This window comes from Orbicella franksi, chromosome 9, assembly GCF_964199315.1.
Source record: "Orbicella franksi chromosome 9, jaOrbFran1.1, whole genome shotgun sequence".
Classification (NCBI taxonomy): Eukaryota; Metazoa; Cnidaria; class Anthozoa; order Scleractinia; family Merulinidae; genus Orbicella; species Orbicella franksi.
Window position 1 is genome coordinate 14447685 of NC_138153.1, and position 135380 is coordinate 14583064.

The following is a 135380-nucleotide window of genomic DNA, read 5'->3' on the forward strand; positions in this document are numbered from 1 at the left end:
TAAATTAGTATAGAGTACTGCCTGCCCAAAATAACCATAAGGGCTGAAAAGAATGGGCACAAATTAAGTTACATAAATTATTTATCTGTCTACGACAGATTGTGCAACTAACAGTCATTGACTGTAAAATATGCTGCGACTTTAAAGCAAGCTTCAGCAATTGGGCGAATTCCCGGGGACGAAATGTATCCTCCTCTAAAAGAATTTGGAAAAAGAGAGAAAACTCTGCGAGCTTCGCGCTTGCTACTTACTTGTGTAACGCGAGTTAACAGAAACAAAGGAAGAGAAGAGAAAAGGCACTATATTAATTTTATACAGACAAATAGGTCAATGTAAAATGAACGGCTCAGTTCAGACCAGAGTAACAGTGAGAAGAATTGAAAGTGTGTTACGCTTAGCTTAACTTATTTCCGGCAGGTAACAGCCTACTAACGCATGAAATGAAATGGTCCCCAATAGAGCTTAAATTTATTTTTAATTCAAGTGAAAACAGTAACTACGGGGCGATTTTTCAACAACGCATGATATATTTTTTAAAGTCTCTGTTTTATTTAACTGAGCTACATCTGAAGACCTACAACCAGCACTTCCTTCAGCAATCACAGCCGGTTGTAAATATGCAGCGTACCAAGCTTTCTGGGAAATTTTGTAAAAAATCAACGAGGAAGCGAAATAGACATAGATAGAGCTGTCCAGGATCTCAATCAGTTGTTTATGAAGGTAAAATTTGGCGGAGGCTTAACACCAAATAACGTGCACAGAACGTGGCCAAACTATAAAAGCACTCCTTCGGATACGTCTATCTACGTGGCTCAATTTTTTTGTTAGCAGCGCGCGACATTTTGATTTTAATTATTTTTTACAAACTGACCAAACATGACCGCAAGAATTATGTACAGCACTTCCTTAAGCAATCACAACATTGCGCACATACTGAAACTACTTACAACAAATCAGATGGGGGGAGCTATCACGGTCATTTTAGGCCCCGTCCACACTACCCCGGGGGCCGAATTTGAAACGGAGGTTTCACTCTGAAAGTGCGTCAAACGTTTTCCATCCACACTATGCTGGAGGAATTTAAAAATGCAACAATCACCGGTCATTTTGCATTTGTATTTGTGTAAAACTTGGGCAGGAAACATCATGACTATCGTATATAATTTCATTGTTTTCGAAAGCAGTTCGTTTTCAAAATGTTTTCCGTCCTCACTAGAACGCAAAGCTAGCGTTTTCAAATTCCTCCGGTTCGAAGAACGTTTTCGAAAGTCTTTTTCGTGACGGATAAGTGTGGAACTCAGGAAGGCCTAACCGGAGAAATAAGACTGCGTTTAATTTTCATATTTCTTCGGCGTAGTGTGGAGGGGGCCTCAGGCATAAATTAAACAAGCTCGTTGAGAGAAACGTGATTATCCCCAAAACGATCTACCGAGGGTCAAAAAAACCGCCGACGTCGATCGTACACGTCTTCCTAATTTTGTGCAGCATTCCATCTCAGGCCACAAAGATTCGTTTTACGTAGATATTTTATTGCGGATAAATATATTCCGCGACATTTTCGGAAGACTAAACCTCGTTAAAGTGCACGTAAACTATAAACACAATTTAAAAATTTGTTGTTGCGTAAACACTGAAAGGGGTACAAAAGAGTTACGTACTTTTTTTAAAACGGTCAAACATTTTTCACATTTGCGTATTAAATGAGTCATGAACTTGATGTTTCATCATGAACTTCGGGGAGTTAAAACAAAATAGAGTTTTTTTTTTATCGGAACCAAAGGTGGAAGAAAATAGGATTTAATTAATTTAACCGTAATGTTTATCTCTGAGACTGCAAAGAGAAGATAAATAGAAAGTGAAGTCCGGTATTTATTGAAAAACTCTAAAGTTTTCTCATGAATTAAGAGATATCTATCGTTTAAAACAATCTTCCGACACCGCATAAGAGAATTTCATGCGATTTCTCAGGATGACGACTTCATTTATTTATTTTTTTTAAATCTGGACAGATTCTTTACGTTTCAACTCTAACATGTTATGAAATTAAGGTGATGTCGACAACGCTTCGAAACTTGACCCTCTTCCTTCAGCGATAGCATGACTGCGCATTTGTAACGACAGGTTTTTCAAGTCATCTTAAATACCGGGTTCCGTTAGGATTGGCCAATAGCGTCGCGCACAGTTTCTAAAAATAGATTACATCCCCGGAGACCCCTACATGACTCAGACAAGAATTACAGGGGAATTACATTTTCGTGACGTCATAAGTGCGCGACGCTATTACGTCCCTGTTCTCTCCCATAGCAACGCCATAAGTGTCGTCTGTTTTGTCGTTAATCTAGCTTTAAAAACATCAGGCATCAACCATCTACCGTTTAAAACAGTCTGCCGACACAACATAAGAGAATTTCATGCGATTTCTCAGGATGGCTTATTTATTTATTTTTCTTTTAAAAATTTGGACAGGTTCTTTACTTTCAGCTCTAACATGTTATGAAACTACTGTGATGTTAACAGCGCTTCGAAACTTGACCCTCTTCTTTCAGCGATGGCATAACTGCGCATTTGCAACGGCAGCTAGGTTATTTCAGGTCATCTTTCATACAAGGAAGAAAGATTGAAAGACTCTTGTTCTCTGCCATGAGCGTTATCTGTTTATATGACATTAATCTAGCTTAAAAAAGATCAGGTATCAAACAGGCATTACTCCCAAAATCGTGTCTTTCGTCATGCCGTTGAAAAAATTCTGAGAAATGGAACCTTTTTTACTGTGGTGCTTGTTGTTATTCGTGTGATATTTTTAGCGCCTGTCATTTTTCCAGGAAACGTCTGAAGCTTTGACCAGAATTCCCAGAAAATGGCCACGCAATATGGAATGAGGCATGGATGTCAAATATGTCTGACATGAAAAGTTCTAGCCGGGTCATGCGCAATACTTTGGTTGCTGAAGCATGAACTGGCGATATGTTCTCTGAGAATCTCAGCTCAAAATCTGTTGTAAGCGAGTGAACCGACACACCGGAAAGTCTTAGCAAAAACAGTGTGTGTTAATTTCATGTAAAACTTCATGTTATCGCCAAAATTTGTCATTATTTTAACATCTGGACAAATCGTCAATTCTCCAGGCTGTTTGAGTGTCGATTGGGATAGGGTAATTCCAAGAGCTGGACTGATTTTTGATATGCGCACTAGCAACATAGCTGAAGGAAGTGCTGATCGGCGAGGTTGAACTCGTTACAGCAGAAGAGCTGACGCACGGGAAAAAATCAGTCCAAATTCAGTTGTCAAACTGATAGATATCCGTGATATCAAATTAAGAATGAGGAGACATTTGACAGAGGTTAGATAGTATAAAATGTTCGTCCGTTGGTTCTATCAGTCCATTCTCGACAAAGAAAGGATAAGTCCTTTGTTGCGAGAAGAACGAAGCAGTGCTACTTTTATTTTACCGAGGAAAAAAGATGGTAAGTTTAATTTGACGATAATTTTGTTTGATTTGATGCCGCAGTCACCAGTAATCAAAAGAGTGCAGTTTGTTTAATTTTTCAGCCAAAAAGAAATTTCTAATACATTTTTGTTTTACTTTCACCAGGAGTTCAAGGTGTTCCTTCTGTGCTCAGCCGTCCTTGTTGCTACCACATATGCAGCGACTGTCTGTAAATGTGAAGAGAAAAAGGTACAAATTAAAAATTAATTGCAAATTAATTGCAAATTTATAACTAATTGCTTTGATTTAGTGTTAACAGTTGCACTTTAACCATCATTTCATGAGTTCCATAGTCCAAATGTTGTAAAACAATTCATTAAACTGCGAAGACTTCGTTGCGTTGATCAGTCGAGTTTAAAAGATCTAGAAAGAGTGGAAATGTAGAGGTCAATGTGATTTGGAAAGATTTCAATAACTCAATAACCTCTTTCTTGCGCAATGATTATTTTACAAATTGATGTTTTCTTGACTTAACAGGATACCGAGTCAAAGTACAATGTGAAAGTTAAAGATGGGGATAAAGAGATTGATGAAGAGATCAAAGTCGACACTGGGAAAAAAACAGAGACCGTGAGTGTCTCAAAGACGGATATCGGGAACGCGGGAGAAGTCAAAGTAGTTTATGACTTTGAAAAGGTAAAATACAATGTGTAGAGATTGCATGATTCACTGGCTTTAAATTTTTCAGAAGGATAGATCCCGATCGGCATTTCTCAGTAAATATTGAACTAGAAAGGAAATTACTGCAGCCATTTTTTTCCACTCATTTAATAATTAATTCGGCAGTCCCTCATGATCAATCGCTTAGTTCACTCGCCAGTTTTTATCAGTATACTGTTGTAATTCTTCGCTTAGAGTCACGCCAATTCGTTTTATTTACTGTTTTCCCTAAGTCATGATATCATGACCTTAAGTCATGATATCGTTGCATGATTGCCTATCTTTCTTGCAGAACTTAACCATGCATCGACTTTCTGCTGCAAAAGCTTGTTTCCTGAGTGAATCTACTGGGGATGTGCCAGAGCCAGAGGTGCTCATCAAGTTACTCGACCAGGTAATTGAATTTAGTGAGATCTCTTTTTATTTCATCATGTACTACGCTTCACCTGGATGCACGTGCGATGAAATGGGATTTGATACTGTATTTTAATTGGTAGCTTTCACAAGGTCAAACTTTTTAACTGAAGCCATTTTAAAATCGTTGGATAAGCATTTGTTAACCCCAACTAAACGAGCCCAGTATTAGTTTACACCTCCTCATTTTTCTTTGCTTTTTAATAGTTGTTTTTAGTAATACTCGGAAAAGGAAATCCTAGGAATCCTTTTATTTATCACTCAGGCCTTCAATCCCAACTTCAGACGTTTGGCAGGGTGTTGATCGATTTTGAGCTGAATGTGCTTAATTTGTCTAAAATATAAGCATTTCTTGTTCATTCAAGCTGCTCTTGTTATACTTTACAGCAAAGCGGCACTTTAACGGCAAGGAATGGGACAGACGAGGAGTACGATGTTGTTTCGACCGTCAGTGATCGCTCGTTCCTGGGTGATGAAATGGCCTCTATGTGTGCAAAGCTGCCCATTTATCGCGTCAAGAAGAGTACAACTCGACGTTAGTGTTATACCTCATACTGTTATTGTAATCAAAAGTGTGCCGCGCATATAGGATACTTAAAAAAAAAAAAAACTAGTGCTATTCAGTTAGTATTATTCCAAAACTTATTCACCCAAAAGTTTGGGAAATCTTAATGCTAAAATCGTGAAGAAGAAATGGTCGAAAAAGTAAAACACTAGCGTAGCGTTTTCGGCAAATTTAAACTCCTTGATATCTAGGTAATGTTGTTGGGCGGTCCTAACTCAGTCATCAAAAGTTCCTGAAAAGTCTTAACATGGAATTGTTAATTACCAACCAAAAGAAACACTGCAATACGGGGTAAGACTTGGAAATTGAGAATATCATAATTTCACTTTTCGTCTACCGAAGGAACGCTCGATCGGCCGTTTCTTGCCGAGAGAAGATCTGACTCTTTCTCATCTATCTAGACACTAAGTGCTCAGTGGCTTGTTTTATGTCATGCCGTTCCATTTGTAAATTAATTATGTTGGAATTACGTTTAACTGTCAATAGCCTATTTTTGAGTAGATATGTGAACCATATATCATAAATTTACCTAATTTTTAATATTTTTACTTTCGTTTCTCTAGCTGGCTGACTGACCGGACTGAAAGACAGACAGAGAGACAGACAGAGAGACAGAGAGAAGGACTGACTGACTGACTGACTAACTATATGACTGACTGACTGAATCACTCACTCACTGACTCAATGACTATCTGACTGATTGTCTGACTGTCTATCTGACTGACTGACTGACTGACTGTCTCTAAATAACTTGCTGGCTGACGGACCGATTGGCTTACTGAGTGACTTATTTACTTACTTTGTAGGTGTAAAGCGTTGGCCTTGCCATTATTATTGCTACCGCGATTGTCATTATCACCACTGGTACCACTGGGGGTGGACACATGGTTGCCACTGGAGATGTGTGTGGCATAGCTGCGGCTATTGAAAACAGCAAGGAGATGTTTCAAGGCTCGTCGTGTGATAGAGATAAACAAAAATATCCAGATGCTAGTGACTATCATATTTTGCTGCTTTGATTAAAAACTTTTGATTTGGAAGAGCTGATTTAAAAGTGAATGAACTTCTAAAAGTACAGTGCGGCATTGAGACCTGTAGACTATATAGTTTATACCATGAAACAGCGGAAGAAAGTCTGCTTTTTTAGACTGGCAAATCTTTGCAGCAATTTCAGACGAGATCAATTGGCTAAGATGCTATTGATTTGTAGAAACAGGGCTCCTGGTAGAAAAAAAATGATTTCAAGGTGAAAAAGCTCGGTTAAATTTCGCAGAAAAGTGTGATACTGTGTAGGAAAGTAGTTCAATAATGCTATTGCAAAATGTATAAGTGCGAATTAAACAACAATTAATTCAAGAAATGAAACAAATAAAAGTCACTTGTGCTTTTAACTGGGAAACGTGTACTTTCTGACTAAAAATATATTTCTGTGTATTTGAGCATTTATATCTATCAAGGCTATAAGTTTTGTTCTTCGGTGCAATCCGAAAAATTCCCGCGCTTTTGAGAGTTATTGACTTTAATTTCAGGCAATTTCGGGCAATTTACGTCTCGTATATTTACTGCCAATATCCGCGAATAATTTCTGTTGAAGCTTCGGTGTTAAACATTCTTTTTTGGTTAGTCTAAATGACGTAACTCTGAAACGGTGAAGAACTTCTCCGAATTAAACGTGAAACGATAATCATGATAAATATCCGTACTGAGAGAAGTAGTGCGCTCGTGTCCGGATCGAGCGGTCCGTCTTCGAGTCCTGGCTGGGGACATTGTGCTGTGCACTTTCTTGGGCAAGACACTTCGCTCTCACATTGCCTCTCTCCACCCAGGTGTATGAATGGGTACCGGCGAATTTAATGCTGGGAGTAACTCTGCAATGGACTAGCATCCCACCCAAGGGGGACTAGAAATACTCCTGGTCGCTTTATGCTACAGAAACCGGAATAAGCTCCGGCCTAATGGGCTCGTCTTCAGACTTGAACTTTACCTTATTGAGAAAAGAAGAAACACTGATGCCAAACCTCTCGTGGTCTGTTTACAAATTAACAGTCCAGAAGCCGTTTCCGGAAAATAACACCGAATTCCAATTCTTGCGCGCCGCGGCTTTTCCCCTGTCACTAACGTTAGGTTTTAGCGATCTACTGCATAACTCAACGGCCGGTATAAGCAATAGAGACGGCGGAGTAACACATGAACATTTTCTTTGCAATTAGGGATAAAATGCCACAGAATTATGATCACTGACTATTTCGTGACTCAAGAAAAAACTATTAAATGGTCTGAAATGAATGTCAAAGACACATCCGCTTTAGAAAACTGCGACAACTTATTTCAAAAAACATAAAATTTAAGCTAACGTCGCTGAAAGGGAAAGTTTCTGTAATGAATTTACCTTTTTTTAATCAAAAAATATGTTGCTCTCTCTCTTGAGTCTGTAGTTTGAGAGGAAGATTTTTTAAAAGTTCACAGCGAAAAAAAAATGTATATACCCTTCCACGGTTTTTAGTATTTTTAATTTTGAATATCATGATGGGCCAAAAACGCGTAACGAACGCAATCTATTGACACGGCTTGAAAGAACGTCTGAGAGTGGTGCATTGAAAAATCGCAAATTAACTATAAAGCCTCGCAAAGTCGAGTTCTGCGGTTTTTATGCGTAAAAGGGTTTGGTGTAATTTCAGTCTACTCGTCTTTATTAGCTTCCGTAGCCCTAAACATATCTCTGTCAGCCTTTATTCCGTTAAAAAAAACGTGCGGTGTATGTATTTTTTCTAGCCTGTCATTTCTCAGAAATGCCGACTGAATAAGCCCGGAAAAACACTTCTCCTGAAGATCTTTGCCATTCAACAGGGGAATCCCCGATGGTTGCGTTACTAAGGGACCGTTCATTTTTTATAAGGTAGGGGGGGCTGGTGGGATTTGGGGGGGGGGGGGCCATGTGAAAAAAATGGCTTTCGAGGGGGGGCCATCCCAAAAAAATAAGGGAAAAAGGGGGGGTCATGTGAAATATTTTAGTAAAACTTTAAAATGGCATAATGTTTGAATATCAAAAAAATTGCTATAGAATAAACGTAGAAGGCAGGATACAAATTTATTACAAACTCTCCTTCTGCTTTAAAAAAACGTTTGGCGACAAAAAAGCATTTGTAGCTACTGAAAAGAAGTATTTAACACTTATTTTCGAATGCAACTTTCACTGGCACTCATCTTCATCTTCGCTGTCGTCGAGTTCTTCGTTACCTCTTGTGCTGCTATGGGAGTCTCTTTCACCAATGCTGCAAGAAGCAGCAATGCTTTCCGTCAGAGTGTACTCTTCAGGGTACATGAAGGTGTAAACATAATCTCTGACTTCCTGCTCAAGGTTGGTGGTGATTCTGCTTCTTGCAGCATTGGTGAAATAATTCCCTTCCAAGAGCTGTGCGATGTATGGCCCATCTCTTCTAAATAACGACGTGGCAACATCCACAACTTTAATACACTCTTCCGGGACGGCCGTTCTAGGAGGGTACACAAGGCATTTTGGAAAATCATTTCCTAGCAGGTTTCCAACACAGATTCCATAAACTCGTTGGACGTTGTTTTCAGTCCGCTTCCTCTTTCTTTCATTTGACTTTCTGCAGTTTTCTTTTTTCCGTCTCCTTTTGTTGATGTGCTGTTTGAGTATGCCCTTGAATATGCTGTTATAATGGCTCTTCTTATTTTCTAGTGCTTCCATGTCCTGCGTGACCTTCGTCAACTTAGCTTCTATACATTTGATCTGTTTTACATTAAAACTGTGGGCAAATTCTTCGCCCTGCTTCAAAGCAAGCCAATTGGACTGAAAGAGTGTGGAATCGTGTTCCTTTACATCTTTCAATATGACATTCAACTTTTCCACCATTGCTCTGTGCTCTTTGATGGAGAAGTTCAGTTTTCGTCCATCACTGGGCTTCAACTGGTACCCTGGCATGGAAAACTCACTCGCCCTTTCTGAACAGCCATCCGCACTTAGAAAGATTGCTTCTTTTGCTTGTAAGATGTCAAACTGCCTGGATCGTTCAGCTGTAAACCTTTTCTTAAACGACTCGTCGCTTTCGCCATTATTGCGCATTTTGGAATGAGCCTCTTTCATGATGCTCATGTAGTAATGCACTATTTTCCCGATTGGAAAAGCCCTTCATGGGTATGTTATGGTTTAAATTTAGTTTTGGCTAAAATTTTCAAACCAATTGGATTTTCATTTCTCTTTGTTCTGAATTATGACAATGAACTTGAGACATTGAAAATTAAGAATTTTAAACCATAGATAAATTTAAACCATAACAAGTATGCTAAAATTTATAAAAAGTAATCTACTATTTGCAAGATTTGAGAACACTCATAGCTTTTTGTTCTACCTGCACAGGACAACATTTATACATGCCTGTCACTAGAGTAGAGGGAAAAACCTTCCAAATAAAGACATCTGTAAATTAAATGTAACAATGTGTTTCACACAACACATCAACAGATTTCCAGTTTTCTCACAACACTTTGTACTTGGTTCAGTATCATAATGCAGGAGCAAGGAAAGACTCTGTTCCAGGCCACTGTTACTTCCGTAAGATTGAGAAGTTTATGAATGAGCACTATGAGGAGGGGGAGAACTACAGGGAGTTTCTAAAGTTGTCCTGTCAAGAAAAGGAAGGAGAAATTTGTTCTCTTTGTTGTGAATGGACTGGACCACCCATAGAAAGATACCCTAAACCAGTTCCTGACCATTCCTGCCTATCGGAATACCACTACCTCTCCTACCAGAAGACCCAAAAGAAGGGCGTGATCCAGATGACTGGCAGCTAAGGGTCCAAGCGAAGAAAGGGCATGGAAGTGGCAGGCTGGTTTTATCTGACCCAGAGAGCGTTGCTCTGTTTGCAGATAAGTTTATTGTCAAATCAAAGTTTGTGGTGGATTATCTTCAGCGTCTTGAAGTGCTGGAATTAAAAAGGAAAAAGAGAGCAGGAGAAAAGGCAAAGTTAAGTAGGGACGCAAAAGATAAATCACAGGAGGATTATCCTTGGACTGAGTTTTGCGAAGATCTAACCAAGCTTAAAAAGCTCCGTGTTCCAGAACTAAACAAGTACTTGAACCACCACGGGCTGAAGCAGCATTTGAAACGCAGCAAGAGTGAGAAAGTAAAGGCAATTGTAAGACATTCATGCTTGCAGCAGAAGAGTCCTCTCAGAGCTGGCCAACCAACACTGAGAAATGCCAGGACATTGACACAAAATGACAACAAGGCAAGTGCTGACAGCAGTGAAACGGATGGAAGTGACAATGATGAGTATGACAGTGATGCCATTGACTCTGGGGGAGAAGATGACTCAAGTGACGTCATTCTTGCATTCATCAATTCAGATGAGGAAGATGCCAATGAGAGGCCAAATGCCACACGCTCAGGGCGAGCCATAACTAGGAGATCCGAAATTGACTTCTCTTTCTTTTGATTTGTTTTTTAAACAACAGCTCTCTGTAGTATAGGGATTCTAATTTTGTCTTCATAGTGAGCACAATAACGTGAAGTAGGGGGATAATAGAGAAATATTAAAAAAGTTGAAATCTAAATATTGTTTGTTCAATTTTTTTTTTGGGGGGGGGTCATCCCAAAAAATTACCACTGTAAGGGGGGGCCATATGAAAAAATTGGTAAGCTGAGGGGGGGGTCATGCGATTTTTAAATGGTGCTTCCCAAATCCCACCAGCCCCCCCTCCCTCATAAAAAATGAACGGTCCCTGAGTTACAACATGATGCAAATTATCATAATGTACCAAAATAAGAAAATAGAAGAGGAAACTACACTGCTAATGAAGGAAAAAAAGATTCGATTTATTCCCCGTCAGGTTCACGTGCTGTGGGACAGCTTACACACTAAGTGATGTCAATCGATGATTATTTAACCAATTTTTATATAATTAATTAATTAAATTAATTAATACCCTGTGACAGATAATGACTCCCACCGCGGTTTCTCGATTGTGTTCACTTACGTTTCGCGAGCTCTGTTTTCCGGGGTTGTACAGCGGTAGTTGAATCCACCTCCCCCTCGACAACAACGTAAATGGGAAGTTTCTCGCACATAACCGTCATTTCATCACTCAGTTCAGAACGGTCTTCTAGAGTTCCGACAACTTTGAGCTTCACTTCAGTTTGTTGTATTGGTATCGTAACCCATCCACTTTTATCTCCCTAGTAAGAAAGTAATATATGAAAAGGGGAAATTCTCCATTCTATGAAAGTGATCTATAAAATGCTAGCTAGCTTGGAGCCAGACTTTCGTTTGGCTTGAGAAGCCCAAAGACTTTTTTTTCACCTATTCATAAACAATGTTCAAGACGGAAATTAAAGCCCAGTTTTGTCAGTTTTAGCTAATAGATTCCATATAGTTTATTTCCTTACTTGACATTAGCTATAAAGGAATGGGTTGAAATTAGTAAATGTACAAATTAGGGAGGTTGAGTTTGGGAGATGTATATTTGTTTCATTTCCAATGCTGCCATGGTTCAAACTAACGAAAAGAAACGTTAAGTTACCAGCAGTTTCTTTAAGCTGCCTGGCTCAGGAACATCATCGATTGAATCTCTCAAAAAGCAGGAATTGGTCGCTGGCAGATGGATCATCGTCAAATTCTGCAAAACAAGGTTGCACGTGATTTGCTTAGCAGTTCCACAACAGCTCTTGAATTAATTATAAAGCTAAGTGACTAATAAGCCGAAAGAGGACTTAGGGTTTAAGTTGACACAAGGAAACCAGTTTCCCGACATTACGAACTTGGCTCTATATATTTTCATATCGGTGGTTTCAAGACAGATCGTATAATTTACACATACAGAGACACCAAGAGAAATGAGACTGACTTGTAGCACAAGAAAGTCCGCGGTCGACCGACATGTAAACTAGAATAACCTGTAGTATAAGTAGTATAGTACATGAACAGTTTTATCTGAAGAATAAAAACGTATCAGGGTAATTCTCTACTCTCTTAGTATATTACAGCCGGCATACAGTCCCATTTTTCACTGAGCGATAAGTCTCCAAGAAGAATTCCATACCAAAGAAGCTCAGTCCCGATATTTTGAGTTATTTTGGCCACGTACAAAATTAGCCCTGAAAATAACAGCTTACTAAGGTAGAAAAACACTAAAGAGATAATAGTAAATAAACTTGAATTAACTTGTTAATTTTAAAATTAAACGAGACTTACCTGTAAGGTGAAGTTTGATTGGAATTCTATGAGTCATTGGTCAGGAGCTAGGGAGTCACGTGAGATAGAGCGTGGGAACCTGAGCATTCAGTCTTTAAATCCTGTGAGTGGACACATAATTTCTCACTAGTTTAGGGTGGACTGAAAAAACATATGCCCAATGTTGTGTAAGAATAGGGTGGGCACGTGACTCCCTAGCTCCTGACCAATGACTCATAGAATTCCAATCAAACTTCACCTTACAGGTAAGTCTCGTTTAATTTTAAAATTCTATTTCGTCATTGGTCTAAGTCACTAGTGAGTCACGTGAGACTTTAAAGCAATGGGGCCATGAACAGGTAAACAGAAGACCATTTTATTGCTTACTGGAACAGTCATGCGTGGAGACAAGTTCATCCCCAAAATTGACAACTGCTTGAACTGGCTTGTCATAGAACTTTCTAAAAGTGCTTTCTCTGGACCATCCAGCTGCATTCATGATAGTATTAATAGAAACATTATTTGAGCATGCAGCTGAAGTGGCAGCAGCCCGGGTACTATGAGCAGAAAAAACCTTTGTGTTTACTCCAGCCTTTTCTAAAACATTCTTAATCCAGCGACTAACAGTGTCACGACTTACTGGTTTAAAGGGTTTAGTATAACTTAACCACAGAAGGTCATGACCAGTTCTGATTGGTTCTGTAAGTTTTACATACTGCCTAAGGCAAGTCACAACACATAGACGTTCGTCTACTGGGTACGATTTAAACTCCAAGTGTCCTTGCTGCCTGCCAGGTTTGGATGTCTTCAAAAGTTTAGCAATCTCAAAGTGAACAGTATCATTTGTAATCCTCATGCCACTAACTGTAAGTGCATGAACAGTTTGGCATCGCTGGCCAAATAACAATGCAACTAACAAAACACTTTTATGTGTGCTGTCTTTAAGGCTTAATTCCTCAAGTGGAGGCAGTGTCTTTAAATAGTCTAAAACAACAGAAACATCCCATATGTCCTTGTAACGTGGAAGGGAAGGTCTTGACTCAAAAACACCTTTAAGGAACCATGAAACCAAAGGGTGATTTCCAAAGGAGCCACCATCTGGAAGGAAGATAACTGTGGATAAAGCACTTCTGGCTGTGTTAATACCACTATACGATAGGCCATTTTCATACTGCTGATAAAGAAATTCCAGACCATTCTCTATAGAAGCTGAAAGGGGATTAATACCCCTTGAACGACAGAACTCTTGCCATCGCTGGTGGTAAGTCTGCTACTGCTTTTGTGTACCCGTTCGCCAGGATTGCATGATGATCTTTGCAGCCCCAGCCGAAATTCCTCTGCTTGTAAGGAGATCCCTGACAAGTGGCAGACCAGTAGTTGAAGTTTCTTGTGTAGTGGGTGCAGCAGGTGGGGATGTGCTGGTGGGTACAGTGTGTCTTCCTTCCTAAGTAGCATGAGAGGAAAAATCAATGAGCATATTCATTAAATATGGCCACCAAGTCTGAGTTGGCCAGTGTGGAACTACTAGTAAGCCTGTGGCTTCCTCGTCAGAAATCTTTTGTAATACCCGCTGTGTGACACTAAATGGGGGGAATGCATTAAAGGTATACCCCTTCCAGGAGATGTGAAAGGCATTGATGGCATGGGCCTCTGGGTCAGGCTGGTATGCAACATAGGGCTTTAACTGGAAATTCAATCTAGAGGCAAACAAATCCACATTAGGAGTCACGCCTAATTTTTTAGTAGCAGCATCAAAAATTGGCTTCTGTAAAGTCCATTCTGTTTCTTTCCGGGGCAGCCATGACTCTCTATCTGCCTCAGTATTTTGTTTTCCAGGAATATGTGCAACTGATAGCCAAACACTATGGTCTATGCACCACAACCAGATTTGGTGTGAAAGTTGATTGTTTACTCGAGAATGGCATGTGCCCATTTGGTTAATGGTAGTAACTGCAGTAGTGTTATCAACCAGGAGTTTCACATGTTTACCCTGGACTACACTTGAGAAAGATTTCAAGGCAAGGGAAACAGCAAGCATTTCCTAATAATTAATGTCATGCTGTGCTTCTTCTGGAGACCAATTCCCTCCAGAGGTGACTGTATCAATACAGCACCCCCATCCCATCAGAGAAGCATCTGTTGTCATAGTAACCTGGGGGTCTCCATGGTTGATAAGGTTATAGGCTGTGGGCAGTGCAGTGACCCACCATTTTAGGTCAATTATGGCTTCCTGGGATAAGTTCATGTTCTTATCAAAATTCCCTCTGTGTAGTTTTAGAGCTCGCGTTTTGTCCATTTCAAGGAACCTATGGTGTAATGGGCCATACATCACCCCTGGAAAACTAGAGGTCATAAGCCCAAGTACTTGAGCCACATCCCTTATAGAAGGGGAGACAGTAGCGAGCTGATTTTCACATGCATTTTTTAATTTTAGAGCTCTGTCTGGAGTCAGTGAAACCTGCATCAAAATAGAGTTGAGAACAAAACCAAGGAAAGTTATAATTTGTGTCGGAAGTAGGACAGACTTTTCAGGGTGAATTACAAACCCTACTTTGTCAAGCAAACTGGTTGTATCAATGACATTTTTGGTACATTGGCAGAGATTATCTGCTGTCAACCAGGAGTCGTCTATATATGCAACTGAAATGTGCCCCTGTTGTCTCAAAAGTGAAAAAACCGGCTTTAGCAGCTTTGTGAACTTCCTAGGGCAAAGTGCTAATCCATTCGGAAAACACACAAATTGGTACAAGGCTCCTTTCCATTCAAACTTAAGAAATTTTTGATGGTCCTTACATATTGGCACTGAGTAATAGGCGCCTTTCAGGTCTATGGATGCCATGTAGCACCTCGGCTTCATTAGCCTGATGGCAGACCAGATGTTGTCCATTTTAAAATGATAGTGAGTTACATTTGCATTAAAACATTTCAAGTTTAAAATCATTCGAAAAGAGCCATCCTTTTTGGGTCTGGTAAAGATAGGTGATATAAATTCCCCTGTCTCGTGTTGGCAAGGTTGAATAACTCCCTTCTTGAGGAGCTGGGTTATTTCCAAATCAACCGATTCTGTTTGTATTTCTGATAACTTAGGTTGCATAAAGGGTTTGACCTGCATTGGCAGAGAATCAAATTCAATATATTGACCAGTAACAGACTCTAAAACTTCAGGATCAGAAGTCAGCTCTTGCCATATGTGGGAATAAGCGGCTAAACTGCCTGCTTTGAATGTTTGTATTCTCCCCTGAAAATACTTTAAAAGTGATGGTAAAATAGCTTTAAATTCGCTTACCGGGGTGGTGCTAAGAGTCGCAATAATGTTACTGGTTACTTCCCGGCCGTTTGGCCGGTCTGTTTCTTCCAGTGGTGTTGATATGGAGTCGACTTCTTGTACGACTGGTTGCCCGGAGGCGTTTTGCCTAAAAAAGGCTTCTACTGCTGGTTATTACCTGGGGCGTGCGATTTGCCATAGGATCGCCTATTGGCGGAGTTAGAGGGGCTTGCCGTGCTACTGATCTTGTTTGAAGCACGGATGTGATTAAGTTGCGTTTGCAGTTCATCGCCAAACAAAAAATTTGTAATAGGCACGTGTGAAGCACACAGCGTGGCATAATCTTTGTGCAGTGTTGGGCGAATGGCTTCACGCCTCCTTTGGGATATTTCGAAGCTGATATGCCCAAGAAGTGCTAATGCATCGGCATTCATTCGGACCATATCGTCAACATCAACTTTACCGTCCTCGGCACGAGCCTTCAACAACATATCGGTGGTTTGTGCGGTTATATTACCGACCTTCGTAAGTGTGGTTTGCAAGTTTGACAACTTCAGGTCCTTGCCCCTCGTGTGCCGATCGAGGCGCCTCCAGATTTCAGGGTTTACCTTCGGAATGATTAGCCGATCACAGTTTATCGGTCGAAGGTATTTATCCGATTTTTCCTTGAGGTTTGTCTCGTCAAGCTTAGTAAGCCACCTCAAGTTTACGATCTTGGCAAGTTTCTCAGACACTTTCGGGGCAGTTTTCTCCGTGTCGGTGAGAGACTGCGTGATGTCATCGAGTAAAGAATCGCTTTCATCATCTGCACTGGTTTCGCACGTGGAGCCGTTGCTCTTGTCGGCGACAACTTTAGGTCGTTTGTTTGCAGCCAAAAGTGCGTCTGCATCTGATTCCTCTGTGTCAGAGTTATCCCCTGTTGACGGGGATTTTCGTTTTGTGGCAGGTTCTGCCGTTATGGGGGTCTAAGTTTCCCCTTTCTCTTTCAATGATCTGAGCGATGCGCCCATTTCGGTCATGTTCTTATTCAACGACTGGAGGGCCGCAAGTATAGCGTCGTTGGCACTAAAAGACCCTCCAGAAAAGCCGTCAGGTTCCTCACTCAGCAATGTTTCCTCATGCATCGAAGAAGGATCGTTTTTATCCATTTTCTGATGAATTTTCGAAGGATAATTCAATCATACGACTGACTGCTCAAAGGTCAACGCTCGAACTGAATGCTCAGGTTCCCGCGCTCTATCTCACGTGACTCACTAGTGACTTAGACCAATGACGAAATAGAATTATGCATTATACTTTGGTCCATGTAAGCTGATTAGTTGGCATTTTATTGCTTATGACCACGATTAATTGTCCATAGTACTTCGCGGCAAGAGATGTTGGAATGCAGCCTCGAAATCCTTTCCCCTTTGGAAGCTAAGTTACTCTTGGGCGTAAGAAGATAAATTAAACTTTAAATCAGGTCTACTACACATAACGAAACGTATCGCAATTACAATGGAGTACTCAAGTTTAAAGGCGCGCGTTACTCTTATTTGTCTCTTTGTCTTCACATTTACAGGCAGTCGCTGCAGCTGTGGCAGCAACAAGGACGGAAAAACACAGAAGGAACATTTTAAACTCCTGGTGAAGGAAAAAAAAAACAAAATATGTAAGAGATTTATCCGGCTTCTGAGCAGAAGCAAACTCTCTAGATTTTTGGTGTTTTTATGACTGAAACATAAGTTAAATTTCCTTAGTAGCGAATACTTAGGAAAATTGTTAAATCAAAAGCTAAACTCGCCATTTTTCTCTGGTAGCAGGAAATCGACAGTTCTTCGTTCTTGTTGTGGCAGAGGACTTGAACCTTTCTCCACTGAGAATGGGTGCAAATTCACAAGTGGACCTTTTTTATACCATCAACCTTTAAACTGATATTACCAATGACATGAAATTTTACACCTATTGGGCGGATTGATTTTCCCAATGTTTCAGCTGCAATTTTACAACCTTTATGACCTCGTACTAGTACGTCCTTCAGCTATAGTGCTACAACGCGTGTTCAATATCTCTATGTGCAGTTTCGATTGCAGTTCCAGAATCCACCCTACACGTCTCTAAATAAGTACTTTGAAAAATCTGGGATAACTGAAACTTATTATATTGGACCTGAAATTGGCAATGGTAATACACTTTGGTGCAAATATCATGACAGAATGCATGGTAAAAAATTCACCTTGTAATGCGTGTAATTAACAAACATGGCCTCACAGTGTCCTAGAATAAGCTTTGCAACCCGCTTCAGCAATCATATTATTGCGCATGTGTGCAAATGTATCTACCTGATTATCCAGATTGTATGATCACTCGACCTAAGCAAACTCAAAAGGGGTTTATTACGGATTATATGATATTTTAAACCTGCAACCAAGAGATTATCTCTTGCTGCAACTGAACTGATTATCTCATCCTGTTATATTGTCTCAGCTCTACCCAACCTGCGTAGCAGGCGTATAAAGGGGAGTGGGTGGGGGAAGAAGAGAATCCGGGGAAGGGAGCGCCTGCTACAAAAGCCGCTTCTTTTGTATCTCCGCCTACTGTTTTACGGTAATCGGATTAACAGAGCTGTCAGTTCAATGACCAATCAGAATAAGACGCGCGTTTTTCTGCATGACTGCCTTTACGCGGGAAGGCGTGAAAAAATGTTCATAGCAGCGAGCATTGTGAGAAAATCTTCAAGCCTTGTAATGTCAGCAACTCCAACAAAGGTTTGTAAAATAGAAAGAAAACCAAAGATAGACATTCAAAAAAACAGCAGCTGCACATTTTGTGGAGTAAACTTTACTTCTTTACTTCAAACTTTCATTTGAAAATCTATTTTCCTTTGGTTGTTCTGGCACCACATGATTCAAATGAAGCTGTTTACGCGCAAGTCCTGTTGACTGTTTTGCGTATTGTATATGCCATTGCTCGACTTAGTTCAGGCAAGACCATGGTTTCGATCCTCCATGTGGATCTATCTCATCAGTTGCCGGTATTTCTAGAATGCTCTGTACGTCTGTAGTTGCCAAAAGCGCAACTCGACGGATAGATTTCTCGAAGTAAAGCTACGGCGTCTCCAAAGAAAATAGTACGAGAACAAATATGATATCCGTGATAAGGATCTACCTGGGCCCGGCGTCTCAATATGGAATGCAAGTAAGCAACATGTTCACGGTAAATTTCATATTTTGTCCCTCAAAGGCAAATTCGTGGAGACTTAAAAAGCATATCTTGCAATAAAAATGAGCCTAAATAATGCATAAACACATGGCAAATTACAGAGGTGTCAAACTCTACGAAGCGACACGCAGACAACAGCGGAGACCATGCAGACCTATGACCTATAAAAATTTGCCATAGCACGATCTAACGGTTCAACTCTACTCAAAATTCCTCCTTATTACACGACATGAACTGCCCTTCATAAACACGAGTGAAGCTACAAAAAAAAAGGGTCGAGTGACCGAACAGAGAACGGCAAATGTACAAATGCCACGAACCGCAGAAGTCGTGTAGGCTAGTCAACCCCATTTTACACAGTCCTTGGTGCGAAAAAAACATTTGAAATATGAGGCTTTTGCTGTATCCTGTTGGCAACACCGCTAATACATCTTTTCCATCTAGAAGAGATTTTACTGCAACTTCTTGCTCCGGTTTTAACTTGAATTCACTACGAGCGACGACGTTCAAATCAGCCAAAGCTCTCGCTAGCACATCCACTTCGGCCGCCATTTTGGTTGTTTTCGCATTACTTCACAAACCCGTCCTATTGTCCGATTAACCAATCAGAATTTTGCGGCCCCCAACGACCGCAGAATTGAACCAACAGGGGTCTTTATAGCAGGCGTCCCTCCCCCCTCCCACTCCTCCGTTTTATTCCCCCGAATTCTCTTCCTTCTCCCCACCCCCTCCTCTTTATACGCCTGCTACGCAGGCTAAGCTCTAAAACTTGACAGGTCACACTTATGACCTCGCACTAGCACCACGCTATGGCGCTACAGCATTTGCTCAAAACCATAAGTGCAGTTACCCAACCCCGCTGTTAATAAGTAATCGAAAACATCTGGAGAGCCGAAAGTTATTATAAGACCTTTTTGCCGTGTCCATGATGGCAAAAAATTATATCCATCCGCACTGCTTGCAATAGATTTTTCAACAACGTGCAACATTTTAATTTGATGCATTTGGTCTAATTCTCCAAAAGTGACTTCAAAGTCACCTAAAATCAACTCTTCGACTCCCTTCAGCAATCGTAGTCTTGCGCATGTGCTGCAGAAATGGCTGCCAGATTATGTAACTAAGCTCAAATGGGGTTATTAAGGATTACATGATTGACGGCTAAAACTAGACTGACTTTCCCATTGTTTGGACACAATATTCTAGTAACCGGAGTTCATGTCCCTCCTTCAGCTATGGCGGCACTGTGCATGCCCAATAACTCCAAATTGCGTTCCTGGGAAAGTTCCTGGAAACAAGCAAAAGAGCAAAAAACATATCTGGCCGTGGTTATAAATTGAAAAGCGCGGACAGGTCGCGTAACTTTTGATGTGCCCTTAAATTTTTCTAGGCCGGTTACTTTTTTTGCAACATGTGAAAGCTGGCGGTTTTAAAAGTTTATTGGGGAATACCACCTGGATATTCCTCAATTTTAGCTGGGGAATATTCAGTCGCGTGAAGCGTTTAAATTACCAATTAGTCGCACGCGAGGGAAAATATTTGGCGGACTATAATTGCGGATAAATATCTATACCGGCGACCTTTTCGGAAAACCAAAACTCTTTGAAGTGCACGTAAAACATGTAAATATAATTTAAAAAATTATTGTTGCGTAAACACTGAAAGGGGTATAAAAGAGTTATGTACCTTTTTTAAAACGTTTAAACACTTTTCCCATTTGCGTATTAAATGAGTTATGAACTTGATGTTTGTGAACTTCGGGAGAGTTAAAACAAAATAGAGAATTTTTTTTTTATCGGAGTCAAAGGTGGGAGAAAATAGGATTAATTAATTTAACCGTAATGTTTATCTCTGAGACTACAAAGAAAGATAAATAGAGAGTGAAGTTCTGTATTTATTGACAAACTGTATAGTGTTCTCTCGAATTAAGAGATATCTATCGTTTAAAACTTCCGACACCTCATAAGAGAATTTCATGCGATTTCTCAGGATGACGGCATTATTCATTTTTCTTTTAAAAATCTGGACAGTTTCTTTACGTTTCAACTCTAAAATGTTATGAAGCTACTGTGATGTTGACAGCGCGCGCTTCGAAACTTGACCCTCTTCCTTCAGCGATGGCATAACTGCGCATTTGCAACGACAGGTTTTTCATGTCATCTTTTATCCGGGCTTTTATACAAGAAAGAAATATACCAAATTAATGTGGGTTCCGTTAGGGTTAACAAATTCCGCCCTTGTTCGCTCCCATAGTAACGCCATAAGTGTTATCTGTTTACATGTCGTTAATCTAGCTTTAAAAAAGCAATAGACCACAAGTTTTTATGGTTTATAGGCTAATAAACCACGCGGTATGTTGGCAGAACACGGGAAGAATTCGTAAATCACGAGCCGCAGGCGAGTGATTTACGAATTCTTAGAGTGTTCTTCCAACATCCCAAGTGGTTTATCATGCCACTAAACTATAGAAACTTGAGGTCTACTGCTTTTATATAATAATTCAGACGACACGCGAAATTTCCATGAGTTTACTGGCACAAGAAACCATAGTTGATTAACCAAACAGAGCGCACGCTTTCATTTGATTATTACATAAAAACATCTATCGTTTAAAACAGTCTTCCAACACCGCATAAGAGAATTTCATGCGATTTCTCAGGATGGCGGCTTTATTTATTTTTCTTTTAAAAATCTGGACAGGTTCTTTACGTTTCAACTTTAACATGTTATGAAACTACTGTGATGTCGACAGCGCGCGCTTCGAAACTTGACCCTCTTGCTTCAGCGATGGCATGACTACGCATTTGCAACGACAGGTTTTTCATGTCATCTTTTTACACAAGGAAGAAAAATACCAAATTAATGTGGGTTCCGTTAGGGTTGGCCAATTGCGCCCTTGTTCTCTCCCTTAGTAACGCCATAAGCGTTGTCTGCTTACATGTCGTTAATCTAGCTTGAAAAACAGCGGGCATTAAACATCTATCGTTTAAAACAGTCTTCCGACACTGCATAAGAGACTGATTTCATGCGATTTCTCAGGATGGCAACTTTATTTATTTTTCTTTTAAAAATCTGGACAGATTCTTTACGTTTCAACTCTAACATGTTATGAAACTACGATGATGTCGACAGCGCTTCGAAATTTGACCCTCTTCCTTCAGCGATGGCATGATTGCGCACTTGCAACGACAGGCTTTCCATGTCATCTTTTATACAAGGAAGAAAAATACCAAATTTAGGATTGGCCAATTGCGCCTTGTTCTTTCCCTTAGTAACGCCATAAGTGTTATCTGTTTATATGTCGTTAATCTAGTTTTAAAAACATCGGGTATCAAACAGGCATTTACTCCCCAAATCGTGTCTTTCGTCAAGCCTTTGAAAAAATTCAGTATGGAACCTTTTTGCTGTACTATGGTGGTAGTTGTTATTCGTATCATATTTGTAAAGCCGTCTTTAAGATTTGAGCAGGATCCTCAGAAAACTGGCGACCCAATATTGGGAATGAGACATGGATATCAAATCTAGCGACATAAATAGTCCAGCATATGCGCAATACTCTGGTTGCTGACGGAAGTATACTGGCACTATCAGTGTTTTCTGAAGATATCAGCTCAGAATCTGTTGTAAGCGAAGTGGACCGACACTTCGAAAAGTCTTTTCAAAAGCAGTGTGCGTTAATTTCATTTAAACTTCAGCAAAACGTTACTGCCAAAATTTGTTTATTTTTTTAAAGTCAAACACGACTTTGAATTCTCCCGGGCTCCCAGAATCCGTCTCTGGGATACTGACAGTCTCTGTTTCTCGGTGTCGATTTAAACTTCCTCATCGACCTTTTAATTTTGTTTCCACACTTAGTACTTGCTTTACTGCGCTTGCCAGTGTTAGCACTTGCTTTACTACGCATGCCCGACAACTATTCAATATCAGTTTCCCGGTCTTATCCTATCCTGTACCTCAAACAGTTGTTTATGACAGCGAAATTTGATATCAGTTGTTAATAAAGGAGGTGCAGAGATCCTGGCAAAGGTTTTACGTTATATTATTTTCATCAGCAAGGCTCGCACTTGGTCAGTATTTCTTGCAGCGAGCGCCAGTCCAAATGATAATGTTTTCACACACCAAACGTGACCTCAAGACCTCTAATGAGCACTTCCTTTAGCGTAAGAGTATTACGCATGTGCCTCAATTATTTGTGATGGATTACATCACTAACCTTTCCGAAATCAGATTTGAAGCAAAGCGAGAAAATCTCGCAAGCATCACGCCTACCACTAATTCATGTAACGCGCGATAATACAAAGCCAAGCGAAATAAAAGAGGTTATATTTTTCTGAAGAATCTCAGTGGTCAGGAATCCTGAATCCTATAATTTGATTGTTAATATGCCACGGGCAGTTTTTCAAGATAGACACCACGAGATATGGACCGCTCGCATCCCCTCGCTAGAAATTTGAGGTTTTGGTTTACTTTAAACTATGTATGCTATGTAAACGTCAAAAAAAAAAAAAAGAAAACAAAATGGCCTCGGGCTGCATTCAAGAACCCGGCAAAGTTTTTATCGATACGGACCTCTCGCTGGCAAATAACATATATGTATATGTACAAGTTTTCAAATTTAATGCTGTTACAGAATAAACGGAATGTTTCTGTGTTGGCGTGCTAAATTAAATCACAAGCCTGATGTCGTTGGAGATCTTGAGAGTAGGTAAGGGTCATTTTGGAAAATCACCGACATTGAGCAATAATTTAATGCTTTTGAGACGACAAAGAGGAAATAAATAGGCCGCATCGAATGGGGAACATTTTGCATTTGTCCCTGAATTTTTCAAAAAAGGGAACTCTGTCACTGTAAGGCAAATTTATAGACTTCCGTGCGATGAAGGCTCAATTGTTGATACAGGCTCTGTGATATTTAACCAGATTCTTAGTTCGTTTAAACCGTAAGTTTTAAAATCTAAAAGCCTTTGAGACGTTTATGAGGTTAAACTCATTTAGAGCGTGCCTTTGCAATCAATTATATAAGCTGTTATCGCGCTCAGCTCTTGCTCTTATCGTTTTCTTCTTTAAAAAATTAATCAGCAGATGAAAAATGTATGCCTAGTGGCCTTCTTTTTGTAGCCTTAGAAACGTAAAAGCTAAATAAGGGCCATTTAAATTTCTTCCTTCTTTTCCCTTATTAAGTGTCCCAATAAAGATTAACCTTCTCTCAAGAGGTTCAAAAACATCAAGCTCGTGATTTAATTTGTCACGCCAACGGGAAAAAATTATTTCAAGGTCAAGTCACAGAAACATAGAGTTTTATTGATTCTGTACGCAGGGCTTAATTTTTAAACTTATTCTTCATACTAATTTAGTACTTTAACTAGTTCCAGCCATCCCCAAAACGTCAAGCTAGATGTTGAAGCTCTTCAAGCTCGGTCCATTTCATTTTATGCGTTCGTAAGTACGTACGTGTGTCAGTACCGTATCTTGAGCTGTATACACGCCCAATTATATTATTAACCTTCGTGCCACACAGACTCAGTCTGAATGCGTAAAATGGATTGAAAAGCGAAAAGCGTTTACTTTCTTTACTTTATCCCTTGAAGTATCAACGCGCATTACACGGACAGGAAGGTGCAAAGCTCGTGGGTTTTTCTGGCTCCTTTCAGATTCGTTTTGGGTTGAAATCATTATAACACTATAAAGTTCCCGCCGACATTAACAGCCCCTTGAAGTTAGCGACCCTATGAAATTCTTATATATAACGATAAAATGGCATGTTTGCCAGCAAATCCCGAAAGTAGCGGCCGTCCAAAAGTAGCCACACCAAACGTAAGAGGACTTCTTTAAAACAGAGACAAGGTAAATAAAAGACATAACAAGGTGATCCAAATGGACATGATTTTGTTAGATGATCATTATTACAGAGACATTATCATGTACTTCCGTATCGTCATGACATAAGTTCCTTTCAACAAGATTTATCGGTTTCTTCTCCATATTTATTGTGAATAATGTACTTTATTGAAATGTGAAATTGAAAAGATTTAGCGAGCCCGGCCCCCTCCCACCCTTCCCACCGAAAGTTGCGCCTCTGAACCTAGCAATTACTGACGCTAGAGGGACTATCTATGTTCGTTACTATGGGAACTTTTCGGATCTGTCATAAATAGTTTCAGCATATGCGCAATACTGTGATGGCTGAAGGAAGTGCTGGATATAGATCTACAAATCACGCTGGGTGTATTTAGACAAACTGAATTCTCACGCGCTGCAAGATATTTCTAATAAATAGAAACACCAAAAGTTACAGCCTTTAACAGAGTTTCCGGACGTTTTATTTTTAAATTTAAAATCTAAACCAGTTTTGCTGTCAAGAGAAAATATGTCAATCTCTTGTGCTGTTAAAAACAACCTTTTGGGGGGGGGGGAGGGGGTCAGGATAGGATAGGTTTGTAAAATAGTTGTCGGACATGCGCATTAAAAGAATTGCTAATACTATTACGAGGTCAATGTTACAATAGAAGCTGAAAAAATCAAATCAAATTCTAGGATGCAGGATTCCGATTTCGCTCATCTTTGTATTTTCGCACGTTGCATGAAATAGTGGTAGGCATGAAGCTTGCGAGTTTTTTCTCTCTTTTTCCAAATCCATTTAGGGAAGGCTAAATTTTGCCCAACGAGCTTGCTTTAAAATCCCAACGTATATTTTACAACCAATATGCCAAAAATGGCATTAATCATCATCTGATTTTGGGACGGTTAGTGATGTAATCTGTTCTAAATAATTGAAACACATGCGCAATACTATTACGGCTAAAGGAAGTCCTGATTATAGGTCTTGGGGCCACGTATGATGTATTTTAAAATTTAAACATTCTAATTTTCTATAATTTGAACTGGCCCGCGCTGCAAGAAATCTGACTGGCTTAGTGTGAGTCTTTGAAAAGAATAAAACGTATAGCCTTTGCCAGGATCTGTGCAGTCCTTTAAAACTGATGTCAAATTTTAATGTCATAAGAATCCTTTTGAGGGAGAGGGTGGTATGAGGCTGGGAAACTGCAATCGAATAATGGTTGTTGGTCATGCGCAGTAGAGCAAGTGTTAATACTGGCATGCGCAGTTGAGCTAGTGCTAATACGAATACGAATTCAGTCAGGTGTATAATACCCTAAACATCTTTGATATCAAGTTAACTATGAGGAAATATTCGACAGCCGTCAAATAGTATAAAAAAGGTTCACTTATGAATTTGCATCCATTCTCATTGGAGAAAGGTTCAAGTCCTCTACCACAAGAAGAACGAAGAACTGTCGCTTTTCTGTTACAAGAGAAAAATGGTAAGTTTTATTTGACAAAATGTTAAATCATTTTCACTCACGCCTCTAGCGTGGACAATAACTCATGAGCAGTCAATACGTGATATACAGTACATACATAGAACATTTTCTTTAACCAACCAAGAGAGATCCGGAATAGAAACTATCCGTTGGTTAGTTTTTGGTGAGTCACAGATCCCTGCAGTCGAAGCCTTACTATGTCCATCATAAAGCTCCCTACGCAGTCTCTGAGGCCACGGAGGTCGCCGTTGGCTTTTTAAGAAAAGCAAAAATATCTAATACATATTATGTTTCCTTTAATTTCACCAGGAGTTCAAAGTGTTCCTTCTGTATTTTGCCGTCCTTGTTGCTGCCACATCTGCAGCCACTGTCTGTAAATGTGAAGAGAAAAAGGTACAAATTAAATTGCTTTGATTTAGTGTTAACAGTTGCACGTTAACCATCATTTCATGAGTTCCATATTCCAAATGTTGTAAAGCAATTCATTAAACTGCGAAGATTTCGTTGCGTTGATCAGTCTAGTTTACAAGAAAGAGTGGAAATGTAGAGGTCAATGTGATTTGGAAAGATGTCAATAACTCAATAAACCCCTTTACTGCGCAATAATTATTTATAAATCGATGTTTTCTTGACTTAACAGGATACCGAGTCAAAGTACAATGTGAAAATTAAAGATGGGGATAAAGAGATTGATGAAGAGATTAAAGTTGACACTGAGAAACAAACAGAGACCGTGAGTGTCTCAAAGACGAACTCGGGAAACGCAGGAGAAGTCAAAGTAGTTTACGACTTTGAAAAGGTAAAATACAATGTGTAGCGATTGCATGATTCACGGGCTTTAAATTTTTTAACAGGATAGATCCTGATCGGCATTCCTAAATATTGAACTAGAAAGGTATTACTGCACCCCTTTTAGTGTCAGAAGTCTTTTCCACTCATTTAATTATTAATTTCGGGAATCCCTCATGATCAATCGTTTAGCTCATCCGCCAGTTTTTATCAGTATACTGTTGTAATTCTTCGGTTAGAGTCACGCCAATTCGTTTTATTTACTGTTTTCTCTCTGACTCTAAATATGTCATGATATCGTAACGTGATTGCCTATCTTTCTTTAAGAACTTAACCATGCAGCGACTTTCCGCTGCAAAAGCCTGTTTCCTGATTGAGTCCACTGGGGACGTGCCAGAACCTGAGGTGCTCATCAAGTTACTCGACCAGGTAATTCAATTCAATGAGATTTGCTTTTATTTTATTGTGTACATAATTCTGCAATAGGCTTCACCTGGATGCACGTGCGATGAAATGGAATTTGATACTGTATTTTAATTGGTAGCTTTCATAAGGTCAAACTTTTTAACGAAGGGATTTTAAAATCGTTGGATAAGCTTTTGTTTACCCCAACTAAAGGAGCCCAGTATTAGTTTGAACCTCCTCATTTTCTTATTTTATTTTTTTTAAATAATACTTGGGAAAGGAAATCCAAGGAGACCTCTCCTTTATCAATCAGACCTTCTTCCAACTTCAGACGTTTGGCGGGGTGTTGGTCGATTTTGAGCTGAATGTGCTTTATTTGTCTAAAATATAAGCACATCTTGTTCACTCAAGCTGCTCTTGTCATACTTTACAGCAAAGCGGCACTTTAACGGCAAGGAATGGGACAGACGAGGAGTACGATGTTGCTTCGACCGTCAGTGATCGCTCGTTCCTGGGTGATGAAATGGCTTCTATGTGTGCAAAGCTGCCCATTTATCGCATCAAGAAGAGCACAACTCGACGTTAGTGTTATACCTCATACTGTTATCATAATCAAAAGTGCGCCGCTTATGTAGGATACTTAAAAAAGAAAATTCTTACTGCCGTTCAGTTAGTATTATTCCTAGTCTTATTCACCCAAAGGGAGGCGCGGTGGCTTCATGGTTAGTGCGCTCGTCTCCGGATCGAGCGGTCCGGGTTCGAGCCCTGGCCGAGGACATTGTGTTGTGTTCTTGGGCAAGACACTTTACTCTCACAGTGCCTCTCTCCACCCAGGTGTATAAATGGGTACCGGCGAACTTAATGCTGGGGGTAACCCTGCGATGGACTAGCATCCCATCCAGGGGGGAGTAGAAATACTCCTAGTCGCTTCATGCTACAGAAACCGGGATAACCTCCGGCCTGATGGGCCACTTGGCTCGTACGCAGACTTTAGCTATTCACCCAAAAGTTTGGGAAATCTTGATGCTAAAATCGTGAAGAAGAAATGGTCGAAAAAGTAAGACACTACGTTTTCGACAAATTTAAACTCCTTGATATCTAGGTCATTCAAGTTCACTCAGTTTTTGTGCTCCAGAAGGCATTATGACTTTAATATGAGTAGCATTACGAATTGACTCCTAACCTGGTCATTAATGTTGTTGGACAGTCCTAACTCGGTCATCAAAATTTCCTGAAAAGTCTTAACATGGAATTGTTAATTACCAACCAAGAGAAACACTCCAATAGGGTAGGACTTGGAAATTGAGAATATCATAATTTCACTTTTCGTCAACCGAAGGAACGCTCGACTGGCCGTTTCTTGCCGAGAGAAGATCTGACTCTTTCTCATCTATCTAGACACTAAGTGCTCAGTGGCTTGTTTTATGTCATGCTGTTCCATTTGCAAATTAATTATGTTGGAATTACGCATAACTGTCAATAGTCTAGTTTTGAGTACATATGTGAACCATATATCATAAATTTACCTAATTTTTAATATCTTTACTTTCTTTTCTCTAGCTGGCTGTGTGACCGGACTGACAGACAGACAGATAGACAGACAGACAGATAGACAGACTGACTAACTATATGACTGACTTACTGAATCACTTCCTCACTTCCTCACTCACTCCCTCCCTGCCTCCCTCCCTCCTTCCCTCACTCACTCACTCGCGCACTCACTCACTCACTCACTCACTCACTCGAGATTCTCAATTCACAAAAGCAATTAGCACTATGGGTTTCCCAATTAAAAGTATACCGATATGGTAAATATTATCTTTTGCTATTAGTTAACGTTGAAACCTTTATTGTAACTAGACCAATGCCTCCTTTTGGAGAGTAAGCTGGGCGCAAAAAAGATATACTATTTTTATTACTCACTCACTCACTCACTCACTCACTCACTCACTCACTCAATCACCCACTCAATGACTCTGACTGATTGTCTGACTGTCTATCTGACTGACTGACTGACTGACTGACTGACTGACTGACTGACTGACTCTGAATAACTGGCTGGCTGACGGACCGATTGGCTTACTGAGTGGCTTATTTACTTTGCAGGTGTAAAACGTTGGCCTTGCCATTATTATTGCTACCGCTATTGTCATTGTCACTACCGGATCTTCTGGGGGTGCAGGTATACATGCCACTGGAGATGTGTGTGGCATTCCTGCTACTGAAAACAGCAAGATGCTGCAAGACCCGTCGTGTGATAGAGATAAATAAAAATATCCAGATGCTAGTGACTATCATACTTTGCTGCTTTGATTAAAAATTTTTGATTTGGAAGAGCTGATTTAAAAGTGAAAGAACTTCTAAAAGTACATTGCGGCATTGAGACCTGTAGACTATATAGTTTATACCATGAAACAGCGAAAGAAAGTCTGTTTTTTTAGCCTGCCAAATCTTTGCAACAATTTCAGAAGAGATCGATTGGCTAAGATGTTATTGATTTGTAGAAACAGGGCTCCTGGTAGAAAAAAATGATTTCAAGATAAAAAAGCTTGGTTAAATTTTGCAGAAAAGTGTGAGACTGTGTAGGAAAGTAGTTCAATAATGCCATTGCAAAATGTATAAGTGCGAATTAAACAACAATTAATTCAAAAAATGAAACAAATAAAAATCACTTGTGCTCTTAACTGAGAAATGTGTGCTTTCTGACTAAAAATATATTTCTGTCTGATTTGAGCATTTGTATCTATCAAGGGTATAAGTTTTGTTCTTCGGTGCAATCCGAAGAATTCCCGCGCTTTTGAGAGTTATAGACTTTAATTTCCGCGTATTTTTCAGTAAGCTCTAACCTGAGAGTTTTAGAATAGAAGGCAATTTTGCGTCTAGTATATTTACTGCTAAAATCTGCAAATAATTTCTGTTGAAGTTTCCGTGTTAAACAATCTTTTTTGGTTAGTCTAAGTGACGTAACTCTGAAACGGTGAAGAACTTCGCCGAATTAAACGTGAGACGAAAATCATGATAAATATCCGTACTGAGAGAAGTAGTGCACTCGTCTCCGGATCGAACCCTGGCCGGGAACATTGTGTTGTGTACGTTCTTGGGCAAGACACTTTACTCTCACATTGCCTCTCCAGACCCAGGTGTATAAATGGGTACCGGCGAATTTAATGCTGGGGGTAACCCTGCAATGGATTTGCATCCCATCCAGGGGGAGGGGGGGGGGGCAGTAGAAATACTCATGCTATTCATGGTAGAGAAACCGGGATAAGATGCGGCCTGATGGGCCACTTTTCACGTCTGCAGACTTTACCTTTGTCTAACTGAGAAAAGAGGAAACACTGATGACAAACCTCTCGCGGTCTGTTTACAACTTAACAGTTGAGAAGCCGTTTCAGGAAAATAACACCGAATTCTTGCGCACCGCGACTTTTCTCCTGTCACTAAGGTCAGGTTTTAGTCTTCTCCTTAAGATCCTTACCGTGCAACAGGGGAATCCCCGATGGTTGCGTTACTACATATCGCCCTAAGCAAGAACTATGAACGAGCTTTACCCAAAATAACGTGCGAGCAGTCTCTCGTTTCCTCGAAGATCGGCGAGGGAAGAAACCCTGACGGACGAGAAGAGGCGAGCGGCGAAGCCGCAAGGGGCGCCGTCTAAGCGTGATGCAGCAGTACAGATCAGAAGTTCAAGTCAGCTCTGGAGCGCCTAGACGCGTTTGTGGGGTTACGAAATACACTAGCTGTGACATAGAAGTTACAATTGGCGTCGCCTAGAGGAGGTCACAAACTCAAAAATTCGAGTTTAAATAAAGTTTATGGACGGAATGTATTTTAATAAATGAAAGTGATCAATTGTCCTTAGTCACGATTCCATGGCCATAAGGTTCATGCTCCGGAATGGATAAAAGAAGTTGTCACACTCAAGGACCCTTGGCCCTTCACGCAGGATTAAATTTTAGAACAAGTGTATTTCCTTCATGCGCCAAAGAAATGTTTTCACTTATACATGTTTTTCAGTGTATCCCAGACTCACTGAATTTGCTAGAGATATAATCAAGGACCAATCAAGACAAAGTGACTCAGAAGCAGTTGAATGACTGAAAAGGTTAGTGTCGGCCTTTTTATTGTGTGATCGCTTTAAAATAATTTTCGCGTGTAGCTAAATTTATTTGGCACCTTCCTTTCGGCAAAAGCAAGGTTTCTTCTAAAGGCTTCGCACCTATGGATGGCAGTCTCGTCAGGTTGCAAAAAACAAAATTGGCAACTAAGAACATTTTTCTTCAGTGGCTAGAGGTCGTCATGGCCTTTTTCCCTTGCATCCCGAGGCCATTCTTGTACAAGTTTAGGACGTTTTTGACTTAATTAAAGCAGCTCTAAAAGGTGTATGAATGAATTGTTAGTATGAATGAACGTCCTCTTAGAATTTAGTCTTTAACCGTCGCGGGTTTTTATTTGCAGCACTTCAAAAGGCGCTGACCTTTCTTTTGGGTTACAGTATTTCTTTTACAGTACAGTGTAACGCACGTTTAAAACTCCTTTCATAAAGACCTCAAACTCTAGTCCTAGCGCGAGTTGCTTTTCTTGCCGTAAACCAGTGTTGACTGAATACAAATCTGTAAACGTCAGGAAGAAAAATAATGGCCGGTCGATCAATCATTAGGCGGAATCGGTTTGGGCCTTCAGACTTACATGTATAGTGGGTCAGTGGGCTATGCCCAAGTAATAACAGAGAGACAAGTCAAGACTGTGGTAAACTAAATGGCTTTATTTGCTTGGCTTAGTTAAATCTCTTACAGTGTTAATCGGTGATTTTAACTGTGAAACTTGCTCTAGCTTTTTTGTCGTTCTATGACAACAGACAAATTTGAAAAAAAAGCTAATTGTATTCTCTACGAAGCAAAGAATAATATATCAGTATTAGCGAAAACTTAACATAAATTTTTCGGTAAAGGCAGGCAAAGGAAGCTTTATCCACGCGGGACCCACTGACAGACAGTACTGCAGACGTCATCGCACACTTTATGGCAGCCAAATAGATCACAGATCTTTCTGCACACTAAGCGACACACCAGTTGACATATCCATTTCCCCAAAAAACGTTTGGAACCTAAACAGACAAGAAACAAGAGGTGATTTTTTTAGAGTGGGAATTTCAGGCGCTTGTAGAACTCTACTGTACTTTGCGTCGTCCCTAAACTTCGCTGATCACAAAGGGACTATATACTTATCTGAGTTGCAACATGATGCAAATTATCATAATGTACCAAAATAAGAAAATAGAAGAGGAAATTACACTCCTAATGAAGGAGAAAAAAGATTCGATTTACACCCCGTCAGGTTCACGTGCTGTGGGACAAATCACACACTGAGTGATGTAAATCAATGGTTATTTAACCAATTTTTTAAATAATTGGTTAATTAATTAATTAATTAATTAATTAATACACTGTGACAGATAATGACTCCAACCACGGTTTCTCGATTGTGTTCACTTACGTTTTGCGAGCTCTGTTTTCCAGGGTTGTACAGCCGTAGTTGAATCCACCTCCCCCTCGACAACGACGTTAATGGGAAGTTTCTCACACAGATCGGCCATTTCATCACTCAGTTCAGAACGGTCTTCTAGAGTTCCGACAACTTTGAGCTTCACTTCAGTTTGTTGTCTTGGTATCGCAACCCGTCCACCTTTATCTCCCTAGTAAGAAAGTAATATATGAAAAGGGAAAATTCTTCATTCTATGAAAGTGATCTATAAAATGCTAGCTAGCTTGGAGCCAGATTTTCGTATGGCTTGAGAAGCCCAAAGACTTTTTTTTTCTCCTATTCATAAACAATGTTCAAGAAATTAACGCCCAGTTTTGTCAGTTTTAGCTAATAGATTCCATATAGTTTATTTCCTTACTTGACATTAGCTATAAAGGAACGGATTGAAATCAGTAAATTTACAAATTAGGGAGATTGAGTTTGGGAAAGTGTATATTTGTTTCATTTCCAAAGCTGCCATGGTTCAAACTAACGAAAAGAAAAGTTACCAGCAGTTTCTTTAAGTTGCCTGGCTTAGGAATATCATCGATTGAATCTCTCAAAAAGCAGGAATTGGTCGCTGGCAGATGGATCATCGTCAAATTCTGCAAAACAAGGTCACACGTGATTTGCTTAGCAGTTCTACAACAGTTCTTGAATTAAAGCTAAGTGACTAATAAGCCGGAAGAGGGCTTACGGTTTAAGTTGACATAAGGAAACCAGTTTCCCGAAGTGCGTATAGGCTGTTCATTACGAACTTGGCTCTATATATTTTCATATCCGCAGTTTCAAGACAGATCATATCATTTACACACTCAGAGACACAAGAGAGATGACACTGTCTTGTAGCACAAGAAAGTCCGCGGTCGACCGACATGTACACTGGAATAACCTGTAGTATACGTATTATAGTGGCTGAACAGTGTAATCATGTTATAACCTTCTTAAAGTCGTAGACGATATCTCCTGCTTCATCATCGGGTGAAGTCTTTGGTACGTGGAAAGTCTCTGTTTCTTTCTCAGTGTCAACTTCAACCTGTTCGTCATAATCCTTGCCGTCTTTGTTCATCTTTAATGTGTATTTGGACACTGGATTACGTCCGGGATCCTGCATAATCTGAAGAATAAAAACGTATCAGGGTAACTATCCGATCTTTTAATTTAATGTAGCCGGCGTTTAGTCCCACTTTTCAACGATAAGCCTCCGAGGGGAATTTCACACCAGAGGAGCTCAGTCACGATATATTTTAAGTTATTATGGCCACGTACAAAATTAGTTTGCAATTGAAGGAAACCTGAAAATAATAGCTTACTAAGGTAGAAAAACATCAAAGAGATAATAATAAACCATAAAGAAACAAGGATGGTTTAGGTTGAAAACGATTGACACGAATTACAAACGACGAACATGATACTTACTGTTAGGATAAACTTTTCAAGATGCGCAAAACGTGAATAAACTTGTTAATTATGCATTACTTTGGTCCATGTAAGCTGATCATTTGGCATTTTATTGATCATGGCCAAGATTAATTGTCCACTGATTTAATCGTCCCCTTTTCTACATCGCGAGTTTCGCGGCAAGAGGTGTTGGAATGCAGCCTCGAAATCCTTTCCCTTTTGGAAGCTAAGTTTCTCTTGAGCGTAAGACGATAAATTAAACTTTAAATCAGTTTTACTACACATAACGAAACGCATAGCAATTACAATGGAGTACTCAATTTTAAAGGCGTTACTTTTATTTACCTCTTTGTCTCCACATTTACAGACAGTCGCTGCAGATGTAGCAGCAACAAGGACGGAAAAACACAGAAGGAACACTTTAAACTCCTGGTGAAGGAAAAAAACAAAATATGTAAGAGATTTATCCGGCTTATGAGGAAAAGCAAGTTCTCTAGATTTCTGGTATTTTTCTGACTAGAACACGTGTTAAATTTCCTTAGTAGCGAATAGGAAAATTGTCAAATTAAAAGCTAAACTCACCATTTTTCTCTTGTAACAGAATAGCGACAGTGCTTCGTTTTTCTTGTGGCAGAGGACTTGAACCTTTCTCCAATGAGAATGGATGCAAATTCATAAACGAACCTTTTTTATACCATCAACCTTTCACTTGATATTACCAATTACATGAAATTTTACACCTGTTGTGTGGATTGACTTCTAAATGTTTCAGCTGCAATATTACAATTTTTATGACCTCGTACTAGCACTTCCTTCAGCTATGGTGCTACTACGCGTGTTCAATATCTATAAGTGCAGTTCCGATTGCAGTTCCGGGATCCACCCTACCCGTCTCTAAATAAGTACTTTGAAAAATTTGGGGTAACTGAAACTTATTATTGCACCTGAAATTGGCAATGGTAATACACCTTGGTGCAAAGATCATGACAGAATGCATGGTAACTGAAAAGTTCACCTTGTAATGCGTGTAATCAACAAACATGGCCTCGCAGTGTCCTAGAATAAGCTGTTCAACCCGCTTCAGCAATCATATTATTGCGCATGTGTGCAAATATATCTCCCTGACTATCCAGATTGTATGATCACTCGACCGAACCAGACTCAAAAGGGGGATGTTACGGATTATACGATATTTTACACCTGCAACCAAGAGATTATCTCTTGCTGCAACTGAAGTGATTATCTCATTATATTGTTTCAGCTCTACAACACAGGTCACATTTATGACCTCGCACTAGCACTTCCTTCAGCTACGGCGCTACAGAACATGCTCATAACCATACGTGCTGTTACCCTACCCCTCTCTTAAGAAGTACGAAAAAACATCCGGAAATCCGAAAGTTATTACAGGGCCTATATGTCATGTTTATGATGGCATTACAACTTGGTGCAAAGATCACAACAGACTGGTAAAAATCATATCCATCCGCACTGCTCGCAACAGATTTTCAACAAAGTGCAAGATTTTGATTTGATGCATTTGGTCTAATTCTCCAAACGTGACTTCAAAGTCACCTAAAATCAACTCGTCAACTCTGTTCAGCAATCGTAGTCTTGCGCATGTGCTGCGGAAATTGCTGCCAGATTCTGTAACTAAACTCAATTAGGGTTATTAAAGATTACATGGTTGACGGCTAAAATTAGACTGACTTTCCCATTGTTTGGACACATTATTCTGTTAACCGGAGTTCGTGACCCTCCTTCAGCTATGGTGGCAGTGAGCATGCCCAATAACTCTAAATTGCGTTCCTGGGAGAATTCCTGGAAACAAGCAAAAGAGCAAAAAACATATCTGAGCCAGAAATGAGAGAATGTGGTTATAAATTGAAAAGCGCGCACAGGTCGCGTAACTTTTGATGTGCCCTTAAGTTTTTCTAGGTTACTTTTGTTGCAACATGTGATACGTTCACCAAAGGTGATCTTGTGACCCGGCATAAGCACTTCCTTTAGCAATGATCATATTGCTACAACCCTTTGATCGTATAAATAAGCGGCTTAATATTACACTGTAAATACCAAACAACGTCATTTGGGGGTTACACCTAAACTGCAAAAATATGTCGTCGCTCAAAGGGTATCTCATGGACGTGAAAAATCCGCTAACTTACCGAGAACTGTCGATAAAGGGAGATTTAAAACACTGCTCATTTTGCAGTTTGTTTTGGGCACACAAAAGCATAGATGGCCTTACGAACTTTCTAATGGTGTAAAGCCGAGTTGGTGAACGCTATTCGTTCCCTGCTTACGACTGTCTATCAAATCCGACAGAAAGGCTACCGTGACAAGGTCTCATAAAGTCAAAATTGGTGGATCATTTTACTTTCGCATGGTTAAAAATGTCGTACGAACGTCCTTAAATAAACTTGCGCTTCCCGCTCTTGATCTCTTCTCCCCCCACGGCCCCCTAGTTGATGTTAAGCGGGAAGCAAGGCTACGGTCGACGGCCGCTGAGTGTGTTAACAATTTTAGCTAGGTTAGGGTTAGCCTGCGAACACAGCCATCCTTTTTCGCTTCCCGCTCCGAGTGGCGTTTCCCTTCGAGCGAGGAGCAAAGAAGGAGGGCTGTTTTTTCAGTCTAGGTTAGCGTATTTTTCCCGTGCTCTTTATGCTCCTTTATGTAGTGACCATGATACTATCCGGAAGCCAACCGGATAGTAACCGGAAATATGTTGTGACACTGTTTTGCTTACTTGAGACAACAAAAACAGGAAGTTATCACTCGCAAGTGCGTTCGTCGACACACACAAAAAAGCATCGGACTGCCTTTGAGCTACGATTCTCTCGGCTCTTCTGGATACCTGAATGCTGTAGTCGGAAATAATTAACGTAAATACTAGAACAAGTAACTGGGTTGATGTCGTGTATCAACAGTAGTCCGAAATGTCAGACTTCTTGTCGCCCTTATCTCTCCCCATGCGCCTCTCCACAGTCCTCTTCTCACTGATCATCCCCGTTACTTTGCTGAGTACCCTTCCTTTTACCCCCACCCCACTCCTGGCTTATAGCTGGAAGGAATGTAGATACAAAGAAATGACTAGTTCGTTACTGCTGTGAAAAGAAATACCTTCCGATTTAGGAATTAAATCAGTCAGTTTGTTGCGTTCTGTCTATATTTCAGCTTCCTCGCATGATACACTAAATATTTTACATTAAGTTGCAACATTTTAATTAACATTTAAAACTTTGTTCGCGCAGCATGACTGTGGAGATCCAGATGATTATTATGGGGCCTATTTATCATATCCATGATGGCATTACAATTTGGTGCAACATTTTGATTTGGTGTATTTGGTCTAATTTTCAAACGTGGCCTCCAAGTCAGCTAAAATCAGCTCTTCAACTCTCCTCAACAATCATAGTACTGTGCATGTGCCGGGAAAATTGCTGCCAGATTACGTAACTAAACTCAAACAAGGGTATTACGGATTAGATAATTGACGGCTAAAATTAGACTGATTTTCCCATTGTTTGGGCTTTACTATTCTGGTAACCGATACGTATTCATGACCCTTTTTCAGCTATGTTGGCAATGTGCATGCCCAATAACTCTAACTGACGGTCCTGGAAGAGTTCCTAGAAACAAGCAAAAGAGCAAAAAACTTATCTGGGCCAGAAATAAGTGGCTGTGGTTATAAATGAAGGAACGCGCACAGGTCGCGTAACTTCTGATGTGTCCCTAAGTTTTCCTAGATTACTTTTTCTGCAACATGTCATACGTTCACGAAAGGCGACCTTGTACATGTGACCCGGCATAAGCACTTCCTTTAGCAATGATCATATTGCTGCAACCCTTTGATCGTATAAATAAGCGGCTTAATATTACACTGTAAATACCAAACAACGTCATTTAGGGGATAGATCTAAACTGCAAAATATGTCGTCGCTCAAAGGGTATCTCATGGACGTGAAAAATCCGCTAACTTACCGTGAACTGTCCATAACGTGGGAGATATATAACACCGCTTATTTCTGCAGTTTATTTTAGGCGCATGAAAGCATAGATGGTCTTAGGAACTATCTAATGGTGTAAAGCCGAGTTGGAGGTGAACGCTATTCGTTCACTGCTTACGACTGTCTATCAAATACGAAAGAAAGGCCACCGTGACAAGGTCTCTCCTCTCTCTCTCTCCTACCCCACGGCCCCCTTGTTGATGTTAAGCGGGAAGCAAGGCTGCGGTCGACGGCCGCTGAGTGTGTTAGCAATTTTAGCTAGGTTAGGGCTTGCCTGCGAGAACAGCCGTCCTTGTTCTCTTCTTGCTCCGAGTGGCGTGTCACTCCGAGCGAGGAGCAAAGGAGGGCTGTTTTGTCAGGCTAGGTTAGAGTGTTCGCAGTTTTTTCCGCGCTCTTTATGCTCCTTTACGTAGTGGCCATGATACTAACCGGAAACCAACCGGATACTAACCGGAAATATGTTGCGACACTGTTTTGCTTACTTGAGGCAGCAGAAACAGGAACTGAGTTATCACCCGCAAGTGCGGTCGTCGACACAAAAAAGAGCACTGGACAGCCTTTTAATAAGCCACGATTCTGATTCTCTCGGCTCTTCTGGATACCTGAATGCTACAGTCAGAAATAAACGTAAATAGAGCAAGTAATTGGGCGGATGTCGTGTATCAACAGTAGTTCAAAATATCAGACTTCTTCTCGTACTTATCTCTCCCCATGCGCCTCTCCCTCCCTCCCTCCCTCCCTCCCTCCCTCACTTCCTCCCAATCTCCCTCCCTGGCTGGCTAGCTAAGGGACAGATTGGGTAACTGAGTGACTTATTCACTTACGTTGCAGGTGGAAAGCGTTGGTCTTGCCATTATTATTGCTACCGCTATTGTCATTATCGCTACTCGTACCCCTGGGGGTGGAGACATGGTTGCCGCTGGAGATGTGTGTGGCATAGCTGCGGCTACTGAAAACAGCAAGGAGATGCTTCAAGGCCGGCCGTCGTGTGATAAAAATAAATAAAAATATCCAGATGCTAGTGACTATCATATTTTGCTGCTTTGATTAAAAACCTTTGATTTGGAAGAGCTGATTTAAAAGTGAAAGAACTTCTAAAAGTGCATTGCGGCATTGAGACCAGTAGACTATATAGTTTATACCATGAAACAGCGAAAGAAAGTCTGCTTTTTTAGACTGGCAAATCTTTGCAACAATTTCAGACGAGAGCGATTGGCTAAGATTCCAGACTAAAATGTGGTGTTCCAATTTGATAAAATTCAGAGCAAATGCTAAGAATCACCTAAAAAATGGCTGCTTTTTCGGCGTAAAATAGAAACCTTTCTCGGAGAATAGTTATTTTTACGTTGCATTCTTGGAAGTTCCGTTGGAAATGAGTGAAAAATTGGCCTAAAGTGAAACGTAGAGTTTAGACGGAAATCCATGACTGCCACTTAATTCCAAAGACGATTTTTGCAGTATACTCTGAATCTTAAACTGGTGTTAAAAGTCAGACGAAAAGTTTCCCTGTTTGCAAGGAATGAAAAAATTCTTTCAAGCAATTTCCTATTCTTTATTTGAACTGCAGTACACTCTATACACTCTATACACTTAATCATTTTCAAATTAATTTATTTTACAAAAAAGGGCATGTCCGCAACTAGCAAAGGCTAATCTAGGCAGGCCATGCCTTAATAGCTGAATTACGAAACTATACGAAATCAGAAATTAACTAATAAAATAAGAGGGAAAAAATACAGTATTAAATAACAACAAGAAAAACCGTTTCATTGACCTAATTTAAAATATTTAAGGCACAGCTACTGTTTATGCTAGCTAGAAGAGGACAGATCAGGAGATGCAAACTTGATAACAACTTAATGGCTACGCATAAGAAACCAAATGATTTTTTTTTAATTTCTTGCCTCGAGAGGTTCCTCCATAGAAAACGATTCAGAATTTCTGAACCCCCAAAGAACACTACAAAAGGTTCAGAATTTCTGATCCTCTAAAGAACACTAGAAAGGTGTTACTTTCCAAACTCGTTTTCTTTTTTATTTTGTTTAAATAACTATTACTTATTAACGATTATGTACATTTTTTAAGTTTTTGCTATTCATGTTGTGATTGCTGTGATCAATGCAAGTTTCGTAATATAACCTTTGGAACCATGTAATTCTAGCTTTGCCCAACACGTTTTTACATCTTCAATCCAACTTTTTGAGTGGGCTACCAGTTCATTGACACTCCAGTTACACAACCAGTTTAACCATGCTCAAAGGAGAAGAGTGTGGGTAAAATTGTTTTGTAATGTACTGTAGTGTTCTTCTAATATTACAAGCAATTCTATTCTTTCTCTTTTAATTTGGCGTACTCATCTTGGAGATGCTTTCTGGTAGACGGTAACAGTTTGCTGTCCTCAGTTAAGGAAAATGAACATAAGATGATACAAGTTCTGGGGAGCTCATCAACCTATGGAGTCCACCTTCTGGGCACGTCTTGTGGACTCCACTTCCCCTTAAAAGATCCTTTCCAGTACTGGATCTTGACCATATCTTCATTCACTTCAAGAACTTTTCCAATTACCGGCACTTTATCGTAATTGACCAGGTGGACTGCCACAAACTTTCCCACCTCAATGTTCTCCAAGCAGTCATCCACAGCTTCGACTGGGTTTTCCCGCTCTCGTGATGGCCTGTATCGTCCAGTGCAGTGTAGATCTGACAAATCAAAAACCACACTGCTTAGTTAAATGGGTCGCATCAGCATATTTTATGGTTAGGGATTCCATGGATGAAGAAAATTATAATGATCTGGACACTAAATATAAGTTTTAAATGATTTTCATTACTACAAGTACACCTGTGGAGATGTATGTAATGTGGATGTTTTATTGGTTTTTTTTTCGTAACAAATGCTCAGTCCTAGCTTTAAATTTCCATTAATATACTTTACACCTCAAAAATCTGTACGCTGCATGTACACTGTAAGCTGTACCCATCTGCCAATTTAGTGTCTCATACTTATAATACATGTACTAAGCACCACTTGCCATAAACCAAGAAACACACCTGTTGAGTCTCAACTGTTTCTTTGTCACGCATGGCTTGCAAATGATCAGGAATGGTGATTTAAATCTTCTTTATCTGGCCTCTGTACTTTGAGACACCTTTTAAGAATTTCTAAAGGCCACTGCGAGTGATTAGGCAGCTCCAAAAGTTTGTCAATATCCTGGAGCCACTGAGCCCATGCTCTTGAGACTCCCACAGGATAGTGCTCCTCAAATTGTTTAAGATCTCCCTTAATTCAGAGCCTCCACATCAATTTTGTTCAGCGTGGGCTGCACAAGGCTGGGTCTCTCATTTGGTATGGACTTAAAAAGAGCAAAGATAAAAATGTCATAAACTGCACTTTGTAGACATTTTGTTATGGAAATTAAAATTAGAGACCTCACCTTGGATGCCAAACTTTAGTTTCCCCAAGGGCAGTAAAAGGCTGATGTGATGAAATGTTTCCACTGGCTTTGAATTAATTAACTTTTTCTTCATGATCTTAAAAATCAACATTAATTTTATTAAGAAAACAGTGTGGTATGCATCCCCTGCGAAATAAATTCCAGTAGTCTGGGAATTCCTAGGAATTCCTAGGAATTCTTAGGAATTCCAAGTTATTCTAAGACATGCAAATTATGCTTTATCCAAGACCTTGGAATTTCTGGGAATATTTGGGAATAGTGGAAGTATGACTGGGAAATATTGGGAATTCCTAGGATTTCCAAGTTATTCCAAGCCATGCAAATTATGCTTAATCCAAGACCTTGGAATTTCTGGGAATATTTGGGAATAGTGAAAAGTATGACTGGGAATTATTGGGAATTCCTTGGAACTCCTATTATTTCCCAGACTGTTTTAAAAAATGTGTTTGGAATATCTAGGAATTTTTGGGAACAGCTGAAACACATGAAATATTGTTGGAAATTTCTATAAATTTCCCAAAATGTCAAAATTAAAGATGAACTCAGTGCATGAATCAGTTTCTGTGAATTAGTAAAAATCAACAGGATCATTTCTCTGGAGTTCCATACCTTTTTATTGTTGTCAAGCTCCAAGGTAATTATTTCCAAACAAATGTTACTACATTAATTCCAGTTTACGTCTGACAACTCAACATAAAACTATAACACTCATAACATTGGTTTTTAGATCCAACATGATTTGTTAGAGAATATGTGCCCGTATGGACCCTTAAATCAAACACCCAGCTGAGTTTAACTGATAGAAAAATGGATGCTCTTAGATTTGATAACCAAGAAAGAGGACAAGTTGCAGCGAGCATGTAACGAGTGTCTTGTTAGTGGTAAGTGAATCGAAAACTTTGATGACATTCATACAAATTTTCTTTGACGGCTCTATTTCAGACTTTGTGACGAACTTGGTGGTTTTTCACTTAAGTTAAGCTTACTTTTTTTTCTGGAATTCAAAATATAAACTTATCTACGCTTCAATAAAGTCGACTTACTAAAGCTTACTTGCTGTACATTGCTTATTACATAGCCTAGTTTATACGTCGAATTTAATTCAGACGAATTTAAATCCTTTAACTGTGAGATGTCGACATTGGAGCTCCGATTTACATGTAGGGTAACCCGAAAACACTGACCCCCGTGTCCGCAGACCCCCACTGTGGACTGAGTCTGCGGACTACCTATGGACTGGTCCACGGACTCCCCCTAGCTACGGACTACCTCTACGGACCACCCCCCAAAATATAATAAAAATAATAAACCGGGGGTCAGTCTTTTTGGGTTATCCTCCAATTTAGACGACGAATTAAACTCAGACAACTTCAATTCAGCATTCACACGAATTCAAAATTTTAAACAGAGAGCCTGTGTGCTGAGACGGCCATTGAACAGCGGATAAGAAACATGGTGCGCTTCAGGAATGGGATTTTTTTTTTCGTGATTAATATGGAATTCGAAAGGTTAAAAAGGCAACAACTTCTTCATCGAATGATATTGCTAGCTGTGATCAGGAATCAATTATTCCTGCGAGTCTTGATTATTCTCTGTTTCTTGCTGCATTCTTGTAAAGCCATCACTATCTTTGAATGTCACTATACATTGAACAGATATGTCATTTATCTTGTTTGTTTTGCCTTTCATGAAGTCACGGCACACTTCATTCCAATTGGCAACAGGGCTCGACACTAACACTTACCCGTTCACCATTGTTGAGTAAAATAAGTTGAGTGGAAAGTAAAAAAACAAAATCAACCAAAAATACTTGCCCGATAAGGTAAGTGGTTTTCTAAAGTTTGGAAAGTAGTTTTTGGTGTTAAAACAGCCAGGTAAAAAATAAATAGTAATAAATAAATAAATAAATATACAAGAATAACTCCATTTCGGAACGCAAGAATATCGACAAAATCTGCACGCGTACTCCTGGCGTAGGAAGACTGGGTACAAGATGGATGATGCAACAGCAAGTAGGTCTGGGGATGAGAAATGTGTTCAGCCATTTTGAGCTCTCCCTTTCTCTTTTGAGCCCCTCTACTAACTATGTTTTGAGGAGTCTGTCATCGATCAACAGTCATGAGCCTTTTTAGTTTTGGTTTTTCACGCACTCGCGATGAAGTTCAAATTGCTGTTCCTGCAGACAGCCAAGAAGGAACAGAACAGAGAGTCAACATCACGGGAAAAATATGAAGGTCCTCCTGTTACTGACTTTGACCCACTCCCTGCACTGAAAACTTGGTGGAACAGTGGGCCAAGAGCAAGGCGTCCCAATTTTAATGACTAATGAATAATTGAAGTGCTCAAGACAAAACATTTGGTAAATTAAACTTTATTACATTCATTGATTATGGCTAGTAAAAAATACGTCTCCTTGTCTTCTGGAAAGGAAATTTTTACTGTGGAAAGTAAGTTTTCAAGTGTACTTTCCATACTGGCAAGTTGAGGGAAAAGTAAGTGTCAAGCCCTGTGGCAGTATGGAATTACATGTACCAACAAAAGCAAGGCAGTTTAGGAGGGTTAATGAAGAGTTTGTCAGCAGCCTGGAAGCTGAAATGGGAAGAAATCCTGGTGGAAGCTATGGGGCCCTTTTTGTGGTGGCCAAGGAAATAACGAATAAAGATGAGTGGAAATTAAAGGACAAGGACGCCTACACTTATGAAGTTCTTGGAGGAACTCATCTTTCTTTGGCCACAAAACGCATGCATGAAAAGCAGCCCAACAACCCACACTTTGCTGGGAGAATGTGCAGAATTTATGTTGGCCTGAGTGTTGAACAAGCTGTATACTTTGGAGGTATGCATCAACAGTCCTCAATGTTTCAACATGAAATTACATACAGAGAGGAGGCGAGACCAATTTTGATGTCAAAACTCTCTTACTCCAACACACTTTTACAGTTGTGAGTGTATGTACATGTACAATCTGATTGGCTGTATATTGTATGGCATAGTTAACAATTAGACCCGTAGCCCTTTAGGGCTACAGGCCAATAGCCCATGAGGGGAAGCTGAATGGGCTATTGACCCGTGACCCTTGAGGGCGAAGGGTCCAATTGTTTTAGTATCACGCAACTAGTCAGACACAAATGGTAATAATAAAGTTAACAAATGCAAGATGAAGAAGTATTTATTTGGGAATAAAACGAACAAAAGCGTCACGCTCGATTGCGCCAATTTCGTTTCTCGAGCAGTATTACTAATAGTCCTCTAGTAGCGTAGCCAATTAAAATGCAGGATTTGCATTAGTCCACTAGTTGGGTGTTACGAATATAAAATAGTTATGCAACACTTTCTCTTGGTTTACCATGGAATATCCCACTTGTCACTTGTATTTTCTCAGTATACAGGCTTGCCTGAAGGCTCATGTGTGTACCCAAAAAAATACAAGTGGCTCGTGCAGTATCCCATGATGTACCTCTCAAGAGCATTGCATATTTAGTATGTGTCCGTTAAGGTGGTAATTCAATTTTGAAGATGCTGATGACACAAGGAAAGTACATGTAGCCAACCACCTTTTATTATTACCTCCCCTGGCTATTGTCTTGTGGCTATCTTCAAACTGTTGAGTTGGAAAATATTCTCACTGCAGCAGCTGCTGATAGTAGGCATTTAGGGCAATTGACTATGGCAACAACAACAAATATCATTTACAGTTTTGGTTTAATTAATATTTATGTATATGCATATTATATATGTATGGGCACGCACACAGTAAAATTGTTGTAAACTTGAACTTACAGTTGGGTTCACATCAGCTACATGAAGCAAAAGTAACATGGCATGCAGGGTTGCTGTACGTTTTTGCAGCTATACAGATGTAGTGGAAACTTCTACCACATGAGTGAGTAGGTTTTGTGGTAGTTGCTAGTACATTTGGTAAAACCATCAATTGAAATAATGTTTTCATTTTATACAGGTTGAATGATGTCGAGTGCACTTGTTTGGATGTTTACCCCAGACGTTTCTGGTGATCCGCCAGAGCCAAAGGCATCATGGAGGGATGACTGTTCCTGTGAAAAAAAGAGGTATCTTATCATAAAGAGGTGTCTTACGGTCTAAAAACTTGCAGTGCTCCCCTTGTTGTATAGAAATAACTTTGAATTTCATTAATTGCGAGCAGTTGCAATTTAAAATTAGATTCAAACTTATAATTTAAAAGGAATTTAGAGAAAGGTACAATGTCACAGTCCTTTGAAAATTGGTGGTAAGGTGATTACTGCATGATGAAAACTCACTGGACATTGTTTTGTCTTTCTCTACATGCAGCACAGACACAGTGAAATACAACACATGCATACACGAGTGCTCAACACAATAATCATGTAGAATTCAAAATTATTCTAATATTTTCATTAATATATAATTTAGTTCTTTTTACCCATTTTAACACCTTGATTTATTTGTTATTGTTATTGATATTTTCATTACAGAAGAAAGGACTCAGTGAAGTGTTTGCAATGGCAAGGGTAGCAGAGGATGTTTGGGAAGAATTTCAGGAAGTTAATTCTTTGTATGAGAAAGGGAGTGTCAAAGATCAAAAAGTCAGTGCAGGAGAAGTCACGCGGGGATTTGTGAGCCTAAAACAATGACACATGAAGCCGCTCTGTAGCCTAAGTGATGAGCAAAAGCTCTATTTGTTAAGAAAGGTGAAGTAACTAGTTTTATTTAGGTCAGTTTTATATCACCCATAACATTCTTTGAATGCTATAATAAATCATTGACAGTTACACTCAGCAGAAAGGTGACTAAAGTTTAGAGCATAATTATATTATTGTTATGTTGCTGGCGTGACAGTATATAATGCAAGACTTACCTGCCCCCATCTTCTGAAGTTTATGTTCTTCGAATCTGTGACACACAAAGCAAAGTAAACAAAGTTTTGTCAATACAAAACCTCCACTGTTGCTCATCTCTACTTTATATGACACTGTGGGCTGTTAGATCTCTTCAATTAAGCTTCGCTGTCTTGTTTTGTTAAACCAGACTCATTTTAAACCACAAAATACCCTCTATTGGTAGCGGTAGTTTCTGCAAACCAACACTGCAAGCTTTCCTCCCTGTTAACTTGAACCAGGAGTGGCCTTTTTTGTCTGTGGTATATATAATTTAATCACCTGAATAGCAGCAGGTAATACATCTCGTGCTGGAGGTAGCAGCATCCCTTGCTCAGTGTTAAGGCAAATACCACATTCTGTTGTATGTTGATATTTTAAATATAACATTTTAGTCATTTTAGTCATCTAGAATTGAAAGTTTAAGCAACTGAAGTTTCTGTAACTCAATGCCTTATCTTTCAGATAAAAGGGCAGGAAATCAGTCTGAAAGAGCTCAAGCAGGAGGCCAACAAAGTGAGAGCACTTTTGCAAGTGCAGGGGGCAATTGCAAATTTTTTTCAATTGAAGAGCTGGGAAGAGGCCAGAACAAAATTTGGTGACAGTGTTGGTTCACAGAGGCTTCTACAGTTTAGGGTAAAGCTCATGTTGCATCATTTTACATTTAAAACAAAACAATAGTTTTTGTTATTCACCTCAGTGTCTCATGAAGGGGAGGATGGTAACCTCGCTGCTTCTCCACTCAGGAAAATATCCTCTACTATCCACCTTCACTTCAGTGAATAATTATTGTTAATTATTATCCGAAAAAATTACTCTATTCTGATTGGCTGAGACTGGGCAGATTTATTAAATTTTATTTTGCACTCAATTGCAACTTGATGGATGCAGAAGTTCTGAATAAAGCCATCAAAGTACCCTAAAATATCCTTAGTTTTGTCAGTCTAATACTTGTTTGCAGCATACTATCGAAGACTTGAAATTCTATTGTTTTTATAGAGTGACTTTGAAAAGTTACATGACTTCAAGATGTTTCTGAAACACCTTTAAAACAAAACAGAACATACTAGAGAAGGGCAAGTCGATTGCACAGTCATCACTGGATCTGATGGTGTTACCAAAGGCCATGTTGTCTTTTCAAGGTATGCCGATATGGAGGCATCATCTTCCTACCTTGACAATGGAGCATTCTTGTCAATTGGGCATGCTGGATACAATTCAGAGGTCAGCAGATAAAGCATAACTGTTAAAATTCAATAATTATTACTGTTACAGTATCAATACATGTGACTTACCTGTAATAATAGTAATTATTGTAATTATAACAATAATAATCAGCAAGACTTCAGATTTTCTGGCAAGTACATGGCTGTAATGATGATGATCATAATAATAATAATAATGATAATAATAATAATAATAATAATAATAATAATAATAATAATAATAATAATAATAATGCTTGCCAAAAAATCTGAAGTCTTAAAAGTATGATTAGAAGGCAAACCACAATGTAGTCAGTGTACACGTATACTAAACCTTAGTTTTCATTAGATCCTGGTAACCTGCACCTCTGCTGGTTTTTGGAGCTACTGTGGGAACATTGTTTCTTTTAGTGTACTGCTGTATTTGTTCTGTTGTTCTTCCAACCAATGTCAGACATATACCTTTGCCCAATCAAGAGTGTATGTACAGTGTACATGTATCTCTTCTAAGCCTTCACATTCATTGTTCCTTAATGCTTTGTGCCGTCATTAATTATATCTGACTTTCTTTTGGCTAGGATGTAGTTCAAGAAGTTGGGGACATTGTCGACATGGTCAGCAGCATAAATTTTAAGCAGCTGATGACCATATTCAATGTCATCATAATATATCCTGTCAGCGCATCTGACCTTGTAGCAGAAGCTCTGACAACATCTGGAGCTGCCAAGACTCAGCAAGGCTTCATAGTTGATACAAACATGAAAAGAGAGTCAAGAGCAAAAGGTAAGTGAATTATGATGCAATTGTTGAAAAAGATTCATCTTAAACTCACTTTTACTCGTCAAAGGGAGACCCCTTAGGAGTTAAAGGGTTATAAAACTATCTCCCTTCTCCCTTTCCATCCTGAGAGTGACTTAACAGATTTTACTCTGGCTTATGCCAGACGCTTTTACTCATCAAAGGGAGACTCTGTAGGGGTTAAAGGGTTAAAGTTTCCAAGTGCCATACTGTAACTGGTTCACTGAAAGATACTCGCCAGCAACTATTTTTGCTTTTGAGACTGATAGTTGATTTCCAAATGTGACATTTATTGCAGTAACAAAAAAATAGCTTCATTTTCATTGTTGCAAAACAAAATTTCATATTCCATTGTCTGAGTCATTCAGTTTTATATTTGGCTCATTTATTTTCATATTTTCAATTATCTTGATTCTCAGTTTCTGGACTATTCAGCCCAGTCCCCACAAGTCCACATAATCTATGTTCGACTGTATATTTAAAAAATGAGTTTACATTGTATTGATGCATAAATTTGTATTTCAGACCTTGTCATGACTGAGGTTGTCAGCTCATTTGTTGCGTGGCACTGGGCAGTGGCGAGAAAAATGGTGGACAGACATGTGTCCAAGTGCACAACCAACGTGATTTTAGTGCAGAATACAGAAGCCGACAAACAGCCAAAGGAAGTGTACGAGCAACTTCTTGCACCATTTTCTGAGGAAGGGGATCTCATCCTTGATATTGGCAGTGGAAATGGTAAAGAAGGTTTTTGTTTTATTGTGTGGCAACCACTAGGTAAAGGTAAAGTCTGCATATGAGCCAAGTGGCCCATCAGGCCGGAGGTTATCCCGGTTTCTGTAGCATGAAGCGACTAGGAGTATTTCTACTCCCCCCTGGATGGGATGCTAGTCCATCGCAGGGTTACCCCCAGCATTAAGTTCGCCGGTACCCATTTATACACCTGAGTGGAGAGAGGCACTGTGAGAGTAAAGTGTCTTGCCCAAGAACACAACACGATGTCCCCAGCCAGGGCTCGAACCCGGACCGCTCAATGCGGAGACGAGCGCACTAACCATGAGGCCACCACTATGAGGCCACCACTATACACCCCGAAAACTGTGTTGACTGCCAATTCTTTGATTTGGCATTAAGCTAAGCACAGGCAAATTGAGAATCTTGTCTCGCGAGAAGGTGGTAACTTACTTTTGAGCGGTACTGTAGTCACAAGAATGTCCTTGAAATTGTACTATTTTGAAAGGAGGCAAAGTATTGGTCGCAAGCATGCGTTATGGAACCTAACAACAACCATGAATTCTTGCATTACTTGATATTTAACTAAAAGGTAGTAAACTCATTGTTTCTCATTATCTCAATTTCAGGAAATGGATTGCTGGCTGGATTAAGCATGAAAAGGCCATCAGATTACATTGACCAGTGGACAGATGAAAATGCTCAGTGGCATCTCCTAGAGGATATCAAAGAGCAGTTGCAAGTCAGTGATGTTTCCCAGTAACTGTGGCTTTCGCAGTTTGGTTTTATGCTCTGCCCAGTATTCTTTATCTATGAGCAGTTTTCCAAGGGCACCCAAAGAATCATTAATCAGTGAAAAATATGTTCAGACAGCCTTAGCCACTTGAGAATCCGGGTTGACTTCTGTGAAAACAATTAGATTTAAACTTTCTGCTTTCAGAAAGCTTCGTGTAAATAATTATGTTAAGATATGGTGTGAAAAGGAAAGCCAAATCAAATATACTTGAAGGAAAGCTTCAGTCGTGTGATGTGCTATTTTATTTAACTTTTTTGGTGGTCAGATGTATTGATCTTTACAAATAGGATTTATTTTGAAAAATGAGTCATTGAGGCCTCACACTGTAATACTTTTCTTGCTTGAGTTATGGCGAATATACCTTTGTTACACAACGGCCATGTTTAGCCCCAGGAAAATAACAGACTTTGGTTTGAGACGTCTGGCCTCCAATTGACTGTACAGCTGCACTGGAATTATTTGTAACTAGCCACCACTGGTTGAACTGATTATGTTCACTCAAGGGATGGGGAGATCAAGCATTTTTTTCTGCGGGGTGGGGAATTTTGATTTCTTTTAGACATCATAACACATAACTATTTTTGATCTGTTAAGTGATGGATGGAAGAGATTATAAATCGTATTCCAATTATAAGTCATAAGACGTTGACGATCTTTGAAGTTATCTGCTATTTCTGTCCTTTCACCTGATAAGGGGTCGGGGGGTGGGATCAGAAATTCTGAATCCCTTTTAAGAATTATAGGTAGATGACCGTTTTGTTCTGATAAGTTATGCACTGGGGGATCAGAATTTTTGAATCCCTTAAAGTCATGTGGGTTCAGAAATTCTGAATTGTTGTAGAATTGTAAATAGAAAGCTCTTGCTATCATGTTAACAGATTTGGTGGGGGAGGGGGATCAGAAATTCTCAATACTTTTAGAACCATGAACAAATAGCCGTTTTTGTCCTGTGAGGTGATGGGGATCAGAAATTCTGAATGCATTTAGAATTATAAATAGATGACTGTTTTGCTCTGATGGGTTGTGGACTGGGGGGATCAGAATTTTTGAATCTATTAAAGTCTTGGAGGATCAGAAATTCTGCATCCTTTTTGAATTATAGATAGAGGACCGACATGTTCTGATAAGTTGTGGGCCGGGGGATCAGAAAATCTGAATCTCTGAAAGAAGGAAAACCGCGATGGGTGCACGATCGTTTTTACACACACCATTCTTTCCGTTAAATTGTACATTTTGGTAAAATTGGATGTAGTGTCCCTGGCGGACTCAACTGAACACTTCTTTTTCTCCTTCCAATTAGCAAAAACCTTTCGGAAACACAAACTATTTCAGCATCAAATACCAGTACTCTTCGGAATTTTTCCAAATTGGAATACCACATTTTAGTTTGGAAGGCGTTTGCTATTGATTTGTAGAAACAGGGCTCCTGGTAGACAAAAATGATTTCAGGATAAAAAAGCTCGCAGAAAAGTGTCAGACTGTGTAGCAAAGTAGTTCAATAATCCTATTGCAAAATGTCTAAGTGCGAATTAAACAGCAATTAATTCAAGAAATGAAACAAATAAAAGTCACTTGTGTTCTTAACTGAGAAACGTGTACTTTCTGAGTAAAAATATATTTCTGTGTATTTGAACATTTATATCTATCAAGGGTATAAGTTTTGTTCTTCGGTGCAAACCGAGAAATTCCCGCGCTTTTGAGAGTTATTGACTTTAATTTCAGCGTATTTTTCATATAGGTCTAACCTGAGAGGTTGAGAATAGAAGGCAATTTACGTGTAGTATATTTACTGCTAATATCCGCGAATAATTTCTGTTGAAGCTTCCGTGCTAAAGAACCTTTTGTGGTTAATCTAAGTGACGTAACTCTGCAACGGTGAAGAACTTCGCCGTCGAATTAAACGTGAAACGAAAATCATGATAAATATCCGTACTGAGAGAAGTAGTGCGCTCGTCTCCGGATTGAGCGCTCCGTCTTCGAACCCTGGCCAGGGACATTGCGCTGTGTACGTTCTTGGGCAAGACACTTCACTCTCACATTGCCTCTCTCCACCCAGGTGTATAAATGGGTACGGTGAACTTAATGCTGTGGGGTAACCCTGCAATGGACTAGCATCCTATCCAGGGGGGAGTAGAAATACTCCTGGTCGCTTTATGCTACAGAAACCGGGATGGGCTCCGGCCTGATGGGTTCGTCTGCAGACTTAAACTTTAATTTACTGAGGAAAGAGGAAACACTGATGCCAAACCTCTCGCGGTCTGTTTACAAATTAACAGTCGAGAAGCCGTTTCCAGAAAAATAACACCGAATTCCAATTCTTGCGCGCCGCGGCTTTTCCCCTGTCACTAAAGGTCAGGTTTTAGCGATCTACTGCATAACTCAAGGGCCCGTATAAGCAATAAAGACGGCGGAGTGACACAGTTTAAGACATTTATGAAAAATGAACATTTTCTTTGCAATTAGGGATAAGATGCCACAGAATTATGATCACTGACTATTTTGTGACTCAAGAAAAAATTATTAAATGGTCTGAAATGAATGTCAAAGACACATCCGCTTTAGAAAACTGCGACAACTTATTTCAAAAAACATCAAATTAAGCTAACGTCTCTGAAAGGGAAAGTTTCTGTAATGAATTCACCTCTTTTAATCAAAAAATATGTTGCTCTCTCTTGCGTCTGAAGTTTGAGAGGAAGATTTTTTAAACGTTCACAGCAAGAAAAAAAAAAACAGAATATACCCTTGCATGCACGGTTTTTCAACTTTGAATTTGGGCCAAAAACGCGTAACGAACGCAATCTATTGACACGGCTGGAAAGAACGTCTGAGAGTCGTGTATTGAAAAATCGCAAATTAACTATAAAGCCTCGCAAAGTCGAGTTGTGCGGTTTTTATCCGTAAAAGGGTTTGGTTTTTGTTAAGAAACTTTTAGTCTACCCGTTTTTATTAGCTTCCGAAGCCCTAAACATGTCTCTCAGCTTTTAATTCGTTAAAAAATGTACGGCGTACGTATTTTTCTGGCTTGTCATTTCTCAGAAATGCCGACTGAATAGGCCCGGAAAAACACTTCTTCTTGAGATCTTTGCCATGCAACAGGGGAATCCCCGATGGTTGCGTTACTAAATATCGCGCTAAGCAAGAACTATTAACCCCGGGGCGTTACTTAAAACTAAGAGATGTAGATTGCGAGCAGTCTCTCGTTTGCTCGAAGATCGGCGAGGGAAGAAACGCTGACCAACGAGAAGAGGCGAGAGCGGTGAAACTGCGAGGGGCGCCTTCTGAGCGTAATGCAGCAGTACAGATCAGAAGTTTAAAGCACTGGCTAGACGCATTTGTCTACGAAACACACTGCTTTTGATATAAAAGTTACAATTTGGGTCGCCTAGAGGAGGACAGAAACTTAAAAATTCGAGTTTAAATAAAGTTTATGGATGACTGTGTTTTAAGAAATGAAAGTGACCAATTGTCCTAAGTCACCATTTCATAAAGTTCATGCTCCGGAATGGAGAAAAGAAGTTTTTACACTCAAGGCCCCTCGGCCTTTCCCGCAAGATTAAATTTTGAAACAATTATATTTCGTTCACGCGCCAAAGAAATTTCTTTGCTTATACATGTTTTTCACTGTATCCCAAACTCACTGAATTTGTTACAGATATTGCTGGTTTTCAGTGTCACGCAATTCAAAATAGATCAAAATAAAAACCAAAACCGATCAATAGATAAAGTCCAGAATCTGGGAAACGAAAGAAGGTAAATATGCAAAGACTCTCGCCAAAATTCTGGTCACAGCGCGAGATATGCGGAGAGATTTTTTACCCAAATTTATAGAGATTTGTATGGAGACGCCATGCTGGTGCCCATCCGTATGGGCACCAATATGGAGGCCGGAAACCAACATAAACGTGTGTCACTGAGTTTTGCTACAAAAGCGTGAATTTATCCCCCGACGAACTCTAAAACATTAAAATAATACTTTTTCTAAGACATGAACTGTTCAGATAGCCAAGTTCTCCGAAATAAGTCACTTTTTTAACCATCAAGACAGCTCTCTTGGCCGTCATGTAAATGCCGTGTGACGCAAAAGCTTAGAAATTCCAGCGTAGTGTATCACAAAACCAAGAACCCATTCGGAGCGAAAATTTGTATGAATATTAGTTTTCAGCTGCTCTTATACATCATTGAAGTAAAATCTCAGGAAGATCAATAGTTTTGTAGTTCGAATTTTGGTGACGTCGTGTGAAAACCAGCTATAATCAAGACAAAGTAACTCAGAAGCAGTTGAATGACTGAAAAGGTTAGTGTCGCCTGAACGACTCCCTTTTTATTCTGTGATTTCTTTAATATAATTTTTGCGTGTAGCTAAATTTATTTGGCATCTCTCTTTCGGCAAAAGCAAGGTTCTTTCTAAAGGCTTCGCACCTATGGATGGCAGTCTCGTCAGGTGTCAAAAAACAAAATAAGCAACTAAGAAGATTTTTCCCAGGACCGCAAATGATCCCCAAATTGAACCGCAAATGATCCCGGACCGGAAATGATCCCCATATTGGACCGCAAATGATCCCGATCAAAAAATAAGGAATGGCATGGATTTATATCAGAGGAAGGTGAGAACATGTACAAAAATTATGAACTAAAAAAACATGTTTTATCATTTTGCAAAAGAAATATATCACAGTTGCTGTTCTGTTCTTCGAACGGTACAGATCGTTTTCACTGTCACGCAATAAAAAAAATAATAAATCGAAAACCAACCAATGGAAAAAGCTAAGAAATAGTGATGTACGCTACAGAAGATAACTAAATAAGACACTTCTCCAAGTTTTAGGCCTGCGCGTTTCCCCAAACTTCAGAAATTCGTCGTAAATGTTTCCCAGAAATTTACAGAGCCCAGTACGAAAACGCCATGTTGGTATACATCCGTGGTACACCAATAAGGTGACAGCGTCTCCCTTAATAGTTGCTTCATGGTTAGATTTTAGTTTAAAACTTTTGGGCGAGTGGCGTTAATGGCTGATAAAATGTGATTTAACTATAACACCGAAATATCAATGTTTAACAAAGGAGGATATGTAGCGTATGTTACACTGATCATAATTTTACTGGGAATTGCAAAGAAATGCAAGCTAAATCATTCATAACATCGTAGCTAACAACAAAATTTAGTCAAAAGTATGAAAAGCAAGTTGTAAGCCATTATAATTATAAGATGGCTTTAATAAAAACATCGGTATTCACGTACGCCAATTCCCTATCCACACCATCCCACCATCCATGCCATTCGTAATTTTTTAGTCGGGATCATTTGCGGTCCCTTTCGGGGATCATTTCCGGTCCGGGATCATTTGCGGTCCTGGGATCATTTGCGGACCCGTACAGGTCGTCATGGCCTTTTTCCCTTGCATCCCGAGGCCATTCTTATACAAGTTTAGGACGTTTTTGACTTAATTCAGGCAGCTCTAAAAGGTGAATGAATGAATTGTTAGTATGAATGAACGCCTCTTGGAATTTAGTTTTTATCCGTCGCGGGTTTTTATTTGCAGCAATTCAAAAGGCGCTGACCTTTCTTTTGGGTTCCAGTATTTCTTGTACAGTACAGTGTAACGCACGTTCAAAACCTCTTTCATAAAGACTCCACACTCTAGTCCTAGCGCGAGTTGCTTTTCTTGTTGTAAACCAGTGTTGACTGAATACAAATCAGTAAACGACAGGAAGAAAAATAATGGCCGGTCGATCAATCATTAGGCGGAATCGGTTTGGGCCTTCAGACTACTAGTGGGTCAGTAGCTAGGCTATGGCCAAGTAATAATAGAGAGGCAAGTCAAGACTGTGGTAAACTAAATGCCTTTATTTGCTTGACTTAATTAAATCTCTTACAGTGTTAATCAGTGATTTTAACTGTGAAACTTGCTCTAGCTTTTTTGTCCTTCTATGACAAGAGACAAATTTTAAAAAAAAGCTAATTGTATTCTCTACGAAGCAAAGAGTAATATATATTAGCGAAAACTTAACATAAATTGCTCGGTAAAGGCAGCCAAAGGAAGCTTTATCCACTGACCCACTGCCGGACTCTAGAGCAGAGTGTAGTGCACAATTCATAGCAGCAAAAGGACTCGCAAATCTTTCTGCACACATAGCGACACACCAATACCCATATCCAGTACCCCAAGCCCCTACGTTTGGAACCTAAACAGACAAGAAACAAGAGGTAAATTTTTTTTAGAGTGTGAATTTCAGGCGCTTGTAAGACTCGACTGTACTTTGAGTCGTCCCTAAACTTCGCTGATCACAAAGGGACTATATACTTATCTGAGTTGCAACATGAGCAAATTATCATAACATACCAAAATAAGAAAATAGAAGAGGAAATTACACTCCTAATGAAGGAAAAAAGATTCGATTTATCCCCCGTCAGGTTCACGTGCTGTGGGACAGATCACACACTGAGTGATGTAAATCGATGATTATTTATCCAATTTTTAAATTAATTAATTAATTAATTAATTAATTAATTAATTAATTAATACACTGTGACAGATAATGACTCCCACCGCGGTTTCTCGATTGCTTTCACTTACGTTTTGCGAGCTCTGTTTTCCTGGGTTGTACAGCGGTAGTTGAATCCACCTCCCCCTCGACAACGACGTAAATGGGAAGTTTCCCGCACATGTCCGTCATTTCATCACTCAGTTCAGAACGGTCCTCTAGAGTTCCGACAACTTTGAGCTTCACTTCAGTTTGTTGTCTTAGTATCTCAACCCGTCCACCTTTATCTCCCTAGTAAGAAAGTAATACATGAAAAGGGGAAATTCTTCATTCTATGAAAGTGATCTATAAAATGCTAGCTAGCTTAGAGCCAGACTTTCGTTTGGCTTGAGAAGCCCAAAGACTTTTTTTTTTCACCTATTCATAAACAATGTTCAAGAAATTAAAGCCCAGTTTTGTCAGTTTTAGCTAATAGATTCCATATAGTTTATTTCCTTACTTGACATTAGCTATAAAGGAATGGGTTGAAATTAGTAAATGTACAAATTAGGGAGATTGAGTTTGGGAAATGTATATTTGTTTCATTTCCAATGCTGCCATGGTTCAAACTAACGAAAAGAAACGTTAAGTTACCAGCAGTTTCTTTAAGTTGCCTGGCTTAGGAACATCATCGATTAAATCTCTCAAAAAGCAGGAATTGGTCGCTGGCAGATGGATCATCGTCAAATTCTGCAAAACAAGGTCACACGTGGTTTGCTTAGCAGTTCTACAACAGCTCTTGAATCAAAGCTAAGCGACTAATAAGCCGAAAGAGGGCTTAAGGTTTAAGTTGACATAAGGAAACCAGTTTCCCGAAGTGCGTATAGGCTGTTCATTACGAACTTGGCTCTATATATTTTCATATCCGCAGTTTCAAGACAGATCATATCATTGACACACTCAGAGACACAAGAGAAATGACACTGTCTTGTAGCACAAGAAAGTCCGCGGTCGACCGACATGTACACTAGAATAACCTGTAGTATATGTATTATAGTGTATGAACAGTGTAATCATGTTATAACCTTCTTGAAGTCGTAGACGATATCTCCTGCTTCATCATCAGGTGAAGTCTTTGGCACGTGGAAAGTCTCTGTTTCTTTCTCAGTGTCAACTTCAACCTGTTCGTCATAATCCTTGCCGTCTTTGTTCATCTTCAATGTGTATTTGGACACTGGATTACGTGCGGGATCCTGCATAATCTGAAGAATAAAAACGTATCAGGGTAACTATCCGATCTTTTAATATAATGTAGCCGGCGTATAGTCCCACTTTTCAACGATAAGCCTCCGAGGGGAATTTCATACCAAAGGAGCTCAGTCACGGTGTATTTAAGTTATTATGGCCACGTACAAAATTAGCTTGCAATTGAAGGAAACCTGAAAATAATTGCTTACTAAGGTAGAAAAACACCAAAGAGATAATAATAGACCGTAAAGAAACAAGGATGGTCTAGTTTGGAAACGATTGACACGGATTACAAACGACGAACATGATACTTACTGTTAGGATAAACTTTTCAAGATGCGCAAAACGTGAATAAACTTGTTAATTATGCATTACTTTGGTCCATGTAAGCTGATCAGTTGGCATTTTATTGATCATGGCCAAGATTAATTGTCCACTCCTTTAATCGTCCACTTTTCTACATCGTATTTCGCGGCAAGAGCTGTTGGAATGCAGCCTCGAAATTGTTTCCCTTTTGGAAGCTAAGTTTCTCTTGAGCGTAAGACGATAAATTAAACTTTAAATCAGTTCTACTACACATAACGAAACGCATAGCAATTACAATGGAGTACTCAATTTTAAAGGCGTTACTTTTATTTACCTTTTTGTCTCCACATTTACAGACAGTCGCAGCAGATGCAGCAGCAGCAAGGACGGAAAAACACAGAAGGAACACTTTGAACTCCTGGTGAAGGAAAAAAACAAAATATGTAAGAGATTTATCCGGCTTCTGAGGAAAAGCAAGCTCTCTAGATTTCTGGTATTTTTCTGACTAGACTGACATGTGTTAAATTTCCTTAGTAGCGAATAGGAAAATTGTCAAATTAAAAGCTAAACTCACCATTTTTCTCTTGTAACAGAATAGCGACAGTGCTTCTTTTTTCTTGTGGCAGAGGACTTGAACCTTTCTCCGATGAGAATGGATGCAAATTCATAAACGAACCTTTTTTATACTATAAACCTCTCACTTGATATTACCAATTACATGAAATTTTACACCTGTTGTGTGGATTGACTTTGCCAATGTTTCAGCTGCAATATTACAACCTTTATGACCTCGTACTAGCACTTCCTTCAGCTATGGTGCTACTACGCGTGTTCAATATCTATAAGTGCAGTTCCGATTGCAGTTCCGGGATCCACCCTACCCGTCTCTAAATAAGTACTTTGAAAAATCTGGGGTAACTGAAACTTATTATTGGACCTCAAATTGGCAATGGTAATACACTTTGGTGCAAAGATCATGACAGAATGCATGGTAACTGAAAAATTCACCTTGTGATGCGTGTAATCAACAAACATGGCCTCACAGTGTCCTAGAATAAGCTGTTCAACCCGCTTCAGCAATCATATTATTGCGCATGTGTGCAAATATATCTACCTGACTATCCAGATTGTATGATCACTCGACCGAACCAAACTCAAAAGGGGGATGTTACGGATTATATGATATTTTACACCTGCAACCAAGAGATTCTCTCTTGCTGCAACTGAACTGATTATCTCATTACACTGTTTCAGCTCTACAACACAGGTCACATTTATGACCTCGCACTAGCACTTCCTTCAGCTACGGCGCTACAGAACATGCTCATAACCATACGTGCTGTTACCCTACCCCTCTCTTAAGAAGTACGGAAAAACATCCGGAAATCCGAAAGTTATTACAGGGCCTGTATGTCATGTTTATGATGGCATTACAACTTGGTGCAAAGATCACAACAGACTGGTAAAAATTATATCCATCCGCACTGCTCGCAATAGATTTTCAACAACGTGCAACATTTTAATTGGATGCATTTGGTCTAATTCTCCAAAAGTGACTTCAAAGTCACCTAAAATCAACTCTTCAACTCTCTTCAGCAATCGTAGTCTTGCGCATGTGCTGCGGAAATTGCTGCCAGACTATGTAACTAAACTCAATTAGGGTTATTAAAGATTACATGATTGACGGCTAAAACTAGACTGACTTTCCCATTGTTTGGACACATTATTATGTTAACCGGAGTTCATGTCCATCCTTCAGCTATGGTGGCAGTGCGCATGCCCAATAACTCTAAATTGCGTTCCTGAGAGAATTCCTGGAAACAAGCAAAAGAGCAAAAAACATATCTGAGCCAGAAATAAGAGGATGTGGTTATAAATTGAAAAGCGCGCACAGGTCGCGTAACTTTTGATGTGCCCTTAAGTTTTTCTAGGTTACTTTTGTTGCAGCATGTGATACGTTCACCAAAGGTGACCTTGTGACCCGGCATAAGCACTTCCTTTAGCAATGATCATATTGCTGCAACCCTTTGATCGTATAAATAAGCGGCTTAATATTACACTGTAAATACCAAACAACGTCATTTGGGGGATACATCTAAACTGCAAAAATATGTCGTCGCTCAAAGGGTATCTCATGGACGTGAAAAATCCGCTAACTTACCGAGAACTGTCAATAAAGGGAGAGTTAAAACACTGCTCATTTTGCAGTTTGTTTTGGGCACACAAAAGCATAGATGGCCTTACGAACTTTCTAATGGTGTAAAGCCGAGTTGGTAAACGCTATTCGTTTCCTGCTTACAACTGTCTATCAAATCCGAAAGAAAGGCTACCGTGACAAGGTCGCATTAAGTCAACATTAGTGGATCATTTTACTTTCGCATGGTTAAAAATGTCGTACGAATGTCCTAAAATAAACTTGCCCTTCCCGCTCTTGATCTCTTCTTTCCCCACGGCCCCCTAATTGATGTTATGCGGGAAGCAAGGCTATGTCGACGGCCGCTGGGTGTGTTAGCAATTTCAGCTAGGTTAGGGTTAGCCTGCGATCTCAGCCGTCCTTCTTCGTTTCCCGCTCCGAGTGGCGTTTCATTTCGAGCGAGGAGTAAAGAAGGAAGGCTGTTTTTTTCAGTCTAGGTTAGCGTATGTTTCCCGTGCTCTTTATGCTCCTTTATGTAGTGACCATGATACTATCCGGAAGCCAACCAAAAGTTGCAACATTTTAATTAACATTTAAAACTTTGTTCGCGCAGCATGACTGTGGAGATCCAGATGATTATTATGGGGCCTATTTGTCATGTCCATGATGGCATTACAATTTGGTGCAACATTTTAATTTGGTGTATTTGGTCTAATTTTCAAACGTGGCCTCCAAGTCAGCTAAAGTCAGCTCTTCAACTCTCCTCAGCAATCATTGTACTGCGCATGTGCCGGGAAAATTGCTGCCAGATTACGTAACCAAACTCAAACAAGGGTATTACGGATTAGATAATTGACGGCTAAAATTAGACTGATTTTTCCCATTGTTTGGGCTTTACTATTCTGGTAACCGGTATTCATGACCCTCCTTCAGCTATGTTGGCACTGTGCATGCCCAATAACTCTAAATGACGGTCCTGGAAGAGTTCCTAGAAACAAGCAAAAGAGCAAAAAACTTATCTGGGCCAGAAATAAGTGGCTGTGGTTATAAATGAAGGAACGCGCACAGGTCGCGTAACTTTTGATGTGTCCCTAAGTTTTCCTAGATTACTTTTTCTGCAACATGTCATACGTTCACGAAAGGCGACCTTGTACATGTGACCCGGCATAAGCACTTCCTTTAGCAATGATCATATTGCTGCAACTCTTTGATCGTATAAATAAGCGGCTTAATATTACACTGTAAATACCAAACAACGTCATTTAGGGGATAGATCCAAACTGTAAAATATGTCGTCGCTCAAAGGGTATCTCATGGACGTGAAAAATCCGCTAACTTACCGTGAACTGTCCACAACGTGGGAGATATATAACACCGCTTATTTCTGCAGTTTATTTTAGGCGCATGAAAGCATAGATGGTCTTAGGAACTATCTAATGGTGTAAAGCCGAGTTGGAGGTGAACGCTATTCGTTCCCTGCTTACGAGTGTCTATCAAATACGAAAGAAAGGTCACCGTGACAAGGTCACATAAAGTCAACTTTAGTGGATCGTTTTACTTTCGCATGGTCAAAAATGTCGCATGAATGTCCCAACATAAACTTGCCTTTCCCGCTCTTGGTCTCTCCTATCCCACGGCCCCCTTGTTGATGTTAAGCGGGAAGCAAGGCTGCGGTCGGCGGCCGCTGAGTGTGTTAGCAATTTTAGCTAGGTTAGGGTTTGCCTGCGAGAACAGCCGTCTTTCTTCTCTTCTTGCTCCGAGTGGTGTGTCACTCCGAGCGAGGAGCAAAGGAGGGCAGTTTTGTCAGGCTAGGTTAGAGTGTTCGCAGTTTTTTCCGCGCTCTTTATGCTCCTTTACGTAGTGGCCATGATACTAGCCGGAAACCAACCGGATACTAACCGGAAATATGTTGCGACACTGTTTTGCTTACTGGAGACAACAGAAACAGGAACTGAGTTATCACCCGCAAGTGCGGTCGTCGACACAAAAAAAGAGCACTGGACAGCCTTTTAATAAGCCACGATTCTGATTCTCTCGGCTCTTCTGGATACCTGAATGCTGTAGTCGGAAATAAACGTAAATAGAGCAAGTAATTGGGCAGACGTCGTGTATCAACAGTAGTTCAAAATATCAGACTTCTTCTCGTACTTATCTCTCCCCATGCGCCTCTCCCTCCATCCCTCCCCCCCTCCCTCCCTCCCTCCCTCCCTCCCTCCCTCCCCCCCTCCCTCCCTCACTTCCTCCCACCCTCCCTCCCTGGCTGGCTAGCTAAGGGACAGATTGGGTAACTGAGTGACTTATTCACTTACGTTGCAGGTGGAAAGCGTTGGTCTTGCCATTATTATTGCTACCGCTATTGTCATTATCGCTACTAGTACCCCTGGGGGTGGAGACATGGTTGCTGCTGGAGATGTGTGTGGCATAGCTGCGGCTACTGAAAACAGCAAGGAGATGCTTCAAGGCCCGTCGTGTGATAAAAATAAATAAAAATATCCAGATGCTAGTGACTATCATATTTTGCTGCTTTGATTAAAAACCTTTGATTTGGAAGAGCTGATTTAAAAGTGAAAGAACTTCTAAAAGTGCATTGCGGCATTGAGACCAGTAGACTATATAGTTTATACCATGAAACAGCGAAAGAAAGTCTGCTTTTTTAGACTGGCAAATCTTTGCAACAATTTCAGACGAGAGCGATTGGCTAAGATTCCAGACTAAAATGTGGTGTTCCAATTTGATAAAATTCAGAGCAAATGCTAAGAATCACCTAAAAAATGGCTGCTTTTTCGGTGTAAAATAGAAACCTTTCTCGGAGAATAGTTATTTTTACGTTGCATTCTTGGAAGTTCCGTTGGAAATGAGTGCAAAATTGGCCTAAAGTGAAACGTAGAGTTTAGACGGAAATCCATGACTGCCACTTAATTCCAAAGACGATTTTTGCAGTATACTCTGAATCTTAAACTGGTGTTAAAAGTCAGACGAAAAGTTCCCTGTTTGCAAGGAATGAAAAAATTCTTTCAAGTAATTTCCTATTCTTTATTTGAACTGCAGTACACTCTATACACTCTATACACTTAATCATTTTCAAATTAATTTATTTTACAAAAAAGGGCATGTCCGCAACTAGCAAAGGCTAATCTAGGCAGGCCATGCCTTAATAGCTGAATTACGAAACTATACGAAATCAGAAATTAACTAATAAAATAAGAGGGAAAAAATACAGTATTAAATAACAACAAGAAAAACCGTTTCATTGACCTAATTTAAAATATTTAAGGCACAGCTACTGTTTATGCTAGCTAGAAGAGGACAGATCAGGAGATGCAAACTTGATAACAACTTAATGGCTACGCATAAGAAACCAAATGATTTTTTTTTAATTTCTTGCCTCGAGAGGTTCCTCCATAGAAAACGATTCAGAATTTCTGAACCCCCAAAGATCACTACAAAAGGTTCAGAATTTCTGATCCTCTAAAGAACACTAGAAAGGTGTTACTTTCCAAACTCGTTTTCTTTTTTATTTTGTTTAAATAACTATTACTTATTAACGATTATGTACATTTTTTAAGTTTTTGCTATTCATGTTGTGATTGCTGTGATCAATGCAAGTTTCGTAATATAACCTTTGGAACCATGTAATTCTAGCTTTGCCCAACACGTTTTTACATCTTCAATCCAACTTTTTGAGTGGGCTACCAGTTCATTGACACTCCAGTTACACAACCAGTTTAACCATGCTCAAAGGTGAAGAGTGTGGGTAAAATTGTTTTGTAATGTACTGTAGTGTTCTTCTAATATTACAAGCAATTCTATTCTTTCTCTTTTAATTTGGCGTACTCCTCTTGGAGATGCTTTCTGGTAGACGGTAACAGTTTGCTGTCCTCAGTTAAGGAAAATGAACATAAGATGATACAAGTTCTGGGGAGCTCATCAACCTATGGAGTCCACCTTCTGGGCACGTCTTGTGGACTCCACTTCCCCTTAAAAGATCCTTTCCAGTACTGGATCTTGACCACATCTTCATTCACTTCAAGAACTTTTCCAATTACCGGCACTTTATCGTAATTGACCAGGTGGACTGCCACAAACTTTCCCACCTCAATGTTCTCCAAGCAGTCATCCACAGCTTCGACTGGGTTTTCCCGCTCTCGTGATGGCCTGTATCGTCCAGTGCAGTGTAGATCTGACAAATCAAAAACCACACTGCTTAGTTAAATGGGTCGCATCAGCATATTTTATGGTTAGGGATTCCATGGATGAAGAAAATTATAATGATCTGGACACTAAATATAAGTTTTAAATGATTTTCATTACTACAAGTACACCTGTGGAGATGTATGTAATGTGGATGTTTTATTGGTTTTTTTTTCGTAACAAATGCTCAGTCCTAGCTTTAAATTTCCATTAATATACTTTACACCTCAAAAATCTGTACGCTGCATGTACACTGTAAGCTGTACCCATCTGCCAATTTAGTGTCTCATACTTATAATACATGTACTAAGCACCACTTGCCATAAACCAAGAAACACACCTGTTGAGTCTCAACTGTTTCTTTGTCACGCATGGCTTGCAAATGATCAGGAATGGTGATTTAAATCTTCATTTGCTGGCCACTGTACTTTGAGACACCTTTTAAGAATTTCTAAAGGCCACTGCGAGTGATTAGGCAGCTCCAAAAGTTTGTCAATATCCTGGAGCCACTGAGCCCATGCTCTTGAGACTCCCACAGGATAGTGCTCCTCAAATTGTTTAAGATCTCCCTTAATTCAGAGCCTCCACATCAATTTTGTTCAGCGTGGGCTGCACAAGGCTGGGTCTCTCATTTGGTATGGACTTAAAAAGAGCAAAGATAAAAATGTCATAAACTGCACTTTGTAGACATTTTGTTATGGAAATTAAAATTAGAGACCTCACCTTGGATGCCAAACTTTAGTTTCCCCAAGGGCAGTAAAAGGCTGATGTGATGAAATGTTTCCACTGGCTTTGAATTAATTAACTGTTTCTTCATGATCTTAAAAATCAACATTAATTTTATTAAGGAAACAGTGTGGCATGCATTCCCTGCGAAATAAATTCCAGTAGTTTGGGAATTCCTAGGAATTCCTAGGAATTCTTAGGAATTCCAAGTTATTCTAAGACATGCAAATTATGCTTTATCCGAGACCTTGAAATTTCTGGGAATATTTGGGAATAGTGGAAGTATGACTGGGAAATATTGGGAATTCCTAGGATTTCCAAGTTATTCCAAGCCATGCAAATTATGCTTAATCCAAGACCTTGGAATTTCTGGGAATATTTGGGAATAGTGAAAAGTATGACTGGGAATTATTGGAAATTCCTTGGAACTCCTATTATTTCCCAGACTGTTTTTAAAAATGTGTTTGGAATATCTAGGAATCTTTGGGAACAGCTAAAACACATGAAATATTGTTGGAAATTTCTATAAATTTCCCAAAATGTCAAAATTAGAGATGAACTCAGTGCATGAATCAGTTTCTGTGAATTAGTAAAAATCAACAGGATCATTTCTCTGGAGTTCCATACCTTTTTATTGTTGTCAAGCTCCAAGGTAATTATTTCCAAACAAATGTTACTACATTAATTCCAGTTTACGTCTGACAACTCAACATAAAACTATAACACTCATAACATTGGTTTTTAGATCCAACATGATTTGTTAGAGAATAAGTGCCCGTATGGACCCTTAAATCAAACACCCAGCTGAGTTTAACTGATAGAAAAATGGATGCTCTTAGATTTGATAACCAAGAAAGAGGACAAGTTGCAGCGAGCATGTAACGAGTGTCTTGTTAGTGGTAAGTGAATCGAAAACTTTGATGACATTCATACAAATTTTCTTTGAAGGCTGTATTTCAGACTTTGTGACGAACTTGGTGGTTTTTCACTTAAGTTTCTGGAATTCAAAATATAAACTTATCTACGCTTCAATAAAGTCGACTTACTAAAGCTTACTTGCTGTACATTGCTTATTACATAGCCTAGTTTATACGTCGAATTTAATTCAGACGAATTTAAATCCTTTAACTGTGAGATGTCGACATTGGAGCTCCGATTTACATGTAGGGTAACCCGAAAACACTGACCCCCGCAAATTTGATGTCTACAATAGCGCTTGTAATGATTTAGACATCAAATTAGTGTTTTCTTCCTTTAAGATAGGTAACCTTTTTGGTGTGAAAGACCCTATCCCCGGCGGGCTTCGTTCACGTGTGGTTTATAAGTTTACATGTGCGGGCTGTACTGCCTGATATGTCGACGAAACCACCCGACATTTTTCCACACGCGTACGTGAGCACTTAGCCGTTGATAAGGCCTCTCACATTTTCAAACATCTTCAGAATTCTGAACGTTGTCGCTCATTGTGTTCAACAGACTGCTTTCATATTTTAGATCACGCCACTGCCAGCTTTCAACTCAAGATAAAGGAGGCTATCCATATTCAAAAAGAACTACCTTGCCTCAACCAGCAATTACACCATGTAAATCTAAAATTATCCTTTTAATTTACACCTTTTCACGTTCTTTTGTTACTATTTGTCTTAATTAGCATTTTTGTCTACTTATTATTCAACTTGCTTTGTAATCATTCAACTGAAGATGACAGAAGTTCTGTCGAAACATGTCTTGTAAACTTAAAAAATTGGTCGTTTTCCTTAAAATAATAATAATAAGTATACATAATCATACGGTTTCGAGTTCAATTTAGGATTAATTTGCACAAGTGAGGTTTTCAAAAAGCTGAAATTACACGAGCCGCTTTGGCGAGTGCAATTTCAGCTTTTTTAAAAACTCGCAAGTGATAATTAATTCCAAATTGAACGAGAAAAACCATATGATTACTTAATAATAATATAAACATGAAAAAAATTTGCGTTGAGGAAATGCCGGAAGATCTTTCTTGAAGCCATTTTTTCTCATTCGAGAAAACTTTTTTCAAAGTTTCTGCACGAAATTTTCGTCATCATTTTATGTGATATCATTGGCTTAGAATATTTCCTACTTTCTTTAGGCATATCATAATCTAGAATTATGATGTGTCATTTGCACTGATGTTACACTTTTTGCACTGGTGTAACACTTGAACTGCACTGCTCTTAGCCAATCAGAATCAAGTAATTTTTTCATGTATATGATAATAATAATAATAATAATAATATTAATAATAATATTAATAATAATAATAATATTAATAATAATACTCGCCAAAAAATCTAAAGTCTTGCTTATCGTACAGCACTAACATGCCCTATGAATGGTCAGGATGGAAAGATATGTGATACTGGCTCGTGTGATCAAATTGTGTGTAGCAACTTACTGTTGCTAATTTTGTTGTTGTTGTTGTTGTTGTTGTGGTTGTTGTTTTTTCTTTTTTTTTGGAGGGGGGGGGGTATTTATTGCTTAACACAGATAATGCTATAGGCATTAAGGTATGTGGGATGGCAGCAGCCAACTCATCTACCTGTATGAATGTGGTACAATGCTAATAAAAGTATGATTAGAAGGCAAACCACAATATAGTCAGTGTAAACGTATACTAAACCTTAGTTTTCATTAGATCCTGGTAACCTGCACCTCTGCTGGTTTTTGGAGCTACTGTAGGAACATTGTTTCTTTTAGTGTACTGCTGTATTTGTTCTATTGTTCTCCTAACCAATGTCAGACATATACCTTTGCCCAGTCAAGAGTGTATGTACAGTGTACATGTATCTCTTCTAAGCCTTCATATTCATTGTTCCTTAATGCTTTGTGTTGTCATTAATTATGATATTATCTGACTTTCTTTCGGCTAGGATGTAGTTCAAGAAGTTGGAGACATTGTCGACATGGTCAGCAGCATAAATTTTAAGCGGCTGATGACCATATTCAGTGTCGTCATAATATGTCCTGTCAGTGCATCTGACCTTGTAGCAGAAGCTCTGACAACATCTGGAGCTGTCAAGACTCAGTAAGGCTTCATAGTAGATACAAACATGAAAAGAGAGTCAAGAGCAGAAGGTAAGTGAATTATGATGCAATTGTTGAAAAAGACTCATCTTAAACTCACTTTTACTCGTCAAACCTCTTAGGAGTTAAAGGGTTATAAAACTATCTCCCTTCACCCTTTCCCTCCAAACAGTGACTTAACAGATTTTACTCTGGCTTATGCCAGACGCTTTTACTCATCAAAGGGAGACTCCGTAGGGGTTAAAGGGTAAAAGTTGCCAAGTGCCATACTGTAACTGGTTCACTGAAAGATACTCATCAGCAACTATTTTTGCTTTTGAGACTGATAGTTGATTTCCAAATGTGACATTTATTGCAATAACAAAAAAAATAGCTCCATTTTCATTGTTGCTAAACAAAATTTCACATTCCATTGTCTGAGTCATTCAGTTTTATTTTTGGCTCATTTATTTTCATATTTTCAATTATCTGGACTATTCAGCCCAGTCCCCACAAGTCCATATAATCTATGTTCGACTGTATATTAAAAAATGAGTTTACATTGTATTGATGCATAAATTTGTATTTCAGACCTTGTCATGACTGAGGTTGTCAGTTCATTTGTTGAGGGGCACTGGGCAGTGGCGAGAAAAATGGTGGGCAGAGTCGTGTGTCCAAGTGCACAACCAACGTGATTTTAGTGCGGAATAAAGAAGCCGACAAACAGCCAAGCAACTTCTTGCGACATTTTCTGAGGAAGGGGATCTCATCTTTGACATTGGCAGTGGAAATGGTAAAGAAGGTTTTTGTTTTGTGTGGCAACTACTATACACCCCGAAAACTGTGTATTGACTGCCAATTCTTCGATTTGGCATTAAGCACAGGCGATTACAGAATCTTGTCTCGCGAGAAGGTGGTAACTTACTTTTGAACAGTACTGTAGTCACAAGAATGTCCTTGAAATTGTACTGTTTTGAAAGGAGGCAAAGTATTGGTCGCAAGCATGCGTTATGGAACCCAACAACAGCCATGAATTCTTGCATTACTTGATATTTGACTTAAAAGGTAGTAAAATCATTGTTTCTCACTACCGCAATTTCAGGAAATGGATTGCTGGCTGGATTAAGCATGAAAAGGCCATCAGATTACATTGACCAGTGGAAAGATGAAAATGCTCAGTGGCATCTCCTAGAGGATATCAAAGAGCAGTTGCAAGTCAATGATGTTTCCCAGTAACTGTGGCTTTCGCAGTTTGGTTTTATGGTCTGCCCAGTATTCTTTGTCAATGAGCAGTTTTTCAAGGGCACCCAAAGAATCGTTAATCAGTGAAAAATATGTTCACACGGCCCAATTAGCCACTTGAGAATCCGGGATGACTTCTGTGAAAACAATTAGATTTAAACTTTCTGCTTTCAGAAAGCTTCGTGTAAATAATTATGTTAAGATATGGTGTGAAAAGGAAAGCCAAATCAAATATACTTGAAGGAAAGCTTTAGTCGTGTGATGTGCTATTTTATTTAACTTTTTTGGTGGTCAGATGTATTGATCTTTACAAACAGGATTTATTTTGAAAAATGAGTCATCGAGGCCTCACACTGTAATACTTTTCTTGCTTGAGTTATGGCGAATATACCTTTGTTACACAACGGCCATGTTTAGCCCCAGGAGAATAACAGACTTTGGTTTGAGACGTCTGGCCTCCAATTGACTGTACAGCTGCACTGGAATTATTTGTAACTAGCCACCACTGGTTGAACTGATTATGTTCACTCAAGGGATGGGGAGATCAAGCATTTTTTTCTGCGGGGTGGGGAATTTTGATTTCTTTTAGACATCATAACAGATAACTATTTTTTGATCTGTTAAGTGATGGATGGAAGAGATTATAAATCCTATTCCAATTATAAGTCATAAGACGTTGACGATCTTTGAAGTTATCTGCTATTTCTGTCCTTGCACCTGATAAGGGGTTGGGGTGGGGGGATCAGAAATTCTGAATCCCTTTTAAGAATTATAGGTAGATGACCGTTTTGTTCTGATAAGTTATGCACTGAGGGATCAGAATTTTTGAATCCCTTAAAGTCATGTGGGTTCAGAAATTCTGAATTGTTGTAGAATTGTAAATAGAAAGCTCTTGCTATCATGTTAACAGATTTGGTGGGGGAGGGGGATCAGAAATTCTCAATACTTTTAGAACCATGAACAGATACCCGTTTTTGTCCTGTGAGGTGATGGGGATCAGAAATTCTGAATGCATTTAGAATTATAAATAGATGACTGTTTTGCTCTGATGGGTTGTGGACTGGGGAATCAGAATTTTTGAATCTGTTAAGGTCTTCGGGGATCAGAAATTCTGAATCCTTTTTTAATTATAGATAGAGGACCGATATGTTCTGATAAGTTGTGGGCCGGGGGTTAAAAAATCTGAATCTCTCAAAGTAGGAAAGCGCGATGGGTGCACGATCGTTTATACATACACCATCTTTTCCCGTTAAATTGTACATTTTGGTAAAATTGGATGTAGTGTCCCTGGCGGACTCGACTCAGCACTTCTTTTTCACCTTCCAATAAGCCAAAACCTTTCGGAAACACAAACTTTTTCAGCATCAAATACCAGTACTCTTCGGAATTTTTCCAAATTGGAATGCCACATTTTAGTTTGGATGGCGTTATTATTTATTGCTATTGATTTGTGGAAACAGGGCTCCTGGTAGAAAAAAAATGATTTCAGGATAAAAAAGCTTGATTAAATTTCGCAGAAAAGTGTGAGACTGTAGGAAAGTAGTTCAATAATTAATGCTATTGCAAAATGTCTAAGTACGAATTAAACAATTAATTCCAGAAATGAAACAAATAAAAGTCACTTGTGCTCTTAACTGAGAAACGTGTACTCTCTGATTAAAAATATATTTCTGTATTTGAACATTTATATCTATCAAGGGTATAAGTTTTGTTTTTCGGTGCAAACCGAAAAATTCCCGCGCTTTTGAGAGTTATTGACTATAATTTCAGCGTATTTTTCATTTAGGTCTAAGGTGAGAGTTTGAGAATAAAAGGCAATTTACGGCTAGTATATTTACTGCTAATATCCGCGAATAATTTCTGTTGAAGCTTCCGTTGTCGGAAACAGGATAATACCATAGATATCAATTAGTGATTGTGAAATGTTTGTCTGGAAATCTTTGTTGTTCTTATGTCTAGAAGATTCGTATCTAACCAACCAGCGTACTTTAACTAAGGTGTGCCTCGAAGATAAGAAACAATTGTTTGTGATTTAATTAGCTTTTGAGTCGAAGGAATCTGTCAGTCAGTCGAGTCAAAGAGTTGTGAAATCTAGCGAGAATCGAAGAGGAGAAGAATAAAATCTTGTGAAGACGAGACAGTGTGGGCTATCCTTTTCTAATTCTCCACACCGTGTTAAAGAATCTTTTGTGGTTAGTCTAAGTGACGTAACTCTGAAACGGTGAAGAACTTCGCCGCCGAATTAAACGTGAAACGAAAATCATGATAAATATCCGTACTGAGAGAAGTAGTGCGCTCGTCTCCGGATCGAGCGGTCCGTCTTCGAACCATGGCCGGGGACATTGTGCTGTGTACGTTCTTGGGCAAGACACTTCACTCTCACATTGCCTCTCTCCACCCAGGTGTATAAATGGGTACCGGCGAATTTAATGCTGTGGGGTAACCCTGCAATGGACTAGCATCCCATCCAGGGGGCAATAGAAATACGCTCCTGGTCGCTTTCTGCTACAGAAACCGGGATAAGCTCCGGCCTGATGGGCTCGTGTGCAGACTTAAACTTTACCTTACTGAGGAAAGAGGAAACACTGATGCCAAACCTCTCGCGGTCTGTTTACAAATTAACAGTCGAGAAGCCGTTTCCAGAAAAATAACACCGAATTCCAATTCTTGCGCGCCGCGGCTTTTCTCCTGTCACTAAGGTCAGGTTTTAGCAATCTACTGCATAACTCAAGGGCCCGTATAAGCAATAGAGACGGCGGAGTGACACAGTTTAAGACATTCATGAAAAATGAACATTTTCTTTGCAATTAGGGATAAGATGCCACAGAATTAGTAAGTAAGTAAGTAAGTAAGTAAGTAAGTAAGTAAGTAAGTAAGTAAGTAAGTAAGTAAGTAAAGACTTTATTTAAAGAGGTTAGCACTAAAATAGTATAAAAATACTAACAAACCAGTGGCCCTCTAAAAATTATGTTCACTGACTATTTTGTGACTCAAGAAAAAACTATTAAATAGTCTGAAATGAATGTCAAAGACACATCCCCTTTAGAAAACTGCAACAACTTACTTCAAAAAACATAAAATTTAAGTTAACGTCGCTGAAAGGGAAACTTTCTCTAATGAATTTATCCTTTTTTAATCAAAAAATATGTTGCTCTCTCTTGAGTCTGAAGTTTGAGAGGACGATTTTTAAAAGTTCACAGCGAAAAAAAAAAAAAAAACAATATACCCTTCCGTGCACGGTTTTTCCAACTTTGAATATGGGCCAAAAACGCGTAACGAACGCAATCTATTGACACGACTGGAAAGAACGCCTGCGAGTGGTGTATTGAAAAATCGCAAATTAACTATAAAGCCTCGCAAAGTCGAATTCTGCGATTTTTATCCGTAAAAGGGTTTGGCTTTTGTTCAGAAATTTTTAGTCCACCCGTCTTTATTAGCTTCCGAAGCCCTAAACATGTCTCTCAGCTTTTAAGAGTGCCTGCCTGTAAAAATCAGACAAATTCTTAATTTCGCGGCAAGGGTCGAAAATTCGATTTCGCTCATATTTCTATGGTAGATAGGCTAGGGTATGACAAAAACTACTGGATAGTTTCTTTGGCAAAATATCCTTTTATTTCAAAGAAATATGCAAATTACCAAACTCCGTTAAAATCATCATTTGACGCACCATTTTATTAAACAAGTTTGAGAGCTTCGCATGCAAAACCACATCAGTCTTCCGTCTTTAAAACACTGAAATATTTTTGTGCAATGTTTAATTGTGTACTGGGTTGATTTTAGGGAATGTTGCGGTTTTTGTTGGGTTTTTGTTTGTTTTTGAAAAAGGCAAGTGTCCCGCGTGGGGAGCCACATGTGCTAAATGTAAAGGAAGAAATCATTTTGCCTCAAAGTGCAACAGCAAGGTCCACAGTATGAGAGAAGAGTCCGAAGAATCAGAAGAAAGTGACATAGAATACATCACAAGCATTACAGACTAACCGGAAGTGGTACATGCAATGAAGAAAGAAGAATACCCGAAAGAAATCTACACTGAAATGGTTGTTGCAAAGAAACTCGTGAAATTCCCAGTTGACAGTGGTGCTTCAGTTAATATAATTCCCGCTGAGTTTGCTCCAGACGAGTCACTCAAGCGCACGACGAAGACACTGCGAATGTGGAATGATACGACGCTGCAGCCTCTCGGATGCTGTCGCATCATTATTCAAAACCCGAAGAACGGAAAGAAGTTCTCAGTGGAATTCTTAGTTGTTGGGAAACAACTAACACCGATCATAGGAGCGCGGGCAGCTCAGCAAATGGGCCTAATTACCATCAATGAAGAAAATTTCAAGATTGCACAGCCACCTAAACGGATGAGGCCAGCAGTCAAGAGTCTCAGTACAACTGAAGAAATTATCAAGCATCACCCTGCAGTGTTCCAACCGGAATTAGGAACGCTACCCGGAACGGTGCATTTAGAAGTGGATCAAAACGTCACTCCCGTAGTTGCGCCGCCTAGACGTGTACCAGCTTCACTCAAGGGCCAGCTGAAGCAGGAACTGGACCGTCTGCAAGAAATAGGCGTTATTGCTCCAGTAGACGAACCCACCCAATGGGTCAGCGGTTTAGCTGTGGCAGTTAAGAAGACCGGAGCTTTGAGGATCTGCCTAGACACCAGACCGTTAAATACAGCACTTAGAAGAGAGAGATATCAGCTACCTGTGCTAGAGGTCGTACTTCCTGAGCTGTCTGAAGCACGAGTCTTTTCCACAGTCGACCTAAAATCTGGTTACTGGCATTGTATCTTGGCACCAGAATCAAGTGTCCTTACAACATTTGCCACTCCCTATGGCAGGTAGCGTTGGTGTCGTCTACCTTTTGGTTTATCCGCATCGTCAGAGATATTCCAGAAACATCTACATCATGCCCTCGAGAACCTGGAAGGAGTCCTGTGTGTTGCAGACGACATCCTGATCTGTGGAAAGGGGCAAAATGATGACGAAGCTACCTCAAACCATGACGAGAACCTGGAGAAGCTGCTTCAAAGGTGTCTAGATTACGGCATAGTTCTGAATGCAGACAAGATGAAACTGCGCCAAAAAGAGGTTCCTTACATGGGTCACCTGTTATCGAGCGATGGTCTGAAACCTGACCCCGCTAAGGTGGAGGCTGTAACCAAAATGCCTAGACCAGAAGACGTGGAAGGAGTTCAAAGGCTCAATGGCTTCGTAAACTACTTGGCGAAGTTCCTTCCCAAGCTTTCGGAAATCATGGAGCCCATACGTCGCCTGACAAGAAAAGACACACAATGGCAATGGTCCGAGGAGCAGGACAGCGCATTCCAGAAGATACAGGGCTCGAAATTGCGACTCACTGGTCGCCAATGCGACCAAAAATTGAGCACTGGTGACCAAATTTTCAGAACTGGTCGCCAGCTGGCGACTCCCGTTTTGTCCGATAACTAAAGAAAACCACGACACAACACTGTTTTTAAATCTTTATATTAGGAAATCAATCGGATATGGTAGCTAGTATACAACTCACCTTTCCATCCCCAGTAAAATAATGTCCGAATATTACAAGATAATCGAAAAAATGGAATGAATTTCGACACGCCGATACCGCGTTCACGGCGCGCCACATTGTTTCAGCGAACTCGATCCTCTGAAACTGGGATCGCAGGCGCACTTCAACACCATGTGCTTATCACCTGATAACCCAAATGGCCCTAATAAAGATCTGACCAAGTTCAGCCAACAATTCTGTCTAACGAATGTTATTCACGAGGCTACAAGAACAACTAATTATTCAAGAACTCTACTTGACATTGTTTTAACATCACACCCTGAGAGATTGGCGACAAGTGGAATTTTGCAAGTCGGGATTAGCGATCACGACCTGATCTTTGTTGTGAGGAAACAAAAGCTACCGAGACCTAAGGCAAGAACAATAGAATTCAGATCCCTGAAGTATTTGGACTCGAACACATTTCTTTCTGATCTCAGAAACGTCCCCTGGGACAGCGCTTATATTTATGACAACATCGATGATATATGGGCACATTGGTCTGGCCTATATAAACAAGTCCTAGACGAGCACGCACCTGTAAAACGAATACAGCTTCGTAATAACCAATTGCCGTGGATCAGCCCAGACATTCAAAAGCAGATTCGCATACGAAACCGACTCTACAAGAAATTCCGTCGCGCGCCAACAGACTCAAACTGGTGTAAGTACAAAGAACAACGGAACAGAGTTACAGGTCTAAAGAGAAGAGCAGTCAAAAATTTCTGCGCCGATGCAGCCTCAGGAACATCATCTGCTGGTTTATTCTGGAAAAAGATGAAACCTCTTCTTCCGAACAACAAATCTAACACTGATGGCACAGCTAACATCCATCTTCTGGATGATGGGAAACTCGTATCTAATCCCAGCAACGTATTTAACGACTTCTTTGTAAATCCAAGAATACAGGACTCAGCCTTGAGCTTAACGGAAGAGAATTTCGGCGACCATCCTAGCATAGCAGCAATTAAAAGCAAATCATACAACCTTGACTTTGCTTTTAAGGAAATCAACAAGGAAACCGTAACCAACTACGTATTAAAAATGAATGCCAGGAAATCCACTGGCCCCGACGGTTTCTCTCCAAAGATTGTTAAACTTTCCGCTATAGCCGTGCCTACTCCGTTAACGTCTTTGTTTAATTACTGTATTCGCACGAGTACTCTGCCCAAAGAATGGAAAATGAGTAATGTCACCCCCATCCATAAGAAGGGCGATGTGACCGATAAAAACAATTACCGACCAGTCAGCGTTATCTCTGCAATCTCCAAACTATTTGAGAAAGTGCTGTTCGACCAGATGTACGCCTCCTTTGCACCAATTTTCTCGCCCAACATGTTGGGTTTTCTTAAGGGACACTCCTGCGCTACAGCGTTGATCAAATTAACAGATGATTGGAGACGCGCACTTGATGAAAAAAAAGAAGTGGGTGTAGTTGCTATCGATCTCTCCAAGGCCTTCGACTGCATTTGCCACAATCTGCTGCTAGCAAAGTTAAAAGAGTATGGCTTGCAAGAACCAGCCCTACAACTTTTAAGATCATTTTTGCATGACCTTAAACAAAGGGTAATATGCAATAATACGTGCTCTAGCTGGTCACTTTTACAGTGCGGCGTCCCGCAGGGAAGTCTCCTTAGCCCCTTACTGTTTAACATCTTTATGAACGACATGAACGAATCTGTTTCCGTCTCTTCCCTCCGCCTCTACGCGGATGATACAACCGAATATACGGCGGACGAAAGTCCTCTTGTGCTTCAACACGTCTTAAATCAAGACATGGAAAAACTATCTACCTGGCTTAACTACAACTATCTTCAAGCCAACGGGGACAAGACACAAGCAATGATTCTTGGGAATTCAACATACAATTACAATTTGGAGTTTGATGGCACCTTAATCGATATCAAAGAACATTTAAAGATCCTTGGAGTATGTCTGGACAATAAGTTATCTTTCAAAGAACACACAAATGTAATGCTGAAAAGTGTATACGCTAAGATTGCCGCACTTCGTCGCCTCAAGCGCTTAGTACCCATAGATACTTTATTACTTTTATACAGGAGCTTTATAATACCGCATTTTGAGTATTGTAATTCTTTACTGATTGGTATAGGTAAAACGCTCAACAAAAAAGTGGAAGACGCTAACTACTACGGTCTACGAACAGTAATGAACACGGAGAAAACTTCTAATTATGAGTCATTACTCAAACTGCTGGGCATGAGAACGCTAGAACATAGACGTTTTGAACAATCTCTGATAATATTTTTTAAGTGTTTTAAAGAAAATGGCCCACGTTATATCACCAACTTATTCAAGCCCCGGGTCACGCCATACAATCTTAGAAGCAGCGGGCTAAACGTAGAACAACGCCCTTACAATAGTAAATTCTTCCACGGCTCGTATTCTTATATCATCTCTAGAATTTGGAATCAGTTACCGCCGGCAGCAAAAAATGCAGCAAACGTTCCAGCTTTTATCAATCATCTTAATACAACAAACTTTGGTGGCTGCCAATGCAGTTCTTGTCTTAAATGATTCCTTTATAGACATGTTGTATTTTTATCGTTTTTTAATATTGTATTTTTAACGCATATTTTTTAAGATATTAATAGTATGATAATATTGTATTTTTTAATATATAGTTTTTAAATCTTTTTTATTAACATGGTATGTCAAACACTTTTATCATGAGCCCCTGGCTCGGGAGACTTGGGCAACCACTCCCCGTGTTCTTGACGTAAAATAAATTACCTTACCTTACCTTACCTTCATTTGCCGCGAAAATGGCGGCAGATACCAATCAGTTGAAGGATTTACGTGAGCGAAAGGCATCGAGGAAAGCAAGTCGAAAATAAAGAACGGCATTTCGAAGAAGTAGCAAATGGAAAATACGCAAGGACCCGTGTTTGTCTCACAATGAAAACCACGGACTTAAAACGTTTTATGCTTAGCTTCATTTAAAATGACTGTGGAGACAACCATCACCTTTGGACCAGAGACCTATCACCTGAGAACAATGGTAGCTTTATAACTAAGTGTTACTCGTGTTATTTCTAATTGTTTTCGCTCTTCAATTGTGACTTTTCTCGCATGCAAAGTAACGTATAAAATCGAGTTCTTGTGTTATATATAACATAACTTGGCGACCAAAATTTACGATCTGGCGACCAATTTTTTTCCGTTAGTCGCCAGCTGGCTCCAGAACGAAAAAGTTAATTTCGAGCCCTGAGATACAACACATGGTCACACAAGCTCCAGTGCTGAGCTATTATGACCCTTGCAGTGAGCTCACTATCCAATGTGATGCGAGCCAAAGTGGCCTCGGAACAGCTTTACTTCAGAATGGCCGACCCATTGAGTACGCAAGCCGAGCGTTGACAGAGACAGAGAAACGATACGCGCAAATTGAAAAAGAGATGCTAGCTATCGTTTTCTCTCTTGAGCGATTCAACCAGTATACATTTGGTCGACATGTCAATGTGGAAAGTGACCACAAACCACTAGAAGTGATTCTTCAGAAGCCGCCTTCACGTGCACCACGGCGATTACAGTCAATGATGATGAGACTGCAGAAGTATGACTTCACCGTCCACTATGAGCGCGGTAAAAACATGCACCTGGCCGACACGTTGTCGCGAGCTTTCCTCCCGTTTGAAGGTGATAATGAGGACGACCTAGAGTTTGTGAACATGGTCAACTATCTACCCATTTCTGACGAGCGCATCGCTGAAATTAAGGCTAAAACTCGGAAAGATCATTCTTTACAAAGTTTATCTGAAACCATTCTCAAAGGCAGGCCAGAAGAAAAGAAACTTGCCCCTGAACTGACTCACCCATATTTTGATATGCGGGATGAGTTGACTCTTAAAAATGGATTGATTTTCAAAGCAAATGCTGTGGTGATCCCTAAGAATCTTCGTGCAGACATGAAAGCAAGAATTCATGCCTCCCATTTAGGAACAGAGTCATGTCTAAGAAGAGCACGTGAATGTGTCTACTGGCCCGGAATGTCGGCTGAAATCAAGCAGTACATCTCAGGATGCGAGATATGTAGGGAGTTCGATACAACGTCGCAACCCAATGAGTCCTTGATGAGCCACGAGGTCCCCTCTCGGCCCTGGGAGAAGGTAGGCGCTGACATTTTTACACTGGATGGTAAAGACTATTTGGTTACCATCGACTACTACAGCAACTTTTGGGAGGTAGACAGGTTACCAGACACCAAGGCAACCACAGCCATCCTGAAGCTGAAAAGCCACTTCTCCCGCTATGGAATACCTGATCAAGTCGTGAGCGAAAATGGTCCACAATTCACCTCCAAAGAATTTGTGTCATTCGCAAAGACCTGGGACTTTGAGCACCTAACCAGCAGTCCCGGGAACAGTAAGGCTAATGGCAAGGCAGAGTCTGGAGTAAAGACAGCCAAGCGTCTCCTACGGAAGTCTATCAAGGCTGGGACTGATCCGTATTTGGCTTTCCTTGATTATAGGAACACTCCTACCCAAGCGATGACCACAAGCCCTGCGCAGCATCTGATGGGCAGGCGGACCAAAACGCTCGTCCCTACGGCACAAAGCCTCCTTATGCCTAAGACAACCCAGTCTGGAATTGAAAAGAGCCAGTTGAAAGAGCGCCAACGGGCTCAAGCCAAGTATTACGACAGAAACACAAAGGATCTACCAGTACTAAGTGAAGGGGATGTCGTACGAATGAAACCCTTTAAGTTAGGTGCCAAGTCGTGGCCGAAGGCCCAAGTAACTGCAAGATTAGATGAGCGATCTTACACGGTAGAAGCTGAGAATGGAACTGTCTACCGAAGAAACAGGCAGCACCTGAAGAAGACATCAGAATCACCGATTCAGCCCATTCAATCAGATCCAGTGGATGACTCGAGCATTCCCAATCCAGATTCACTCAGCATCCCTACCTTGTCTGCAGAACCAGTTGACAAACCCCCAGGATCGACCTCTTGTGAAAGCAATACCGATCAGCACCAGAGGCCAAGGCGTGACAGGAGACCCCCGGCGTACCTGAAGGACTACGTGTGCTCATGAACAACCATTTCCATTTACTAACTCTTTTGTTACAGTTCAGAGACTGATCACAGATTATTTCATTACAAATGCTTTGTTGAGCTTGGACCCTTGATTTATCTTGATTTCGACTAAGTGAAGAACACTTAAGTTTTTTCTTTATTTTTATGAAAGAGAGGATGTTACAATATGTGCGTGATTGTATAATCATTTACTAGGATTAGGATCAAAGGTCATTTTGAGGTGTAGTGTGCTAGATGAGTGAATAAAATGGAGTTTGAAACGCTACGTGGCTCAATTGTTTTTTTAGCAGCGCGCGGCATTTTGATTTTAATTATTTTTTACTAACTGACCAAACATGACCGCAAGAATTATGTACAGCACTTCCTTAAGCAATCACAACATTGCGCACATACTGAAACTACTTACAACAAATCAAATGGGGGGACCTATCACGGTCATTTTAGGCCCCGTCCACACTACCCTGGGGGCCGAATTTGAAAACGGAGGTTTCGCTTTGAAAGTGCGTCAAACGTTTTCCATCCACACTATACTGGAGGAATTTAAAAATGCAACAATCACCGGTCATTTTGCATTTGTATTTGTGTAAAACTTGGGCAGGAAACATCATGACTATCGTATATAATTTCATTGTTTTCGAAAGCAGTTCGTTTTCAAAATGTTTTCCGTCCTCACTCAGAGAACGCAAAGCCGGCGTTTTCAAATTCCTCCGGTTTGAAGAGCGTTTTCGAAAGTCTTTCTCGTGACGGATAAGTGTGGAAGGAAGGCCTAACCGGAGAAATGAGACTGCGTTTAATTTTCATATTTCTTCGGCGTAGTGTGGAGGGGGCCTCATGCATAAATTGAACAAGCTCCTTGAGAGAAACGTGATTATCCCCAAAAGGATCTACCGAGGGTCAAAAAAACCGCCGACGTCGATCGTACACGTCTTCCTAATTTTGTGCAGCATTCCATCTCAGGCCAAAAAGATTCGTTTTACGTAGCTAGATATTTGCGGATAAATATATTCCGCGACATTTTCGGAAGACCAAAAGTCGTCGAAGTGCACGTAAAAGATATAAATACAATTGAAAAGTTTGTTGTTGCGTAAACACTAAACGGGGTACAAAAGAGTTATGTACCTTTTCTAAAACGTTCAAACATTTTCCACTTTTGCGAATTAAAGGAGTCATGAACTTGATGTTTCATTGTGAACTTCGGGGGAGTTAAAACAAAATAGAGTTTTTTTTTTGTGGGAGCCAAAGGTGGAAGAAAATAGAATTTAATTTATTTAACCGTAATGTTTATCTTTGAGACTACAAAGAGAAGATAAATAGAAAAATAAGTCTTGTATTTATTGACAAACTCTATAGTTTTTTTCTTGAATTAAGAAATATCTATCGTTTAAAACAGTCTTCCGACACCGCATAAGAGAATTTCATGCGATTTCTCAGGATGGCGTCTTTATTTATTTTTCTTTTAAAAATCTGGACAGATTCTTTACGTTTCAACTCTAAAATGTTATGAAACTACCGTGATGTACAGCGCACGCTTCGAAACTTGACCCTCTTCCTTCAGCGATGGCATAACTGCGCATTTGCAACGACAGGTTTTTCATGTCATCTTTTATACAAGAAAGAAAAATACCAAATTAATGTGGGTGCCGTTAGGGTTGGCCAGTTAATTGCGCCCTTGTTCTCTCCCATAGTAACGCCATAAGTGTTATCAGGAGCCATAATCGGGGACGGAGACCGTAAGCCTTGGGATCCGCGCGAACCCATAATATGGGACAATGTTTCTATTTTTAGAACAAATTGCGCCATCATGACGTCATATATCCGCGCGGATCCACGCACATGTCAGGGGCTCTCGCGCGGATGTTGTCATGTTGCCTGATCAAATGGTGAGAGTTGAGAGATTCGTACAGCAATGGCAGGGTTTGACAGCTGTAAATAACTTGAAATGGAAGTCGATAGCTCAGTTAAACGAGTAAATGATTCAAATTTGGAAGAAATCAGCTCAGCCACACAGCAAAAGAGGATGAAAACGATGTTTGAGACACTCTGGAGTGACACGAACAGTGGGAAACCATTTCAGGTGCGCAAGTCGCTTGGTTTTATATTTGTAACTTTTAGTTACACGGCATCGATTTTCACGCTCTTTTCCGAACTTTCGGGACTAAAATAAGTTAATTGACACCGAATATATTTCAATTATGTCCAGGTTGGTAAAATTAACCTTCGTGCACACATTCTTGCTAAGAGCAACGAATTAAGATCTCTTGAAGCCCTCGCAGCAGATCGATATCTCCAGGATCCCAGAGTAGAGGTTCGTGTCGAGGTTGTGGGAAAAAGTGGAAAGCCATCCCTGGTTGTCGTGAAGAAACAGAAAGTTACTCTCTCTGACGACGTGCCTTTTGACGACGTGCGACTCGTTGTTGATGCAAATGGTGAATATCGTTTGTTTGTGTATCACTTTGAGCTCGTAAGAAGGGGCACGATGAATATTAAGCAGTCGGAACAACTGAGAAATGCAATAAACGAAGTCGCCGAGAATTGTCCTTGCCCTGGAGTGGACATTAAGATAACTGGCCAGCAGGATTATCTGTCCTCAGAAGTAGAAGAACAGACCCTTCCTTGGCGCAGAGTTTTGTCAAGAAATTGCGACGATACAGAAAGAAGTTCTCCGTTTTACTGTCCGATACACATAGCTCTGACTCGGACAAATTGATGGAGAGAGTTGAAAGTACACCCATGGGAAGAAAGGAATTTGAAAAATGTGTGGCGGACGCTGATCGTTTCCGATCCGGTGCAGGACATGTCTTGCGTGAGATATGGGATTCGGACAAAGCGAATTTCCGGAAAGATCAGAGGAAAAACGGTAAGGTTTAGTAGGGTATGTAATTCGACCTACATGCGTCAGGCAGCACTCTCAAATGCTAAATTGTAAATTGGTCCGAAGATGATGGGAAATTAAGAGGAATTATCAGTAATTGTGCATGAGAATTAGTAAGCAAATAACTTAAGGGATGCAGTAAGTGACAAGTTCACTCCACAGCACATATATATCTGTCATGAACACCCCTGGTGTGTTTATATTCATCCACTGTTCCAGCTCCCCCCCCCCCTCTCAAACACCCCCCCACAAAGTTAGGGGGCATAGGGCCCGGGGGGGGGGTACTCCCCTATATGGGCTATATAGGTATGTGCCGCGGGATAGGGCATGGTTTTTTGAGGTTCTCGATCCTTAAATAGGGTATCATTTTCACCCATGTTGGCATAGTGTCCCAGTGTGATCCTTAGATAGGGTGCCTAAATTGTATCAGCTAAAATTGACTTGTTCAAGCTATTGTGAGTTTTTGTTCTTCCCTTGCATAGGATGTCATTTAACAGGTTTGGGCCTTAAATAGGGTATCAATTTTCGTTTGATTCATCCTTAAACAGGGTCAGGATTTAAGACCCTTCGCGACACACAACTATCCGAAATTTATGGGAGTACCCATAGGGCTTCATATGCATGTTGTCTTGCTTAAAGGTGTAAATTTCTGCCTACTGGTCTCACTTAGGGTGTTGGGCAAAATGTCAGAGGAATAAAAGTAGAAAATGTAAATTCCGTATTTTTTAATAATTTGGTGTCTTTCAAGAGGGTAAAAATAGCTTGAGCCAGGCCACTGGTCTCCTTCAAGGGTTTAATTCAAAATTTCTGACAAACATCCCTGTCTGTTCTAGAACAGCAGTAAGAAATGCTGTTAATTAATGTGCATGTATGTATGTGGAGGGCTTTTCTTCTGGATCCATCTTATGATCAGAAGGGAGTCTGTTGCAAACTTGTCCAGCATTAAAATTTGAAATCCTGTATTGTCCACATATTTAGATGGGCATGCAAAGAATAACCCAGTAGCTTGGTGGTTCTTTTACATATAGCTCATACCTTTTTCATTAATTTATGCTTCTCCTTATTATACACATTCTATTACAGGATATGGACATCGATTTAATCGTTGGACACAGGCGTCTTGGCGAGTGGCTCTTGCCATTTATGCATGCTGCCCGGCCCTGTTTGATGACCTCAAGAAGCTGGATATTCTCCAGCTACTATGCAGGAGGTCCTTGGAGAGGGTAATGGCAAAGAGAACAGTAGAGGAATTGGTATCCATGAAGAAAGAATCATCGAGCAACTCTCTTTGTTTAATCAATTTAAAACCACTGCAGTCCTCAGTGGAAGACCAGAGCCACTGGGAGTTGGAGAGCTCCTTTTTGATGAGACAAAGGTGAATAGAGGGTATTCCCTTTGTTAACATCATAACAGCCAAATTGGTGTACCTTATTTAAAAAGGAATTTTGACTATCTTCCTTTGCTTGGTACGTCTGCATGGTTGCAATCAATGATGTTATTTGAATCCTACTGCGCTCATTGAGCATGAATTAATGCACCTTATTTAAATTTTTAAGTGTCTTTTTTTTTTGCTGTCTTGTTGGAGCAGTATTAACTGAGTTAAATTTGACAAAATTAATCATAGTTGTTCCAATTTCATATTTTAACAACTAGCTGGCTCAATATACAATTTTGCCAGACCCCTTTTATTATTGCATTTACTCAACTTATGTTGTCGTTAGTTTAAATTAAATTATTACTTTCAGATCCATTCAATGATTCAAAACTGTTGTTGGATTGGTAAAGCCTTTAATCCTGATTTATCACCATAATCCCTAAAATGGAAAGTAAATACCAATCAGTTAACTGGTTATAGTTTGAAATTATTTTTAACTGAAATTTCAGACCATGAAATGCTTTTAAAATTGTAATTAACAGGTGCAGAGTAAGATCCAGATTCGTTGCACAGATGGTGTCGCCATTGGTTATGCAATGAGTGAAAATGACTGGTCATGTCTCCATGATGTTTATGAGTCCCTGTTTGCGTCAGAAAATGGAATTGGTCAAAAGGTAAGTTATGTTCTTCAGACCTACTGGCGGGATTTGACATCTGGGTTTGAGTTTGCTGGGCCTTACTTTCTCTGTGAAGTACCCCTGGATGGAAAGTTCCTACATGACATCATCTTTGAGGTGATCAGTACCCTTGAAAAGTACCGGTTCCATGTCATTCTATTGGTTGGTGATGGAGCTTCCTGTAACTTAGCGCTTTTCAAGAGGCTATGTGGCTATGCAAATGAGCAGCTCCCAGTAGAAGACAGTGGTGATGAGCAATACCAGTTCAACGCCAGTTTCATCAATCCATTCAGGACCAGATCAGACAAAACCTGCTTTGTCATGATATGCCCTGCTCACCAGGTATGGCCCTCTAATTTAATTATTCTCGTAGTGTGTGCAATTTGTGACACCTGGGTGTTATTGTTTCTTATATTTTCCAGTTAAAGAACGTCATTGCAGCTTTGTACAGTTCAAGGAACAAGGGGAAAAAAGCTTTTGAGAAGGGAGGTACTACTTTTGACTGGCAGCCAATAATTGATCAATACCACAGGGATCAAGAGAGATCTGCAAAAGGACTGGGTAAGCGTGTTCCTGGTCTGAGGTATAGCTATGTGCAACGTGACTGCTGGAAAAGACTGAATGTTATGCCTGCAAAAATAATACAGGTGAGAGAGGAAAATTAGTGTAATTTTGTAGAACTTTATAGATCCTTAGCTTGAAAATGATGGAAGAATGATAATTTATGCCACACACGCACATACTGGCAGGAATTAATGTTACAAATATTTGTTTTACAATTTAGACGAAGCCTCCAATTTTATGAACGAAAGAGTGATAAGTGGTAATTTCGTTTACTTTTACATTTTCTACAGCAACGTTATATGATTGCAGCCTTGGAAGAATATGCAAGTTTGAGTAGTGAAGGCCCAGAAAAAAGTGATGTTGTGAAAGAAACTGCAAGGTACCTACAAGCATGCCACCTCATTTTTGAAAAGGGAATCCTTAGCCATGTGTTTATAAGATCCAATGAGTCGGCTGTATTCAAAAACATACAACAGGGATGGAGATATTTTGAAGAATGGGCAGATGAGCACAACAACACAGGTATGTATACATCAAAAACTTTATTCAGTTAACATAAGTTGTTTGCCCAGTAAAGGTACTATTAATACAGGCATCATATAAAGAAACAATAAAAAGATTAAAAGTCAAACAATTGGGTCACTTCACCTGGCTGTCCTTATAGTTAAGAGTCCCTGTCCATAAAAATGGAAAATAACTCGGCAACGGTCGAAAATTCGATTTCGCTCATATTTTCATGGTAGATAGGCTAGGGCATGACAAAAACTACTGGATAGTTTTTTTGGCAAAATATCCTTTTATTTCAAAGAAATATGCAAATTACCAACTTCTGTTAAAATCGCCATTTGACGCACCATTTTATTAAACAAGGTTGAGAGCCTCGCATGCAAAACCACATCATTCTTCCATCTTAAAAACACTCAAATATTTTTGTGCAATGTTTAAATGTGTATTGGGTTGATTTTAGGGAATGTTGCGTTGTCTTTTTGGGTGCAAAATAATTAAATTTCGAAGACATGTATTTCATTCAGTTAAATTAAGTACTTCGTGAATATAATTAATTTTCACTATGTGCGAAACCTTCAAATGTAGTAAGCTTCTGGTGGTTGAATCGCCGAAGGATGGTCTACAGATACCTGTAAAAATTTCTTTGGGCAAATGATTGTGAGCGACGCGAGAGCTTTTCAAAGTACGTTAAAAATGCAAATTATATTTGACCATCCATCGTCAAATTTCAATTTACGAGTTAGACATATATTTTAGCATGCGCCACATGACTTGACCTATGTTAAGTTGAAATAGACACAGAGCTGATAATTTCGAAATGTTCTAACCTCATTTGCTGTAAAAGGCAGGTCCAAAGCCAATTTGACGTGTTTCTCTCGCCATTCGTCGCACGTAAAGCAGAAGTTTGCTTTTGTTTACATAACGTCCGATGTACATCGCCAACTGTCAACTTATTTAATGGTCGAATACCATGAATCTGTGACCCTCTTTCGACACATACGACCATCACTGCATATAAGTCAAAAAGGGCTAAGTCATTTGTAGATAGTTGCTTGCTTTGCACTACACCAAAATATTACGTTTAATCATCATAGTTTGAATCCTCGCTTGCAGCGGTTCCTTGTTCATCACGCAATGCTGTCATCCCATTTTAGGGGGTAGGGGTAGGACAATTTCTATCCTAATACTAATCCTAAGGCTCCGTAAGGCTTGGAGCACACAATCGTGTTGAGTAAGAAGAGATTAAATTAAGAAATGAAAAGAATGAATAGTTTGCCATTGCCCCTGTTGTTATCTTTTACTTGACCACCGCTACCAATATGCCCTGGGAAATACTGTAACGCTAGACTCATACCTAGGTCTTTTCGCGCTGTGCAATTATTTTTGGTTTACATGTAATACAGTGGACTACCCTCGGGGAAATGGGTGGTGAGCTCTTAATGGGGCTAGCCGCTTAAATAGAGGTTGGTGTACCTTAAATATTTAATTTTTCGCTATCGGGTTATAAATTTCTTGGTGAACATGGAGTCAATTCAAGATAATCATGATAGACGTGTGTTTGAATTATCACTCGTCATGCACCTTCAATTTCAGACTCTTATCTGCCATCGCCCTTTCCAAAATAATGTTTTTGAATTTTAGGTGGCCGCTTAATAGGGGTAAAGACAATAATGAAACCCTTATCGGAACGATCAAATGGTGGCCGTGGAGGTAACCGGTCAATAGGTGTTTTATTTACAATATTTTACTGACAATAAGTTTGGACTGTATTGACAACAGTCCTCTATTTTCTGTTACAAACATACCAATGCCTCCACTGAGCAAACAAAATACGGCAAATAAAATAGCATGGCCAGGGCTATTTACTCACGTAATTACTAATTAAATATAGTCTGTTTTTCTCACGAATTAGACTCGTTGTGATTTCCTATTTTTATTTCAGCTAGTTCTTGCTTCACTGATCTATAATTTGTTTATGACGATTTTTTTAAAATTCTAGTGAGTACAGCCACTAGCTTTATCAGCTGTTGTCTGAAACATCAGAACGTACAACAAACGTGATTTGGAGCGAGGCCACGTACACTATAGAATACGATTATTTAAATATACACATATTATTACATATATGAACAAACAGCTGAACAATGACTAAATTGTTTTACTTATCCTGAGAGTGCTCTATACAAAATAGATCAAAATGTGCAGCATATGCTGTGACAGCATTGCGTGACGAACAAATAACGGCTGTAAGATTGTGCTGCGCCGACACGCTTATCAGCAATGGTCAGCGATGCGATCGATCAAACGTAATATTTTGGCGCAGTCAGGAGGGAGAGGTGAACACGTCAGATTTGACTGACCCTATGATCATGGCCATTATGACGTCATGGTGAAGAGGCGCGCAAATGCACAAAGTTTTCGAAAATGTCGTCGTCGCCTCTTGCTGATACAACTGTTTGAGGCGGATTTCTCCAATCATTCCAGCTTCAAATGGTATTGTATTTGGATCTCAAGGAGTCATTATCATTTTTCTTTCTTGAGAGGTAAGCAGATTTTCATTATAACTGACAAATCTTGCTTAAAGTGTATTTCAAGTGTTACTGTCATCGCTCTCCGGTGGAAATATGTGGGGCAAAATTTTGACAATTCGCTCTGTAAAATTGCGTTTTTTACGTGATCGGTAGCTTAAAGAAACGTGTAACTTGGTCACAGAATAGCTTACATGTAGAAGGAAACATTGTAATTGAAGATGATTTTGAAGAATCGGCAGTAAAAATGATCAGTTCATTTGAGTAAGAAATATCTGCGATCTCGTACTCGGCACATATCCAGCAACAGGCCCAACAAACAGAAATACTATCCACAATGATGGAAATGAGAACTTTCACAAACAAGAACATAAGCTCAATTTTTCAAATGAGACTTAAAGCCTGCCTACTGCACAGCGGTGGTTAAAATGCAGACTGCAGACTTTTTAAGAATCGAAATATATTGTATTCCCATTTCCTTTATTTAACAAATAAAGAAGCTTAAGCTGTTTATTACACTGTGATAGAAATGTAGAAAACAGGCGAGTGTTTTCTACATTTCTGGAGTGTTCTCAAATGTCTGGAGTGTTTTATCACAGTGTAATACATGGCTTAGGCTTCTTTATTTGCTTTATGATATAGATTTACTCACCCAAAACAATAAAACACGCCTTTTCTATGTTATATTTAGCTCTTATTAACCGAGCAGGAAGTCTGTATGGGAGAATCTTGACCAAGGTCGTGAGTACAGACCGAATGCAGTGAGGTCTGTACACACAAGAGAGGTCAAGATTCTCCCATACAGACCGACTAAGCTCAGTTAATAAGATGTTCATTATATGGCACAAACAAGAATAATGTAATTCGTTTAATGTAACTGGTTTGTACTAACTATCATTTTTTGCTTGCGAATCGGCGATAAGCTGAATTAATTCTGCTAAAGTTTGCTTGTCCTGTTTATTTTTTTTTCTCATCAGGCTTTATGGCACTTCCATAAATATATATTGTTAGATGAAAACAGTCAATGACTTTGTATTTTAGTTTGCAACTTTCTTACCGCAAAATATTACCTGTCTAGATGGGAAAATCTAGAATGCTTTCAATATCGATTTCAGCCAATCAAACTCGTGAATTCAGTAGTTCCCAGTCCTTGTGAGACAGAGCCGTATAATAAACTCTGATAAAACATGGATTTTTGACCAATCAGAGTGCCCACAGGGTCCTATCTATATTTCAAAGAGATCTAAGTGCTGTTAGCCTGAAATATACGGCTCAGGTTAGCCGGTGTATGGTTAGCTGAATCTCTCTCTCTGGGAATATGATGTTCTTAAAAAGCCTGCAGTCTACATTTTACCCATGGTTTGCAGTCTAGTCTTGTAAGACTTTTCTTTAAACATATTGACATACAAGGTACTCTCTCCTCAGCATAGGCCTCTTTTGTGCTGCTTTGACTGTAGGCTGGTAGTTTGGAGTATGTTCAATTTCCCATAGGGAGCCTCTGTGGAGGAGAGTACAAGATCCCATTTATATGGTCTTGGGTACTGAAGACAACCCTTTCAGACCCTTCTGAGGCAACTTTATCAAGTGTTTATATGAAACGAAGTTGTCCCTCCTCAATTACTTAGTACATGTAAGCCTTTTTTCATGTTCCAGTGCTCAGTTATCCTTCTTCCTTTGGCTTCCTTTCAGTCATTTGATCACTGTGGGGTTTTGTGAGTTAATTGTGATTTCTTCATACCATGAGTTGCCCCAGGTAGGCCAGTCATAGTATTTTGACGAAAAAAGGTTATCAGGCCTACCAGGGTTACCCTGGTTATGTTGCTAAGGGTGACTTGTGTTTCACTTTCTCAACAAAATGGTGAAAGTTAACTTGGCTAGGGTCAATGGGGTAATGGCTTTCTTGGTTACTTGAGACCAAATAAGGGGCCTCACAGTTGGCTGGAATCATGTATGCTTATATAACAAAACTTGAGTTCCAAACTCTGGTCACCTTGAGTTCCTGTTGCTGGATCTTGTTATGTGTACAAAATTGGCACAGTTGATCAACAACTTAGGAATTTGAAGTTTGATTTATTTTAATTCCAAAACAATATTGTAGCTGTTCTTTAAGTAAGGATCCAAAAATGCTTTATGGAGAGTGTTTGATGTAGTTTATATGACACACTTCAGAAATTTTATTTTTTCTTTGTGCAGGTGAGGGTGCTGAAAAAGTTTCTCTATGTGAAAATCTGAAAACCTTAATTCAATACATTGATACTGCAAATGAGCTATTTTATGTTTTATAAATTATGATAAAATATTAGCTCTTGTACATTACCGCATTGTATCTGCTTGGACAGGACTTAAAAGGTGGATGGGGTTGGATTGTTTAATTGTGAGAATTACTTTTTTTAATCGTAAATACATATTGAGTTCCTAGTGCTAGATCTCATTAGGAAATTTATCTTATAGTTTACACTTGCTGTTGAAAAGAGTTGGGGGAGATGTAAAAACCAAAGAGGGAAGGGAGGTCGTATAAACATTTACTCCAGTTTTCAACTGGTGAATATTAAGAGGAGTCTTATTTGATCTTTTTAAACCTTAGGTTACCATCCTCCACTACCTTTGCAAGACCATTCAAGCACTGAGGCCCCATTTCTGAAAATACATTCCACCACCATGGAAAGCTATCTATGTGTTGTCATTGTGCTGTCAATTAAACATTTACATGTAAAACCCAATCTTGTTTGTGTTTTTTGTTATTTGCTGAAAATGTATGCTTATCATTCTCTTGAAGCCAATAATAAACTCATCAATGCAAAAAGCAACAGGGAACCTGGGATGGATGAAGCTGGGGAGAAATCAGGGTTGGGGTTCATGTTTACAAGTACAAGCTCTGACACTCTTCTCTAGAATATTTCTTTGTAAAATAATTGTTAGAGCTATCTTTATTTACATAAGATTTATGATGAAAATTTAAAAGCATCAAGTATAAAGAAAATAACTGATTATCATTTCAAACTTAGTGGTAGTAAAGTTATTACAGTTTCTCAAGACAGATACTGTTCGAAAACAAGGGGTTTGGTTATAATAAGAGATCACCTGATATTGATCTTTCCAGCTTTGTCATAACCTTCCTTACTGAACTCTTTGTTTTGGCAATAAGTCATTTTGGTTTAACAAGTTTCTCCTGGATAAGTTAACCCTTACTGCCAATGGCTTAGCATAGGAAGTGTCCCTGTTCATATTTTCTTTCCTATTTAATTCTCTTGCTGCTTGGAACCAGATTCTGTATTTTTTAGTTCTTTCCATATGACATCCTACACAGTTTTCCTCTACAGTCTATACAAGTTTAAGTGAACTTACTGAGATATATATATAAAAAACTAGAGCCCAAAGCACCAGTTTAGGATACCTTTCTTGTCAGAGGTGCGAGACAAGAAATAGCTCTGCACTGCATGCGGACGCCCGAGGAAACAGATCCTGCTCCGATCTCATATTTCACGAACATTTTTACACGAAATTAAGCACCTTTCTGCTAAGAGGTCTCGTCCATGTTGTTCTGAATATCATCTGTTTCATTTAGGTCTCCCGTACAGTGATTTTATATCTTACCATCTATAAAAATATCCACACGTCTGCTCGGCTTGCGTCAGTTGGTTGGCCTCGCAGAAGAAAATGTTATCGTTGACAGTTTTGCGGATAATTTAGCGCGGAAAAATAATTCTTTGGTGCATTATTTACTTTCTAACCCAGCATATGACTTTATAGTTCAAATGTCTTTGTAAGGGAACATTTTCCATCTAATACTTTCTCATATTTCGAGGGTTTCCAGTATTGATCAGTAGGTCCTCCATGCTATCGTCTACAAAATAATGGGTTTAAACCCACTGATCATTTTTATGCATAAGTTTAATGATTCGTTTTCATCACCATTCAAACGTTTTAAACCATATCAAGATCATATTTTTGTGTTCGTGTTGTTCATCGTTGGGTTCTCCAGATATCGCCCAAGAAACAGGCGCAAAGCTTCATTTTTCAATCGCGTTTTCAATTGAGCGATCTCGAAATGTTGCGTGTTTTTGTGCCTTCTCACGACTAATTTTTGAAATTCAAAGTATTTTTGGACATAATACTAACAGGTTATCTTATTCCTGTGGGCTGTTGATCGCTTTCTTTCAAATTCTTTGAGCAATCATCAGATGAAAAACTTTTCTGGTATCATTTTTTAGCGGCCATTGAAACTTCACAGACCGGCTCACGAGTGACGTCATAATGGCCAAGATCATCGGGCGCGCAATCGCATGGCCACTGAAGCAAAGTTGACCTCTCCCTCCTGGGCGCAGTGTAAAGCAAGCAGCTATCTACAAATGACTCAGCCGTTTTTGACTTAGATGCAGTGATGTTCATATGCGCAGAAAGATGGTTACAGATTCATGGTATTCGACCAATAATAGGTTGACCGTAAGCGATGTACATTGGATGTTAACCTTGTGTAAACAAAAGGAAACTTCTGCTTTCTGAACGACGAATGGTGAGAGATCGACCACAAACACGTCAAATCGGCTTTGGACCTGCCTTTTATTACAAATAAGGTTAGAACGTTATCAAAATTATCAGCTCTGTGTCTATTTCAACTTATTATGGGTCAAGTCATGTGGCGCATGCTAAAATATATGTCTAACCCGTAAATTGAAATTTGACGACGCATGGTCAAATATTTGCGTTTTTGACGTACTTTGAAAAGCTCTCGCGTCGCTCACAATCATTTGCCCAAAGAAATTTTTACAGGAATCTGTAGACCATCCTTCTGCGAATCAACCACCAGAAGCTTAATCTATTTGAAGGTTTCGCACATGGTGAAAATTAATTATATTCACGAAGTACTTTTAAGTAAATGAAATACATGTCTTCGAAATTTAATTATTTTGCACCCAAAAAGACAACGCAACATTCCCTTAAATCAACTCAGTACACATTTAAACACTGCACAAAAATATTTGAGTGTTTTAAAGACGGAAGAATGATGTGGTTTTGCATGCGAGGCTCTTAAACTTGCTTAATAAAATGGTGCGTCAAATGGCGATTTTAACGGAAGTTGGTAATTTGCATAATTCTTTGAAATAAAAGGATATTTTGCCAAAAAAACTATCCAGTAGTTTTTGTCATGCCTTAGCCTATCTACCATACGAATATGAGCGAAATCGAATTTTCGACCCTTGCCGCGAAATAAAGAATTTGTCTGATTCTTACAGGCAGGCACTCTTAAAAAATGAAGGTCAGTCTAGTTGATGATGATGTGATTCAAATGTTTAACATTCAACATTTGGATCAATAAGCGTCAATCACATTCACATTTTTTTATTAGATCTCTGTTTTTACTTGGCCACTTGAAAGCAACACTGTCATGGGAATATCAATAACTGTATGCTAGTTAACCAGTAAACCAGGTCATAATAAACACAACACCAAAAATACTGTAATTAATGATATTTATAGTACATCCCTCTTTCTGATCCCTCATCCGTAACTTTTTGGGGTGGCAAACTGGACTATGTCTCAGTTGTCCTTTTAATTCTTTGCAGAATATGTGGACAACTCCAAACGAGCACGTGCAGCAAAGTTTTTAGCATGGCAGGTATTGCAGATTAAAGATTAATTTATTTATTAACATTTCTTGTTTACTTGTTCTTGATGTACATTTAAAAGATCACATTACATCGCTCCTGGTCCTTGGAGGGAAGACAAGTGTTCCCTTTAATGGGGCAATAGTATATATTATATTTAATTATTGTATGTAGCTGCTGGGACTATGACTAATATCTAATGCCTTCTTACAGGATGTTTCTGGCTAAAGATGATCATGAAAAAAGCAGTCAATTGTAAAAGACACAACCACATCAGCTTTGCTGCAAAACATTTATCATGTATCAATAAAAGTTGTACAATAGAAGTATTATTATTATAATTATTATTTAACAATATATATGTGAATGTGAGCTGGGATCAGTTGTTTAGTAAGCCCTTAATGGAATTTCTTATTTAGCTTGCCTTTTTAATTTCTTTCCTTCTAGACATTTGACCTTCAAAGAGTCATGGTCTTTGGATTTAAACAGTTCTCATCATACTTTTTTGAGAATTTTCCTGGATACACACTGTCTCCATTGCGGCTCTCGATAAGTCGCCTTGAATCCCTTTTTGGCACACTCAAGTTCCATGCCCATGGTTCTCTAAGTGCAGGGAATTATGGGTCATCTCTTGGAAGGATTCAGTTGAGACAGGAGCTGAAGCTCACTGCTAGAGCCACAAGCCATGATCAGAAGGGTTACCGGGACCAAGAGGTCCATATATCTGGCCCCACAAGTGTGTCCACATTGAACACTGATCATCAACAGCCTTACATTGAAATCATGGCACATTTTGTTCCTTATGGTTATCAGGGTGTTAAAGAATTTATTTTTCCATACCAAATTTCTCAAAGCACTTTTCAGGGTGGGCAAGGTAGCTCTGCATGCACCCTAATAGCCCTTGTAATGGGTTTCAAATTCTCCTCTGGGTTGATTGGTGAACCAAAGAAAGTTCTTGAAGAGGGTTGGTTTGGCCATGTGGTATCAAGTATTTCTGAAGGCAATAAAACCTTTGATGAGTGCTTTTCTGCTGCAGGAGTTGGTGGGCTTGATGTAGAAGATGCATTTAGCTCTGTTGGAGATGATCTACATCTCCTTTCCTATGAGGATCCCAAAGATTTTTTTATTAATGGTAATAACTTCCAGGATGTCATTTCAAATGTCAGGGAACGGGCAAACATGAAAAGGAAATCAGTTGGTATCTTTGTATCTGGTGGGAGGACTGTAGTAGTTTTAGTTTGGGAAAATGGGGCATGTGCGATTTTCGATAGCCACAGGCATTTACAGTATGGGTGTATTCTCTCCCATTCCCTACTGTCCAAAGAAAATGAGTTGATATTGTGGCTAGCCAAGACATCCCAGAAATTTTACAGCACCTCAATACAGTATGCCCAAATTACTTGGGTGGAGTACAACGGATAAATGTAGTACATGTCAAAATGTGCCTTGTCATTTTAGAAGAAAAAAGTACATTTAGTATAGCTTAGTCAGCTAAAAACTGTTGTGTGGCAGAAGTTTAAGTACACTGATTTCTCTTCAAGCATTTCTTTTTGGTTGTAGATAATAATTATTATCAGAAAAACTCTTTTCAGCCTGGAAGTTCAACTTTTTAACGAAATGCTGCCTCATTTTTAAGCTGGCTGTACTTTGCCATTAGTCATCAGTCACCATTTTACATAGGAACAAGAAAATGTCACACTGTGAATATAATAATTATTATTAATAGTCTTGTGAAGTCATTCAGCACATTTCTAAATTATTATCATGGTTCCTTAATGTGGTGAAAATTGATTACCAAACAGCATTTAAAAAAATCATTTAAGAGTCTGCCTTTCAACTATTAGGGGGCAGTAAAAACATAACTGATATATGATTTGGAGGCTCCCCTCCAGCTCTCCTTATGATAATATAAGTCCACCTTTCCATTATTTGAGTACTCCTTACAAAATGTATGTATCAGCGAGAAATATGCCCTACAAGTACTTGGAGCTTTTAATTACATCATACAGATGTTTGAAACCACTTGCAATAGTCTTCATTGCCAAACTATAACTGTTATTCACTAAATATAGATCAGCTCTTAAGATTACAGAAACTGATATTTCAGGTGGCCATGTTATTTGCACGTATGATCCAACTTGTAGTGTATTAAACAATTTTCTCGATCCTTTATTTATTGCATATTTAAAATGGTGTTCATGTAACTTATGAAGCTTGAATCATGCCTGAGAACTAAATAATTATATTTTTGTGCTGTTAAAGACATACAGTCGCTTGATGGGTCGATCATCGAATTCATGCAAATGCATGCAAATTTAGCCCTAGCAACAAAATAACAATAATTTAACAGATATATTTTTTTGGTTAATTTTTCTGTAGCCCTTACACTTACTGAGTTTGAGTACCAATGTACCTGGCTAGCTGAGTGTAGCTCTCAATAAAAGGACCAACCTTTTAAGGTGTCAGTTCTAGTTATTCTTTTGCTATCATATTTTTGCAGTAAAAATGAGACTTGTCATATTTTATAAGGCAAGCTGGTGCTGCCCCAAGTATAAACCATTACAGTGAGACTACTCGAACCGGGCCACCGCCAAGAAGAAAACTTGTAAGACATTATTAAACATCCTCAATTAAGCACGCTTATCGATGCTGTAAGTTTTCAGCTTGTCCCTCAAGCTTTGGTCGGCTGAAACGACTTTGCCCTCCTGTATTAGTTTTTTCTCTTCTTGAACACTGTAGAATTCCTTAAATCTGGTATTACATATTTTCTTAACTAGCTCTTGCCATATGGAACAAACCCTAACCTCCTCGACTGGTGCCGTGCACGCCCTTTTAGATGCTACCAAAAATAACTCTTGTAGCTCCTCATCAAGAGCAACTGATTGTTTGGTCAGCTTCATAAGGTTTTTCGGATATCTCTTCAGATTTTTTTCAGTCAACATTTCTCTTAATCTTTTATCTAACGTTAACAAAACAACAGTAAACTTACTACTAAAGAAAGTCAACTTTCCTTCGTCCAAAGTTTTTAGACCCAATGGCAAAGATGTTTTCTCCTCTGCAGGACAGACCATTTCAGACATGATTTTTACTTCGGCTGCATAATTATCCTTTGTCGCTTCAGAAACTTTCCTGACTCCTTTCCGTCCGTTAACAATCTTCTCCCTTCCTTTCCGTAGCTTATGCAACGCCGCCCCAGATATTCTAGCAACGTCCACAAAGTCGGAATCGACAACAGTGTCCGCGCCTTCACTTGCAATGGTGTGGGTTTTCTGTTTGTCAATGTCAATCTTAATTTGCATGACTGCGCTGTGAAAATTTTCGTAAAGTGCCCAGTAGATGGTGTTAAGAACAACGGCGGCATGAAAGTTGACTTCGTCAGTTTCGTTCTCATGCAATTGAATGGTGGTGACAATTACCCTTTTTATGTTTTCCCAGAGTTCTGAATCCTCCACGGTCAACAACAATTGGGAACAAATAACTGAAAACGAAGCCCGTTTGTCACTTTTTTTCACCTTAGCGCTGGATATTTCGGTAAAAGCTTTAATTATTTTGGAATAAATATCCCGACAAAACTTCACAAACATTTCCTTAACCGTGTCGCTATTGAGTAGGGTGGACACCATTTGCCTGCGAAGGGGAAATATTGACAAAGATTTTTCATTTCTTAATTCATTTTCGCAGTGTGTTTGTGCACTCAAAACGTAAGATATAAGAGTCTCCTCCAGCCTTTTTACGTCGTTGGTAGAAAGGTATTTTCCAGAACTTTTTTTCCTCTTCTCTTTACTGGACTCATTCCCCTCTTTATTTGTGGCTTTTGGTACCTTTTTTCTCCTTGCATCTTTCTGTCCTCCCCTTGGTGAATCCTCACCCGACATGTCCGACAGATCCTCTCCACTCGATAAGTCGGAAAAGTCACTCCACACCTCTTCTGAATCATCCTCACCTTCATGGTCTTCATGGTCATTGTCAAGGAAGTTCTCAAGGAGGGCTTGGCTTAAATTAGGAAGCGAAACTGCTGAGAGAAATTCTATATCTGCCTCACTCACGAAGGTAATTTCGGACGCCATTTTTCCCCACGCGACATCCGCAAAACTCCTCGCAGCAAATACGCGCGTGTGCCGCAGGTGATGGCGCAATTTGTTCTAAAAATAGAATTTTTGTCCCATATCATGGGGACAACCCCAATACTAGAAATGGCGCGCGCTTACGGTCTCCGTCCCCGATTATGGCTCCTGGTTTTATCTGTTTATATGTCGTTAATCGAGCTTTAAAAGACATTGGGCATCAAACATCTATCGTTTAAAACAGTCTTCCGACACCGCATAAGAGAATTTCGTGCGATTTCTCAGGATGGCGTCTTTATTTATTTTTCTTTTAAAAATCTGGACAGGTTCTTTTCGTTTCAGCTCTAACATGATATGAAACAAATGTGATGTTGACACCGCGCGCTTCAAAATTTGACCGGCCTCTTCCTTCAGCGATGGCATAACTGCGCATTTGCAACTACAGGTTTTTCATGTCATCTTTTTACACAAGGAAGAAAAATACCAATTTAATGTGGGTGCCGTTAGGGTTGGCCAATTGCGCCCTTGTTCGCTCCCATAGTAACGCCATAAGTGATATCTGTTTGTACGTTAATGATCTAGCTTTAAAAACATCGGGTATCAAACATCTAGTCTTCCAACACCGCATAAGAGACTGATTTCATGCGATTTCTCAGGATGGCAGCTTTATTTATTTTTCTTTTAAAAATCTGGACAGATTCTTTACGTTTCAACTCTAACATATTATGAAACTACTGTGATGTCGACAGCGCGCGCTTCGAAACTTGACCCTGTTTCTTCAGCGATGGCATGACTGCGCATTTGCAGCGACAGGCTTTCCATGTCATCTTTTATACAAGGAAGAAAAATACCAAATTTAGGGTTGGCCGATTGCGCCTTGTTCTCTCCCTTAGTAACGCCAGTGTTATCTGTTTATATGTCGTTAATCTAGCTTTAAAAACATCGGGTATCAAACAGGCATTTAGGTCCGGTTTAAACGTCGCATTTTACATGTGCCGAATCAAATACTAATTTTAGTCGATTCGAATGAATAATTTCGGCTGATTTGATTTAAACGTCGTATGTTTTTGCCGAATAAAATTGCTGAGCGCGAGCGATAGCGACATGTTAATTCCCATCCGAGGAAACATAATTTTTTTAGCATAATTTATGAATTAGATTCGGCACATGTAAAATGCGGCGTTTCAATCAACCGTCGAACTTCAGTCGTATATTCGACTGGATCAGTCGAATATTCGACTGAACTCGCATTGAATTGAAATATGTCGCATTTAATTGACTTAAACGTGGCATTTTACATGCACTTAATTCGGCAATTCGATTCGGCGCGTGTAAAATGCGACGTTTAAACCGCGCCTTACTCCCAAAATCGTTTCTTTCGTCAAGCCTTTAAAAAAATTCAGCATAACAACATAGCTGAAGGAAGTGCTGACCGGCGAGGTTGAACACGTTACAGCAGAGGAGCTGACACAATGAAGAAAATCAGTCCAAATTCAGGTGTCAAACTGCTAGTTATCCACGATATCAAGTTCAGAATGAGGAAACATTTGACAGACCTTAGATAGTATAAAATCAGTGTTCGCTCGTTGGTTCTACCAGTCCATTCTCGACAAAGAAAGGATAAGTCCTCTTTTACGTGAAGAACAAAGTAGTGCCACTTTTCTTTTACCGAGACCGGGAGAAGATGGTAAGTTTAATTTTGCGATAGTTTTATTTGATTTCAGTAGTAACAAGGACAAACACTGTCTACTGATTCCGCAGTCACCAGTAATCAAAAGAGTGCAGTTTGTTTGCTTTTCAACCAAGGAAAAATTTATAACACATTTTTTTGTTTTCCTTTCACCAGGAATTCAAGGTGTTCCTTCTGTATTTTGCCGTCCTTGTTGCTGCCACATCTGCAGCCACTGTCTGTAAATGTGAAGAGAAAAAGGTACAAATTAAATTGCTTTGATATAGTGTTAACAGTTGCACTTTAACCATCATTTCATGAGTTCCATATTCCAAATGTTGTAAAGCAATTCATTAAACTGCGAAGATTTCGTTGCGCTGATCAGTCGAGTTTAAAAGAAAGGGTGGAAATGTAGAGGTCAATGTGATTTGGAAAGATGTCAATAACTCAATAAACCCTTTACTGCGCAATAACTATTTATAAATTGATGTTTTCTTGACTTAACAGGATACCGAGTCAAAGTACAATGTGAAAATTAAAGATGGGGATAAAGAAATTGATGAAGAGATTAAAGTCGACACTGAGAAACAAACAGAGACCGTGAGTGTCTCAAAGGCGAGCTCGGGGAACGCGGGAGAAGTCAAAGTAGTTTACGACTTTGAAAAGGTAAAATACAATGTGTAGCGATTGCATGATTCACTGGCTTCAAATTTTTCAATAGGATAGATCCTGATCGGCATTCCTAAATATTGAACTAGAAAGGAATTACTGCAGCCCTTTTAGTGTGAGAAGTCTTTTTCACTCATTTAATCATTAATTTCGGGAATCCCTCATGATCAATCGCTTAGCTCATCCGCCAGTTTTTATTCTTCGGTTAGAGTCACGCCAATTCGTTTTATTTACTGTTTTCTCTCTGACTCTAAATATAAGTCATGATATCGTAACGTGATTGCCTATCTTTCTTTCAGAACTTAACCATGCAGCGACTTTCCTCTGCAAAAGCCTGTTTCCTGATTGAGTCCACTGGGGACGTGCCAAAGCCTGAGGTGCTCATCAAGTTACTCGACCAGGTAATTCAATTCAGTGAGATTTGCTTTTATTTCATTGTGTACATAATTCTGCAATAGGCTTCACCTAAATGTACGTGCGATGAAATGGAATTTGATACTGTATTTTAATTGGTAGCTTCCATAAGGTCAAACTTTTTAACGAAGGGATTTTAAAATCGTTGGATAAGCTTTTGTTCACCCCAACTAAAGGAGCCCAGTATTAGTTTGAACCTCCTCATTTTCCTATTTTATTTTCTTAAAATAATACTTGGGAAAGGAAATCCAAGGAGACCTCTCCTTTATCAATCAGGCTTTCTTCCAACTTGAGACGTTTGGCAGGGTGTTGATCGATTTTGAGCTGAATGTGCTTAATTTGTCTAAAATATAAGCATTTCTTGTTCATTCAAGCTGTTCTTGTCATACTTTACAGCAAAGCGGCACTTAAACGGCAAGGAATGGGACAGACGAGGAGTACGATGTTGTTTCGACCGTCAGTGATCGCTCGTTCCTGGGTGATGAAATGGCTTCTATGTGTGCAAAGCTGCCCATTTATCGCGTCAAGAAGAGTACAACTCGACGTTAGTGTTATACCTCATACTGTTATTATAATCAAAAGTGTGCCGCTTATATAGGATACTTAAAAAAGAAAATTCTTACTGCCGTTCAGTTAGTGTTATTCCTAGTCTTATTCACCCAAAAGTTTGGGAAATCTTGATGCTAAAATCGTGAAGACACTACGTTTTCGACAAATTTAAACTCCTTGATATCTAGGTCATTCAAGTTCACTCAGTTTCTGTGCTCCAGAAGGCATTATGACTTTAATATGAGTAGCATTCGAACGTACTCCTAACCTGGTCATTAATGTTGTTGGACATTCCTAACTCAGTCAGCAAAAGTTGCTGAAAAGTCTTAATATGGAATTGTTAATTACCAACCAAGAGAGACACTCCAATACGGGGTAGGACTTGGAAATTGAGGATATCATAGTTTCACTTTCCGCCAACCGAGGGAACGCTCGACCGGCCGGTTCTTGGCGAGAGAAGATCTGACTCGTTCTCATCTATCTAGACACTAAGTGCTCAGCGGCTTGTTTTATGTCATGCCGTTCCATTTGCAAATTAATTATGTTGGAATTACGCTTAACTGTCAATAGCCTATTTTTGAGTAGATATGTGAGGCATATATCATAAATTTACCTAATTTTTAATATTTTTTCTTTCTTTTCTCTTGCTGGCTGACTGACCGGACTGACAGACAGACAGAGAGACAGACAGACAGACTGACTAACTATATGACTGACTGACTGAATCACTTACTCCGTCCCTCCCTTCCTCCCTCGCTCCCTCCCTCCCTTCGTCACTCACTCACTCACTCACTCACTCACTCACTCACTCACTCACTCACTCACTCACTCACTCACTCACTCACTCACTCACTCACTCACTCACTCACTCACTCACTCACTCACTCACTCAGTCACTCACTCACTCACTCACTCACTCACTCACTCGATATTCTAAGTTCAGAAAAGTAATTAGCACTATGAGTTTCCCCATTAAAAGTATACTGATATGGTAAATAATATTTTCTTTTACTATTAGTTAACGTTGAAACCTTTACTGTAACTAGACCAATATCTTCCTTTGGAGAGTAAGCCTGGCGCAAAAAAGATATACTATTTTTATTACTCACTCACTCACTCGCTCGCTCATTCACTCACTCAATGACTATCTGACTGATTGTCTGGCTGGGTGACGGACCGATTGGCTTACTGAGTGGCTTATTTACTTACTTTGCAGGTGTAAAGCGTTGGCCTTGCCATTATTATTGCTACCGCTATTGTGTTTGCTTCTGGAGTGGTTGGAGGTATATGTATCGTTGCCAGTACAAATGTGTGTGGCATCGCTGCGGCTACGGAAAATAGCAAGATGCTGCAAAGCCCGCCGTGTGATAGAGATAAATAAAAGTATCCAGATGCTAGTGACTATCATATTTTGCTGCTTTGATTAAAAATTTTTGATTTGGAAGAGCTGATTTAAAAGTGAAAGAACTTCTAAAAGTACATTGCATGCGCCATTGAGACCTGTAGACTATGTAGTTTATACTATGAAACAGCGAAAGAAAGTCTGTCTTTTTAGACTGTCAAATCTTTGCAACAATTTCAGACCAGATCAATTGGCTAAGATGCTATTGATTTGTAGAAACAGGGCTCCTGGTAGAAAAAAATGATTTCAGGATAAAAAAGCTTGGTTAAATTTCGCAGAAAAGTGTGAGACTGTGTAGGAAAGTAGTTCAATAATGCTACTGCAAAATGTATAGGTGCGAATTAAACAACAATAAATTCAAGAAATGAAACAAATAAAAGTCACTTGTGCTCTTAACGGAGAAACGTGTGCTTTCTGACTAAAAATATATTTCTGTCTGATTTGAGCATTTATATCTATCGAGGGTAATCCGAAGAATTCCCGCGCTTTTGAGAGTTATAGACTTTAATTTCCGCGTATTTTACAGTAAAGTCTAACCTGAGAGTTTGAGAATAGAAGGCAATTTGCGTCTAGTATATTTACTGCTAAAATCTGCGAATAATTTCTGTTGAAGTTACCGTGTTAAACAATCTTTTTTGGTTAGTCTAAGTGACGTAACTCTGAAACGGTGAAGAACTTCGCGGAATTAAACGTGAAACGAAAATCATGATAAATATCCGTACCGAGAGAAGTAGTGCGCTCAACTCCGGATCGAACCCTGGCCGGGGACATTGTGTTGTGTACGTTCTTGGGCAAGACACTTTACTCTCACATTGCCTATCCAGACCCAGGTGTATAAATGGGTATCGGCGAATTTGATGCTGGGGGTAACCCTGCAATGGACTCGGATTCCATCCCGGGGGGAGGGGGGGGGGAGTAGAAATGCTCCCAGTCACTTCATGCTAGAGATACCGGGATAAGTTGCAGCCTGATGGGCCACTTTTCACGTCTGCAGACTTTACCTTTATCTAACTGAGAAAAGAGGAAACACTGATGACAAACCTCTCGCGCTCTGTTTACAACTTAACAGGTGAGAAGCCGTTTCAGGAAAATAACACCCAATTCTTGCGCACCCCGACTTTTCTCCTGTCACTAAGGTCAGGTTTTAGTCTTCTCCTTAAGATCCTTGCCGTGCAACAGGGGAATATCCGATGGTTGCGTTACTACATATCGCGCCAAGCAAGAACTATGAACGAGCTTTACCCAAAATAACGTAACGTAGATTGCGAGCAGTGCCTTGTTTCCTCCAAGATCGGCGAGGAAAGAAACGCTGACGAACGAGAAGAGGCGAGCGGCGAAGCCGCAATGGGCGCCGTCTAAGCGTGATTCAGCACTACAGATAAGAAGGTCAAGTCAGCTCTGGAAAATGCACCGGTCCTAGACGCGTTTGTAGGGTTAAGAAATACACTAGCTCTGACATAGAAGTTACGATTGGCGTCGCCTAGAGGAGGACACAAAGGCAAAAATTCGAGTTTAAATAAAGTTTATGGACGAGTGTATTTTAATAAATGAAAGTGATCAATTGTTCTTAGTCACGATTCCATTCAGGTTCTCCGGAATGGATAAAAGAAGTTGTGACACTCAAGGACCCTCGGCCCTTCACGCAGGATTAAATTTTGAAACAAGTGTATTTCCTTCATGCGCCAAAGAAATTTTTAAAAACGGTTTTAAAAACGGAAAAATAGGGGTGGCGAATGGTCCTTTAAAAACTTCGCAAAATTTTCGGCGAATTTCACGGGTCTCGCAGTATCGTTTTTTAGCGGTTATGTGCGTCTCCCAGTCTCCATTTTCCTCACAAAGCTGTCTCGCAGTCTCAATTTTTTCAAGGCTAAGAAAGTCGCGAAGTACCGATTTGCTTATATATATATATATATAACTAACTGCAGACAGTACTGTTTCGGCCTTCTGGACCTCGTCAGTGCAGTGTTGAAGACTAGAATGGAGGCTAAGCTTAAAAAGCCGCCCCAAATACTACACGTGGTAGTATCTAAGCCATTACCAGAGTGCTCAAACTAGCGAGCTAGTGAGCATATATGTATGTATGTAGGTAGGTAGGTAGGTAGGTAGGTAGGTAGGTAGGTAGGTAGGTAGGTAGGTAGGTAGGTAGGTAAAGTTAAATGACATCTGAACTTCTTAGAACCTGAACGTCTCGAGCTCGCATTCAAAACACTTTGAAGACTCGGTCTCGCAACTGAAGAAATTAAAATGTCTCGGGCTCGCGAAGAAAAACGCTGGTCTCGTCGTCTGGCAGAGTGTCGCATTTACCATCCGCCAGCCCTAAAAATGAACTTTTATAAAATAACTGAGCTACTACGTGCGCCCTGATTGGTCGATAGTGTGTGTTTAGATGAGAGTATGTAAACACGGTTGTGACGTTTTAGATTCGCGCGTATTCTTGAGAAATATTTCCTGCTGAAAAAGTGTTCTGTTGCTTAAATCGTTTTATTGTTAAGATGATTTAAACGTTAACCTTTAAAAATATTTTTTTGCAATATTTGTTTCCTTTGTTTAAATATTTTGTGCATGAAACCAGTGCATTCTCTCTTTTCGCTCGTCTTCCGACGCCCGCGCTACTAGCGGCTCGCGGCATCGCCACTCGCATGTTACGCTCACAGTTACGCTTGCACGCTGTTCTTCCTCACGGATTTTCGAGGAAGAGAGACTGCTTGCAGTCTAACACAGATTGTGCAACTAACAGTCCCAAAATCAGCTGGTGATTAAAGTCATTTCTTGCATTGACTGTAAAATATGCTGCGACTTTAAAGCAAGCTTCAACCATTGGACAAATTCCCGGGGACGAAATGTATCCTCCCCCAATTAAAGAGAGAAAGAAAAAAAAAAGAGAGAAAACTCTGCGAGCTTCGCGGTTGTTACTTATTTGTGTAACGCGCGTTAACAGAAACAAAGGAAGAGAAGAGAAAAGGCGCTATATTAAGTTTATACAGACAAACAGGTCAATGTAAAATAAACGGCTCAGTTCACCAGAGTAACAGTGAAAAGAATTGAAAGTGTGTTATGCTTAGCTTAACTTATTTCCGGCAGGTAACAGCCTACTAACGCATGAAATGAAATGGTCCGCAATAGAGCTTAAATTTATTTTTAATTCAAGTGAAAACAGTAACTACGGGGCGATTTTTCAACAACGCATGATATATTTTTTAAAGTCTCTGTTTTGTTTAACTGAACTTCCATCCACACTATGCTGGAGGAATTTAAAAATGCAACAATCACCGGTCATTTTGCATTTGTATTTGTGTAAAACTTGGGCAGGAAACATCGTGATTATCGTATATAATTTCATTGTTTTCGAAAGCACTTCGTTTTCAAAATGTTTTCCGTCCTCACTAGAACGCAAAGCTAGCGTTTTCAAATTCCTCCGGTTTGAAGAGCGTTTTCGAAAGTCTTTTTCGTGACGGATAAGTGTGGAAGGAAGGCCTAACCGGAGAAATAAGACTGCGTTTAGTTTTCATATTTCTTCGGCGTAGTGTGGAGGGGGCCTCATGCATAAACTGAACAAGCTCGTTGAGAGAGACGTGATTATCCCCAAAACTATCTACCGAGGGTCAAAAAAACCGCCGACGTCGATCGCACACGTCTTTCTAATTTTGTGCAGCATTCCATCTCAGGCCAAAAAGATTCGTTTTACGTAGATATTTTATTGCGGATAAATATATTCCGCGACATTTTCGGAAGACTAAACCTTGTTAAAGTGGACGTAAACTATAAACACAATTTAAAAATTTGTTGTTGCGTAAACACTCAAAGGGGTACATAAGAGTTACGTCCTTTTTTTAAAACGGTCAAACATTTTTCACATTTGCGTATTAAATGAGTCATGAACTTGATGTTTCATTATGAACTTCGGGGGAGTTAAAACAAAATAGAGGTTTTTTTTTTTCTATCGGAGCCAAAGGTGGAAGAAAATAGGATTTAATTAATTTAACCGTAATGTTTATCTCTGAGACTACAAAGAGAAGATTAATAGAAAGTGAAGTCCGCATTTATTGACCAACTCTAATTAAAAGTTTTCTCTTGAATTAAGAGATATCTATCGTTTAAAACAATCTTCCGACACCGCATAAGAGAATTTCATGCGATTTCTCAGGATGGCGTCTTTATTTATTTATTGTTTTTAAATCTGGACAGGTTCTTTGCGTTTCAACTCTAACATGTTATGAAACTACTGTGATGTCGACAGCGCGCGCTTCAAAACTTGACCCTTTTCCTTCAGCGATGGCATAACTGCGCATTTGCAACTACAGGTTTTTCATGTCATCTTTTTACACAAGGAAGAAAAATACCAATTTAATGTGGGTTCCGTTAGGGTTGGCCAATTGCGCCCTTGTTCTCTCCCTTAGTAACGCCATAAGTGATATCTGTTTGTATGTTAATGATCTAGCTTTAAAATTGAAAACATCGGGTATCAAACAACTAGTCTTCCAACACCGCATAAGAGACTGATTTCATGCGATTTCTTAGGATGGCAGCTTTATTTATTTTTCTTTTAAAAATCTGGATAGGTTCTTTACGTTTCAACTCTAACATGTTATGAAACTACTGTGATGTCGACAGCGCGCGCTTCGAAACTTGACCCTCTTCCTTCAGCGATGGCATGACTGCGCATTTGCAACGACAGGCTTTCCATGTCATCTTTTTACACAAGGAAGAAAAATACCAAATTTAGGGTTGGCCAGTTGCGCTTTGTTCTTTCCCTTAGTAACGCCATAAGTGTTATCTGTTTATATGTCGTTAATCTAGCTTTAAAAACATCGGGTATCAAACAGGCATTTACTCCTAAAATCGTGTCTTTCGTCAAACCTTTAAAATAGTTCAGTGTGGAACCTTTTTACTGCACTGTGGTGGTGGTTGTTATTCTTATTATATTTTTAAAGCCGGTCATTAAGATTTGACCAGAATCCTCAGAAAACCGGCAACCCAATATTGGGAATGAGACATGGATATCAAATCTATCTGACCGTGATAAATAGTCCAGCATATGCGCAATACTCTGGTTGCTGACGGAAGTATACTGGCACTATCTGTGTTTTCTGAAAATATCAGCTCAGAATCTGGTGTAAGCGAATTGGACCGAAACTTCAAAAAGTCTTTTCAAAAACAGTCTGCGTTAATTTTATTTAAAACTTCAGCAAAACGTTACTGCCAAAATTTGTTTACCTTTTTAAAGTCGAATACGACTTTGAATCCTCCCGGGCTCCCAGAATCCGTCTTTGAGATACTGGCAGTCTCTGTTTCTCGGTGTCGATTTAAACTTCCTCATCGACCTCTTTGTCTCCATACTTAGTACTTGCTTTACAGCGCATGCCAGTGTTAGCACTTGCTTTACTGCGCATGCCCGACAACTATTCAATATCAGTTTCCCGGGCTCATCCTATCCTGTACCTCAAACAGTTTATGACAGCGAAATTTGACATCAGTTGTTATTAAAGGAGGTGCATAGACCCTGGCAAAGGTTTTACGTTATATTATTTTCATCAGCAAGGCTCGCACTTGGTCAGTATTTCTTGCAGCGAGCGCCAGTCCAAATAATATTGTGTCCACACACCAAACGTGACCTCAAGACCTCTAGTGAGCACTTCCTTTAGCGTAAGAGTATTACGCATGTGCCTCAATTATTTGTGATGGATTACATCACTAACCTTTCCAAAATGAGATTTGAAGCAAAGCGAGAAAATCTCGCAAGCATCACGCCTACCACTAATTCATGTAACTCGCGATAAAAGAAAGCCAAGCGAAATAAAAGAAGTTATATTTTTCTGAAGAATCTCAGTGGTCGGGAAACCTGAATCCTATAATTTGATTGTTAATATACCACGGGCAGTTTTTCAAAATACAGACCACGAGTTATGGACCGCTCGCATTCCCTCGCTAGAAATTCGAGGTTTTGGTTTACTTTAAACTATGTATGCTATGTAAACGTCAAAATAATAAATAAATAAAAATAAAAATAAAAAAAGAATGGCCTCGGGCCGCAGTCAAGAACCCGGCAAAGGATAAGGACCTCTCGCCGGCAAATAACATATATGTATATGTACAAGTTTTCAAATTTAGTGCTGTTACAGAATAAACGGAATGTTTCTGTGTTGGCGTGCCAAATTAAATCACAAGCTTGATGTCGCTGGAGATCTTGACAGTAGGTAAGGGTCATTTTGGAAAATCACCAACATTGAGCAATAATTTAATGTTTTTGAGACGACAAAGAGGAGATAAATAGGCCGGATCAAATGGGGAACATTCTGCATTTGTCCTTGAATTTTTCATAAAAGGGAACTCTGTCACTGTAAGAAACATTTATAGACTTCCGTGCGATGAAGGCTCAATTGTTGATACAGGCTCTGTGATATTTAATCAGATTCTTAGTTCGTTTATACCGTAAGTTTTAAAATCTAAAAGCCGTTGCGACGTTTATGAGGTTAAAGACATTTAGAGCGTGCGTTTACAATCAATTATATAAGCTTTTATCGCGCGCAGCTCTTGCTTTTATCGTTTTCTTCTTTAAAAAATTAATCAGCAGATGCAAAATGCCTAGTAGCCTTCTTTTTGTAGCCTCAGAAACATAAAAGCTAAATAAAGGCCATTTAAATTTCTTCCTTCTTTGCCCTTATTAAGTGTCCCAATAAAGATTAACCTTCTCTCAGGAGGTTCAAAAACATCAAGCTCGTGATTCAATTTGTCACGCCAACGGGAAAAAATATTTCAAGGTCAAGTCACAGAAACATAGAGTTTTATTAATTCTGTACGCAGGGCTTAATTTTTAAACTTATTCTTCATACTAATTTAGTACTTTAATTAGTTTCAGCCATCTGCAAAACGTCAAGCTAGATTTCAAGCTCTTCAAGCTCGGTCCATTTCATTTTAAGCGTTCGTAAGTACCTAGGTGTGTCATTACTCAGTACCGTACCGTACCGTGAGCTGTATACACGCCCAATTATATCATACTTCTTAAAAACAGAGACAACGTAAATAAAAGAGATAACAAGGTGATCCGAACGGACATGATTTTGTTAGATGATCGCTATTACAGAGACATTATCATGTACCTCCGTATCGTCATGACATAAATTCTTTTCAAAAAGATTTATCGGCTTCTTCTCCATATTTATTGTGAATAATGTACTTTATTGAAATGTGAAATTGAAAAGATTTAGCGAGCCCGGCCCCATCCCACCCTTCCCACCGAAAGTTGCGCCTCTGAACCTAGCAATTACTGACGCTAGAGGGACTATCTATGTTCGTTACTATGTAAACTTTACGGAGCTGTCATAAATAGTTTCAGCATATGCGCAATACTGTGATGGCTGAAGGAAGTGCTGAATATAGATCTACAAGTCACGCTGGGTGTATTTAGACAAATTGAATTCTCACGCGCTGCAAGATATTTCTAATAAATAGACACACCAAAATTTACAGCCTTTACCAGAATTTCTGTACGTTTTACTGTTAAATTTTAAATCTAAACCAGTTTTGCTGTCAAGAGAATAAGTCCATCTCTTGTGCTTTTAGAAGCAACCTTTCTTTGGGGGGGTGGGGGGGGGGGTTCAGGATAGGATGGGTTAGTAAAATAGTTGTCGGACATGCGCATTAAAAGACGTGCTAATACTAATACGAGGTCAATGTTACAATAGAAGCTGAAAAAATAAAATCAAATTCTAGGATTTAGGATTCCGATTTCGCTCATTTTTGTATTTTCGCACGTTGCATGAAATAGTGGTAGGCATGAAGCTTGCGAGTTTTTTCTCTCTTTTTCCAAATCCATTTAGGGAAGGCTACATTTTGCCCGACGAGCTTGCTTTAAAATCCCAACATATATTTTACAACCAATATGCCAAAAATGGCATTAATCATCATCTGATTTTGCGACGGTTAGTGATGTAATCTGTTCTAAATAATTGAAAAACATGCGCAATACTACTACGGCTAAAGGAACTGCTGATTATAGGTCTTGAGGCCACGTATGATGTATTTTAGAATTTAAACATTCTAATTTTCTATAATTTGAACTGGCCCGCGCTGCAAGAAATCTGACTGGCTTAGTGTGAGTCTTTGAAAAGAATAAAACGTATAGCCTTTGCCAGGATCTGTGCAGTCCTTTAAAACTGATGTCAAATTTTAATGTCATAAGAATCCTTTTGAGGGAGAGGGTGGTATGAGGCTGGGAAACTGCAATCGAATAATGGTTGTTGGTCATGCGCAGTAGAGCAAGTGTTAATACTGGCATGCGCAGTTGAGCTAGTGCTAATACGAATACGAATTAAGTCAGGTGTGTAATACCGTAAACATCTTTGATATCAAGTTAACTATGAGGAAATATTCGATAGCCGTCAAATAGTATAAAAAAGGTTCGCTTATGAATTTGCATCCATTCTCATTGGAGAAAGGTTCAAGTCCTCTACCACAAGAAGAACGAAGAACTGTCGCTTTTCTGTTACAAGAGAAAAATGGTAAGTTTTATTTGACAAAATGTTAAATCATTTTAACTTATGCCTCTAGCGTGGACAATAACTCGTATGCAGTCAATAAGTCATATGCAGTACATACATCGAACATTTTTTTAACCAACCAAGAGAGATTCGGAATAGAAACTATCCGTTGCTTAGTTTTTGGTGAGTCATAGATCCCTGCAGTCGAAGCCTTACTATGTCCATGATAAAGCTTCCTACGCGGTCTCTGAGGCCACGGAGGTCGCTGTTGCCTTTTTAAGAAAAGCAAAAATATCTAACACATATTATGTTTCCTTTAGTTTCACCAGGAGTTCAAAGTGTTCCTTCTGTGTTTTGTCGTCCTTGTTGCTGCCACATCTGCAGCCACTGTCTGTAAATGTGAAGAGAAAAAGGTACAAATTAAATTGCTTTGATTTAGTGTTAACAGTTGCACGTTAACCATCATTTCATGAGTTCCATATACCAAATGTTGTAAAGAAATTCATTAAACTGCAAAGATTTCGTTGCGTTGATCAGTCGAGTTTAAAAGAAAGAGTGGAAATGTAGGGGTCAATGTGATTTGGAAAGAAGTCAATAACTCAATAAACCCTTTAATGCGCAATAATTATTTATAAATTGATATTTTCTTGACTTAACAGGATACCGAGTCAAAGTACAATGTGAAAATTAAAGATGGGGATAAAGAAATTGATGAAGAGATTAAAGTCGACACTGAGAAACAAACAGAGACCGTGAGTGTCTCAAAGACGAACACGGGGAACGCGGGAGAAGTCAAAGTAGTTTACGACTTTGAAAAGGTAAAATACAATGTGTAGCGATTGCACGATTCACTGGCTTTAAATTTTTCAACAGGATAGGTCCTGATCGGCATTCTTAAATATTGAACTAGAATGGAATTACTGCAGCCCTTTTAGTGTCAGAAGTCTTTTTTACTCATTTGATTATTAATTTCGGGAATCCCTCATGATCAATCGCTTAGCCTATCCGCCTGTTTTTATCAGTATAGGGTTGTAATTCTTCGGTTAGAGTCACGCCAATTCGTTTTATTTACTGTTTTCTCTCTGACTCTAAATATAAGTCATGATATCGTAACGTGATTGCCTATCTTTCTTTTAGAACTTAACCATGCAGCGACTTTCCGCTGCTAAAGCCTGTTTCCTGATTGAGTCCACTGGGGACGTGCCAAAGCCTGAGGTGCTCATCAAGTTACTCGACCAGGTAATTCAATTCAGTGAGATTTGCTTTTATTTAATTTTTTACATAATTCTGCAATAGGCTTCACCTGGATGCACGTGAGATGAAATGGAATTTGATACTGAATTTTAATTGGTAGCTTTCATAAGATTAAATTTCGATAAACATTTCAAAATAAAAATGAGCGTTAGAAATTTTACACAACGTTTCGATGTCGTCATGACATCATTATCAAGTGACAAGAAAATAACGGTTCAACAGTGTTATATATGCGGTGAGAGGTGTGATTGTTCATTAACATATTTGTTTAAACAAATAGTTTCGCGCGGATGGAATCCGATTGCGTGTTCAGGCTAGGTTTCTTCTTTCTAATAAACAGCATTTCGTAAATCAAACAATCCAGGTTTCCGTTGCATTTCTTTAGGACGGAAAAATTATTGGCAAGGTCGTCGATGTTATAAAGGCCGTGATCGTTCTTTAAATACTTTCCGATTGCGGAGAACCTGTGTTCATCCGGCAATACGTTGGTGCAAATGCCGGCTGGTATACCCGACATACTCTGCATCGCACAGATCACATTGGTAATTGTACACTACGCATTGCTGATTAATTAGAGGTGGTTTTGGTTCACGCATCTTGAGATCTTCACAGATTTTGCGACTCTTGAATACTGGTTGAAGAGTGTGATCGATTTTCTTGCTCAGGTCAGATAGTTGTTTTTTCACTGCATCGGCCGACGTTTGATCTTTAAATGGCAATACCACTCGGTGAACAGTATCTTCGTTGACTGGTAGTTGAGGTGGCACGAGAGGATCTTTGGTCATCATTGAGGTGACAAAGTGAAAAATGATGGAGTTAATTGGGCTTTCAGGGTACTTGAGGTTCGTAAACATCAGCTTCAGGCGATCACACTCTGTCACGAGACTCCCATTGGTTCTTAGTTGCTACTTCTAGAAGTTGAATCAGGTCAGGCTGGGTGATGTTTAACTAGCCTTTCTGACAAACGGAATCGGCAATCTGCTTTGGCAGAATCTTACGAACCACAGAATCGAGGTGATTCTCCTTCTGCAACAAGGGGTGATAATGTTTCAATGGCCGGCCTTTCATTTTTGGTCTCTGCAAGCTGACAGGAGCGAATTTAGATGTTAAACATCACCCAGCCTGACTTGATTCAACTTCTAGAAGTAGCAACTAAGAACCAATTGTTCCAGTTCGATGGCAAGCTTTATGAACAGACTGACGGAGTGGCAATGGGCTCACCTTTGGGACCCCTTATCGCAAACGCATTTCTCTGCTCCATCGAAGAGAAATTAGAACATGACAACAAGCTCCCAGAGTTTTATAGGCGGTACGTCGATGATACGCTTGCCACGATGAAGGATGTGCCAGCAGCAGAAGCCTTTTTAACAACACTTACCAACTGTCACCCATCCATAAATTTCACAATGGAACTAGCTTCTGACAACAAGCTACCATTTATTGGTATCGAAATACTTAAGAAAGGTCACGAACTGGAAACCAGTGTTTACCGGAAGCCAACAAATACCGGCCTACTACTCCATCACCAAAGCCATGTGGACAAAAGGTACAAGCAATCGCTCATTAAAACCATGTTAAACCGTGCTTTTCACCTGTCATCCACATGGGAGTCTTTCGTGACTGAATGTGATCGCCTGAAGCTGATGTTTACGAACCTCAAGTACCCTGAAAGCCCAATTAACTCCATCATTTCTCACTTTGTCACCTCAATGATGACCAAAGATCCTCTCGTGCCGCCTCAACTACCAGTCAACGAAGATACTGTTCACCGAGTGGTATTGCCATTTAAAGATCAAACGTCGGCCGATGCAGTGAAAAAACAACTATCTGACCTGAGCAAGAAAATCGATCACACTCTTCAACCAGTATTCAAGAGTCGCAAAATCTGTGAAGATCTCAAGATGCGTGAACCAAAACCACCTCTAATTAATCAGCAATGCGTAGTGTACAATTACCAATGTGATCTGTGCGATGCAGAGTATGTCGGGTATACCAGCCGGCATTTGCACCAACGTATTGCCGGATGAACACAGGTTCTCCGCAATCGGAAAGTATTTAAAGAACGATCACGGCCTTTATAACATCGACGACCTTGCCAATAATTTTTCCGTCCTAAAGAAATGCAACGGAAACCTGGATTGTTTGATTTACGAAATGCTGTTTATTAGAAAGAAGAAACCTAGCCTGAACACGCAATCGGATTCCATCCGCGCGAAACTATTTGTTTAAACAAATATGTTAATGAACAATCACACCTCTCACCGCATATATAACACTGTTGAACCGTTATTTTCTTGTCACTTGATAATGATGTCATGACGACATCGAAACGTTGTGTAAAATTTCCATCGCTCGATCTTTTTATTTTGAAAATGCTTTCATAAGGTCAAACTTTTTAACGAAGGGATTTTAAAATCGTTGGATAAGCTTTTGTTAACCCCAACTAAAGGAGCCCAGTATTAGTTTAAATCTCCTCATTTTCTTATTTTATTTTTTAAAATAATACTAGGGAAACGAAATCCAAGGAGACCTCTCCTTTATCAATCAGGCCTTCTTCCAACTTCAGACGTTTGGCAGGGTGTTGATCGATTTTGAGCTGAATGTACTTAATTTGTCTAAAATATAAGCATTTCTTGTTCATTCAAGCTTCTCTTGTCATACTTTACAGCAAAGCGGCACTTTAACGGCAAGGAATGGGACAGACGAGGAGTACGATGTTGTTTCGACCGTCAGTGATCGCTCGTTCCTGGGTGATGAAATGGCTTCTATGTGTGCAAAGCTGCCCATTTATCGCGTCAAGAAGAGCACAACTCGACGTTAGTGTTATACCTCATACTGTTATTATAATCAAAAGTGTGCCGCTTATATAGGATACTTAAAAAAGAAAATTCTTACTGCCGTTCAGTTAGTATTATTCCTAGTCCTATTCACCCAAAAGTTTGGGAAATCGTGATGCTAAAATCGTGAAGAAGAAATGGTCGAAAAAGTAAGACACTACGTTTTCGACAAATTTAAACTTCTTCGATAAATAGGTTATTCAAGTTCACTCAGTTTTTGTCCTCTAGAAGGCATTATGATTTTAATATGAGTAGCATTCGAACTGACTCCTAGCCTGGTCATTAATGTTGTTGGACAGTCCTAACTCGGTCATCAAAAGTTCCTGAAAAGTCTTAACATGGAATTGTTAATTACCAACCAAGAGAAACACCTCAATAGGATAGGACTTGGAAATTGAGAATATCATAATTTAACTTTTCGTCTACCGAAGGAACGCTCGACCGGCCGTTTCTTGCCGAGAGAAGATCTGACTCAATCGTAAAAACTTTTTTTCCTTGGCCATCGTAGCTTTAGAAGAAACAAAACACAAACCGCGGTGATAAACATGGAACCAAAACGCATGTTAAACAAAGTTAATTTCCTTGACGTTTCGTATGTACAACATACATCTTCAGAAGTGACCGTTAACTAGATTACAATCGAAATTTAAACGCGAAGAAAAAGAAAAAGACTGGTATCTAATAATATGTAACAAGACTAATAGTTAATAACAAACAGATGAGTCTGCGGGAGAGAAAAAAAAATTACCATAATAATAATAACAATACAAAATGCTAGTAAAGAAAAAGTTTTTCACTACCAACGTTTTCATTCAAGGCTGGCTTTAAATCACGAATTAACAATGTTTACTAAAATTTTACAATGTATATCTGACCTACCAGTTGCTAAGATATCAAAATTGTCCCATTTAATATTATGACCCGTGGAAGTAACGTGATCCGCAATGGCTGAGGTGTGACCGCTTTTAGCAAGGGCCTTAAAATGTTCAGTTTTTCTATCGTGTAGTCGACGCTTTGTTTTTCCTATTCGCTCTCATCTATCTAGACACTAAGTGCTCAGTGGCTTGTTTTATGTCATGCCGTTCCATTTGCAAATTAATTATGTTGGAATTACGCTTAACTGTCAATAGCCTATTTTTGAGTAGATATGTGAAGCATATATCATAAATTTACCTAATTTTTAATATTTTGTCTTTCTTTTCTCTTGCTGGCTGACTGATCTGACCGGACTGACAGACAGACAGACAGAGAGACAGACTGACTAACTATATGACCGACTGACTGAATCACTCCCTCCCTCCCTCCCTCCCTCCCTCACTCACTCACTCTTGATCACTCACTCACTCACTCACTCACTCGAGATTCTCAATTCACAAAAGTAATTAGCACTATGAGTTTCCCAATTAAAAGTATACCGATATGGTAAATATTATTTTGCTTTGCTATTAGTTAACGTTGAAACCTTTATTGTAACTAGACCAATACCTCCCTTTGGAGAGTAAGCCTGGCGCAAAAAAGATATACTATTTTCATTACTCACTCACTCACTCATTCACTCACTCACTCATTCACTCACTCAGTGACTATCTGACTGATTGTCTGGCTGGGTGACGGACCGATTGGCTTACTAAGTGGCTTATTTACTTACTTTGCAGGTGTAAAGCGTTGGCCTTGCCATTATTATTGCTACCGCTATTGTCATTATCACTGGATTTTTTATCGTTGCCACTGGAAATGTGTGTGGCATCGCTGCTACTGAAAACATCAAGATGCTGCAAGGCTCGTCGTGTGATAGAGATAAATAAAAATATCCAGATGCTAGTGACTATCATATTTTGCTGCTTTGATTAAAAATTTGTGATTTGGAAGAGCTGATTTAAAAGTGAATGAACTTCTAAAAGTACATTGCGGTATTGAGACCTGTAAACTATATAGTTTATACCATGAAACAGCGAAAGAAAGTCTGTTTCTTTAGACTGCCAAGTCTTCGCAACAATTTCAGACGAGATCGATTGGCTAAGATGCTATTGTTTTGTAGAAACAGGGCTCCTGGTAGAAAAAAATGACTTCAAGCAGGAGCCATAATCGGGGACGGAGACCGTAAGTCTCGGGATTCGCGCGCACCTATGATATGGGACAATTTTTCTATTTTTAGAACAAATTGCGCCATCCTGACGTCATATATCCGCGCGGATTCACGCACATGTCAGGGGCTCTCGCGTGGATGTTGTCACGTTGCGTGATCAAATGGTGAGAGTTGAGAGATTCTCTTGCGTATTTTTCACAGCGATGGCAGGGAATAAGGCAGGGAATACGAACCAGGGCGCTTATATGTAGTTTTATGCTCTGAGCTAACGGAAAAGGTGGGTTTTTCAAGGTCGAAAACAAGACTTCAATCTCGCGCTGGGAATGAATAATAAGATCTGCTCTCGCTAGTTGTAAGCTTACGCGTATGCTTAAGAATATAGCAAGAAAACTCTCTACTCTGGTATCGAGTTAATTTGTGAGTTTCTCAGACAATGTTTAATCATAACCAAAACCTGTTTTGATGGTTTCTTATTGTCTCTGCTTGTTTGGTGAGTTTGCAAAGGTTTTTGAAAGGAAAGTCTGACGCGTACAATTAGCTCATTTGCATAGTGCAGCTCGTGCACTTTCAAGTCCGAGTCGGTGTTTTCAATTGTTAACAAATCTTGACAAAGATTTCCTTCGTTATCTTTTGTGCTGAGATGCTGCAACAAATTTCACGAATGCAAAAAAGGCTACTAACATCATGTGTGTTTCTTCAACATAAGCATAGTGAAGTTTTACACTGCGAAAATGAAAATAGACAAGGAGTTTTGATAACTCGATCAACAAAATCGAAATCGTTATTCCAAGTTGATTAAAGAAAGCGTCATCGTAACTTTGCTGATTGTTTCTGCTTTATTCACATATTTTCAGCCTAGCTTTTAATATGTTCTGAAACATTTATCAATCTTAAACGTATTTAAAAACCATAGAGCTATTGTTTGAGTTCGATGTACGCTTTCACACGAAAGTGCGGCGGAAGTACAATTTGTCATGTTTAGTGACTGTACAAAACACGCATCGGCGGGCGCTCTCATTCATCGACAACAGAGAATTTACTGGATTTTTACACGAATGAAACTGAGCAGTATCTACGGACGTACAGTTATTAAGCCTCGATGAAACATCAAGCGTTGCTTACAATTCAAGCGAAAGTCAAACTAGCAATTATTGTGTTTTACTTTTCGGTCGCGATAGACTGACAAATTCCTCGCAAGCGTGTGGCAAGAGGAGCTATGAAACTATGAAGTCCTGAAGCTCTGCTATATCTAAATATATCCACCTAGTTTTTTGCTGTGTAATGGAAAAGCTATTAATCTTCAACATATGTGAAATTTAAAGTGGAGTAATGTACAACTCATGTAAAAGAAGCATCAGTCGGAACACAACTTGGTCAGCGATATATATAAGCTTAAAGCGGAACATACCTAAATTCGACACTGTCTTACTTCACTCAAACTGGAGCAGCTTACGACGAAAATACTTAAGCAAAATTCCAACAGACGTAAACGCGTTGAGTTGTGGGGCAAAAACATGAAACATTTCGGGAATTTCGGACGCCATTTCCCCCGCGCGACATCCGCAAAAATCCTCGCAGCATGTACGCGCGTGTGCCGCAGGTGATGGCGCAATTTGTTCTAAAAATAGAATTATTGTCCCATATCATGGGGACAACCCCAATACTAGAAATGGCGCGCGCTTACGGTCTCCGTCCCTGATTATGGCTCCTGCTTCAAGATAAAAAAGCTTGGTTAAATTTCGGAGAAAAGTGTGAGACTGTGTAGGAAAGTAGTTCAATAATGCTATTGCAAAATGTATAAGTGCGAATTAAACAATAAATTCAAGAAATGAAACAAATAAAAGTCACTTGTGCTCTTAACTGAGAAACGTGTGCTTTGTGAATAAAAGTGTATTTCTGTCTGATTTGAGCATTTGCATCTATCAAGGATATAAGTTCTGATATTCAGTGCAATCCGAAAAACTCCCGCGCTTTTGAGAGTTTTAGTCTTTAATTTCCGCGTATTTTTGAGTAAGGTGTAACCTGAGAGTTTGAGAATAGAAGGCAATTTACGTCTAGTATATTTGCTGCTAATATCCGCGAATAATTTCTGTTGAAGTTTCCGTGTTAAAGAATCTTGTTTGGTTAGTCTAAGTGACGTAACTCTGAAACGGTGAAGAACTTCGCCGAATTAAACGTGAAACGAAAATCATGATAAATATCCGTACTGAGAGAAGTAGTGCGCTCGTCTCCGGATCGAGCCCTGGCCGGGAACATTGTGTTGTATACGTTCTTGGGCAAGACACTTTACTGTCACATTGCCTCTCTCCACCCAGGTTTATAAAGGGGTGCCGGCGAATTTAATGCTGGGAGTAACCCTGCAATGGGCTAGCGTCCCATCCAGGGGGGAGTAGTAATACTCCCAGTCGCTTCATGCTAGAGAAATCGGGATAAGCTGCGGCCTGATGGGCCACTTTTCTCGTCTGCAGACTTTACCTTTACCTTACTGAGAAAAGAGGAAACACTGATGGCAAACCTCTCGCAGTCTGTTTACAACTTAACAGTAGAGAAGCCGTTTCCGGAAAATAACACCGAATGCCAATTCTTGCGCGCCGCTGCTTTTCCCCTGTCACTAAGGGCAGGTTTTATCGATCTATTGTATAACTCTAACAAAGGGCCGGTAAAAGCAATAGTGACGGCGGAGTAACACAGTTTAAGAAATTTATGAAAAATGAACATTTTCTTTGAAATTAGGGTTAAAATGCCACAGAATTATGATCACAAACTATTTTGTGACTTAAGTAACAACTATTAAATGGTCTGAAATGAATGTCAAAGACACATCCCCTTTAGAAAACTGCAACACCATATTTGAAAAAACATAGAATTTAAGCTAACGTCGTTGAAAGGGAAAGTTTCTGTAATGAATTTACCTTTTTTTAATCAAAAAATATGTTGCTCTCTCTCTTGAGTCTGTAGTTTGAGAGGAAGATTTTTTAAAAGTTCAAAGCGAAAAAAAAAAAATATATATATATATATCCTTCCACGGTTTTTTTAATTTTGAATATGGGCCAAAAATGCGTAACGAACGCAATCTATTGACACGGCTGGACAGAACGCCTGAGAGTAGTGCATTGAAAAATCGCAAATTAACTATAAAGCCTCGCGAAGTCGAGTTCTGCGGTTTTTATCCGTAAAAGGGTTTGGTGTAATTTCAGTCTACTCGTCCTTATTAGCTTCCGTAGCCCTAAACATATCTTTCTCAGTCTTTAATCCGTTAAAAAAATGTACGGCGTATGTGCTTTTTCTAGCCTGTCATTTCTCAGAAATGCCGACTGAATAGGCCCGGAAAAACACTTCTCCTTTCAAGGAGAAGTGTTTATGCTCGACACTTGTGCTCTTAAAAGAGCACAAGTATCGAGCATGCAAGTGACCACTTTATTTATTTTATCTCTCCTTCACTGTTTAAGATGCACCATATTATGATTCACATCACAGCACTGTTATACTATGTATTACAACTACAACCAAAGTACTCGTCTTACTCGTCTTGAGAATGGATGCAACAACCAACTTTTTTTTTATACTATTTGACGGCTGTCAAATATTTCCTCATTTTCAACTTGATACTGATGATGTGTATGGTATTTTACTCTTCAGCCGACCTTGTGTTATAGTATAAGTACTTGATCAACTGCGCATGCCAGTATTAACACTTGCTTTACTACGCATGCCCGAAAACCATCATTCAATAGCAGTTTTCCGTACCCATCCCATGCTGAACCTCAAAAAGTTGTTTAAGACAGCAAAATTTGACATCAGTTTTTAATTTTTAAAGGATTGCACGGATCCTGGCAAAGGCTATACGTTTATTGCTTTAAAAGACTCACACTAAGCCAGTCAGATTTCTTGCAGCGCGGGCCAGTTCAAATTATAGAAAATTAGAATCTTTTAATTTTAGAATACACCATACATTGCCTCAAGACCTATAATCAGCACTTCCTTTAGCCGTAGTAGTATTGCGCATGTGTTTCAATTATTTACGACAGATTACATCACTAACCGTCCCAAAATCAGATGATGATTAATGCCATTTTTGGCATATTGGTTGTAAAATATATGTCGTGGTTTTAAGGGAAGCTCGTTGGGCAAAATGTAGCCTCCCCTAAATGGATTTGGAAAAAGAGAGAAAAAACTCGCAAGCATCACGCCTACCACTATTTCATGCAACGCGCGAAAATACAAAGATGAGCGAAATCGGAATCCTAAATCCGAGAATTTGATTTGATTTTTTCAGCTTCTATTGTAACATTGACCTGGTATTAGTAATAGCAATTCTTTTAATGCGCATGTCAGACAAAAAAATGATGGTTTCTGACGAGCACAAGAGATTGATTGATTCTCTTGACAGCAAAATTGACTTAGATTTTGAAATTAAAAAACGTACAGAAATTCTGGTAAAGGCTATACCTTTTGGTGTGTCTATCTACCAGAAATAACTTGCAGCGCGTGAGAATTCAGTTTGTCTAAATACACCCAGCGTGACTTGTAGATCTATATTCAGCACTTCCTGCAGCCATCACCGTATTGCGCATATGCTGAAACTATTTATGACAGATCCGAAAAGTTCCCATAGTAACAAACATATATAGTCACTTAAGCGTCAGTAATTGCTACGTTCAAAATGTAACTTTCGGTGGGAAGGGTGGGAGGGGGCCGGGTTCGCTAAATCTTTTCAATTTCCCATTTCAATAAAGTACATTATTCACAATAAATATGGAGAATAAACCGATAAATCTTGTTGAAAAAAATTTATGTCATGACGATACGGAAGTACATGATAATGTCTCTGTAATAGCGATCATCTAACACAAAATCATGTCCGTTTGGATCACCTTATTATTTCTTTTATTTACATTATCTCTGTTTTAAAGAAGTCCTCTTGCGTTTGGTGTCGCTACTTTTGGAAGGCCGCTACTTTTAGGATTTTTTGACAAACATGACATTTTATCGTTATATATAATAATTTCATAGGGTCGCTACCTGCAGGGGCTGTTAATGTGATGTAATGATTTGACCCCAAAACTGAACCTGAGGAAAGCGAGGAAAGTCTACGAGCCTCACACTTTCCTGTCCTGCTCTTTTCCTCGTCAGTGTAATGCGATTTGATACTAAGGGATAAATAAGAGAAAGAAAACACTCTTTTTCTTTTCAGCTCATTTCACGCAAACAGACTGAGTCTGTGTGACATAAAAGTTAATAATAATTGGACGTGCATGCGGCTACCGAATTAACCGGCAGGTCGGGCACTTGCGAACGCATGAAATGAAATGTACCTCAATAGAGCTTGAAACAGTAGCTTGACGTTTTGCAAAAGGGATGGAATAAATCAATTTATTATATGGCGAGCTCCGTGAGCGGGCAAGATGAATCAAATCTTGCGCTGTGACTGGCTACCCCAGCGGGCAAGATGGAGCTATCTTGCCCGCTCGGGACTACCCGCTGTGTCTCGCGGGAAAAATTTCCCCGAAAGCTATGTACTAAATCCTTTATTGACCAAGCTTGTTCGGTCAAGATGGCTTGATATTGGTCTCGTTCTTTTTTTTGCGAGTTTATGGACCTCGACTCCGTCTCGGTCCATAAACACGCAAAAAAAGAACTTGGCCAATATCCAGCCATCTTGACCTCACACTTGGTCAATAACCCATACGTACTAAATTAGTGCGAAGAATAAGTTTTAAAATTAAGCGATGCGTACAGAATAACACTGTATGTTTCTGTGACTTGACTTTGAAACATTTTTTCCCGTTGGCGTGACAAATTGAAACACGAGCTTGACGTTTTTGACCCTCTTGAGAAAAGGTTGATCGTTATCGGAACACTTAATATATAAAGGCAAAGAAGGAAGAAATTTAAAAAGCCCTTGTTTAGCCATTACGTTTCTGAGGCTACAAAACTGAAGGCCACTAGGCATACATTTCGCATCTGTTAATTAATTTTTTAAAGAGGAAAACGATAAAAGCGAGAGCTGCGCGTGATAACAGCGTATATAATTGATTGCTGTTAAGTCACGCTCTAAATGTGTTTAACCTCATAAACGTCGGAAAGGCTTTTAGATTTTAAAACTTATAAACGACACAAGAATCTGATTAAATATCACAGAGCTTGTATCAACGATGAATGATTTGCCAGTAATCGGATACCCATGTTTGCTTTTTGGGATTGTCAGGGGGCAAACACTGCTAGTCGCTAGGAGGAATTGTATCGCGAAAAGTTGTTTTGAGGTACAAAAAAACGATTTTGGAGAGAGATCAACGCTTTTTCGCCGTCATCGCACGGAAGTCTTTAAATTTACCCTTCAGTGACAGAGTTCCTTTTTGAAAAATTCAAGAACAAATGCAGAGTGTTCCCCATTCGATCCGGCCAATTTATCTCCTCTTTGTCGTCTCAAAAGCATTGAATTATTGCGCAATGTCGGTGATTTTCCAGTTCCTCCATCTTTGGTCCAATACATGTATGACTCTCAAGATGTCCAAAAACATCAAGCTTGTGATTTAATTTACCACGCCAACACAGAAACATTCCGCTTATTCTGTACACAGCACTAAATTCTGAAAACTTGTACATATACACATATGTTATTTGGCGGCGGAAGGTCCGTATCGATAAAAACTCTGACGGGTTCTTGACTGCGACCCGAGGCCATTTCTTTTGGCATTTACATAGCATACATAGTTTAAAGTGAACCAAAACCTCAAATTTCTAAAGAGGGGATGCGAGCGGTATATAACTCGGGGTCTGTATCTTGACAAACTGCCTGGCGTATATTAGCAATCAAATTATAAGATTCAGGATTCCCGACCACTAAGATTCTTCAGAAAAATATAATTTCTTTTATTTCGCTCGGCTTTGTATTATCGCGCGTTCATGAATTAGTGGTAGGCGTGAAGCTTGCGAGATTTACTCGCTTTGCTTCAAATCTGATTTTGGAACGGTTAGTGATGTAATCCGTCGCGAATAATTGAGGCACATGCGTAATACTATTACGGCTAAAGGAAGTGCTGATTAGACGTCTTGAGGTCACGTTTTGTGTAAAAACATTATTATTTGAACTAGCGCGCGCTGCAAGAAATACTGACCAAGTGTAAGCCTTGCATGGGATCTACGCAACTCCTTTAATAAAAACTGATGTCGAATTTCGCTGTCATAAACAGCTGTTAGAAGTACAGGATAGGACGAGTCCGGGGAATGACCATTGAATAATAGTTGTCGGGCATGCGCTGTGAAGCAAGGGCTAATACTAGCATGTGCAGTAAAGCAAGGGCTAATACTGGCACGTGCAGTAAAACAGGTGCTGACACTGGCATGTGCAGTAAAGTAAGTGCTAATATTGACATGCGCAGTGAAGCAAGTGCTAATACTCAGTAATACCAGGTCAAAGTCGTTACATTAGAAGATTTGAAACAAGGATAAATCAAGACTGATGTCAAATACCACATACATCCTTGATATCAAGTTAACTATAAGGAAACTTTTGAGAGCCGTCAAACAGTATAAAAAACGTTCGCTTGTGAATCTGCATCCATTCTCAGTGGAGAAAGGTTCAAGTCCTCTGCCATAAGAAGAACGAAGAACTGTCGCTTTTCTGTTGCAAGAAAAAAATGGTAAGTTTTACTTGACAAATTTTTTTAATTATCAGTGCCTTTAGCGAGGAGAAAAACTCATAGCCATATGAAGTACACACATCTAACAGCCTCAATAACCAACTTAGAGAGATTCGGACTAGAAACAGTGGGTTGGTTAGTTTTTCGCTCCTCTTAGTCCCCTACAATGGAAGCCTTCCTACGTGCCTCACATCGTCCCCTATGCAGTCTCTAAGGACACGTTGGTTGCTGTTGGCTTTATTTTTTAAGCAAAAGCACACATATCTATTACATTTAATGTTTTCCTTTCACTAGGAGTTCAAAGTGTTCCTTCTGTGTTTTGCCGTCTTTGTCGCTGCCACATCTGCAGCGACTGTCTGTAAATGTGAAGACAAAAAGGTAAATGCGACAAATAAGAGTGATTTCCTTAAATTTAATATTCTCCATAAAATTGCTATATGTTCAGTAATTTTCATATAAAGTTTCCCCGCCAGGTGTAGCATAAGGCGGGTCCAGTTAAGCCCAAGAGTAACTTAACTTCAAAGCAGAGAGGATTTCAACTGACATGAAACATTCCAGTAGTATTTGAGTTTCATCTGACGTTATTACCCAATGCATTTAGTAGAAAACCTGCCCTCAAGTTAGTTGCTCTAGTTTTTGCTCCTATCCCGTACTGAGGAGAACCAACCAGGTCCGAACAGCTGTCCACGGTTGCAATTTTTTGCTTTCAGTCTGGACTCTAGGAGGTCGTTATAACGTCAAGTTTTCCACGCAGTAATCAGCCTTGCGTCATTGTTACGCACGGATCTGTTACTTACATAATTTATAAAACAGTTATTTAGACTGTAAAGTTAAAATGTGTCTTTGGCTTGTAGGACACCGTGTCCAAGTACAATGTGAAAATTAAGGATGGAAATGAAGAGATTAATGAGGAAGTCGAAATCGACACTGAGAAACAAACGGAGACCTTGAGTATTCCAAAGACGAACTCGGGGAACGCAGGGGAAGTCAAGGTTGTCGTCGACTTTAAAAAGGTAAAATTGAAATTTACAACGGGAGAAAGAAGGTGTGATTTCGTAATTCGCTACTTTTTAACGGGATAGAGTCAGTATTCCTAAATGAACGTATGGGAGCTAGCAAGGAAATTGTTTCGAATTTAACTGTGTACATGTTTTGTAGATGTTTTCGTCATTGAGTTAATTAGTCACTTCAACGATATCTCAGGCTGTGTTCACACCTGGTGCCAAACACTGTTGTCTAGCAAACGACAAAAAATAGTGTTGCGTTTAGACGCTGGGTATTCCAAGTACCCAAGCACCATTTACCCCCAGGCACACCAGTCAGTGAACGGGAGGCATCATTTTTGTAACAACATCGTGTATTTTTCTTGTAGAACTTAACCATGCATCGACTTTCTGCTGCAAAAGCTTGTTTTCTGAGTGACTCCACTGACGATACGCCTAAACCTGATGAGCTGCTCAAGGTGCTTGACGAGGTAATGAAAGTGAGGTTCCTTCCCACTGATTAATTCAATTATTATGTGACTTACCGTACAGACCATTTGTTCGGTTTTACTAGAAAATCGCAATCTTTGGTCTTGCTGTATTTACCTTGGCTAACGATAGCTAACGACCGAAATTTGAGATTTTCCCTTACAGACCTCAATTACTCCCAACTGATAAAATGTACCACAGGTTGGCTCAGCCTAGCTCACTTTCGAGCTAACAAAAAAATTCTGCACGGGGGGAGGAGGAAGGTTTAGCGGCGTACTCTCTTGTATGACCCAGCTCCCTTTCCACTTGTCTAGATACAAAACTTTTGCGGGTTTGACGTTAGGCATAGCCACTGGGCTAAAATAAAGATTCGCCTAGTTGAAGTTGTTCTTGTTATTCTTTACAGGATAGTTCCTCCTCAACGCCAAAGAACGTGTCTGACAGTGAATTTGATGTTGTTTCGACCGTCACTGACCGCTCGATCCTTAGTGATGAAATGGCTGAAATGTGTGCTAAACTGCCCATTTATCGCGTCAAGAAGGCTCAACCGTTGCGTAAGTGTTTGCTATCTAGTTATTAGTTAATCAGATGTAGTCAAATACAAGCTTAGGATAAAAAGGCAATTTCTAAGTTAAGTCCTCAGTTGAGACTCGAGAGTTTCAGTTTAAAACTGATACTGCCGGAAATCCTAAGCTAAATGTTAAAGAAATGAAAACAGAAAGGAATGACAAAAACGCGGCAGAGATAACCGAGGAAAAGTTTGTCTGCAACTAGGAATTGAGCTCTCGGTCTGATATCTAGTTTATTTCAGTGAGATACGCAAGGGAAAGTGACACAGTATATTTAAAAGTTCTGTGTTATAGAGAACTCAATCTCAGACATCGTCCCTGCTCCCACGCTAACATGGCCATTAACAATGTTGGGCGGTCTTTAAGTCAATCAGTGAAAATTGCTTTTAAATCTAAACAATTCAAAATCTCAACACAGCATTTTTAACACGCTTTTAGCTTCGTCAGAGAGGCACTTTCATCAATACCGTGGCTGGTATGATACAAAATTTGTCTTCACCGCCCGCCTGAAAAAGTAATGGTTCTTCCTAACGACATTGTCCTTACTTATCTTTGTAGGCATGAAGCGTCATCTATGCCGCTATAGATATTATTGCTACCGCTATTGTTACTGGTGCTACCCCGGTTGTTACCGTTGTTGCAGCTACAGATGGTACCGGCGATGGGTCTGTTACTAAAACAGGCATAGGATATTTGAGTAAAAAGATCAGGTTGCCATGCCAGTGACTGTATCATATTCCCTTTTTTTGAATGATTCTATAACTGTTAAATTGTAAAGCTGATTTAAAATGAACTTTGTTGATTAAGTTTATACCACGGTGTTTTTATTGTTATATAGTTTTATTACCATCCCGTTTGTTACTGCTGCCTTGCTTCTAAACCTTTGTTGCCACGATGTGTGCTGCTGGAGTTGTTAGTAAGAGAGGAGGAAATAGAAGGAGAGATACCAACTTAAGTGAAATGTAGATCAGGTTGTCTCAGACTATCATATTATCTTTTTATGATGGTTTTATATGACATCTGAACTTCTTAGCACCTGAACGTCTCGAGCTCGCATTAAAAACACTTTGAAGACTCGGTCTCGCAACTGAAGAAATCAAAATGTCTCGGACTCGCGGAGAAAAACATCGTGATTATCGTATATAATTTCATTGTTTTAGAAAGCAGTTCGTTTGCAAAATGTTTTCCGTCCTCACTCTGAGAACGCAAAGCCGGCGTTTTCAAATTCCTCCGGTTTGAAGAGCGTTTTCGAAAGTCTTTTTCGTGACTGATAAGTGTGGAAGGAAGGCCTAACCGGAGAAATATGGCTGCGTTTAATTTTCAAATTTCTTCGGCGTAGTGTGGAGGGGGCCTCAGGCATAAATTGAACAAGCTCGTTGAGAGAAACGTGATTATCCCCAAAACGATCTACCGAGGGTCAAAAAACCGCCAACCTCGATCGTATACGTCTGTCCAATTTTGTGCAGCATTCCATCTCGGGCCAAAAAGATTAGTTTTACGTAGATATTTGCGGATTAATATATTCCGCGACATTTTCGGAAGACCAAAACTCGTCGAAGTGCACGTAAAAGATATAAATACAGTTTAAAAGTTAGTTGCTGCGTAAACACTAAACGGGGTACAAAAGAGTTGTGTACCTTTTCTAAAACGTTCAAACAATTTTCACGTTTGCAAATTAAAGGAGTCATGAACTTGATGTTTCATTGTGAACTTCGGGGGAGTTAAAACAAAATAGAGCTTTTTTTATCGGAGCCAAAGGTGGAAGAAAATAGGATTTAATTTATTTAACCGTAATGTTTATCTTTGAGACTACAAAGAGAAGAGAAATAGAAAAATAAGCCCTGTATTTATTGACAAACTCTATAGTTTTTTCTTGAATTAAGAAATATCTATCGTTCAAAACAGTCTTCCGACACCGCATAAGAGAATTTCATGCGATTTCTCAGGATGGCGTCTTTATTTATTTTTCTTTTAAAAATCTGGACAGGTTCTTTACGTTTCAACTCTAAAATGTTATGAAGCTACCGTGATGTTAACAGCGCACGCTTCGAAACGTGACCCTCTTCCTTCAGCGATGGCATAACTGCGCGTTTGTAACGACAGGTTTTTCATGTCATCTTTTATACAAGGAAGAAAAATACCAAATTAATGTGGGTGCCGTTAGGGTTTGCGCCCTTGTTATCTCCCATAGTAACGCCATAAGTGTTATCTGTTTATATGTCGTTAATCTAGCTTTAAAAGACACTGGGCATCAAACATCTATCGTTTAAAACAGTCTTCTGACACCGCATAAGAGACTGATTTCATGCGATTTCTCAGGATGGCGTCTATTTATTTTTCTTTTAAAAATCTGGACAGGTTCTTTTCGTTTCAGCTCTAACATGATATGAAACTAATGTGACGTTGACAGCGCGCGCTTCAAAACTTGACCGGCCTCTTCCTTCAGCGATGGCATAACTGCGCATTTGCAACTACAGGTTTTTCATGTCATCTTTTTACACAAGGAAGAAAAATACCAATTTAACGTGGGTTCCGTTAGGGTTGGCCAATTGCGCCCTTGTTCGCTCCCATAGTAACGCCATAAGTGATATCTGTTTGTACGCTAATGATCTAGCTTTAAAATTAAAAACATCGGGTATCAAACATCTAGTCTTCCAACACCGCATAAGAGACTGATTTCATGCGATTTCTCAGGATGGCGGCTTTATTTATTTTTCTTTTAAAAATCTGGATAGGTTCTTTTCGTTTCAACTCTGAAATGTTTTGAAACTACTGTGATGTTGACAGCGCGCGCATCGAAACTTGACCCTCTTCCTTCAGCGATGGCATAACTGCGCATTTGCAACTACAGGTTTTTCATGTCATCTTTTATACAAGGAAGAAAAACACCAAATTAATGTGGGTTTCGTTAGGGTTGGCCAATTGCGCCTTGTTCTCTCCCATAGTAACGCCATAAGTGTTATCTGTTTATATGTCGTTAATCTAGCTTTAAAAACATCGGGTATCAAACAGGCATTTACTCCTAAAATCGTGTCTTTCGTCAAGCCTTTAAAAAAGTTCAGTGTGGAACCTTTTTACTGCACTGTGGTGGTGGTTGTTATTCGTATCATATGTTTAAAGCCGGTCATTAAGATTTGACCAGAATCCTCAGAAAACCGGCAACCCAATATTGGGAATGAGACATGGATATCAAATCTATCTGACCGTGATAAATAGTCCAGCATATGCGCAATACTCTGGTTGCTGACGGATGTATACTGGCACTATCAGTGTTTTCTGAAAATATCAGCTCAGAATCTGGTGTAAGCGAAGGGGACCGACACTTCAAAAAGTCTTTTCAAAAACAGTCTGCGTTAATTTCATTTAAAACTTCAGCAAAACGTTACTGCCAAAATTTGTTTACCCTTTTAAAGTCGAATACGACTTTGAATCCTCCCGGGCTCCCAGAATCCGTCTTTGGGATACTGGCAGTCTCTGTTTCTCGGTGTCGATTTAAACTTCCTCATCGACCTCTTTGTCTCCATACTTAGTACTTGCTTTACAGCGCATGCCATTGTTAGCACTTGCTTTACTGCGCATGCCCGACAACTATTCAATATCAGTTTCCCGGGCTCATCCTATCCTGTACCTCAAACAGTTGTTTATGACAGCCAAATTTGACATCAGTTGTTATTAAAGAAGGTGCATAGACCCTGGCAAAGGTTTTACGTTATATTATTTTCAGCAGCAAGGCTCGCACTTGGTCAGTATTTCTTGCAGCGAGCGCCAGTCCAATTAATAATGTTTTCACACACCAAACGTGACCTCAAGACCTCTAATGAGCACTTCCTTTAGCGTAAGAGTATTACGCATGTGCCTCAATTATTTGTGATGGATTACATCACTAATCTTTCCAAAATGAGATTTGAAGCAAAGCGAGAAAATCTCGCAAGCATCACGCCTACCACTAATTCATGTAACTCGCGATAATAGAAAGCCAAGCGAAATAAAAGAAGTTATATTTTTCTGAAGAATCTCAGTGGTCGGGAAACCTAAATCCTATAATTTGATTGTTAATATACCACGGGCAGTTTTTCAAGATACAGATCACGAGTTATCGACCGCTCGCATCCTCTCGCTAGAAATTCGAGGTTTTGGTTTACTTTAAACTACGTATGCTATGTAAACGTCAAAAAAAATAAATAAATGAATAAATAAAACTAAAAATAAGAATAATGGCCTCGGGCCGCAGACAAGGTAAATAAAAGACATAACAAGGTGATCCAAACGGACATGATTTTGTTAGATGATCATTATTACAGAGACATTATCATGTACTTCCATACCGTCACGACATAAATTCCTTTCAACAAGATTTATCGGTTTCTTCTCCATATTTATTGTGAATAATGTACTTTATTGAAATGTGAAATTGAAAAGATTTAGCGAGTCCGGCCCCCTCCCACCCTTCCCACCGAAAGTTGTGCCTCTGAACCTAGCAATTACTGACGCTAGAGGGACTATCTATGTTCGTTACTATGGGTACTTTTCGGATCTGTCAGAAATAGTTTCAGCATATGCGCAATACTGTGATGGCTGAAGGAAGTGCTGAATATAGATCGACAAATCACGCTGGGTGTATTTAGATAAACTGAATTCTCACGCGATGCAAGATATTTCTAATAAATAGACACACCAAAAGTCACAGCCTTTACCAGAATTTCCGAAAGTTTTATTTCTAAATTTAAAATCTAAACCAGTTTTGCTGTCAAGAGAAAATAAGTCAATCTCTTGTGCTGTTAGAAAAAACCTTTTTTGGGGGGGGGGGGGGGACGGGGCGGGGAGGGGCTTAGGATGGGTTTGTAAAATAGTTGTCGGACATAGGTATTAAAAGAATTGCTAATACTATTACGAGGTCAATGTTACAATAGAAGCTGGAAAAATCAAATCAAATTCTAGGATTCAGGATTCCGATTTCGCTCATCTTTGTATTTTCGCACGTTGCATGAAATAGTGGTAGGCATGAAGCTTGCGAGTTTTTTCCCTCTTTTTCCAAATCCATTTAGGGGAGACTACATTTTGCCCAACGAGCTTGCTTTAATATCCCAACGTATATTTTACAACCAATATGCCAAAAATGGCATTAATCATCATCTGATTTTGGGACGGTTAATGATGTAATTTGTTCTAAATAATTGAAACACATGCGCAATACTATTACGGCTAAAGGAACTGCTGATTATAGGTCTTGAGGCCACTTAAGATGTATTTTAAAATTCAAACATTCTAATTTTCTATAATTTGAACTGGCCCGCGCTGCAAGAAATCTGACTGGCTTAGTGTGAGTCTTTGAAAAGAATAAAACGTATAGCCTTTGCCAGGATCTGTGCAATCCTTTAAAACTGATGTCAAATTTTGCTGTCATAAGAATCCTCTTGAGGGACAGGATGGGATGAGCCTGAGAAACTATAATCGAATAATGGTTGTTGGTCATGCGCAGTAGAGCAAGTGTTAATACTGGCATGCGCGGTTGAGCTAGTGCTAAGGCGAATACGAATTCAATCAGGTGTATAATACCGTGAACATCTTTGATATCAAGTTAACTATGAGGAAATGTTCGACAGCCGTCAAATAGTATAAAAAAGGTTCGCTTATGAATTTGCATCCATTCTCATTGGAGAAAGGTTCAAGTCCTCTACCACAAGAAGAACGAAGAACTGTCGCTTTTCTGTTACAAGAGAAAAATGGTAAGTTTTATTTGACAAAATGTGAAATCATTTCAACTTATGCCTCTAGCGTGGACAATAACTCATATGCAGTCAATAAGTCATATGCAGTACAGACTCGGAATACAAACTATCCGTTGCTCAGTTTTTGGTGAGTCATAGATCCCTGCAGTCGATGCCTTGTTATGTCCATCATAAAGCTCCCTACGCGGTCTCTGAGGCCACGGAGGTCGCTGTTAGCTTTTTAAGAAAAGCAAAAATATCTAATTCATATCATGTTTCCTCCAATTTCACCAGGAGTTCAAACTGTTCCTTCTGTGTTTTGCCGTCCTTGTTGCTGCCACATCTGCGACCACTGTCTGTAAATGTGAAGAGAAAAAGGTACAAATTAAATTGCTTTGATTTAGTGTTAACAGTTGCACGTTAACCATCATTTCATGAGTTCCATATTCCAAATGTTGTAAAGCAATTCATTAAACTGCGAAGATTTCGTTGCGTTGATCAGTCTAGTTTAAAAGAAAGAGTGGAAATGTAGAGGTCAATGTGATTTGGAAAGATGTCAATAACTCAATAAACCCTTTACTGCGCAATAATTATTTATAAATTGATGTTTTCTTGACTTAACAGGATACCGAGTCAAAGTACAATGTGAAAATTAAAGATGGGGATAAAGAGATTGATGAAGAGATTAAAGTCGACACTGAGAAACAAACAGAGACCGTGAGTGTCTCAAAGGCGAGCTCGGGGAACGCGGGAGAAGTCAAAGTAGTTTACGACTTTGAAAAGGTAAAATACAATGTGTAGCGATTGCATGATTCACTGGCTTTTAATTTTTCAACAGGATAGGTCCTGATCGGCATTCCTAAATATTGAACTAGAAAGGAATTACTGCAGCCCTTTTAGTGTCAGAAGTCTTTTTCACTCATTTAATCATTAATTTCGGGAATCCCTCATGATCAATCGCTTAGCTCATCCGCCAGTTTTTATTCTTCGGTTAGAGTCACGCCAATTCGTTTTATTTACTGTTTTCTCTCTGACTCTAAATATAAGTCATGATATCGTAACGTGATTGCCTATCTTTCTTTCAGAACTTAACCATGCAGCGACTTTCCGCTGCAAAAGCCTGTTTCCTGATTGAGTCCACTGGGGACGTGCCAAAGCCTGAGGTGCTCATCAAGTTGATTGAGTCCACTGGGGACGTGCCAAAGCCTGAGGTGCTCATCAAGTTACTGGACCAGGTAATTCAATTCAGTGAGATTTGTTTTTATTTCATTGTGTACATAATTCTGCAATAGGCTTCACCTGGATGCACGTGCGATGAAATGGAATTTGATACTGTATTTTAATTGGTAGCTTCCATAAGGTCAAACTTTTTAACGAAGGGATTTTAAAATCGTTGGATAAGCTTTCGTTCACCCCAACTAAAGGAGCCCAGTATTAGTTTAAACCTCCTCATTTTCTTATTTTATTTTTTAAAATAATACTTGGGAAAGGAAATCCAAGGAGACCTCTCCTTTATCAATCAGGCCTTCTTCCAACTTCAGACGTTTGGCAGGGTGTTGATCGATTTTGAGCTGAATGTGCTTAATTTGTCTAAAATATAAGCATTTCTTGTTCATTCAAGCTGCTCTTGTCATACTTTACAGCAAAGCGGCACTTTAACGGCAAGGAATGGGACAGACGAGGAGTACGATGTTGTTTCGACCGTCAGTGATCGCTCGTTCCTGGGTGATGAAATGGCTTCTATGTGTGCAAAGCTGCCCATTTATCGCGTCAAGAAGAGCACAACTCGACGTTAGTATTATACCTCATACTGTTATTATAATCAACAGTGTGCCGCTTATATAGGATACTTAAAAAAGAAAATTCTTACTGCCGTTCAGTTAGTATTATTCCTAGTCTTATTCACCCAAAAGTTTGGGAAATCTTGATGCCAAAATCGTGAAGAGCAAATGGTCGAAAAAGTAAGACACTACGTTTTCGACAAATTTAAACTCCTTGATATCTAGGTCATTCAAGTTCACTCAGTTTTTGTGCTCCAGAAGGCATTATGACTTTAACATGAGTAGCATTCGAACTTACTCCTAACCTGGTCATTAATGTTGTTGGACATTCCTAACTCAGTCATCAAAAGTTCCTAAAAAGTCTTAATATGGAATTGTTAATTACCAACCAAGAGAGACACTCCAATACGGGGTAGGACTTGGAAATTGAGGATATCATAGTTTCACTTTTCGTCTACCGAAGGAACGCTCGACCGGCCGGTTCTTGCCGAGAGAAGATCTGACTCGTTCTCATCTATCTAGACACTAAGTGCTCAGTGGCTTGTTTTATGTCATGCCGTTCCATTTGCAAATTAATTATGTTGGAATTACGCTTAACTGTCAATAGCCTATTTTTGAGTAGATATGT

General features: G+C 39.4%; 11 protein-coding genes and 3 long non-coding RNA genes across 18 annotated transcripts in view; 10 read left to right on the forward strand and 4 right to left on the reverse strand.

Moving 5' to 3' along the window:
• The first annotated feature begins 3407 nt into the window (after window positions 1-3407).
• Window positions 3408-6525, forward strand: LOC145496896 (uncharacterized). Its single transcript, XM_081476666.1, has 6 exons — window positions 3408-3464; window positions 3593-3676; window positions 3965-4123; window positions 4440-4541; window positions 4949-5096; window positions 5933-6525. The coding sequence occupies exons 1-6, from the start codon at window positions 3462-3464 to the stop codon at window positions 6052-6054; spliced, it is 618 nt and encodes a 205-aa protein (XP_081332792.1). The 5' UTR covers window positions 3408-3461; the 3' UTR covers window positions 6055-6525.
• Window positions 6526-26021: 19496 nt separating this feature from the next.
• Window positions 26022-103372, forward strand: LOC145496426 (uncharacterized). 2 transcript variants are annotated; one of them, XM_081476076.1, is made up of 6 exons: window positions 26022-26104; window positions 26414-26497; window positions 26745-26903; window positions 27221-27322; window positions 27732-27879; window positions 29405-29982. In XM_081476076.1, the coding sequence occupies exons 1-6, from the start codon at window positions 26102-26104 to the stop codon at window positions 29521-29523; spliced, it is 615 nt and encodes a 204-aa protein (XP_081332202.1). In that variant the 5' UTR covers window positions 26022-26101; the 3' UTR covers window positions 29524-29982. The 2 variants fall into 2 exon arrangements, with proteins under 2 accessions (XP_081332202.1, XP_081332203.1); XM_081476077.1 differs by lacking the exon at window positions 29405-29982 and adding an exon at window positions 102740-103372 and having other exon boundaries at window positions 26043-26104.
• Window positions 32189-33917, reverse strand: LOC145497361 (uncharacterized; the record flags this gene model as incomplete). The annotated part of the gene is made up of 4 exons (XM_081477180.1): window positions 32189-32405; window positions 32795-32993; window positions 33331-33426; window positions 33762-33917. Coding segments are annotated over 4 exons (591 nt in total), but the record flags the coding sequence as incomplete, so codon positions are not given.
• On the reverse strand, window positions 33922-34872 carry LOC145496434 (uncharacterized). The gene is made up of 3 exons (XR_014050546.1): window positions 34805-34872; window positions 34568-34651; window positions 33922-33938 (listed from the first exon to the last, which is right to left on the reverse strand). It is a non-coding gene; the product is annotated as an uncharacterized LOC145496434 (long non-coding RNA).
• On the forward strand, window positions 43458-50533 carry LOC145496421 (uncharacterized). Of its 3 annotated transcripts, none has more exons than XM_081476071.1 (8): window positions 43458-44045; window positions 45644-45752; window positions 46158-46373; window positions 47025-47195; window positions 47559-47783; window positions 48343-48547; window positions 49088-49300; window positions 49924-50533. In XM_081476071.1, exons 5-8 carry the CDS (start codon window positions 47712-47714, stop codon window positions 50055-50057), a joined length of 624 nt encoding a protein of 207 aa, XP_081332197.1. In that variant the 5' UTR covers window positions 43458-44045; window positions 45644-45752; window positions 46158-46373; window positions 47025-47195; window positions 47559-47711; the 3' UTR covers window positions 50058-50533. The 3 variants fall into 3 exon arrangements, with proteins under 3 accessions (XP_081332197.1, XP_081332195.1, XP_081332198.1); XM_081476069.1 differs by lacking the exon at window positions 43458-44045 and adding an exon at window positions 44550-44633 and having other exon boundaries at window positions 49924-50462; XM_081476072.1 differs by lacking the exon at window positions 43458-44045 and adding an exon at window positions 45538-45568.
• LOC145496435 (uncharacterized) lies at window positions 50658-71068 on the forward strand. The gene is made up of 2 exons (XR_014050547.1): window positions 50658-51110; window positions 70152-71068. It is a non-coding gene; the product is annotated as an uncharacterized LOC145496435 (long non-coding RNA).
• On the reverse strand, window positions 56269-57379 carry LOC145496430 (uncharacterized). Its single transcript, XM_081476083.1, has 2 exons — window positions 57207-57379; window positions 56269-56864 (listed from the first exon to the last, which is right to left on the reverse strand). The coding sequence occupies exons 1-2, from the start codon at window positions 57291-57293 to the stop codon at window positions 56658-56660; spliced, it is 294 nt and encodes a 97-aa protein (XP_081332209.1). The 5' UTR covers window positions 57294-57379; the 3' UTR covers window positions 56269-56657.
• On the reverse strand, window positions 57515-57846 carry LOC145496431 (uncharacterized). The gene has a single exon (XM_081476084.1). The coding sequence runs from the start codon at window positions 57809-57811 to the stop codon at window positions 57626-57628; it is 186 nt and encodes a 61-aa protein (XP_081332210.1). The 5' UTR covers window positions 57812-57846; the 3' UTR covers window positions 57515-57625.
• LOC145497876 (uncharacterized) lies at window positions 68069-69978 on the forward strand. The gene is made up of 3 exons (XR_014050742.1): window positions 68069-68256; window positions 68776-68977; window positions 69287-69978. It is a non-coding gene; the product is annotated as an uncharacterized LOC145497876 (long non-coding RNA).
• Window positions 85259-86174, forward strand: LOC145498231 (uncharacterized). The gene is made up of 3 exons (XM_081478127.1): window positions 85259-85295; window positions 85376-85600; window positions 85808-86174. Exons 1-3 carry the CDS (start codon window positions 85275-85277, stop codon window positions 86069-86071), a joined length of 510 nt encoding a protein of 169 aa, XP_081334253.1. The 5' UTR covers window positions 85259-85274; the 3' UTR covers window positions 86072-86174.
• On the forward strand, window positions 92888-96268 carry LOC145497511 (uncharacterized). Its single transcript, XM_081477318.1, has 3 exons — window positions 92888-93126; window positions 94117-94169; window positions 94606-96268. The coding sequence occupies exon 3, from the start codon at window positions 94627-94629 to the stop codon at window positions 95578-95580; it is 954 nt and encodes a 317-aa protein (XP_081333444.1). The 5' UTR covers window positions 92888-93126; window positions 94117-94169; window positions 94606-94626; the 3' UTR covers window positions 95581-96268.
• A 7964-nt stretch (window positions 103373-111336) lies between the features above and the next one.
• LOC145496427 (uncharacterized) lies at window positions 111337-120485 on the forward strand. 2 transcript variants are annotated; one of them, XM_081476079.1, is made up of 6 exons: window positions 111337-111423; window positions 111723-111815; window positions 112062-112220; window positions 112540-112641; window positions 115325-115472; window positions 117149-120483. In XM_081476079.1, the coding sequence occupies exons 1-6, from the start codon at window positions 111421-111423 to the stop codon at window positions 117250-117252; spliced, it is 609 nt and encodes a 202-aa protein (XP_081332205.1). In that variant the 5' UTR covers window positions 111337-111420; the 3' UTR covers window positions 117253-120483. The 2 variants fall into 2 exon arrangements, with proteins under 2 accessions (XP_081332205.1, XP_081332206.1); XM_081476080.1 differs by having other exon boundaries at window positions 111362-111423; window positions 111732-111815; window positions 117149-120485.
• Window positions 120486-125090: 4605 nt separating this feature from the next.
• On the forward strand, window positions 125091-128013 carry LOC145496432 (uncharacterized). Its single transcript, XM_081476085.1, has 6 exons — window positions 125091-125222; window positions 125517-125600; window positions 126077-126235; window positions 126595-126696; window positions 127101-127248; window positions 127822-128013. The coding sequence occupies exons 1-6, from the start codon at window positions 125220-125222 to the stop codon at window positions 127938-127940; spliced, it is 615 nt and encodes a 204-aa protein (XP_081332211.1). The 5' UTR covers window positions 125091-125219; the 3' UTR covers window positions 127941-128013.
• A 4775-nt stretch (window positions 128014-132788) lies between these two features.
• The window catches only part of LOC145496423 (uncharacterized), a 3722-nt gene continuing 1130 nt past the window's right edge, over window positions 132789-135380 (forward strand). The window contains exons 1-6 of the mRNA XM_081476073.1: window positions 132789-132989; window positions 133266-133349; window positions 133596-133754; window positions 134057-134134; window positions 134183-134206; window positions 134615-134762. Coding sequence (XP_081332199.1) covers window positions 132987-132989; window positions 133266-133349; window positions 133596-133754; window positions 134057-134134; window positions 134183-134206; window positions 134615-134762 — 496 coding nt within the window. The 5' untranslated portion in view covers window positions 132789-132986. The remainder of the gene's footprint in view (window positions 132990-133265; window positions 133350-133595; window positions 133755-134056; window positions 134135-134182; window positions 134207-134614; window positions 134763-135380) is intronic.

Coding starts and splice junctions, on each gene's coding strand:
- LOC145496426 (XM_081476077.1), top strand. Junction 26,498..26,744: donor GTAAATGTGAAGAGAAAAAG/GTACAAATTAAA, acceptor TTGACTTAACAG/GATACCGAGTCAAAGTACAA. Junction 26,904..27,220: donor TAGTTTACGACTTTGAAAAG/GTAAAATACAAT, acceptor TCTTTCTTTAAG/AACTTAACCATGCAGCGACT.
- LOC145497511 (XM_081477318.1), top strand. CDS start 94,627: ATGGTCTTTGGATTTAAACAGTTCTCATCATACTTTTTTGAGAATTTT.
- LOC145496432 (XM_081476085.1), top strand. Junction 125,601..126,076: donor GTAAATGTGAAGACAAAAAG/GTAAATGCGACA, acceptor TTTGGCTTGTAG/GACACCGTGTCCAAGTACAA. Junction 127,249..127,821: donor CAAGAAGGCTCAACCGTTGC/GTAAGTGTTTGC, acceptor TTATCTTTGTAG/GCATGAAGCGTCATCTATGC.
- LOC145496421 (XM_081476071.1), top strand. CDS start 47,712: ATGGAGGCATCATCTTCCTACCTTGACAATGGAGCATTCTTGTCAATT. Junction 47,784..48,342: donor ATGCTGGATACAATTCAGAG/GTCAGCAGATAA, acceptor TCTTTTGGCTAG/GATGTAGTTCAAGAAGTTGG. Junction 49,301..49,923: donor TGATATTGGCAGTGGAAATG/GTAAAGAAGGTT, acceptor TCTCAATTTCAG/GAAATGGATTGCTGGCTGGA.
- LOC145496430 (XM_081476083.1), bottom strand. CDS start 57,293: ATGATCCATCTGCCAGCGACCAATTCCTGCTTTTTGAGAGATTTAATC. Junction 56,865..57,206: donor GCAACTTAAAGAAACTGCTG/GTAACTTAACGT, acceptor CTTTCTTACTAG/GGAGATAAAGGTGGACGGGT.
- LOC145496896 (XM_081476666.1), top strand. Junction 3,677..3,964: donor GTAAATGTGAAGAGAAAAAG/GTACAAATTAAA, acceptor TTGACTTAACAG/GATACCGAGTCAAAGTACAA. Junction 4,124..4,439: donor TAGTTTATGACTTTGAAAAG/GTAAAATACAAT, acceptor TCTTTCTTGCAG/AACTTAACCATGCATCGACT.
- LOC145496427 (XM_081476079.1), top strand. Junction 111,816..112,061: donor GTAAATGTGAAGAGAAAAAG/GTACAAATTAAA, acceptor TTGACTTAACAG/GATACCGAGTCAAAGTACAA. Junction 112,642..115,324: donor TCATCAAGTTACTCGACCAG/GTAATTCAATTC, acceptor CATACTTTACAG/CAAAGCGGCACTTTAACGGC.
- LOC145498231 (XM_081478127.1), top strand. CDS start 85,275: ATGATATGCCCTGCTCACCAG. Junction 85,296..85,375: donor TGATATGCCCTGCTCACCAG/GTATGGCCCTCT, acceptor TATATTTTCCAG/TTAAAGAACGTCATTGCAGC. Junction 85,601..85,807: donor TGCCTGCAAAAATAATACAG/GTGAGAGAGGAA, acceptor CATTTTCTACAG/CAACGTTATATGATTGCAGC.
- LOC145496431 (XM_081476084.1), bottom strand. CDS start 57,811: ATGCAGGATCCCGCACGTAATCCAGTGTCCAAATACACATTGAAGATG.